Source organism: Bos indicus, chromosome 19 (assembly GCF_029378745.1).
Source record: "Bos indicus isolate NIAB-ARS_2022 breed Sahiwal x Tharparkar chromosome 19, NIAB-ARS_B.indTharparkar_mat_pri_1.0, whole genome shotgun sequence".
NCBI classification, from domain to species: Eukaryota; Metazoa; Chordata; class Mammalia; order Artiodactyla; family Bovidae; genus Bos; species Bos indicus.
The window spans coordinates 19,370,033-19,482,221 of NC_091778.1; the positions used below are offsets into that span (position 1 = coordinate 19,370,033).

A 112,189-nucleotide genomic window follows, 5' to 3' on the forward strand; every position below is an offset into this window, starting at 1 on the left:
ATGAGAGTTGGACCATAATGAAGCCTGAATGCTGTAGAACTGATGCTTTCAAATTGTGGTGCTGGTTAAGACTCTTGAGAGTTCCTTGGACTGCAAGGAGATCAAACCAGTCAATCCTTAAAGAAATCAACCTTGAACATTCATAGGAAGGACTGCTGAAGCTGAAGCTCCAATACTTTGGCCATCTGGTGTGAAGAGCTGACTCATTGGAAAATTCTCTAATGTTGGGGGAGATTGAAGGAAAAAAGGAGAGCAGGGTGACAGAGGATGAGATGGTTAGATAGCATCACTGACTCAACGGACAAGAATTTGAACAAACTCTGGGAGATGGTGAAGGACAGGGGAGCCTGGCATGCTACAGTCTATGGGGTTGCAAAAAGTTGGTCACAACTTCATGACTGAACAACAACAAAAACATGTGAAATCTTCTCAGACCAGGGGTTGAACCCGTGTCCCCTGCACTGGCAGGTGTATTCTTAACCATTGGATCTCCAAGGAAGTCCCCTAAACCAGTTTTAAACTCCTTAAGTTGTTATTTTGGAAGGGAAAAGAGAGACCCATGTGGGGCCACACCAAGAAAAACCTTAAGATTCACCTCAGAAGCTACTTTTTCCAAGAAACTTTCCCTGATACCTTCTTCCTTCCACTTTACCTTTGGCTGGGTTAGGCAGCAGGTTTCTGTGCTTCTACTTATTGCATTCAATATATTAGAATACAAATTCCTGCTTATCTTTGTATGATTCCTCCCAGTGGACTATGAAGACAAGTCCTAGGTCTTATTCCTGTTGATTCCCAACACTTGGCACAGAGCCAGACACATACCTTACACTCTTTAAACATTTTGTACATAAATATGTGCTTTTACTTGGCCATATTAACCAGAATTTGCACACTCCCTGTAAGGAAGACGTTTCAATTATTGTCAATTTTTAGAAATGTAGCTCACACATGTTTCCAAAATTGCTAGTCTCCTAAATCAAATTTTAGTGCTTTTTGGCAATGACATGTACTCAGTACATGGAGAAAAATGGAAGATGTCATTTTCTCCCCAATATTATACCATTTTCTCTTGATAACCATCACTGTTGTAATTCTGGAATACACACTTCTCCCACTTGACTGATGTACTTGGCGGTGGTTATTTAGTCGCTAAGTCACGTCTGACTCTCATGACCCCATGGACTGTAGCCCACCAGGCTCCTCTGTCCATGGGATTTCCCAGGCAAGAATATTGGAGTGGGCTGCCATTTCCTCCTCCAGGGGATCTTCCTGATCCAGGGATCGAACCCAGTTGAGATCTTCTGGAGGTTTTCTGAGTACCTGTTAACCTTCTTAACCTGAACTCCACGGCCCTTACTTTGCTCGACTTCATCTCCCAATATATTTCAGTCTTTCCTCTCCAGTCACAGTGGTCTGCCCCTCCTTCCTTACAGAATCCACTTAGATTCCTGCCTGCCTTATACGCTTCCCCACTTAGTTTTGTCCTACCTGGGGTGCCTCTCCTTACTCCTTTTTGTTTAGTTAATGCCTTGATTCATTCCACAGGTACTTGTTGAGCATCTATGGAGTGGCTGGCTAGTTTAGGATAATTTCCCACTTTCTCCAGAAGGGCTTTCCTTTTCTAAACTTCTCTAATCTCAAGTGTCATTTTAAAGAGTATGGTAGCAAGAACATGAGAGTCTGGCCCAGGAAAACTGAAATCTAGCCTCTAGTACAGATTCATTGTGTAACCTTGAGGCAGTCTGTTTCTGAGGGAAAGCAAGTCTACCACACTAGGCCAGGGGTCAGGAAACTATGTGTGGTGTGTGCTAAGTCACTTCAGTAGTGTCTGATTCTTCGGGCCTATGGCCTGTAGCCCTCCAGTTTCCTCTGACCACGGTCTAAATCTGACCTACCGCCTGTTTTTATTGGGCTCCTGAATGAAGAATGTTTTTTACCTTTTAAAGTAGTTGAAAAAAGATGCAAAGTATATTTTGTGACACATGACAATTAGGTGAAATTCAAATTTGTGTCCATAAGTATTATTTGGACATGGTCACGCCCACTTACTACACTGCAACAGAGGCCTTGCTATGCTATGCTAAGTCGCTTCAGTCGTGTCCGACTCTGTGTGACCCCATAGACGGCAGCCACCAGGCTCCCCCGTCCCTGGGATTCTCCAGGCAAGAACACTGGAGTGGGCTGCCACTTCCTTCTCCAATGCATGAAAGTGAAAAGTGAAAGTGAAGTTGCTCAGTCCTGTCCGACTCCCAGCGACCCCATGGACTGCAGCCTACCAGGCTCCTCCATCCATGGGATTTTCCAGGCAAAACTACTGGAGTGGGGTGCCATTGCCTTCTCCAACAGAGGCCTTATGGCCAGCCAAGCTCCACATTTTCACTACCTGGCTGGTACAGAAAAAGCTTGTCTTGGAGTTCCGGCAGGATTGAGGTACCTACGGGGGGGCCCACGCTTAGGCCTCTGTCTTGCCTGCTTTATTAGACTACGAGCTTCTGGTGGGGGGGGGTGATCCCTCTGAGCCTGGTGACTGGCTCAGGTAACCTCCTAAACCACTGGCCGCTGCAGGAATGCTCGTTCACTGACTCAATGGACATGAGTTTGAGTAAACTCCGGGAGTTGGTGATGGACAGGGAGCCCTGGCATGCTGCAGTCCATGGGGTCGCAAAGAGTCGGACACGACTGAGCGACTGAACTGAACTGAACTGAAGACAATGATTTAAGAGCCATTGGGGTTAAAATCCCGACGGCTTGATAAACTTGATTCCTCTCTCTGTCCCTCTTTTTTCTCCGCTGTGGAATAGGGGTGCAAGGAGGCCTGGTAGTGAAAAGCCAGAAGGAGATAAGTTGTGCGAAGCACTTCGCTAGGTTCAGTCATTAATCTTTCGTTGGCTCCACGCGGACTGGGAAGAACCCCCGCGGGCCAGGTGCGGCGCTTGAGCGCCGCCGGGAGGTTGGCGCAGGCGGCGCTGGGACCCTGACGCGGTCTCGCGCTGCCGTCAATCAAGGCCTCCGCGGGGCGGGGCGGGGCGGGGCTTCCGCCTGCGCTCGGCCGTACCGGGCCGCTCGGCGGCGCCTGGGACAGTAGGGAACCGTGCCCGCCGCCGCCGGCCGCGCGGCCGGACGAGGGGATGATGGAGCTGGAGCCCGAGCTGATGCTGCAGGAGGCCCGCGAGAGCGTGGAGGCTGCGCAGAGCTACCGCCGGGAGCTGAGCCAGAGGCTGCAGGGGCTGCGGGAGGCGCGGAGGCAGGTCGGAGGGCCGCGCCCGCTGGGGCGCTGTGGGCCCCGGGGAGGGCGCGGGGTGCCCGGCGGTGGGCGAGTGCAGGGAAGGCTGCGAGGGGCGGGAGTGTCCGGACACTCTGAAGGGAGGAGGGAAGCGGCTCTGAAGGCGCCGGAGCCTTGACTAGGTGTGAGGAAGGGGGAGGTGGGCTCTGAGGGGTGTGGGGGGAGGGGGTCCTGAGAGGAAGAGGCGCGTTTGGGGAATGGAGGGAGGGTGTGAGAGGTGTTTCCTAAGCTGTGTGGGGCGATGCTGGGGATGCGAAGGGCTGCGAGGTTGGGGGGAGTCTGGGGTCCCAGCAGAAACCGAGGGCGTCGCAGAGTGGTCAAGATTGCGAGAGTTGGGGGCGGTGGAGGTTCATTGGAAAACCTGCCTTGTAGATGGAGATTGAGTTTAGAGAGCTCGAGGAAAATGTAGGGCAGTGAGTTGGGAGAGCGCAAATTGGAGGCAAAATGGACCGTGGAAGGGGAAGGACTAAAGAGAGGGACAGAGACAGGAGAAGCAGCAGAGTTAACACTAAATGAATGGAATTACTGTCTGAAAGTAGTCTTTAATATCTCCTGTGATCTTGAATGCATTTAAAAAAAATCATTTAGCGGGTTCCCATTCTAGCGAGTTTGGATTTTAAAGTGAAGCTGTGTGGAAAGGGCAAAGGAAAGAAAATGAAACCCTTGAGGGATGGGATACAAAAGCGTAGGGAAATGGAAAAACAGATTTAAAGAGAGACGTGTTGAGAGGAGAAGCTAAATATACTTTCAAGTGACAGCAGTTATCTGCCCCGTGGGGATCTGGTCCTCAAAGATATAGGAGAGTCACATGGTTTCTCCACACCCTGGAACATATACGGAAAAAGATACAACCCGCGGCCAGTGTGTAGTAGGACAGATAATCCTCGAGCAACTTTTAATTCAGGTGTTTAATAAGTGCTTTTTGAATCAGTGGGATTCCAGCTGAGTGGAATCATATGAGTGAGTGGCATTTTTCTTCATCACACTTGTCAGTAATCTATTTGGTCATCCGAGTAGTTCTCATGCTGCAAAGAATCTGAAAATTACAACTAGTTGAATAGTGTTGTGCTAAGAGTGCCTTTGGCTATTCTCATCATCAAGGTTACTCAACCTGCTTGAGGTTTTATACATTTTAAAATTCTTGTAGGTTTTTTTTTAATAATTATTTTCACTTTTGACTCTGCTAGGTCTTCATTGCTTTTGTGCTGGGTCTTTGTTGCCTTTGCGTGGGCTTTCCGTGGTTGCGGCAAGTGGGGCCTGCTCTCTAGTTGCAGCAGGCGCACTTCTCAGTTGCAGTGGCTTCTCATGTTGCACAGCCCTCTAGGGCCAGAGGGCTTCGGTAGTTGCAGCGTGCAGACTCAGTAGTTGTGGCTTAGTTGCTCTGCAGCATGTGGGATCTTCCTGAAGCAGGAATCTAGCCAGTGTCCTCTGCTTTGGCTGGCAGATTCTAATCCACTGTGCCACTAGGGAGGTCCTAAAATTCTTGTAGATTTTTAAATGAAGGTCAGGCATCATTTGTAGTTTAGTAGCAAATCTGAGAGGGAAATCTAGATATGGTGATCCTCACTTGATGAATACTTTTTTTAAGGCCTTCCAATACATTCATCTTGATTTCCACTTGACAACATCTGTATTATTCCTTCTGCTATTGTGAAACAGAGGTTCTAAATCTAGGGTATGTTTAAAAAGAGATTTAAGTATCTCTTATTATATGATTATTCAGCCAGTTAAGATATCTTATATATGAATGAGACCGTTGTTTAACGGTATCAACAATTAAGAAACAGTAGAGTTGATATTATATTCCCTGATGGCTCAGTGGGTAAAGAATCTACCTGCAGTGCAAGAGACACAGAAGACACTGGTTCGATCCCTGGGTCGGGAAGATCCCCTGGAGAAGGAAATGGTAACCCACTCCAGAGATTCCTGGAGAATCCCATGGACAGAGGAGCCTGGTGGGCTACAGTCCATGGGGTCGCAAAGAGTCGGACACGACTAAGCAGCTGAACACACACACAGAGTTGATATTAAATGAATGAATGAGCTTAGCACCTGGGAGTAGTACTTATTAATTTCTCATGTGTAATTGAATACATTAAAACAATTCAGTATGATCTCATTCTGAGTTTCCAAACCTACATTCTTTAAATTTCCATGTCCAATAATTTAAATACGGGACACACTTCCCTATAATTTAGTGGAGTTTAGTATGGGGTTTCCCACTCCAGTACTTTTGCCTAGAAAATCCCATGGACGGAGGAGCCTGGTAGGCTGCAGTCCATGGGGTCGCTGAGGGTTGGACACGACTGAGCAACTTCACTTTCACTTTTCACTTTCATGCATTGGAGAAGGAAATGACAACCCACTCCAGTGTTCTTGCCTGGAGAATCCCAGGGACGGGGGAGCCTGGTGGGCTGCCGTCTATGGGGTCGCACAGAGTTGGACACGACTGAAGCGACTTAGCAGCAGTAGCAGTATGGGGTTTTGTTTTGTTTTTGAGTTCCCTTGTCTCAGGCTTGAAACAGAAAACACTAGGAGAACATCCATTATGCTTAGGTTCTCAATAACACTGCCTTCCAAGTAGACGGAGTAATATGGTAGTTCTCCCGTGTGACCTGAAATGTGTTTTGTGCCAGTGCCAGTTACAGTGGCTTCTGGTTCTATTGGGCTGGCCAAAAAGTTTGTAAGATCGTGTGGAAAAACCTGAACAAACTTTATCGTCAACCCAATAAAAGCTTTAATTCTTTCTCAGAGTTCATTCTAGTGGGTTGTACATGTTTGGATTTGGAGAATACGTCCTCTATCAACTTGCAGTCTAAGGAGGATCTGTGTTACAAAAATGTTATCGAAATAAGCAGCTGCTTTTGTTTAGTGGTTGGGATATTTTTAGGGTTCCAGTCATTTTCAGAATAACTACATAAAATATATGGCTTTTCAGTCAAAGGTTTTGTGTGGAGGATGAATGAGAGAGCAGAGAAAAAGGATGTTCCCTTCGTATATATATTTCTACTTGCTGATTTTACTTCCTTATAGAATTTTTAAAATTCATGTATAATTTACAGACTGTACCTTAAAATGTACAATTCAGCAGTTTTTAGTGTATTTGCAAAGTTGTGCAACCGTCACCACTGTCTGTTTCCAGAACCTTTCATCACCCCAAAAAAGAAATGCTTTATGTCTCTATTTGGACTGGCCTATTTAGCACATGTCATAAAAATGAAACCATACTGAATGTGACCCCTTGCGACTGGCTTCTTTGACTTAGGCATAATGTTTTCAAGTTCATTCATGTGGTAGCATGTATTGACACTTTAGTTCTTTTTGTGGCTGAGTAATATTTTGTGGATAAAGCACATTTTATGTTTCCAACCATCAGGTGATAGACATTTGGGTTGATTTCACTCTTTGGCTATTATGAATAATGTTGCTGTGAACATTCATGGATGAGTTTCCGTGTAGATATTTGTGTATTTGAGAATATACTTAGGAATTGCTGGGTCATGTGGTAACTCTTTGTTTAACGTTCTCAAGAACTCTTGGCATACTTTTTATCTTTGTTTTTGTTTCTTACCCTTGAAAAATCTCTCATGAAATTTGCCTCCTGTTAGGAAATCATGTCTGTGAAAGTTTAGAAGGAACAAGAGTAACGTCTTTTACTGTCAATCCTTTAGAGTCAAAAACAACTGCCAGCATGCAGCAGTTTCTCCTCTTGTGGTTAAGTTGAAGCCTTAGCCTCTGTCTTCAGAGAAAAGGAAGTTCTGTGTAGGAATGAAGTGTAGTCTGTAACTCTTACTGTTTGAATGTGTTAAACGCTAGAGACGGGTCTTCAGGAAATCAGGTGATATTTACAGTCAACTTGGCCTCACTGATGTCGAAATCATTAAGAATAGTTCTATATAGCTCCCTGGAATCCTTGGTATTAAGATGTAAATGCCAAGGAAATCAACTCCCACCGTCTTTAAATACTTATCTGTTCATTCATTCAGTGAGTATGTATTGGGTGCCTCTTGTGGGTCAGAGATACTTCTAGGTCCTAGAAATACTGTGGTGAGGGAAACAGACCACTGCCCTCACAGATGTAACCTTTTCCTTCTGTGGCTAATCATTAGACTTCCGCCTCAAAACAAAACAAATAGGAGGAATTTAAATTCTTGTGTATTCGTTTTCAGATTTCACTTCCATCGTGTTCTTCATCCCTTGTTTATTTCTACAGGGTTGACTTTCCTGCTTGTTGTGAGTAGAGATAGCTGATTAGGATGTCACATAGTAATGTCAGCTGGCCAGTCAGAGATGCCTCACGGAGTGACACCAGCGTGATGACATTGCCACGGTCCAGAGCCTCATCTTTAAGCGTTGCAGGTCCAGAAACTCCATCTTTGTACATTATCAAAGGGGGGTTAGATTGAGGTACTGGAGATGGTAGAAATACCGATATTCCAGTCTGTGTACAGTTAATAGTTCACTCCATAAAATAAATGTGTTGGCCATCATGTGCCTCTAATTAGTGTGATTCAGTGTCTCAGAGGGCGCTGACAAGAGCAGATCCCTGCTGTTTCAGAATAATGGTCCAGATCCTGGTGTCTAATTAAGATACTGTTTGGTGAGGACCCTGGCCAGCTCTGGCCAGTGGGTGTCCCTTTGATCATTGCTACTACAAATGTGGTCTATGTCTGCAGTAGGGGCATCCTGACCTGAGAGTTGATGAAGAATTCAGGAATCAGGCCCCACCCAGACCTCCTGAATAGTCATCTGTACTTTAACAATATTGCTGGGTGTGATGTGTTTGCACATTAAACATTGCAGCACAGGGCCTTGGAGTGTACCATTAACACTTCATCAGCTCTCTGCCGATTTAACCCTTAGATGTGTTGTAAAATGTTGTGGTTTGTCATCAAGATTTTTTTTATAACTTTATTTTTATTTATTTTTGGCTGTGATGGGTCTTTATTGCTGGGAGGGCTCTTTAGTTCTGGGGAGTGGGAGCGACTCTTTGGTTGTGGTGCGCAGGCTTCCCACTGGTGGCTTCTCTTGTCTTGGAGTGTGGGCTCCAGTAACTCCAGCACGTGGGCTCAGTAGTTGTGGCTCCTGGGCGCCAGGGCACAGGCTCAATAGTTGTGGTGCCCAGGCTTTGTTGCACCGTGGCATGTGGGGTCTTCCCAGGTCAGGGATGGAACCCGTGTCTCCTGCATTGGCAGGTGGATTCTTTACCACTGACCCACCAGGAAAGCCCTAGCCTCAAGATTAAAATGTTGTTTGAAATTGCATGGGTTTGTTAGACAATTATACAATGTCAGACAAGTGATTAGTTGAGAATCTCAAGCCAGCACTTGTTTCAGCATGTCTTAAACATCTGTAATGCAACCATTTGTCTCTCACGGTATTTTGTTTTCAGATTTTTTTCTTTAAAAATAATCTGTTAGTTTTGGATCACAAAATATAGGAAAGACACAAAGGTGATGCCTGTGACCACTTGGCTGCACTTCCTTTCCATTAACTCTTTCTTAAAATCCCAGACCTGTGCTACCCAAGCATTCTCTCATATCCTAACAGATACAGAGTATAGTATCCGACCACGTGGAAACCTTAAACACACACCCTGCAGCGATGTGGGATCTCTTCCAACTAAGTCTTCCAGCTCACTTTTGCCAATATTGCAACTGCACTGGTTATTCCAACTGTGTCCTAAAGCTCATGAACGAATAGGTCCCAAATGATGTCTGCACAGCCCTCCACTTTTTTTTTTTGCCTCCACCTTTTAAAAGTCCTTTCTTAAACAGCTGGGCTTCCCAGGTGACACAGTGGTAAAAAATACACCCACCACTGCAGGAGACTTAAGAGACATGGGTTCGATCCCTGGGTCGGGAAGATACCCTAGAGTAGGAAGTGGCAGCGCACTCCAGTATGCTTGCCTGGAAATTCCATGGACACGAGAAGCCTGGCAGGCTACAGTGCATGGGTTGCAAAGAGTCAGACAGGACTGAGCATGCATGCTTCTTAAACAGCAGTGACTAAGGCCCCTTTGCTGTACCCAGTCTTCTAAGCCCCAGGCTGCCTGTGGCACCTGGATGGCAGCCCCTAGGGGTCCCCCACATCCTAGGGTGGCGATGGAGGAAGGGCAGGCCTGGCCAAGCATGAAGAATAAGTAGTCAGTTTTATTGGGCTCAGACTAGAAATCCATGAGTCTTGAGGACCTCTGTGAATTTGTCGGTTTTCTTCCTCTATGTTCTTTTTCAGCCTGCTCCATAGCCTCATGAGCTGCTGCTTTTTCCAACAGCGGATCTTGGCCGTCTCCTTTCTCTTCTCCTCTAGGGTGGCTGTTACCACCTGGTGGTACTTGCAGCCAGCCTCACGAGCCAGACACTCTACGTGCAGGGGAACTTCGGAATAGGCTTCAGACGTACAGCCTTGAGGGCAGCGGGAACCACCATCGGCTTTTTCTTTTCGTAGGGTGGCGGGATCCCGTCAAACACCTTGAGGTGGCCCGGAGCGGCTGGGCCACGCTTGGTCTTGTGGGCCGCCTGCCTTGCACTGTCTGCCAGAAGATGTGTCTGGGGGCTCGGAAGTGGTCGGGGCCCCCAGAGGGGTTGGTGTTCATCTGCTTGCAGAGGAAGGCCAGGTACTTCCGTGTCCTTCTGTGGAAGCTGTCAGCACTGTTGATGCCCTCACAGTGCAGGACCACAGCCTTCCCGTCCAGAAGCACCCGCTTGGCCATGACGGCTGCCCGGTGGCCCAGTAGATGGCCTTGGCCATCGAGCCCCAGGACCTGCCTCTCCATCATCTTCAGCAGCCGCCTGGGAAAGCTGTTTTCAAACTTTTAAATAGTAGATTTCAGCTAATTTTTTGAGGATCTTACTAGAAACCTTGATATTCCTAATGTACCACACCAGGTTCTCCATAGATCATTATTCCCACAGGATTTGAAAACATGTAGCGTATTTAACACTCAGTGTGGGGAACTCAGTGCAGGGAAAAATAAGTTATTTCAGAAAACCAGGGCAGGAAGTCTTAGTAGCTCAGCAAAGAAAAGAAAGCTATTAACTGCTTCTTTTATCTCCCACTTCCCCTTCTGTTACCCATTTTCAAAACAGTCCAAAAATCTGTTTGAGAATAATTTGTTACTGCAGTGTCACTTAAAATGTTCCTTTTGCATCCTGTGTGTGTGCGCGCTCAGTTGTGTCAAACTCTTTGTGACTGCCCCCGCCCCCCGACTGTAGCCCACCAGGCTCCTCTGTCCTTGGAATTTTCCAGGCAAGAATGCTGGAGAGGGTTGCCATTTCCTTCTCCAAGGGATCTTCCTGACCCTGGAATTGAACCCATGTCTCCTGCTTTGGCAGGCGGATTCTTTACCACTGAGCCACCTGAGAAATCCATTATAGTGTCCTAAGAAAAGGTTAAATCCCAAGCTGGAGAAACCTAAGAAGAAATGAAATAATTTGAAAATAACTCATAATTCTATTTACAGACAACCACTGTTAACATTTGGTGTATCCTTCTAGACATATTATTTTGTCAAATTGAAAAACTACTGTATAGTAGTTTTGCAACTTTATATATGCTTTTTTCTTTTGGCTCATGTTATATCATAAGCGACAGATTTCCCATGTACAGTCTAATTTTTAATCCAGAGGTGAATTAAAATTACCTAGATACTTACAGAGTATTTGTTGGTAGCAGGCTGAAAAGTATTGACTCAGATATGTCAAAATACAAAACAGAAGCAAAGCTCTAGAAGCAAAACTAAATAATCAACCACCAAGGGGGAAAAAGCTGCACATATATTTGTGTGCAAAAGACCACATATTTACATTGGCTTTTTAGTCATCTTTTCTCAAACAAGTCTTCACAAATTGTCTTTAAGCACAGCACTCTGAGAGCTGCTTGTTGAGTCCAAACTCACTTGAAATATAGTAGGAAATGAGAATTCATAAAAGCATTTGGAATTAATGTTAAACTCAGGGAGCTTAATTAAAAAGTGTGTGAGTGTCACAGAAGGGCCCAGTTTATTTCTGTCTGGGATTTTTTTTTTTTTTCCCCCAAGATAGAATGTGATGTAAATTTTACTTGGATACAGAAGAACTGTTCTTATTACTAGAAACCTGGTAAATTATATGACTAATTTGTGATCTCAAAAGCCAAACAAATGTAGGACAGGCTTTGGGTTTGTTTTTTGGGTGGGGGGAGTCCACTGGGATCTTAGTTCACTGACCCGAGATCAAACCTCGGCCCTGGCAGTGAAAGCACCAAGTCCAAACTCCTGGACTCCCAGGGAATTCCCAGGACAGGCTTTTATTATTATTTCAAGACTATTTATTAGTATTTATCTATTCATTTGTCTGCACCGGGTCTTCATTGTGCCATGTGGGATCTTTGATCTTTTCATTGCAGCCTGTGGGATGTGGTTTCCTGACCAGGGATCAAACCCTGGGCCCCTGCATTGAGAGCACGCAGTCTTAGCCACTGGACTACCTGTGAAGCCCCATGCTTTGCTTGTTGAGGGATATCCATGAATCATTTATATTTGCAGTTGTTTTACTTTGTTTGCATTTGCCCCCGTTAGTCATAAGACCTTGAGACACTTAACTTTCCCAGTGCCTCACTTTCCTTCCTATCTGTACAATGAGGATAGGGATAGGACCTACTTTATTTGGCCACTGTGGGAATTAAAGGGAGAAATGTATTTAAAATGTTTAACACAATGCCTGGGACTTAGGAACTGCTTAATCAACGTTAGCTGTAGAACTAACACCACTATATTATCATCCAGGGTGACCTCCCCTACTTTCCCACTGGCATCTAATTCTTGAAACGTCTCCTCTCTCTTCCAGCAGAAAGGGCTTTTTGAGCTCTGATGGCAGTTTGTGGCTGTCCCACTTACATAAGAACTTAATACTTTTTACTTTAGTTACGGGGGCATGCAACTCTCTCCTTTACTAGAATGACACAGTTTTCTGAGGTCAGGATCATGCTTTATTCATCTTTATAACCCTAGTTCCTGGCACATACTAAAGCTCAATAAATATTGAATGAGTGCTTTTATGAATGTTGTGGGTGTACTTTTGCAGACATTCATTTAGATTGTTCGTGGCCTTGATTATATTCACCCTATTCACTAATGCAGATAATCACGAATTAAACATTTGTTTTGTCATGATTTGGTTATTTGTTGCTACATAATAAACTATGTCAGAGCATAATGGCTTAAAAGGCTTGCTTAGTGTTCTGGGGACTGACTGGGGCTCAGCTGGGCAGTTCTCCTGATTTTGCTGGCAGCTCTTCTGTAATTGCAGTCAGATGGCAGCTGAGGCCGGAATGTTCAAGATGGAATATTTACTTACCTGTTTGGAGCCTAAAGTGGTAGCAGGGCTCGGCTGGAATGCTGGCGTGGCTGGGCCTGGCTGCCAGGCCCTCTTTCTTCCTCCCACCCCTCACACTTTCCTCCCCCCCCACACTTTCCTCCCCCCTCAACTTGGTCTCTCAAGAAGGATAGCCATGCTTCGTAAATGGCAGGACCCCTGAAAGTGCAAAAGCAGAAGTTGCCAGGTCGTCTTAAGGCTGCGGCCTGGAGCCAGCACAGTTTAGCTCCTGCCTGTAACGATGCACGGATGACTGCATTGCTAGTCACCGCCCAGCCTGTATTCTCACCGAGAGGTCTCTACGAGGATCTGAGTGCCACAAGGCATAGTTTATGGTTCCCTGGGGCCATTAATGTAACAGACTGCCAAATCATATAGTAAAGTTTTCCTTTTGAAAGTTTAGTAAGCGTTTTTTAAGAAAGCCTAACTGTAAGAGAGACAAGAAGGAAATGTAGCAGCGCTTTTGAGTCCATACATGAAGCAGACAGTTCAGATTTTCTGCCATTTGACTGGCTTTGTGACGTGGGCAAGTTCATCTCTCTGATTCCTGTAGGTCACTCACCTACAGATGATTTCTTCATAGGGTTGTGGTAGAATTTAAGTGAGAGCACGGCTATAAGTACCTGGTACACAGGTGTTCAGTAAGTGGGGACGGCTGCTATATTGTTATTATTGCCATTATTATTACTATTATTATTAATGACTTATGTCTTGGTGTCAGTGTGAAGACAAACAGCTAATCCTGTGAACCCAGAGGGAACATTTTGGTTAGCTTCTTTAATTTCAGTTGATTACTTTGTATCTTTGTCTCTTATTTTTGATTCCTATGTTCTTGTTAGCTGATCATATTTAAAGCCAGCCTCTAATAATTTTAGTTTCCTATAAGCAAAACAGTTGGGAGTATAAATTCTTAGATTAAAGTTGGAGGATAAAAATTCTTTTCTTCTGTAGTCATGAAAATCCATGGTTTAGAGGAGATTCCAGTTACTTCATTTCCTGAAACACAGGCATGTTATGTTATAGACAGAGCTACTATATATTGCCACTTAAGACCAGAGATGTCTTAAATCAGATTCTACACAGGCTTTTTGATATTTTAGTAGCTAAACTCTAGAGCAAAATCAGTATCAGTCACTATTGTCTTGGAGGGCTGTGAAGTATCTTTTACTAGGGTTTTGTATGGCTTTGTACTGTTACATAAGCTTATTCACTTTTTGAGAACTTCTGTAAAACTTTAAAAGTTGCTTTGGAATTAAAATCAACTGCAGTGAAAAGTTTGTAAATTTTAATGGTCTGTTATACTAGAAGTTTTAGTAGAAAATTGGTTCTGAATATTGTTAATCAATATAAATAATGTATATTACATTTCCTTTCTGAGACCTTGAGTTATGTATCATTTGTATCCTTCTTAAATTTACTTTGTTACAAATTGTAACAGTTGTTTTGCCCTGAGTGGTTGTCTACCACACCTTTCCTTATGCAAGGACAAGAAATACACATTGTGGCAGGAAATGTCTTCAACCAATCACTTAACTTTACAGGTTTACCAGAATGCCTTAAAACGGATTCTGGGGGACTTCCCTGGCAGTCCAGTGGTTAGGACTGTGCAGTTCGAATGCATAGTGTGTGTGTATGTGTTCCCTGGTTGGGGAAGTAAGGTCCCTCATGCCACATGGCCAAAAATGAAAAAATAATTTAAAAACAAACAAAATGGGGTCTGTACGCACTAAGCAGCTTGGTGCCTGGACAGACCGTGAACCTTTGAGTCATGCTGTTTTCTGGCACCCGGAGGCTGTGGGGAAGTTTTTTGGCTTCTTTGAGCTTTTTCTTCAATGTAGACAGTACAGACCCACCTCTCACAGTTGTTGGGATGAGTGAACAAGCTAACAGTGAGCCCACTGGACCATGGTGCCACATCAAGTACCAAGAAATTCACTCAGCAGTAAAGTCCACATTTTAAAATTAGTTGTGTAAAAGCCCAAGGAATGACCTTGATTGGTTACATGATTCGATTAAAGGTGACTGTAGCTTTGAATTAAGAGCTATTTCTGGGAGAAGAAACTGGTGCCAGGGAAGTGTCAAGTTTGAAACAGTGGTGGTCCAGGATTTATGAGCAAAAAGGAGTCACATTTACAATGAAATGAGAGGAGGTGAGTTTGGAAATGGATTCTCCCTTCTCGGGCCCTCTCACTGCTTTGTGTTCACACATTTCCTTTTTTTCTGAGGTTCTGAAACAAAACAAAACGTAGTGGGGCTCTGCAGCAGCAGCAGGAGCTTTTGAATTCTTTCTAAAGAGGAAGTTGACTTTACCCAACCAGTGCACTTCCTGTGTGTGTGGTATCCGTTAGGGAGAGATGCAGGACCTCCTTGGTACAGCGCTTGACTGCAGAATTTCCTCTTGCTGGTGGCGGTGGGGGGTCGAACTGTATTTCAGAGCTCCAGTTTGTCGTCTTCGTTTATCCTGGTATCTGTGAGGTCTGTGTGAATCACCTTGTTACCGTTGCAGGTTCTGATCCAATAATTCGGGATAGGACCTGAGATTTTCCATTTCTAACCATATTCCAGGTGAGATGTATCAAAATCCTAAGGCATTCTTTCCCTGGTTCTTTTTGAAAGGTTTTAAACACATACATGGGGTGGGGGAGCTTCTCTGGTGACTCAGACGGTAAAGAATCTGCCTGCAATGCAGGAGACCTGGGTTCAATCCCTGGGGTCAGGAAGATCCCCTGGAGAAGGTAATGCCTACCCACTGCAGCATTCTTGCCTGGGAAATCCCGTGGGCAGAGGAGCCTGGCAGGCTACAGTCCATGGGGTCACAAAGAGTCGGACACTGCTGTGTCCGACTGACACACACATACAAACACATACACGATTAACGTAATTGTAATGAACAACACTTAGTTGCTAGTTTTTACGTATGTTAGGGCCTGATTCTCAGGTACCTGATCCCACAGTTGGGTGATGTGCTAAAGCAAGGACATTTTTAATATAACCCTCTTATTTTTTTAAACTTCAACTTAGATTTAGAAGTTCTCTAGTAACTTTACAGAGATTAATAGCAATTAAACTTGTTAGAATTTCTTTGTTCTTTATGATTTAAGAAATTATTTCACTTACTGCACAAGCAGCGTTGTAACTTACGTTAATGTTGAAAGGAGAAGAAATTGTTTCTACAATCTCCCCAGCCAATCAAACCATTTTTTTGCCCGTATTTCTTTGTAGTCCTTAGATGTGGGCATTTTTTGTTTTCACATGCTCGTGAACATTTCTGGGTAACTTTTTTGTTCTTAATGGTTTTATTTTTTTGGCTGTGCTGGGTCTTCATCGCTATGGGGGCTTTTCTCTAGTTTTGGGGAGTGGGGGCTACTCTGTAGTTGCAGTGGGTGGGCGTCTCAATGCAGTAGTTTCTCTTGTTGCTGAGCACAGGTTCTGGGGCCCACGGGCTTCAGCGGTTGTGGCTCCCAGGCTCTAGAGCACAGCCTCCATAGTTGTGGTGAACAGGCTTAGTTGCTCTGCAGCATGTGGGATCTCCCCTAATCAGGGATTGAACCTGTGTCTCCTGCATTGGTAGGCGGATTCTTTACCCCTGAGCCACCAGGGAAACCCCTGGGCAACAATTTTGTATTCTGGTTTTCAATTTTAGTGTTAGAGAATAAGTAGAAAGTTTTCAAAATTTCTCTGTTACCTGTTGAAATATTGGGCTTTATCCACATTTTGATACATTCTTTTCTTGGTGGATTTCTCTTAGCCTTCAAATGCTCTTTCTAAGATCAAGTTAGCAAAGGGTTAGGGTAATAAACATAATATGTCTTAGGAAATTAATATAATATTTGCAAAGTACAGTATGAACTTGGTTATGAAGTTGGTTAGATAGCATCACCAACTTAAAGGACAGGAATTTGAGTAAACGCTAGGAGATAGGAGAGGAAAACCAGCATGCTGCGGATCATGGGGTTGCAAAGAGTTGGACACGACTTAGTGACTGAACAACAACAAAATGTGAGCTTGCTTAAATTCAGCTGACTAGTGTATAGTTAGAATTTTCCTGTTAAGTGAGAAAAGGTGAATTGTGTGTTATCTGTATGCTTAAAAAGACAATCAGGTGTCTGTACAGACAGCTGACTTGTTTTCAGAATATCTGTGAGATGTAAGGATTTTTCTGTCATATCTCCTAGAACAAACCATTCTTAATCTGGGCTCTGAGGATCGAGGGTAGTGCGTCTCAAAGCATGGGCTGCAGAGTCACAGGTGTGCTTGTGAAAAAGGAGGACTCTGCCCGTACATACGTTCCCCTGACCCCTTCTCCAAGCTAGTTCTGGGGTGGAGCCTTGCTATCTAAGCTATAACAGATTGTCTGATTCGTGATTCTTCTGCAAACCAAGTTTCAGAATTACTGCTCTGGGCAAGCTGTGGTTGGGATCTGAGGGACTTTGTAATCTCTGATATTGAATCAGTTTCTTTTTGGTAGGGATTATTCATTTTTTCTGGGAAGGTCTATAAACCTCTCATTGAAATTCACAGAGGACCATGACTCACAGAGGATGACGTCATTGTCCCAGAGGTGTGCTTTGAACATCTTCTGCTTCCTGTGAACCTTTTGGATTGTAAATAAATTCTTAGGTTTTTTTTGTTTTTTTTAAACCATAATGAGGGCATTTTGTCCACAGTGTTGTTGTTGTTGTTGTTGTTTTGCGCTTTTTAAAGCTATCATTTCTTTTCTACTTTTCAGTGAAATGAATTTTTTTTTTTTTTGGCGGGGGGAGGGTGGGCCTCATGGCATGTGGGATCTTTGTTCCCTGACCAGGGATCAAACCTATGCCCCGCTGCAGTGGAAGCATGGAGTCTTAACCACTGGACCGTCTGGGAAGTTCCAGTAAAATAAATTTTAATCTCTTCCTAATCTGATTTTTTTCTTTGGCACTGAAACATTACTATTTCCAAAAACTGCTTTGTGGAGATAATATTATTGCTAATGTTTATTTATTGAAAGCAACAATGTGCCGATTATTTTACCAAGTGCAGGGCGTAGACTATTTAATCCACAAGCAGCTCCATCGGGCGAGCGTAATTATCCTCATTTGAAGAACAAGGGCATTGAAGCATGGTGTATTTAATTATTAATAGCCTAATCCGATTGACCTCGTCTGTGAGTGATGGGACCAGGGTGTGAGGCTGTTCTGTCTCACCTGAAGGCAAACACTGAGCAGGTCTGCACAGATGAATCACATTTGGTTTACCAGTGACTGGAAGGTGATGTTGGGGTAGTGCCTTGAGATTATTATGGGTGATGCCTGTGGATCAGCCTTTCCTAGAGACTCTGAGTTTTTACGTTATTTCGTTTCAGATCAAGGAGAGTGCATCCCAGACAAGAGATGTCCTCAAACAGCATTTTAATGATTTAAAGGGAACGCTTGCAAAGCTCCTGGATGAGCGATTGGTGACCCTCTTGCAAGAGGTGGACACCATTGAGCAGGAGACCATCAAACCACTAGATGACTGCCAGAAGCTGATAGAACACGGAGTTAACACTGCAGAGGACTTAGTCCAAGAAGGTGGGAGTCCAGGGAGCCTGTTAAATGCAGCCCATTCAGGTCGACATTGTGCTGGTTTCCCAGGGCACCAGCAGGCTTCCTGCCATCTCTGGGTGCTTAGGCTGTTCGTACCTTGGGAAAGTTTGTGATAATAGGATAACGGGGTACAGTGAGGTATCCTAGGGTAAGTTGCAATTCATGTACTAATTATAGTAATTTACAGAACACAGTAAATGATCTTTCTTATGGTTCTATGATAACAGTCTCTCATTCTTAGTTAACACAGCAACTTTGCGATCATTTTGAATCTGTTCACGTAGTTTTCAAGGGTGTTGATGATTTAATTCCATTGTTATTTTTAGAAGGTTAAGGAGTAGGATTGGTGTTTACTCCTGAGACTGTAGTGGTTATATTCCTGAATGTAGTCAGTTACTTTGGTTAAAGCATGCCCAGTTCTTCCCTTGCTAACTTCCTGCCTCCATGTCTGTCTACCTTCTTTCCTTCCCTCCTGTAGGTCTTTGTCAGGTACATTAAATAAAAAGGTACTAGTTCTGCCCTTTGGGGTTCACAGGCCGGTGAGAGAGGCACATATGGTGAGAGAGATCTAAGACCTCATGGGAGCACAAAAAGAAAAATGCTTAGCTCTGGAAGAGGGTGGGGTGGCTTCCAACAGGAGAACTTCCACAAAGGCTGAAGAAATTCATCAAGCAGGCAAAAGAGGAAAAGGAGTTCACAGCAAGACTGGAAACAGAAGTCATGCCAAGAATAAAGTGAATGACATATCTGGGAGGTCTTGAATGAAGTCTTTTAGGCCACAGAGTTACATTAAAAAAAAAAAGACACTGCTAACAGTTTGGAAACTGTATTAGGAGTTTTAAAGAACTAAAAAGTGCCTAATGAGAACACCATGGCAGCAGTCCAGATAGGAAATGACAGAGGCGTGACAGATGAAGGTAAAGCAGAGCAGGTTTTAAGATTTTTTGGAGGTAGAATGATTGGTGATTTTACTGAGCTCTTCCTGTTGGTGTTGGTGATTGCCCAGTTATAGGATGGAGGAGGAAGAGAAGGGTTTGGGATGACCCAGGCCAGTGTGGTTTTAGATGACTGGTGAACTGTACCATTGACTGACTCAGGACATGAAGGGGGAGGGTGAGTGGTTAGACAGTTGGTTCTGGGTATGTTGAGCTTGAGGTGCTAAAGATATCAGGAGCTGGAAATGTGGGTATGATGCTAAGGAGAGAGATCCTACCTGGAGATGTGGAGTGGTGTGTACAACGCATCTGAATCCATGGGAATAAGTAAAGTCATCAAGAGAGAGCACAATATAATTAAAATGACTCCTTGGGATGTTCATATTTCCACTCTTTCTCTGTACTTTCTTTTTTTAAAATTATTAGAGGATAATTGCTTTACAGTATTGAGTTAGTTTCTGCCATACCTCAGCATGACTCAGCCGTTGGTATGTATATATATGTCTCCTCCCTCTTGAACCTCCCTCCCACCTTCCACCCCATCTCTGTACTTTCAGATGGTTCAGGGTCACTCTTACTATTCTTAGAATTTAGGTTTACCTGAACTATGACATTTTCAAAGACCCGTCTTTCTTTCTCCATTAAAAACATTAAAGTAAAAGTTACATTTCAGTTAAAAAAAAAAAAGGGGGGAGGGTGCAATATGAGATGGGAAGGCTGTACAAGGTGGGACTCTGAGAGATGCCAACATTTAGAGGTCAGTTAAGGACAGAGGACTCAGGGAGGGAGCCTGAATGCCGTCCATTCTTCATTGAGTGCTGTGCATGGCACAGAATAAAAAGTGTGTATGGCTTGCAAGTTGTCACTTCAGCCGGAAGTCAGTCCCCTTTCTGGTCTCACTTAGAATATAGTACTAGTGTTATGTTTACATGCTGATTCCATTTCCAGCTTCTCTTCAAGGACAAGTGTTTATTTGCCACTGACCATAACAGTGCCTTTGAGAAAATTCTTTTTAGCAGGACTGCAGAATGTCTTTCCCTGGGGGCTCAGCATTTGGAAACAGACTCAGCAGCAGTTCAGCACAGGTCAAGAGTGTGTACCCATCAGCATGAGGCCTAACCAGTGATTTTATTTTAGAAAATAAAATCCTTTGAGGCACATACATGTTTGTTACAGCATCTGCTGCTAAATTTTTTTTTTATACTTCAGAAATATTTTTAAATTTCAAACTTTTTCCTCCTTTCCCTTCCCAAGGGATAAAAACTTATTTATGGAATTGTGAGGATTCTGAAGCAGTGTTAGTATGCCTCTGTTTTCCTTTTGGTGAGGGGTGGGGTCATTGTTATGTGGTCTCAAAACACTTGAGTGACTCCAGGGCACAGTCAGAAAACCGTTCTGGTAGTGTTCTTTAGGGCTGCGGAAGGACAGGGTCCCTGGGGACCTGGCTATACACTTGGTTGATAAACCAGGTTTCCACTTGCAGAGCAGAATCTTTCATCTCTGGCAGAATGCAGCCACCATGTACCCTGTTCCTCTGTGTTTCACTTTAAAGTCACTGCTGAAATAGTTCCTACACTTGCTTTTGGGGAATTTGTGACATCACATAAGAATCGTTTTCGAGAGATGCGGAGACCCACCTAACACAGGTGACCGTTTTTCCTGTACTGGTTCTCTTATCCCTGATTGTAGGTGAGCTCGCCATTCGGGGAGGTATAGGAGAACAGAATGAAAAGCTCTGGAGCTTTACCAAGAAAGCCTCACACATCCAGCTGGACAGGTGAGAGCGCGTGTCTCTTGGGCTTAAACTGCTTTTCTTTTTTTTCTCTCTCTCTCCCTCTCTCCTTCTCTTTTTCCTGTTAAAAATTATGATTCAAGGAGATAGAGAGTATATTTTTCAAAGTTTCACTACCCATTACCAGTATTACTAGTGTGGAATAGTCGGGATTGTAATCTATGAAATAGAACTACTACAGATTTTCTTCAATCCTAACATGTAAGAGAATCATTAAATTTTAAAAATTCTGGACATATCATTAAAACTGAGTCATGGCTCAGACCACAAGGTCCTGCTGTTTAGCACAGGGAATTGTATTCAATAACCAATGATGGACCACAATGGAAAAGAATATAAAAAAGAATGCATGTAATATGTGTAAATGAATCACTTTACCATACAGCAGAAGTTAATGCAATACTGTAAAGCAACTGTACTTCAGTTGAAACAAAGAAAATTGAGTCACAACTCAGTAAACCAAATCTTTTGACATAAACTTGACAGTTGTGATCCTATCCCTTTTCATCCCCCACTGCCATTAGCATTATTTACCAGCGGCTCCTGCGTCCTTACAGCATGTGACTGATTGAAAATGTTGCTTGTTGGGAAGCCCCTGGCTGTGCACTGGTTAGGATTTCACTCTCTCATTGCTGAGGGCCTGGATTCAACCCCTGGTTGGGAAACTAAAATCCCACAAGCCACACGTTTGAGTCAAAAAATAAATGTGAAATGACAAATAAAATATTCTTTGTTAATTTTTTAAAAATTGATGTATAGTTGATTTTCAGTGTTGTATGTGTTTTGGGGTATACAACGTGTGCTGTGCTTAGTTGCTCAGTCATGTCTGACTCTTTGCAACCCCGCGGGCTGTAGCCCACCAGGCTCGCTCCTCTGTCCATGGGGATTCTCCAAGCAAGGATACTGGAGTGGGTCGCCATGCCCTCCTCCACGGAATCTTCCTAACCTAAGGATTGAACCCAGGTCTCCCACATTGCACGCAGATTCTTTACCGATTGAGCGTCCAGGGAAGCCCAATACAACATAGTGATATGCAATTTTAAAAGCTATACTCCCTTGTATTTTTAACTCTTGGTTAAAAGTCTCATAAACATGAGCTTTCTTTCCTCAGCCTACCAGAAGTGCCTTTACTAGTTGACGTGCCTTGCTTATCTGCTCAATTGGATGACTCAATTCTTAACATAGTGAAAGACCATATTTTTAAACATGGAACGGTAGCATCTCGCCCACCAGTACAGATAGAAGAATTGATAGAGAAACCTGGAGGCATCATCGTACGGTGGTGTAAGGTATGTAATTCAGAACTGTAGAAGTGGCTTCAGCGTTATGAATTTGAGTTTTAGGGGCCTTTACAATTTTTTTTTATTAGTTACTGTTTTCTTCTCTGCATGAACAAAAGTGCCTTTTGCTTTACAATTAAGGTCATAGGGAACTTGAACTAGCTGTTGCTTTGAGATGAACAGTTTTGAAGGTACTTTTTTAAATCTCTGTATCAAAACGTTTGCCATCACACATTTCCCAAACGTAACTTGGTGAGTTGAGAATTGCTCCCATTTCTGTTTATTAGAAAAGTTCAGAAGGTATTAGTGAATGTTGGCTGTTGGATATTTTTCTGTTCAACATTGAACTAGTACCTCTGAAATAAAAGTTCAAAAGTATGTTCTTTTCCCCCACACTCTCAGCATTACCAAGAATTTTGTGTATTGGTCATATTAAGCATGTGATAAGTCATATTATGCATGTGAATTACCATATTTTAGATAAAAACCATGTCCAAGTGAGTCATAATATCTTGGCTGTTGACAAATACATCATTCAGAGGTGGGTGGTCAGCTTCTGGAAACTTTTCTTAAATGGGATTTTTACTTTTGTTACAAAATTGTTTTTCTTGTTTTTGATTAATTTTTTATTCTTTTCATTGTTTTTAATGAAATTTTAAAAATGAAGCCTTTGTACAGAAGAAAGAAGTAGATGCTTCTGTTGGTTCAAAACAAAGACTCTTATTCTATTTCTGGTTTTTTTTTTGCCTGTCAGTTCTTTTGTTATAAGTATTATTATTCATGCTTTCTTGCATACACATTTAAGATTTTCTAAAGTATATACCTAGCTGTAAAACTATGAGGTAGCATATTAGATCTGTACTCTACCAGGAGATAACCAAACTCTTCCCAAAGTGATTGTCCCCGAGTGTCCTTCTCCCAGTGGTGTACACATGCCTCTTCCTCTGCATCTTCACCGGTACTTGGCATTGTCAGACTTTATATCTTTGCCAGTGTAGTACCTCATGGTGGATTTTGACTGCATTTTCCATACTACAAGTTAGGCTGCATATCTTTATATATTTTCAGCTGCTTATATTTCTTATTCTGTAAAACACTTACTCGTGTCTTCTATGCATTTCCCTTGCTGGCTGCCTTGTCTTCTTTTATAAGTTTTACATATTACATTTTACAAAGTCCTTTATATATTTCAGATATTACCTCTCTCTTAGTTACATGAATAATGTAGTTGTAGGATGCTTGTCTTTGAATTTTGACTGTCTTATCTTGGGCTTTATTGTGTAGGAAACACATCGTTACTTCAAAGGAAGCAGATCTGTTCATATCACACCGGGGTTATAAAGCACGTGGTTCAGGGACTTGTGGCAGTCCAGTGGTTAAGAATCCGCCTGCCAGTGTAGGGGATGCAGATTCAATCCCTGGTTGGGGAACTAAGATCCCACATGTCTAGGGGCAACTAAATCCAAGTGCTGCAATGAAGACTCAGTGCACCAAAAAAAAAACAAACAAAATAAAAACACATGGTTCAGTAAGGAAAAGAAGGGAAATAATGATGTCATATTTTCTCTGAGCTTCCTGAGACCAGCTCATATTCAGCATATGGGCCTGTTTGCTCAGTCCCAAAGGCCCGCATTCAGAGTTAGGTTGTAATGCTGAGAGAAGTTGTTCTCTGACTTCTGCCTAACATAAAGCCTTTCTCCCCAGGTGGATGACGACTTTACCGCCCAAGATTACAGGCTCCAGTTCCGTAAATGTACTTCCAATCATTTTGAGGATGTATATGTAGGCTCTGAAACGGAATTCATTGTGTTGCACATAGACCCCAACGTTGATTATCAGTTCAGAGTCTGCGCCCGAGGAGACGGCCGACAGGAGTGGAGTCCGTGGAGCGTCCCCCAGATCGGTCATTCCACACTGGTGCCGCATGGTATGCCGTTGCCCTCTTACTCCTGAAACTTTCCTGTGTATGAAGACTTGTATTCTTTGCTAAAAGGCAGCCCACTGACAACCCTTTTTCCTAAGGATAGACCCTGAATTGATGGAGAATGACATGAGACACATCTTTTACTTCCTGCTCAGATTATTTCATGTGGATTTTGATAAATTTTCATTCATCCCCAAATGGGCTAACCAGGTGGTTCAAGTGGTAAAGAACCCGCTTGCCAATGCAGGAGATGTGGGTTCAATCCCTGAGTTGGGAAGATCCCCTATAGTAGGAAATGGCACCCACTCCAGTATTCTTGCCTGGAGAATCCCATGGACAGAGAGGAGCCTGGTGGGCTACAGTCCACAGGGTTGCAAAGAGTCAGACACGACTGAGCACGCATGCACACGAGGTTCCCCAAGTAGTGCCAGATAGGAGTAGAAGCGTCCCTAAAAGCAAAGATTTGCAAATATTGCCTTAGAAGACTGCAGTATTTAACCCAAACCTTCAATGTATATCTTGCTAGGGGCTTTTTTTTTTTTTTTTCAAAAAAAGTCTTACGATTTGAAATTGATCTCTCGTATTACTTTTTAAAAATATTTAGACTCATTTCTTAATTACCTCTTAGGTTGGAATAAGCTCAAACATGATTTTATTGAGTAGTAAGGGATAATGCTTGTTTGATCTTCCTTGCCACAAATGTGCAAGAAGAGACTAAAATCTTTGTGGTATGTAGGATTAACCATGACACCCTATCACTGAATTTTTCCCTTTATTGAACTTGCCCATGACTCCTAAGAGTGGCGTCTTCCACTTCCAAGTTTTATTTAATATATCTGTGTCGAAGATTTTCCCCAAATGATTCTAACAGTTTTCAATATCTTTTGCTTTTTAAAAAGAGTGGACAGCTGGCTTTGAGGGGTACAGCCTGAGCAGTCGGAGAAACATAGCACTTCGTAACGATGCCGAGTCGTCCGGTGTTCTCTACTCCAGCGCGCCCACTTACTTCTGTGGGCAGACGTTAACATTCAGGCAAGTGGATATTAAAAGATCTGACTCTCAGGCCTTGGGCAGTAGCGGGAAGTACTCAGAGCATCCAGGAGCTTCTGGTCTAAAGAGTCCTGAGTTTATTCTGTCATTTCTAGGCAGTATTACCTTGGAGCCATTTCCTTATTTCTCTTTGCTTCGCTTTTCTCATATGTAGTCATAGGGTTATTATGAGCATGAAGTGAGATAAAGTGTTTAAAATGCCTTCCTTTGCTTGATAACATAGTGCACCATGGTGTTTAGGTCTTCTTTCCTCCTGGTAAATAGAGATAAACAGAATATCTCTCAAAAGTCCATCTTAAAAATTCAGAGGTCCCCAATTTTTTTTTTCCTTTGTGAATCCAAAAGAGCAGGTTTCAGTGAAAGACAGCCTAAGGAAACGTACTGTGTGTATTACATGTGGTATATATGTTTAGTCTTTGTAAAATAAAGTGGAAAACAAGCCTCTCCTGCCACCAGTTATTTTCTGTTTCTTCACCCATTGCTCCCTGCCTTAGAAAAATTCCCTTTTCCTTGTTTTCATGTTTGCTGAGATACATTCTCTGTAGTCCTGTTTCTAAATAACTTTTCCTGAGAACCAAAGCCCAGTTTTGATTGAGGAAAGTAAAGCTTGCCTGATGTTCACCATACACCCCTCAGTGTAGCAAGCTCTCCTCTAGGTTTTAAGTCGTGAGAATCGTGGGATTTTATTGTGAATGCTTGTTCCGGGTTGCTCTTGTTCTCAGTCTCTTGTATAAGGCATGGAGAGTATCTGAAAGTTTTCTCTAAGCTAATGTTGCCATGTTCTCCACCAGCCAAGTCATTTGAACCGTCAGCATGATCAGAATGCACTAGTTTATGCTTTGTCTCATTTCTGACACCTCCCCTTGCCCCTTACGTTACAATGAAAGAATGACTTAATAACCAGAAAAATACTGACAGAGAAGTAAGGAGTCTAGTACCTAACATCGACTTAGTTATTCCCCGGGTAATCAGTTTTCTGAACTAACAAATCTCTTCTCTGCTTATGTCCCTTGTTGATAGAGATATTCCCATTAGTGAGTCTTCTGAGCAGAAGGGACTTCTGTATAATGACAGGGCTTCCTGAGTTAATAGGTTCAGGCCAGATATCTCAGCTCATAATAAGAATAATAATCAGTGTAATATTGCAGTTTTAAGTTGCATTTACCATGTGCCAGGTGCTATTCTAAGCACTTCACTTATTGCTTCTCATAACCCAATGAAATAGGTTTAGTTACCCATTTTATGGATGAAGATACTGAGGCACAAGGAAGTCCAGTCACTTACCCAGGGTCACACAACTAGTAAATGGCAAAGCTAGGATTTGAACCCAGTCAGTCTGGGTCCCATGATTTTAACACTGGTCTTTATTGCTTCTTGGGCTTCCCTGTGGCAGGAAAATAATTCTCCTGCCAATGTAGGAGACTTGAATTCGATCCCTGGGTTGTGAAGATCCCCTGGAGAAGGAAATGGCTACCCACTCCAGTGTTCTTGCCTGGGAAATCCCATGGATAGAGGAGCCTGGCAGGCTACAGTCCATGGGGTTGCAGAGTCGGACACGACTTAGCGACTAAACAACAAACAGCAATATTGCTTCTTGTTAGTCTTTCATGCCAGAGTGTGGAAATGTACAGTTTCTCCATATCCTTAGCTCTCTTCTTTTCCCGTCTTCTGTGACTTTTCTCGCTTGGTGATGGTGATCGGATGCTCTTCTGCCGGTAACTTCTTCCTCTGTGAACCCAGGGGAACCTGGCCAATAGATGACCTACTTAGGTTTATTTCTTAAGTCATTCAATAAATGTTTTTAGGTTACGACATTAGAAATTACACATTGATTTACATCCACCTCCTTTCTGCAGCCTGTGGCCTGACACTTAGTTGGCCTAACCCATTAGCTCCTCCTTCCTCCTCCAAAGGTGCTTGACTGGGCCCCTCTTGGCAGGTGATTAACTGACAGTTAAGCTCAGTGTTACCTTAGTCAGACCTTTGCATTTTTGTCATTTTTCCTTTGAATGTGGATTGAAAATGTTTTCTTTTGTTGTTTAAAGTAATGCTGGTCATTGGCCATGACGGCAGAAGATGTGAATGGTGTGTTTGTGTTGGGGGCACCGTCTTGTGTTTGGGGGGAGGGCGCAGGCAGATAGGCCTACTTGAATAAAGGTAAACTTTATCTAGTTTTTTAAGGACTTCATAGTCAGAGGGGTGATTATACTCCTGCAGGCCCTGTCCTGTGGCTCAACCCAGTCTATGCTGAAGTTTCTGAAATGCTTCGAGCTGCTGATGTCAAAGAAACCTGTTACTGGCCAGCTCTTAACAGTCTCTCCAGCCCAGCCTCAGGTGATGCCCGGGTCCCCTCCTTCCCGGCCACTCCCTGACTTCCTGTCTTGAATATTCCTGCCTTCCCTTGCTTCTAAAATTTCCCGATTATACTATTTTTTAAACCATATTTTTACTGTCTCTTCTCTACCACCTCCTTTCTTTAGCTTCCCTTAGCCTGATAAAATATTTGCTGATCTGTAAAGTGTGTAGAAATATCTCAGAATATCACTGTTACTCAGACTTGAGCCCTGAGAATATATTCTATGCATTGGTAGTTTAATATTAAGTAAAGAATCTGGGATATTGAGAAATCTCATTTTTATAAGAGCATATCTGGGAAGAAGAAAATTTTCTTTGATGGTGAGACTTTTGTCTTAGTTCAGAAAATTATTTAATAATTCTTGGTTACTTGTGAATAAAGGAACTTTGTAATCCTCATTTCTCCTGTAAGCATTGTCATAGTCAGCTTATGCCCTATTGTTGCAAATAGCCTTGCTTTGCCCAATGCCAAGGAAGCCCAGAGGGAGAGTAGTCTTCCACTGTTGCTGTAAATGTTTGGCGAAGCGCTTAATTTTTTAAACTTTATTTTTTGCAATTGTTGCCTATAATGAGGGCATCCCAGGTGACTCAGTGGTAAAAGAATCCACCTGCCCATTTAGGAGATGGGAATTTGATCCCTGGGTCTGGAAGGTCCCCTGAAGGAGGAAACAACAACAAATATTCTTGCCTGGAAAATTCCATGGACAGAAGAGCCTGGCAGGGTACAGCCCATGGAGTTACAAAGAGTTGGATACTACTGAGTCCATCTATAATGAGCTTTCTGAGCCTGGATAGTGTTTGGAGAGGAGGTGGTGGTGTAAGCTTGTATGTTCTCCTCCCTACCGGGCTTTTTCAGTTTGGAGGGAAGTGTGGCTAAAGTTGACCTTGGAGTGTGGGTATTGTTGCAGCACTTGACGACGTTGCCATGTGAGTAATAGAAGCTGATTTTGGTTCTCTAATACATATATATTTATTAAAAAAAAAAAAAAAAAACAGGGACTTCCCTGGCAGTCCAGTAGTTAAGACTCTATGCTTCCACTGCAGGGGGCTCCAGTAGGTCCCTGATTGGGAACTAAGATCCCGTATGCTGTGCTGTAAAAAAAAAAAAAAAAAATATGGAATTTAGAAAGACGGTCATGACGATCCTATATGCAAGGCAGCAAAAGAGACACAGATGTGTAAAGAACAGACTTTTGGACTATGTGGGAGAAGGTGAGGGTGGGATAATTTAAGAGAATAGCATTGAAACATGCGCATTACCGTATGTAAAATAGGTGACCAGTGCAAGTTCGATGCATGAAGCAGGGCACTCAAAGCTGGTGCTCTGGGACAACCCAGAGGGATGGGGTGGGGAGGGAGTGGGGTTCAGGGTGGGGGGACATATTGTACACGTGGCTGATTCATGTTGATGTATGGCTAAAACAACCACAATATTGTGAAGAAATTATCCTCCAATTAAATAAATTAATTAAAAAAAAAATCTTCCTTTTAACAGCCTTCCTTATCCTGGTAGCCTCGGAGGGTACTGTCTTCTTCTTTCCCCATGAGGAAATGAGAGCAGAGAGAGACTGACTCATCAATATTTAAATCCTGAGCGTCTCACCCCAGTCTGTGCTCTTAACCACTGTGCTACCCTGCCTTTCACAAGTAACATAACGTGGTAAATCGAGTGGTAAATCAGCTGGCTATTTTTTGTTAACTTTTTTCTACCAAGAACATCAAAAAGTAAAGTTCCACTAGCACTTTCACAGGTCCTCGCCTAGGCAGTGTGGCCAGGTTTTGGTAGCTGGTACTGAAATTGACAACCCTTGATTATATCCTTGCCCTGGGACTGTGTCAGTGGCGACTGTCAATCAATGGGACGGGACGAGGGGGGAAGTCATGTTCCAGTTACTTATTGTTGTGTAACAAGCCACCCCCAAACTTAAACAACTCTAGTCACTTATTTAGCTCAGGAAACTACAGTTCGCAGAGTATGGCAAGGACAACTCATCTCTGCTTATGCGGAGTCAGCTGGGGTGGTTTGACCAAGGATGGTGGATCGACTTCCAAGATGACCTGTTGACATGGCTGGCAGGTTGATTCTGGCTCCTGGGGCCTCTCTGTGGACTGCCTGTGCCTGCTCATAGCCTGCTGGCTGGGTTCCAAGAATCAGCATCCCAAGAGGTAGGAAATAGAAACTGAGAGCTTCTTAAGGTCGAGCCTGGAGACTAACCCAGCATCACTTCTGCCATGCTTTGTTGCTCAACTGCTCACAGAGTCCAGATCCCAGGGAGGAGACGTAGACCCTGCCTTATTTATTGATATTTTTTGCCGTGCCTTGAAACAAGTGGGATCTTAGTTCCCCAACCAGGGATCAAACCCATGCCCGCTGCCCAGTCTTAACTACTGGACCGTCAGGGAGATCCTTAGAGCCTGCTTTTTTGTTGTTGTTTTGGTTGACCTTCCTTGACCAGCACTCAGACTCACCCCCCACAGTGGAAGTGCAGAGTCTTAACTGCTGGACCACCAGGGGAAGTCCCTAGACTCTGCTGCTTGATGGAGGAAATATCAATGAATTTGGGGGCTTTCTCTTAGAAATGCCATGGTTGGTAGCTGTTAGAAAGGGGTTTCTTGGAATATGTGCATTTGGTTTAATGCTTGCCTTGTTTGAACATTAGCATTACCTTTGCTAAATGAATTTAAGCTGGAGGAGATCTCTATTTTTCTGTACAAGCTTGGTCTCTGTCATTACCAAGTGTATCTTTAATACTAATTACTACCTCTTCATATCGTAAAAAAACAAAAATCTCAGTCTAATATAATTTTATCTGGTAAAATCCCAGCTGGGCATAATCTCTACTAGGATTAGGAAGTTAATTTAACTATAGGGTCTTTGAAACCTTATCGCTTTCTTCTTTTATTGAGATAGTGCCCTGTCCCAGGTGAATACAGCTTTGCTGGTGTTTTCTGTTTTGTTAGAGTGATCCCCTCTGGAGGCTTGATGTGTAGTTCTTTCCGGGTGAAGCTTGTGTCTTATTACAGGTGTGGGATATGTTGTCAGACAGAAGTTTTCCCCACAGACCTTTTATTATAGACTTGGATGAGATAAGACAGGTGGTTCCTAAGTAGACTAAGGATTCTGTAGTTTTTAGTTTGTTTGTAGAGAGAGGATGACATGAAATCATAGAATCATATCTGCTTTGGGATGTTCACAAGGAGTTATAACCATTCCTTACAGATAATCTGAGGAATATTTCTTATACTTTTTTCCTATCCATATCTCTGTCTGAAACTGCTTTTCTAAAATGTAAGGACAGTTCTCTTGCTCACCTGAGGTCTTTCTGAATGATGCTGACCATTTCATTCAACGCTTATTCCACTCTGATGGTATTTACACTATTTGGTATGGTTGGGAATGCAAAGTTTTTAAAAAAAGAAAAAACAAGAACCTTTGGCTAATAGTTTATAAGTTAGGATAAGAGAGATTCTGAGGAACTTCCCTGGTGGTTCCGTGGCTAAGACTATGCACTTCCAATGCTTCCGTTGCAGAGGGTATGGGTTCGATCCCTGGTCAGGGAACTAAGATCCCACATGCCGTTCAGCGTGGCTAAAAATAAAGAAACTGGTAGCACCGTAGCACCATTAAAAAAAATATGATTAGACAGTCAAACCTTAAAAAAAAAAAATCCTGAATGCTGTGAGATATAGGGGAAGGGAAATTTACTTCTAGATGAGGGGGTGATGAAGGCTTTATCTCAGAGTTAGAAAGGACAGTTCAGGTAGGGAAATAAAGCAAGAACCAAAGATATGGAGGAGGGAAAATATGGAGAACAGGAAGTAATTGGTATAAATGGAGTTAATAGAGACAGGCACATAGAGAGAGCCCCAGAAAAGTAGGATATTCTTAGTTCTGAAGAATTTAATGAGTTAATGTCTATAAATCCTCATTACATGCTCAGGAGGTAGAAATGTTATATAGATGAGGAAACTGAGGTGTAAAAAGATTAAACCACCTGCCTGAGGTTGTACAGATTCTTTTGGGGGGGATTCATACCGTGAGGTGTTGGGGGCCAGAGTGAGATACTCCGCCCGTGACAAAGGTCATGAGGAAGGAGGCTCGACATACGCAAAGGCGGGATCGAGCCTCAGGAGTCCCCCTGGAAATCCTCGAGCGTCTACCCCCATAACCAGAGCCTGCCTACTTTACTACTTTGTGCTCTTACCTACACCTCTGACTTTACGGGGGGCTGTCCCCCACCACCTCTTTCGGAGAAGGAGTTAACCTAGAGCTCCAGTTAATAATAATTCCTGGGCGTGATGAGTGTTTTAACCTACAAACTCCTCTGAAGGTTCTCTAGCCTGCCTGACAGGCTCGTCCGGCCACATGTGATTGCTCACAGCCTCCCAACCGTGAGAGGCACGAGATGCTTTAAACCCTCTAAAAACAGGTTCTTTAGAGAAGTTAGAAAACTATAAGTATAGTGGGCTAATTAGAAATTGTGTTGGTGAAGGGTTTTTCATTTGTTGAGCCAATGTTTGTTGCTAAGTCTCCATATCCCCTGCCCTTACACACATTAATGAATATATAGAATTAACCTTTGATATTAATCACGTTAGACCTTAGGCTAAGTAAATTCTTTCCTTAACTAAAACCCACTACACCCTCACCCTGTAGGAATGTAACTTTATTTGGGTGGCGTCTGTTTTGAGAATAATCAGCCCTGGAGAAATAAGTGTCCTGGTTGATTGACTGCTGTCACAAGGAGAGGGTCGTAAATTGTCAGCAGGCCCCCCTGGCCAGAAGATGATGTAACACCCCTAAGACCTCTGTATACATTTGTATGAAGCACCTGACTTTGATAAAAGTCAGGACTGCTGACCCCGCGTGACTTTTGCATAACATCTCAGTGTATAAAAGTAGACCATGGAAAATAAAGAATGGGGATCAGTTTCTCGAAATACTGGTCTCCCCATGTCGCTCTCTCTCCCACTCTGGCTGAGTCTCCATCTGGAGCGCGGAACCCACCATGCTTACTAATTATGCCTGGGCTTCTAAGATCCGACCGGGGAGGCCTCAGTGTCTCCTCTCCTTCGGGAGAATGGAAGGACGCCTGTGGCCTACGTAAGTGGTGCAAGCTTCTTGTCTTAAAGTTTTATTGGTCTCCCGTGTAAACCAAGCCACTCAGCCTCTTTTCTCCACTGAATTTTCCTACTGAGCTATCCTCATCCTATTACTCTTTATATCTTTAATTAATATCTAATTGAAGCTATTGTATCCTGATCCTCGCCTATGCCGTCTCTCCTTCGAATACCCTGGATCAGCCGGGGCTGGTCCCCGGCAGTGAGGCATGTGGGATCTTAACCAGAGATGGAACCTGTGCCTCTTGCAGTGGAAGCGTGGAGTCCTAACCACTGGACCACCAGGGAGTTCCGTGTACAGATTCTTATAGTTATCCTGAGATTCAGATCCTGGCAGTCCAGCCCCGTAGGTCTCTCTCCGCTTGGACCTAGAATGTGACAGGAAGCCATTGGAGGACATTGAGCAGATGAATGAGGTGATCTGATGTGCGTTTTACAGGTGGTTTTGGCTGCTGGGTGGAAAGAAGTCTGGAAAGTGGTGAAGGCCTGGAGACCAGTTAGGAGGCTGGAGAGGAGGGGCAAAAATGTTAACCAGAAATGAGGGAAAAGCTGCGCTCAGCATTAAAGGGTTAATCTTGTTGACAGCTCAACCTGGACCAGAAGTTAGTGATAAGTGGTCAGAATCTGGGTTTATTTTGAAGGAAGCACTGACAGGATTTATTGACAAGTGGTTGTAGGGTATGAGAAAAGTGTAACCTCCGGGTTTTCGGAGTAAGTAACTTAGGGTAGAATTGTCATTTACTGAAGTAGGTGAGGCCTTTTGAGGAACCTGTTTCTGGGTGAATATCAGTTTGTTCTTTCACAAATTAATTTCCTTATAAGACATTTAAGTGAAGATGTGGAGTGGACAGTGAATATACAAGTGTGGAGTTAAGTGGAGAAGACCAGGCTGAAGATACTAGTGAGAGGTTTTTTTTTTTTTAGTTTTTTTTTTTTGTCTGCACTGTGCAACATGTGGGATCTTTGTTCTCTGACCAAGGATCGAACGTGTACTCCTTGCATTGGAGGTGTGGGTCTTAACCACTGGACTGCCAGGGAAGTCCAACTTCAGAGGTTTTAACATGGTGGTTTAGTCGCTAAGTCATGTCCTTCTCTTGGTGACCCCATGGACTGTAGCCTGCCAGGCTCCTCTGTCCATGGGATTTTCCAGGCAAGAGTACTGGAGTGGGGTGCCATTGCCTTCTCGAGTAGATGCATAGCAGTACCTTAGTTCTGAATTTTTTCCACTTCTGGAAACTTTTTGGAGGAATGAAAGAGGTGGGGGAACCCAGAAGTGCTTTTTCAATAGAACTAAGTAATACAGAAAACTCAAATTCCAAATTAGCTGTAAAGACTTCATAAAAACACAACTAGGCAGGAAGTCATGATATTTGCTGGCCAACCTCAGAATCTCCAGATATTCAGTCCCAAAAGAAGACCCCACAAGACTATGAACAAGGCCAGGAAAGAACAGTGCTTGAGTGTTCCTGAGGAAGCAGAGAGAAAAGGTGTAACAAATCTCCAGGGCAGTCAGAGTGCATCACTTTACGAAGCAGGGGCTGTGTCTTTTGGTGACAGTGGACAGTGGTCTGTAAGCAGCCTTTGACGAGAGCTCCTCTGTCCATGGAATTCTCCAGGCAAGAATACTGGAGTGGGTTGCCATTTCCTCCTCCAGGGGATCTTCCCGACCTAGGGATCGAACCCAGGTCTTCTCCTGCATTGCAGGCAGATTTTTTTTCACCGTCTCAGCCACCGGTGAAGAGAACTCAGGTATATAAATCTGAAAGTCACCCTTTTTAGGTTTTTTTTTTCCCCTCCGACAGTACTGCTTGGCCTGTGGGATCTTGGTTCCTCGAACAGGGATCAAAGTCCCGCAGCTGTGAAAGGGCAGAGTCCTAACCACTGGACCACCAGGAAATTCCCATCTTCATTTAATTTTTTAAAAAATGCCTTCCATCAGTGTTTTGTCATTTTTTTTCTTGTCTTACTACACATGCTAGGAAGTGTAATTCTGAGCAGCAGCGCTGAAAGTAGACATCCTTGTCTCATTCCAGATCTAGGAATAAGGTGCTAGTATGATGCCAGCTGTAAGTTTTTTGTGGATACCCTCTATCGGGTTAAGGAAGTTTCCTTCTATTCTTACTTTGCTGAGAGCTTTATCTATAAATGGATGTTTAATTTTGTCATATTATCTTTATGTAACTAATCAGATAATATGGTTTGTCTTCTGTTGATATGATGACAGCGATAGATTTTTAAATACTGGATCAGCTTTGCATTCCCATGAGAAGCCCTACTTGACTATGTGTTCTTCTTTTGTATATATTGCTGTAAATTTAGCTTTTATTAATTTTTTGAGGATTTTTACATCTCTTCACAAGAGAGATATCTGTCTCTTTTCTTACAGTGTGTTTGGTATCAGGGTAATTGCCAGCCTCATAGAGTGAGATGGGAAATCATTCTTCCTCTTTTATTTCTCAGAACTGTCTGTGAGAATTGGCATTGTTCCTTAAATGTTTGGTAGAATTCACCAGTGAATTCGCCATCCTAGGAGTTTCTTTGTTGGAAGATTTTCAATTTTTACAATAATAATAAGATAATCAGTTTTATTTTAAGAGAGGATAAAAGCTATTTTAGTATTTGTATAGTAAGGAATATATTTCTATATAAAAAAATCCTTGTCTTCCATGACTTGATAAGACATCCCTTTTCTCTTTTTTTTCCCCTGACAAGTCAAGCTGTGCCTTGACCCTCTTTGTTAACATATGGCTTATTTGTTCCTTGGGCTAGATTCCCGTTGGTGACACACAGGCCAGCTGGCTGTGTTCCTGGAAGTCCTTGCAGTCTTCCCAGCAGTGTGTGAGGGTCCTGACTGCTGTTGCTGCATCCTTGTCAGTCTTAAGTGTTACTGTTTTAACCTGTAGCTATAGGCCATGATAATATTCTTCTTCTCTTTCTTATATTTATCATAAAGTTGGATACTTTCCATAATATATTTGGATATATTATCCAAACAACTGGATTTTTGGACCTTTGCTCCAGGTGTCCACTGTGGGAAGAAGGAAATGTGAGGTTCTGAGGCTTTTCCCAGTTAGCCAAAGTGCGGAGTAATAGGTTTAGCGTTCTTTTTGCTGTCAACCTTGCTGCTTTTTGTTCTGAACCATGTTCTTTCTCAGAATACTCTATCTTTGAGAACAATTATCCTCTGCAACTTTCTACATGATTCTGTGCAGTGGATGCCTTCCTGCTAATTTGTACATAAGTTGATTTTTTAAGTTAATTGTATCTCTGAGGTCACTGTACCCTGCCATCAATTATTTTATATGCCATTTGTCTTTTTTATATACTTTTTATATTTGGATGATTTATAGGAAAGTTTTGTTTTTTTTTTAATAGGACTTGTTTGTGTGAGAGAACCATTCAGATAGTTTTTTTAGGATATGATGTCCTGATTACTTGTCTTGCAACTTAAAAATTCAAAAATGTTAGGAATCCCTGAAAGTCCGGTGGTTAGAATGCAGTGCTTTCCGTTCTGGGGATCCAGATTCATTTGCTGGCTGGGGAACTAAGATCCTGCAAGCTGTGTGGTATGCCCCCCCACCCCGAAAAAATATTCAAAGATGCTAAATTTACATTCTGTTTCTTAGTGAGCTATGAAAATAATTCTGGGTTTCAGGAAAATTAGCTCTTTATTTTCATGGTTCATTTTATATTCAAAGAAATTTTTGTAAGCTTTTAATGGCAGCCTTGTGTTGTTTATCAAATGCTGTTTTCATGCAGAATGTTTCTAGGAACAGTTTTGCGATTTATTCAAATTAAGAGTTTTTTTTTCCTTTCTTCCCAAGATGTTTTTTTTCTTACTGCTTTGAGTTTCTTTTTTTTTAATTGGAAGATAATTGGTTTACAGTGTTGTGTTGGTTTCTGTCATACGTCATCATGAGTCAGCCATAAGTATACCTATGTCCCCTCCTGCCCACCTCCCTCCCCATCCCACCCCTCTAGGCTGCCACAGAGCACTGGGTTGAGCTTCCTGTGCTATGCAGCAACTTCCTGCTTTTGAGTTTTAACTCATACTTTATTTCAAGAAAATTTGAGTTAATTATTCATTTAAGAAGTTTAATCACAGGAAAAAATGTACATTTGAAATAAGCTGGCCAAACTCAAGTGAGAGCACAGTGCACTAAAAGATACCAGTTGCAAGCTCAGGGGTCCCCAGGGCCCATCCTCACTTCTAACTACATAGGTGGCTACAAATTCCAAGGTTTCCATGACCACGCTCAGGTTTTATAATTTGCTGGCATGACTCACAGAACTTAGGAAAGCACTTCACTTATGATAACAGTGTTAATATAGCAGGAGGATACACATCAGAACCTGCCAGAGAGAGGGACTCACAGGGCGAGATGTGAGGGGTTCCAGACCAAAGCATACATTTCAGGGATGCAAGACTTTGCAATAACAATACTCAGAGTATTACAAAGCAGGAATGCTCACTCAGCCTTTAGTGTCCAGAGTTTTTATTGGGATTTTATTGATTGCAGGAGACCCAGGTTAAATCCCTGACTTGGGAAGATCCCCCAGAAAAGGAAATGGTAACCAACACAATGTTCTTGCCTGGAAAATCCCATGGACAGCAGAACCTGACGGGCTATAGTCCACAGGTTTGCAAAGAGTCAGACACAACTGAGCACACACACACACACACACACACACATCTGGGAGATTGGACTGACATCTCTTTGCTCAGAGCCTCAACCCTGTGATCATATGTTTGACTTGTTCCTGTCCTGAGTCGTCATGTTAGCACAAACTATCTAGGGACCCACCTGGAGCACCTCATTAGCATGGTGGATCTGAGATGCCCACCATGAGTAATGAAGACACACTACTGTCACTTGGAACATTCTAGTGGTTTCGAGATTGTTTCCAGGCATTAAGGCAAGCCAAATTCTTCATTAGGCAATACTAAAACGAATAATTACTATCCTCCATCTATTAGTGATAATATTAGCATGTTTTTATTTTTTAGAGAAATAATATTAGAGATGTTAGGGATAAAATTGAAGTATCTTGTGTTCCTCACATTCATCTCTCTCTCTATATATATATATGTATATAATATATATATTTATCCATATAGTGTTCTGTGAGTTTTTGTTTTTTTGTTTTGATTTTAAAAAATACTTATTTTTATTTATTCAGTTGGCTGTGTCAGGTCTTGGTTGCAGCATGCAAACTCTTAGCTGTGGCATGTGGGATGTAGTTTCCTGACCAGGGACTGAACCTGGGCACCCCCTGCATTGGGAGCAGAGAGTCATAGTCACTGGACCACCAAGGAAGTCCCTGATTTGTGTGTTTTTAAAATCTTTATAAACATGATTTTTCAGATTCACAGAAGAATTGCAAGAATAGTACAAAGAATCCCCGAATAGCCTTCACCCAGACTCCGCAATACTACATTTGCTTCATCATTTTCTTTTTTTTTTCCCAAATCATTTTCAGTGAGTATTTCATAAAAAGAGATCATAAAAATCATAAAGTTAACATTGATACACTATTATCTAACCTATAGAGCTTACTAGATTTAGTTGTCCCAATTAACGTTCTTTGTGGAAAAGAAAAAGATCTTGGATCCTGTGTGATATTCATTTGTTATGTCCCTTTAGCCTCATTTATTTATTTACTCTTGGTTGTGCTGGGTCTTTGCTGCTTCGAGCGGCCTTTCTCGTTGCAGAGAGCAGGGGGCCCCCTTGGTTTCGGTTCCCGGGCTTCTCGTTGGATGGCTTCTCTCGTTGCTGAGCACAGGCTCTGGGTGCTCTCAGTTGCTCTGCAGCATGTGAGATCTTCCTGGACCAGGGATTGAACTCATGTCCCCTGCACTGGCAGGCAGATTCTTGCTTTCTTTTTTTGAGTTATTTATTCATTCTTGGCTGTGCTTGTTCTTCGTTGCTGTGGCACGCTTTCTCTGGTTGCAGGGAGCGGGGGCTGCTCTTCCCTGAGGTGCCTGCGCCTCTCATTGTGGTAGCTTGTCGAGCGGAACACAGGCTCTAGGCTCACAGGCTTGGACAGTTGCGGCACTTGGGCTCAGTAGTCATGGCGCAGGGTCTTAGCTGCTCAGAGGCATGTAGAGTCTTCCCATACCGGGTATTGAACCCATGTCACCTGTGTTGGCAGGCAGATTCTTATGCACTGGGCCACCAGGGAAGTCTCTCTTTAGCGTCTATTAACCTGGAACAGTTTCTCTCTTTTCAATTGTATGATATTGGCATTTTTTAAGAGCACAGGTCAGTTATTTTATAGACGATCCCTCATTTTGGGTTTTTCTGGTGTTTCCTAAATGTTAAGATTCAGGTTGTGTATCTTTAGCGGGAACACTATAGAAGTACTGTTGTGTTCCTCTCAGTGCCTTGAATTCTTTTGGATATATGCCCAAGAGTGGGATTGCTGGATCATGTGGTGGCTCTATTTTTAGTTTTGTGAGGAACCTCCATTCTGTTTTACAGAGTAGCTGGACCAATTTACATTCTCACCAACAGTGCTAGTACTTTATTTAGGATTTTTACATCTGTAGTCAGTCATCAGAGTTGTTGGCCTGAAGTTTTCTTTTCTTGCAGTGTCTTCCTCTGACTTTGGTTTCAGGATAATTTTAACCTTGTAAGTTTGGAAATGTCGACCAAAAAAAACCCAAAATTGCACAACATGAGAATTGCAAAATAAGTTTTATTTGAGGCAAAATGAGGACTATAGCCTGGGAAATAGCATTTCAGGTAGCTCCGAGAAACTGCTCCAAAGAGGCAGTGGGGAAAGGTCAGTGTGTATGATTTTGGTGAAAGGGGAATACATGCAATCAAGCGCTTTTTTTTTTTTTTGCAGAAGGTTTCTGCTAGTCAGGAAGAACAGTCATCATCGTAAAGGATTTTAGTGCTTTTCTAGGTATGAGGAGATACAAGAATTGGGCTCATAAAATCTGCTTCTGAAAATATCTAATTGCCTGAAGACCTGTCCTGCCAGTTTTCCCCTGAGCACAGCATGCCTCGTTCCTGCTGTCCTCCCTGAACCCCTTTCACGGGTGTTGAAAATCAGCAGCTGCAGCAGCACATGATTTAATTCCTTGTAGAGGTAGATGGCAACTGCCCTTGGCGAGTGCCAGTTTGTAGTTGACTATTCCCTCCTCTTTAGTGTTTTTGAAGACTTTAAGAAGGATTGTATTTATTGTTTAATCATTTGGTAGAATTCACCAGTGAGGCTCTTTGGTCCAGGGCTGCTGTTTACTGATAGTCTTGGTACATTTTTGATTACTGATCCAGTCTCCTTTCTAGTTATAAGTCTGTTCAGATTTGCTGTGTGTTTATGATTCATTCTTGGTAGGTTGTATATTTGTAGAAATTTACCCATTTCTTCTAAATTATCCAATTTCTTGGTATATTTTGTTTATGCGTTTCTTATAATCTGTTCAATTTCTATGGTATCAGTTGTAATGTCTCCTCTTTCATTTCTGACTTTGTATCTTGTCTTTCTTTATCTTAATCTAGCTGAATCTGTCAACTTTGTCAGTCATTTCAAAAAAACAACTCTTAGTTTTGTTGATGTTTTTCTGTTGTTTTTCTAGTCTCTATATTGTTTGTTCCTGCTCTAATATATTATTATTTCCTTTCTTCTCCTAACTTAAGTCTTAGTTCTTTTTTGTTCTTTGAGATGTAAGTTGTTTTCTGATATTTTAAAAAATTTTTATTTTAATTTTTTGGAAATTGGATTTAAAAAAAAAACACAAACTTTTTTTTGGTTGCCCCACATGGTATGTGGGGTGTTCGTACCCTGACCAGGGATCGAGTCCATGTCCCCTGCATTGGAAATGAGAGGCTTTAACCACTGAACCAGCAGGAAAGTCCCTGGTATCTTTTTAGATGTATGTGTCTGTCAACTTTGCTCTTCAGTGCTTTTGCTGCATCCTATATGTTTTGGTTTTGTTTTCATTTGTATCAGGACATTTTCTAATTTTCGTTTTGATTTTGTCTTTGATCCGTTGGCTGTTCAAAAGTTTGTTAATTTCCACATATTCGTGAGCTTTCTAGTTTCCCTTCTGCCATTAATTTATAGTTTCATTCCGTTGTGGTCAGAAAATAAACACGGTGTAATTTCAGTCTTCCTGAATTCGGTGTGACTTATTTTGTGACCTACTGTGTGCTGTATCCTGGAGAACGTTCCTTGTATGCTTGAGAAGAATGTATAGTCTGCTTTTGGGAGGAGTGTCCGTATCATTTACGGTGTTACTCAGATCCCCTACTCCTTACTGATCTTCTGTCTGGATATTCTATCCACTATTGAAGTAGAGTATTGAAATCTTCTATTATTGTGTAACTGTTTTCCCCTTCAGTTCTGTCATTTTTTGCTGCATATATTTAAGTGCTCTGATGTTGGGTGCGTATATATTTATAATTGTTCTATCTTCCTGGTAAATGGACTTCCCTTGAGTTTGTGTGTGCAGTTTCTCAATTAGAGCCTTGCTGGCTTTTCAGGCGCTCGTAATCTCTTGCTCCCTCTGGTGCCAGTTTGTGGTACTGCACGTCCTGCAGCCGCAGGGTGCCTTCACTCCCTTGGACCCAGTGGCCCCCAGACATCCAGAGTATGCTGGCTCCCGACAAGGGAATGAGACAGATACCATTCCCTTGAGCTGGCCTGTGGAAAGATAGCACACCAGAAGGATGTCTTGCTCTTCTCCCTCCCTGCAGCACTGGCTGCAGGCTGCCACCCCTCACTTTTCTTGGCAGCATTCAGGCATCCATGCTATGCCAGTTCCTTCAGTGCACCAAATGAGACATGACAGAAACCAGTCCTCTGGGAAACCCTCCAAGGAGCTGGAATGTTGGATGTACACTCCATTCCTGTGTGTCTTTTCTGAAGGAAAAGTCAGGAGCTGGGCTGTTCTTGCCTGGTTCTGAGCTGTGGTAGCTTGGAAGAGGGGTTGACATGAGGCAAGTGAAATTACTCTTCTCACCCAGTTCAGTGCAGCTGTTCTCAGCTGTGTGCTCCTTTGGGACTTTTTAACTGAATTCTGGAACTCTCCTAAAGGTATTTTGGTCTGTATATCATTTAGAAAGTGTGTGTCCCCATGGTAGAATGAGTCCTAGGACTTAACTATGCTGTCGTATGGCTGGCGTCATTCTCCTCCTTCTTTATACTGCTGGTTTAGAAATGAAATGACTTCAGAAACCCACCCACATGTTTATTATGGACTCCATGTTTGCCACTTCACAAGGAAAGACATCTTGAGGCCACTCTGGGTATCAGTAACCACGTCTTCCCTCAAAAGCTACGTGCTGCCCCTCACTCATTTTTCTTTTTCTGTCCTTGCAAAGTCTAGCTTTCTGGAATGGAGAGAAAGATGACCCCGGTCATCGGGATGTGGGTTGACCATTATATCTAAGTACATGATGACATGTTGTTTGAGACTTAGACGCAAAAGGAAATGCTTCAACTTACTATGTATGAAGTTCTCCAGCCAGAATATGTCCATAACCATATTATCCTCTGTTTTAAAAGAGGGATAATGTCTATTTTTAAATGCTTGGTAAACAGTAGTCATTACATAGACTCTCCTAATAAAAGTTTAAGTGATGATCACATTCGTTATAATAGCAAATATGACACATTTTCTATATGTCTAGAACCAGAACATAGAGCTGAAATATGCTGTCATAGCCTTAAACAGGTAACATGGACTCTGAAGTCAGAATGCCTGAGTTCGTGTCCTAGCTCCACCACTCAGCTCAGTGATCAGATCAGTTTATTTTCCCTTTTTCTTAAACCTTATTTTTTCTTTTGTGTCTGAGTTTACTCATGTATAAACTGGGTATGATAATAACAGTGCCTACATCATGGATTGTTAAAAACGAACTGAATGAGAAGATTTATAGATAAGATATACGGACACAAAGTTTTCAGAACAGGACCTGGAATTTAAGAAGTGCTAAATTATTGTTAGCTATTCTTAAGAGTAATCGTGATGAAATTGCTCTTGTTATGCTTAGCAACTAGTAGAGATCACATTAAAAAAATATTTAAAAGATTTTTCTGCCCCGTTGACAGAGTTGAAACTGTGGGACAACCAGACAGAAGAGACAGTATAGGAGTGTGTGCAGAAAAACAGAATGGATATGACTCCCTGCAGCGGGATCAAGCAGTATGCATTAGTACAAATGGTAAGTAAGGAGAAAATAACTGCCATTCTCTTTGAAATGTATAATTTACTATAATAAGATTTGAATCAGTATCACACGTTTATACCAGAAGATGAAAAAATTTAGGTCTTAATGACATATCTATGTGACTGCTTCATACCAGGCATTATTCTATACCCTTTAAAAATACCTTATTTAATCTTTAACACCTTTTTGAAGTGAGGAGTAGCATTATATCCATTTTGTAGTTGATGAAAGGGCTTCCTAGGTGGCTCAGTGGTAAAGAATCTGCCTGACAATGCAGGAGACGCAGGTTCGATCCCTGGGTTGGGAAGATTCCCTGGAGGCGGAAATGGCAACCTACTCCAAGTATTCTTGCCTGGGAAGTTCCATGGACAGAGGAGCCTGGTGGCTACAGTCCATGGTGTCGCAAAGAGCTGGAAAGGAGCACGCCCAGCGCTGAGTGGGCACACCCAGCACACGGTAGATGAGAAAAGCCACAGAGAAGCTGGGGCTGAAGTAGCTGGCCTAAAGTCACTTAGTGTGGAGGTGATTGAGCTGAGATTTTTTGCCAGGCAGTTTACTCCTGGATTCCGTGTGCCTAAGTCATCTGAATTCAACATAGAGAAGATAAATTCAGCATAGGTTAGGGAAATGAGGAGAGTTTACATCTATAGTGTTCTTTGGTCCCTTACTTCACAGTGATCACACTTAAAAATCACTACCAAGATGTGTTAATATTTTATGGTGTGGGTCAAACAGTCGGTAGACAGGATCCTTATGTATTCCATGTGAAACAGTCCTGCTATTCCACAGGAAGGAAACTCATGGTCTCTTTTAAAAGAGTGGAACCCTGGACCAGAAGCCTAAAACGTTATTAAAGCTTTAACTTTTCCTTCTGCCTTGGGAATGTGGGGTTAATGAACATATTTAACTGCATTATCTTTGACCAGTTGGCATTCCAAAATGTTTTCTTTAATTAGGAAATTAGCTGCATTACCAATAATCTAGCATCTTGTTTCCATTCTTAGTTGCTGCTCACATGTCAATGACTCTTTACCTTAACATTTTAGGTGCAGTTTTTGTAAATGGAAAAGAAATGACTAATCAGTTGCCCGCAGTTACTTCTGGGTCCACTGTCACATTTGACGTTGAAGCTGTGACTCTAGGATCCACCAATAATAACGAAGGCGGAAACTTCAAGCTTCGAGTGACTATTAGCTCAAATAACAGAGAAGTGGTGTTTGATTGGTTACTCGATCAGTCTTGTGGTTCTCTTTACTTTGGATGCTCATTTTTCTATCCTGGGTGGAAAGTGCTGGTGTTCTAGGTTTGCCTATGATTGGCTTTGGGTGTGCAGGGGTTTCACATAGCTTTCCTCTCAGCCCAGTTGTCATTGGTTTAAAAAATGGTTAAATTCATCTCTCAGTTAAGCCATTGGAAACAGAAATTATTTACGGGATATCTTTTGGACTATCTCAGCAATAAGAGGCATGAATATGGTAGACAAAACCGTCGCAATGCAGTCCATTTTATTTTTTAGTATAGTGTTAATTGGAATATGACATTACAATAAAAATCAAACTGGCTTTTAAAGTATGAGGAGATACAGAAAGCCCTATGAACCCTTCCACTGTACTTCTAAAGTTGGTTGTAAGAACAGAAAAATGCAACATAACATCATTTTTTATTAAGTCTCCATCTTTTAAAGATCCAAGGCCATTTAAGACTTTAGAATGAAAAGCCAGGACTAGACCAGGCAGAATATGCCATAATGTACGCTGTGACGGACACTCCCTTGTGTGTTCTCCACAGGAGTGTTGCATATGCTCTTCATCTTCAGGGATTTGTAAGCAGTATTGAATTTTATCTCATGTTCAGTAATCTTTAAGTCCCAAAAGTGTGATAAGTTTTAAAAATTACTGAGCAAATGTCTACAACAGGCAAAGTGTTTTCTTTTGTTCTTTCCTTGCAGCTCCATTCCCAGTTAGGTTTGAGGGGTTTTACAGGGTAAAACTACTTACGGAAGTAGTATGCACAGCAGTGTTATTAATAGCTATGTCCCACGTTTGAAATAGGCACCGGTGCGTATCCAGCCTAGTGACTCGCATGTCGCTCTTGATGGGGTCTGAGTTGCAATCCAGTTCATGAGTGGTCTTTTAGTGGACCAAACAAGTGTAGGCTAAATACTTGACCTATTTTTTGGGAAACAAATTTGTTTAAAATATTTATTTGAAGGACTTGGATGTAAACATGATTATCTTAACTTGCTATTTACCAGCCTAAGATCTTTTCTCTTTAATGTGAATTTTTTTTTTTTTTTTCCATTTTTAAGAGTAGAAAAGTGGAAAAGCAAGTTTGATATTTTTGTAAGATAATTTATTGGGGGATTCCAGTTCCCTATTAGACAATCATGACCTTTTCCCATTGCCTTTTTATATATAAGTAAGCTGTTTTTCACTTGTTTAGTGATTAAGAAGATGTGCTAGAATGTAGATGCCTCGTCCAACTATCTGAAACAAAAATAAAAAAGTAAAAGGTATGTGTGTGTATTTTTTTTTTTCTTTCATGAGATTTAATTAATTCAGATTTAATCTTTTAAGTAGAGGGAGAAAAGTCATCTTCACTTTTAACTGTGTGTGTGTATATATAATAGTAATAAATAAGTTATGTACACATACATAAGATGTGTATTGTCAAGACTGTACTCCTTCCAGAGGGTCTAGGGGAGCATCCTTGGAGTTACTGGTGGCCACAGGCATTGTAACTACAGTCTCTGTCTCTGTCTTCCCATGGCCTTCTCCCTTGGGCTTTTTTTTTTTTTTCCCCAACTGCCCTGTGAGGCTTGCAGGATCTTAGTTCCCCAACCAGGGATTGAACCCAGGCCCATGGCAGTGAAAACACCAAGTCCTAACCACTGGACCTCGAGGGAGTTCCCTCCTTTTGTCTCTTATAAGGACATTTGTCTTGGATTTAGTACCCACTCAAATAATCCAGGATGATCTCATCTCCAAGTCTTTATTTTACTTATAGCTGCAAAGACCCTTTTTCCAAATAAAATTGCTGCCATAGGTTCTGATGTGGACATGTCCTTTTGTGGGCCACCACCATTCAACACGGATGATGGTGTTTGGCTGGAGTGGTTGTTGGCCATTAGTTTGTCTTGCTAGGCTGCCCCTTTCCTGGTCCCTTGGCGGCAGAGAGCAGGTTTTTGTTGGGGCTTTTTTGTCTGTCGACATTTCCATGTTGGCGGCATCTTTTGCCCCCAAGTCTGGGATACACGACGAAAACCTTAAGAAAGCACAGTGTGGAGTTCCTTGAGTTTTGAGGTGCTTGGTCGTCCGTCAGTCTTCTTGTGTTTGTTTTATTATATTTTTCCCCATAGTTTTTAGTTTTCCTCAGCAGGAGGAGTGGGAAAATTATGCTATTCCATCTTGTCAGAAGCATAAATTCTGAAGCTATATAATAGATTTTAGTATCAAAACAAAAAAGAGTAAGTAGGGATGAAGGGTAAATACATCTCTTCAGAGGGCTTTCCCTGTAGAGGGGAGCAGAGTAAGCATCTAGCTCCTCGGTTAAATATGGAAGATTTAGTTCAAGGAGTGAAATTTATTCAGTTATTGACAACAAACTATTGTGACAACTGTTGACAGTAACGCACTCACTGAGGTATCTCCTAAACAGGTTCAGAACTTTCCACACGTGTATGAATCAACCAGTGTCAGCTCCACTCAGTGTCCTGTCTTTCTCTCGGATTATTCCTTAACCTTAGTGGAGCACTTCCTCCATTTGCTGAGAAAGGGTGCCCAAGAGGTAAATTTTTTGAGATAGAAAGCTGAAAATCTCTTTATTCAATCCTACCTTTGACTGTGACTCATAAAGAATTCTAGGTTGGCGGTCATTCCCTCTCAGAATTTGAATGCACTGCTCTGTGGTCTCCCAGGAAAACTAATGCCCTTCTGGTGCCTGTTCATTTGTATGTTGTATGTTTTTCCTCTTTGGAAAACTGTAGTATCTTCTCTTTATTCCAGCGGTCCCCTACCTTTTTGGCATCAGGGACTGGTTTCACGGAAGACAATTTTTCACGGCCTGTTGGGGGCAGTGGTTTTGGGATGATTCAAGCACGTTATATTTTTTGTGCACTTTATTTCTGCTATTCTACAAGCTGCACCTCAGGTCATCGTGTATTAGATCCCAGAGGTTGGGGACCCCTGCTTTGTTCTGTCTTCCTAGTTTGGTTTTGGTATAACACTCAGCTACGTAGCTCATTTGACAGCTGACCCTGTAGGTATATGAGTTTCTAATACCTGCTTTAAACCCACTAGATTATAAATTCCTTGAGTTTTTGTATCTTCTATAGCAAGTTATTCTCAACCCTGGCCTCACATTAGAATTTCCTGGAGAGCTTTTAAAAATAGCAGAAATTCTGATTCAATTGGTATTAGTGGAGCTCACATTTTTTAAGAAATGAAATTATTATTATGAAGGCAGATTTGGGAGTAACCACTCCAAAGTAACTAAAAGTCCAGTCTCGGTGATTTTTTTTGGTAAATCTAAATTTGTTCTCTTTGGAAGACTATCCTTTATTCTGAAATTTAAGTTTCTTGCTCTTTTTATACTGTGTCCTTCTGTAAAATTAAAGTGACAGTAGATGTCTGGTTTGCTGGGTTTGTTTGTAAATCCTGACAAAATGCCAAAAAATTTTTGAATATATATTACAGGTCTATGAAATCCAAAAGTCTGGGACGTACTTCCTACCCAACATTTCCTGATATGTGGGTATCTGATAAGTACTTCTGAACTAAGAACAGTACTTTTCATCTTAAAAGACAAAAACCATATTCGGCAAAATAAAACTAATCTCTCACAAAAGACTTTCTTTCATGGAATTTATTGTTGATCAAATGAAGTGACCTTTCTGTCACTTCTATTCATTAGTCTTACCTAAGGCAGTGTTAGAAAGCTTGCAGTTCTGTAGAAAATTAAGACTTTGTTAATGTAATCTCAGAAGACTTCTCCAGGGTCTTAAAATATATAGCTTGTGGAAGAAGGAGCAAGCGTGTGATTTTTCCTCAGCCGTGGGAGCTGAGGATTGAAGTTGACAAAACTGTAAGGTTGTAGGGAAGGAAACAGTGATGTTAACCAAGAGCAGGTTACTGTCTAGATCCCATGTTGAAGGAGGCACTTTTTTTTGTGAGACCAGGGGCGGGGGGGGGGGGGGGGGGGGGCGGTCTATTGCTATAGTTGTTATTTTTTAAATGTATTTTTAATTGGAGGATAATTGCTTTCCAAGTTTGTGTTGGTTTCTGCCATATATTAACGTGAATCAGCTGTGGGTATACATATGTCCCCTCCCTCTTGAATCCCTCCCTCCCACCTCCCAGCCTATTGAAGGAGGGATTTTGATCCCATTTTACAGTTGAAGAAACAAACTCAGTGTTGTCAAGTAACTGAGTTTTGGAGCTGCAAAGGCCCTGGAGTTGGCATTCAAATCTAGGCCTGTGGACTCTCAGTTCTTCTGCCACGCTCCTCTGTGTCCACACTGCCCTATGTCCCTGGGGCACCAGTTTGAGATGAGACGTTTAGCTTATTAACCTGGCTTACTAAAACATGAACGAATGTCACCCTCTCTGGAATTCAAGATTCACGAGGACAAGAACAATGTCTGGCTTCTTCATCTTTGTATCCTCACACTTAACTAAGGCAAAGGCCATTATAGGTGCCCAGGAAGTATCTAAGGAATAAATAAGGCTCCGTGAGCCTAATTAATGGCATGGCAACCGTGGTCCTTTCCCTTCAGGGCCTCACAGAAGAGCCAGCTCCCCGCTTTCCCCAAATAAGAGAAATGGGGATCATTTGGACAGAATCCACTCGGAAGAAAATCTTAGTTGAATTAGTGAATAAGGGAGTTAAGTTACATTCTAGGTCCTTGTTCTAGGTGATTCATAGGTTTGTCTCAAAATAGAAAAAGCTTTCATTCTGTGACCTGTGTAGCTTCACCGCTTCTCTGGAGTAATGAGCAGTAAGTCTAGCGAAGAGGTGCATGGTTGTTTAGGAAAAAGAAGTGACCTTAGTTTTGATCCGTGAGAACTGGGAGAATCCTTGAAACATGAGTCTTACTCAGCTCATTCCCAGTACTTGGGATAAGTCCTGGCACATGTCTACAGATGAATGACTGAACGGCTGGAGTGGGAGTGTGCTACCAAAGAGGTAGAAGCTATTAGGGCTCTGAAAAGGGATGGAGTAGCATGGACAGAAATAGGATTCCAGGAGATGGTGTACCTGTAGGTGGCCACTGGTTAAGTTCTGCCATGTGGGTGGATAGGATGGTAGTCAGAAATGGGAAAAGACAACCGATTAAATACAGTAGTTTGGGAGATATACACCCTGTTCTCTAAAAGCAGCTTTATGTGATTCATCCATGTGACATTTAAGTAACAATCTTATGTTTGTCTAAGAATATACTTGAGTGAATTTTTACCTCTGTATAAAAACCACTTACACTTGTACAAATAGTACATAGAAACAGAAGGTGCTCCAGAAATTGGATTGTAGACTGTGTATGGAGAACAGGGTGCATGGTGTGTACCATGCTGTACTCTGGTACCCTACCTGGTTGGAGGGGAGATTGCATACTGAGAGGTGAAGACTGGAAAGATAGTGAATTCCAATCAGGCAGGAAAAGTATGGTTTTTATGCTGTCAACAACTCAGTTCAGTTCAGTCGCTCAGTTGTGTCCGACTTTTTGTGACCCCATGGACTGCAGCACACCGGCTTCCCTGTCCATTACCAATTCCCAGAGTTTACTCAAACCCATGTCCATCACGTTGGTGATGCCATCCAACCATTTCATCCTCTGTTGTTCCCTTCTTCTCCTGCCTTCAATCTTTCCCAGAATCAGGGTCTTTTCCAGTCAGTTCTTTGCATCAGGTGGCCAAAGTATTGGAGTTTCAGCTTCAGCATCAGTCCTTCTAGTGAATATTCAGGACTGATTTCCTTTAGGATTGACTGGTTGGATCTCCTTGCTGTCCAAGGGACTCTCAAGAGTCTCCAACACCACAGTTCAAAACCATCAATTCTTCGGCTCTCAGCTTTCTTTATAGTTCAACTCTCACATCTGTACAGGACTACTGGAAAAACCATAGCTTTGACTAGATGGACCTTTTGTCGGGAAAGTAATGTCTCTGCTTTTTAATATGCCGTCTAGTTGGTCGTAACTTTTCTTCCAAGGAGCAAGTGTCTTTTATGGCTGCAGTCACCATCTGCAGTGATTTTGGAGCCCCCCAAAATAAAGTCTGACACTGTTTCCACTGTTTCCCCATCTATTTCCCACGAAAGGATGGGACCAGATGCCATGATCTTTGTTTTCTGAATGTTGAGCTTTAAGCCAACTTTTTCACTCCCCTCTTTCACTTGCATCAAGAGGCACTTTAGTAATTCTTCGCTTTCTGCCAGTGTCATCTGCGTAGGTTATTGATATAGGTTATTGTCGTCTGAGGTTACTGATATTTCTCCTTGCAATCTTGATTCCAGCCTGTGCTTCATCCAGCCCAGCATTTTGCATGATGTACTCTGCATATAAGTTAAATAAGCAGGGTGACAGTATACAGCCTTGATGTACTCCTTTCCCCATTTGGAACCAGTCTGTTGTTCCATGTCCAGTTCTAACTGTTGCTTCTTGACCTGCATACAGATTTCTCTGGTATTCCTGTCTCTTTAAGAATTTTCCAGTTTGTTGTGATCTATACAGTCAACAACTGGGAACCATCAATGATCCATTTTAATATGGTACTGGTATAGTTAATAAAACATGCATCTCTGCTTTCCTTGGAGTGACATACTATTTAGATTAACAAAAAAATAAATACAGCTTTCAGACTATTTTTTACAGCACCTGTTTGACTTAATACCAATTGACTGTGTTCCAAATCCTTGTTAACAACTTATCCATTATACCTGGTTCCCAGTGAGAAACCATCCCTCTTTTTCAGCTTTTTAAAATGTAAGAACTACGGAAAACAGGCAGTACATTTAGATTTAAAAACTGCACAGCAACAGCCTCCTTCCTATCCTTTCGCCCAGACATCTTTTCTGACAGCAGTTGCTTTTGTGTATCCATTTAGTCATATTCTTCACCCAAGCAAATATGGGCACATATTCTTTTCAAATCTTGTTAAAAATGGAAGTATTCTAGAAACTTTTCTGTACCTTTCTAATCTGCTCAACAGTGGTCAGTTTGTCAATTTACATGTGCCCCAGTTTATGTTGGATTAAATTCCTGAAGATAAAATTGCTGGGGCAAAGGTTAAATGCATTATAATTTTAATGGTAAGTACCAAATTACTCTGTAGAGGTTGTACTAGCTTATTTCCCCACCAGAAATGTCATGAGTACCCACTTCTCCATTTTTTACCCAACAGTATTATCAGCACTCTTTCATCTTTAGCAAGCTGAATCCACCTGTGTTCTTGATCTCATTCTTTCCTTTTCTGGCAATGTGTATCTTTGGTGTCCTCTGTGTCTTCCATAGTCTGCAGGCTCAACCTTCCTATCCACTCTCCCCAATCTCTGCCTGTTTCCCTCTTTCGATGGCCCTATTTCCCACGTATTCATGATAAACTTCTCCGACTCATTTTCCATTTATTAACAGTAAACTCCTCAAACCTGTTTTCTGTTATTTAACCCTTAAAGTTGCTGTTTTAAACTCATTTTCTGTTACAGAACGGCTTCCTTTATGAAACTCTTCTTCCCTTGGCGTTGTCACTGCTGATTAGTTCATTTCTGCACACTGAAACACCATGGTTACTTCTTGGGCACTTACTTCACAATGGGCAGAATTCTGTTATTTAGTTGGGTATCTCACCTGGAGGACTCCCGCAGCATCCCTGTGCTTCTCCCTGTGGAGAGCTTCTTCCCTCCCAGATTCTTGGAGCCACAGCTCACCTATGACACAGACTGGTTTGTGTCACGTCTGTACAGTAAATCTCCAAATACTTCTTACTGCCTGAAATCCAAATGCTTAGTTAGCATGGCATATAAGGCCTTCAGTTTATGTAACAATTATCTGAACACCAATGAAGACCATGAGTCACTACTAAGGCTAGTGAGACTGACTCAGCAGTCTAATGAAAAGGAAGCAGGTGCTTAAAGAAACACAGAGTGAGCTTTGGAACCAGAGGGGCGCTCAGCTCAAAGAATACACATGTGTCCAGGCAAGCTATTTCTTGTAAATAAAGCAAGCACAGTGGAACTGTCAACACTTCGGTAACATTTTCCTCAATTCTTCTAAATTAATTTCAACTACTGACCTCAGAATATAGTATTACAAAATTGTTTTATTATTTGTGTCTCACTATATGGCTTTTTGAAAGCCAACATAAATCCTTTTTCATTCAAAAGAAAATTGAAAAAACCAAAGGTGAATCAGCATTAGGGCAATTAATATTGACATTACCCTAGACTATCAATTTTAAAATATTTTTTATGTGACAGTATGACACACTAGTTGCAACTGCTATTACTAGAACCGAAAGCAGGATTTCACATTAATTTTTCTCAACTTATTTGCTCCAGTGGATATATTTTTTTGGATATTTCCTATCTTAGCCAAGCCAAAATTTTTGTGCGTGTATTAACAATTCATAATATAAAAAACAAAACAGAATGCAGCTTTTATATTATTGAACTTTATGTACAAAATCATTTGATTTCAAATAAACATTTAATGTAAAAACAAACGTTCTTTTAAACTGAATTTTTTTTTTACATCTACTGTACCATTCAAATGCTTTATCATCTTACATGATTTCTTCAAAATCTCTTATCAAGGGTACATATAGAAAAGCTTTTTTTTATAAATAGAAACAAAGGGATTTTTTCAGCTTTTATTATAAGATGACATAAAAAGTTTACTCAACAGAAGTAATTTCATTACTATTTGGGGGAGGGAATCACCAACTTTTTGTGCAAACAATGCTAGCCTTCTTTTAAGCATTAAGAGCATAACTGCTTAAGAAATGACATAAGCAATAATTCTACACCTACATCTCCCCTAAAATAATCTATTTTTTTTTTTTTTACATATGTGCACAGCTTTAGCAAATTAAAGCCCGAGAGAAATGCTCGAAATCCACTATGCAGAGGCATAATCAGAGTTTACTGTAACTCATCATTTGGAGAGCTTACCAATCAAGGAGTCTGTAATGAAAGCTGCAGTTTCCCTCTTTCCTATTTTTTTTTAACACAAAAAAAATCAATGACTAGGAACTTAATACTGGATGACAAATCACATCCACACTATCAGTTAAATAGCCTCACAGTTAAACACATCTTAAAGACCAATCAAATCAGTATTTACATTTTATAAATTTCTGAAGACACCATTAGAAAGCTTATATATCCCTTCATTAAACAAAATAGGGAACTGCATCTGATGGTGGTGGAATGAAATTAAAAAAATTAAAAATACCTGTATTTACAGCAGCATTGATCCTTTATAAATAAAGAATATGAAAATGCAATTATCTTTAAGGATAATAAAAAATTGAGGTGATGTTACTCAACCACAGTGCTTGGAGTTGGACTAAAAATCTATTGGTGCTTGTTAATGTGCCAGTAGTGAAACCACTTTCTGTTGGAGAAAATCCAACTGTAAATATGTGCATGAGACACATATAACACAGGGCAAAACTGCTCACAACGATTCAAGTCAGCTTATCTGCATTGGATATTCTAATCATGAAATACATTACGAAGACATCCTTGCAAAGAAAAAAAAAAGTTACAACATTTTCTGGTTCATTTTTATAGAACATTTCCTCCCTCAAAAGTGGCATCTTAAAAATCTTAAACTCGTTCTTCCCTTGGTTTACAATCCTAATGAACAGATGTGAACAGCTGAATCTTCCATGTGATTACCTAATTGGGAAAGAAAAAAAAAACAGCAAAATGTTCAAGTTTAAAAAAATATACTGGGTGAGCAATGCACTAAAATTGTCCACATAAAAACAAATGGATGGTCAGTGACCTTAGAAGCCAACACTGACATTTCACTGACAATGTGAAAAATTAATGTGTTCTCAAACAGGCCTAAGATGAAGAAGTGCTATTTTTAAATTGTAAAATGAACTCACATAATGTAAAATACCTTGTGTTGTACTTTTGCATTCCAAATTGATAAATGATTTCAAAGTCAAGGATTAAGGTCTGATTGCAAACAGTACTGCAACATAATTTCACAAAAATCTTCAGTTTCTAAAAAAAGGAATCACATTCTAATTTTCCCTCCCCAAGAAAATGTCTCACAATTACAAAGTAGAAAAACAGCCAGTCACAAATGCCAAAAAAAAAAAAAACCCCAACACATTATAAATATGAAATAATTTCTAGATTATCAATTCAGTATATTTCATAAGACAATTGTTGAAGTTAAAAATACTTTAAGGTATTGCTTTTCATGCTTGAACTTGAGAATATTTTAATGACATCAATAAAACTGATATGCGGGTAATGCTGCATACTGAAGTGAAGTAGAACCCTGATTAAAAATATCCTTGTTGAAATCATTTACTTCATCTGACAGTGCCTGTTTGGAACCTATGATTAAAAACAAAAACAGAACCCTTCCTAGAGGCTGAATTCCCTAGAATGAAATTTCAGTGTTTGTCCATAATGTGGGGGTTAAGCCTTTTCAGAGTTTTTGTTTTTTGCTCTGTTTTGAAACCCCTGAGACACCATCTGTTTCCAAAGCTTTCTCTTTTGAGTTAATTTCACTAAATCCATTTGCTGTCCCATTTTGTTCTTCAGTGACTTCTTCATTTGCAGGGGAAGCAGATTCTCCTTTTTCTAATTTTTGTTGCATTTCACGGAGCTTGGTAACAGCTTTATCTATTGACATTATGCTAATAAGATTAAAGTCATGCATGCTGACTAGATGAAGCATGAAGTTTCGACATAAATTCTTCTTAATTATTTTCTGTCCATAGTTTTCTACAAACAGCATACAGGCATGATTCATTTGATTGTCAGCAATAAACCTATTTAATAAAAACACAAACACATCAACAACAATACAAAGTATTTCTGTCAAAGGCCACAATGATAACTATTACAAGATAGTAAGACTATACCTAGGTAAGTGATGATTTAACTAGTAAAACTATAGTGAATCTGAGATTCGATCACCTGAATAAACTTACCATGTTAGAAATTTAAAGAGGTTTAATTTAACCAGAGCTTAAACAGATGTCATTTCTGTTTTTCCTAATGAAATTAGGAAGTTAGCAGTTAAAAATGTAAAATATTTTCTCTTGCCACTCCACTTTCATTAACTGTGTAACACTATTCTCTCAGTTTCCTATTTCAGAAGCAGTGTTTCTACACACTTTCAGTTAATGGTAAACTTTTGAAAAAATGAACATGTCACAACAATTGTGGTATAGTATGACTGTTTTGGTGGAAGACAATAAAATTTGAGAGAACCAAATTAAACCAAATAGGAGACGGATGTTCAATTACCCACTGAGACTCAAAACAGAATCTGTAAAATGTAAAAGCCTGATTGCGGATCTGAAAAAATACAAATAGTTTACCAACTACCTGCCACTTTGTAATGCCAGTTTATAGTGAACCTAGTATGCTGACAGATTCTTATGCTGACAGATTTGGATCAGGAATTAAAATATAACTCAATTAAGTAATTTGACTAAAATTCTATCTTGAAACTGGCATATCAGGACAAAAGGAGAAAGAGATTTCAGCCAAGCCTCCACATACATATTTACTCATAACTGAGTTTTAATGACTAGACCAGGGATGAAGCAAACATTTTCTGTAAAAGGCTAAACAGTAAGTATTTTAGGCTTTGCAAGCCATATGTGGGCTTTCCAGATGGTGCTAGTGGTAAATAAAGACCTCCTGCCAACGCAGGAGACACAAGAGACGCGAGTTTGATCCTTAGGTTGGAAAGATCCCCTGGAGGAGGACATGGCAACCCACACCAGTATTCTTGCCTGGAGAATCCCATGGACAGAGGAGCCTGGTGGGCTACAGTCCATAGAGTCACAAAGAGTTGGACACGACTGAAACGAATTAGCAAGCCATATGTAATCTCTATTGTCTTCCTCTTTAATTTTTTTTACAACCCACTAAAAATGTGAAGACTATTCTTAGCTCAAGGCAGTTTACCAAAAAAAAAAAGGCTATAAGCGATGCACCCAGTCATCTGAACTAGAACTTAAAACACTTACGTCCTCCATTCCCCAAGAATAAAGAAAATAAAACGCCTCTTCCCATTTATTTCATTTAACCTTTAAAGGAAAAAACCTTAGATCCATGTGCTATAAAAGAAAGCCTTATTTGAGGGTCTAATACTAACGAAGGTAGAGAAGAATCTATGTACTGACAGGTAAATAGTTCACATAGGGAAGCAGATGTACAGGAAAAACAATGCTACAGCCCCAAAGGCACGAGAAATTAGGATTGTTCTACCCTCAGCTTTATGAGATGGTAGTAAGAAATAAGAAAAGCTGACTGTTTATATTTTACTCTGAATAATAAAGCAGTTAAAAATTTTGTTAATAATTGTGTTAGTGGTTTTCAGGATTTCCAGGTGTGTAGCACACGGTGTATTATTTATGTATTCCCTAGCAATAAAAGGAATAAAAGCTGGGTTATTAAAAAAACATTAACTAAAAACCTGCTGTTAGATGGAGCTAGCACCTTACTTAAACATTCTTTGGAGGTAACCATTTTTCTAATACCTGAATTAGGATATTTAGGACAAATTATACCTAAATTTTAAGTAAGATCCTAACACAGATTTACAGAATGTGAAGCAACAAAAAGAACATGAAGGAAATGGAATATTTAAATCTAGAAACACCCTACCCATGCTTCATGACATGGAGATTCCATAGTTTCATCACTTCTTTCTCTCCTTCATTAACATCAGAAAATTCCTCAATTTGCTTTTAGAAAAAAAGAGGGGAAAAAAACTTATTAGATGCAGAATAAATATAATTGGTATTTCTAAGAAAAAATTGTGAGAATGTTAAAAACAGAATTTTTTGTAACTAAAAATACAACTTATTTATATAGCAAAGCAGATGTTTCCAACATCCATTTAAGTGGTAATTTTAAAAGGGAAATCCTTATTAATGAAATAGTTGCCTTTAAATAAAATGAAAACACACAAAATCACAAGAAGAAAACCCGTATTTCCTTTAGTTGGTAACTATTAAAATGACACAATTACAAAAATTGTAGATTCCTGAATTCCTTAATTTAGAAAAATGCTCCTTAACATTAAATCAAAAATTTAATTCATATTAAAGTTATTAGTTTTCAAACAAAATCATTTCATCATAAAATTGTAAAATCATTGTCGATAATGATAATGATGATGATGGTAAGAGCAACAGAACAGTAATAATTACAGTAATGGTTTTTTCTCTTAGCCATTCGGGGTCTTTTTCATCTTCACTATCTACTTCCATTTCTTGTGGACGGAGAGGTAAACAAGTATCACTATGGAAATAGAGGCGGTTGTGTCCACTACTGTATGTTCGCTGCTGTTCCACTTCTCCATCTTCGGATTCAAGAAATTCAGACATACTTGCTTTTGTTCTTTTTGGCCTAATGAAAAGAAATGTTGATGTAATATTAAGTAACACAGAGAGGGCTCACACTACTCAGAGTACATTCCTTTCTTACAGAGGTTTCCACCTAGGCATGCACACAGAAACTTCTACTGGGAGACACTTCAATCTCCCTATAACCACTACAGCAGTAGCCACATTAACACAGGAAAAAGCTGTGAGGAGGAAGTGAGAAAACTGCTGTAGAAACAGGAGCCAGGGAGAGTTATAAAGCAGTATGCGACCCCAGAGACTTATTTAATACTGAAATAAGAAATGCCACCTAAACAGTAGTTTTGAATGGCTTCCCTTTATTCCTCAAACATCAATAAAGTCAGAAAATAAACTTTTGCCACATGCCCTTTTTACCTACCTGCACACAAGAATGTGTGTGATAGGTGTTCTCTTTACTGGTCCATTGCGACTAAAAGCAAATCCGGGCTGGCGATGAATATCCTGAGGATTTCCTGCATAGGAGCCATCATAACACTCGTTGATAGAAACATCTATCCTAGCACCTTTTGGATGATACTGTAACAAAAATGGCAAGGTGATCAGAAAAATAAAATATTAATTATCCTATCTTAAATACCTATTCCTCCAACTTAATTAAAACGTACTTGTGGGTTCTTAAATGTTTTGAAAACTAAAATAAGCCAGGCATACCAGCATGGTGAACAGGGGGCCAGAAGATCTGGAGTCAAAAAGATCCATGTTAAAATCCTGGCTGTGCCATTTATTGGCTTGGTAACTGTACAAATTATTTCTTGTCTGAGCAAGGATAAGGAAATTACCACTTAATTCAAAGAGCTGGGGTGAGGATTATGTGAGTCATTAGAGGTGCACTGTGCAAATATACACAAACACTGAGTCATTCATCGTAATTCATCCATAAACAATCCATTCAACGTGGAAACTTTGGCATCCTGCACAAAGTACAATTTCTGAAAGCCAAATTTTATCATAATGTATAATAGTAAGAAAAAATGAAAAACTACTTACAACATAATTGAAGATAAATCTGCTATGGCAGAGTTTAAGATGTTTAAGTAAGCTATAAAGTTTGCGGCAGTTCAGGGTGCACCAAGGGCAATGTAGGTCATCTCTTGCTTCAGTTTGTTGTCTCGTATTGTTGTTATAAAGGAACTTTAAAGATAACAAAAGACAAAAAGAACAGCAAATCTCCAACTTACATATCTCAAGATATTTTGTTTCAATATCAACTTTAAACATAGTTAAAATAATATAAAAGGAAAATCAAGTCAGAGGCATTCTATTTATTTATGTCAGAATATTTCAGATAGAACGTGCAAAACAAAAGTATCTCATGATTACTTAAAAGAAGGGTCAGCTATGTTTACCTGATAAAATATTCTTAATTTTTGTCGGTTTTCATTTGAAGTATCTTTTTCTTTTCTTGTTTGCAGATCTGTAGTCAATGATTCTTTAACAGCTGAAAACATACACTTTTAATGAAAATACTTGCTTCTAAAAAGTGAAATATCTGTTGTGAACATAATTAAACAATAAAGGTTTCACAAAATTCTTCTTGTGGCATTGAATACAATGTTTTCACCCTCAAGTGATTTCAGGGGAACAATCCCTTTATCAGCAACCTAACCAGATACTAAGGTCTTTACTGGTAGGATCCATTCTTTTTTCCCCTTTAAAATGTCCTAAAACATTAGGACACCTATCATGTTCTAAAACATTTAAAAAATAACCCCAAGTATTATACGTAGTCACTGTAATGCTTTAAGCACTTTGAGGTCAAAGTAAGGTTTTGCTTGGTCTTTGTATTTCCAGTGCACAACAGTGAGCAGACATCCACTCAATATTGGTTTAACAAATTAAATGAAAATGATTGTAATAATATCATTCCAAATCCAAAACATCATCATTAATAATTTTGGTGTATTATTTTACTGGCTTAAAAATGAAAATTTGTATTTCTCCTGACATAAGTAATCATTTCCTATGTAAAACTTTGTAAAAATCTTTTCTACTCAGTTTCCTGAAAACTCTTTTACTAGTATTTGGCCACAGAACACTTTGAGAAGTGCCCAGACTACAATTTCCTTGGGAAATCTTTCCCCTGACAGGGGTCATTTCTTACATCTCCTAAAACTGAATCTAACTACAGTTGACTTGCACACAGCTAACGGATGGACTTGAGTGGTATATGTCAAAGACAGCTCCCTTCTGTCTTCTTAAACAGTCTTAGATAAAACACATGGATACCCTCAGGTCAAGGACAGTGTTCTCATCAGGCAGATAAAAAATGAAAGAATACTGCAACATGGGCCTTAACCCAACAGAGCTAACTGCTACAATTTGTAAATGTTTCTCCTCTTAAAAATTTACTACAAAATTTAACCTGATAAAATTCAGGTTATAATAATCCTCTTCCAGCCCCCAAATTGTTCAAATATTCTTAAATGGTTAAGTCAGTTCCATAATATAAACAAATTTTTATGTAAATTTGAAAAAGCACATTGTTCCAAAGCCCTTTATAGCTGCAATTCAAAACTACAAAGCTCTGAAAACCAATCATTTTCTCATGAGTTTGGGACAAATTTATTTAATGGAAAAACTTATCCTAAATTGACATAAAGCTATCTATAGACTATGACAAAGTCTTTGACTGTGTGGATCACAATAAACTGTGGAAAATTCTGAAAGAGATGGGAATACCAGACCACCTGACCTGCCTCTTGAGAAACCTATATGCAGGTCAGGAAGCAAGTTTATAACTGGACATGAACAACAGACTGGTTCCAAATAGGAAAAGGAGTATGTCAAGGCTGTGTATTGTCACCTTACTTAACTTCTATGCAGAGTACATCATGAGAAACGCTGGGCTGGAAGAAGCACAAGCTGGAATCAAGATTGCCAGGAGAAATATCAATAACCTCAGATAGGTAGATGACACCACCCTTATGGCAGAAAGTGACAAGGAACTAAAAAGCCTTTTGATGAAAGTGAAAGTGGAGAGTGAAAAAGTTGGCTTAGAGCTCAACATTCAGAAAATGAAGATCATGGCATCTGGTCCCATCACTTCATGGGAAACAGATGGGGAAACAGTGTCAGACTTTATTTTTGGGGGCTCCAAAATCACTGCAGATGGTGACTGCAGCCATGAAATTAAAAGACGCTTACTCCTTGGAAGGAAAGCTATGACCAACCTAGATAGCATATTCAAAAGCAGAGACATTACTTTGCCAACAAAGATCCGTCTAGTCAAGGCCATGGTTTTTCCAGTAGTCATGTATGGATGTGAGAGTTGGACTGTGAAGAAAGCTGAGCGCCGAAGAATTGATGCTTTTGAACTGTGGTGTTGGAGAAGACTCTTGAGAGTCCCTTGGACTGCAAGGAGATCCAACCAGTCCCTTCTAAAGGAGATCAGTCCTGGGTGTTCTTTGGAAGGAATGATGCTAAAGCTGAAACTCCAATCCTTTGGCCACCTCATGCGAAGAGCTGACTCATTGGAAAAGACTCTGATGCTGGGAGGGATTGGGGGCAGGAGGAAAAGGGGATGACAGAGGATGAGATGGCTAGATGGCATCACCGACTCAATGGACATGAGTTTGGGTGAACTCTGGGAGTTGGTGACGGACAGGGAGGCCTGGCGTGCTGCAATTCATAGGGTCGCAGAGTCGGACACGACTGAGCGACTGAACTGAACTGAGACCTCATTTGAAGATATTATGTAATATATGGCATATATACTATATATTATACCATGATTCTAAAATTAAAAAATCTCCAAAATTCCCACATACATCTAGTGAATAAAGTACTGTTGATCAGCACTTCATCACAAAACTTTAGGAGAATCGTAATTTACTCATAATGTGTCTAGTAAGTCAAATAATATTTCCGAAGATTACTGGAGCAAAAGACAAATTAATCTAAAACCTAAGTCCTAACTCTGCAAAGCATTATTTTGACAGCAAAGTTTTCATACCAATAGTTTGAGTAGGTTTTACTGAACCAGGCTTATTTTCTTGATGAAGACTCTCTGAATTTCTAGTGGCAAGAGGTTTGGCTATAGGAGCTGTAGATTTATCATTGGTCTCTCCTGTCCAACGAAGAGTGAACTGCAATGTAGGTCCCTGAGAAAATGTTTCAAATGGAGGCAGTCTCTAAAAAAGAAAAAACATGACAACAGTGAAGATCCCAAAAACTGAATTGAAAGAAATTGTAGGAGTAAAAAAAAAATACTTATTATGACATATTAATGTAGAACTGACTTCAATCAACAGATTTTTCCTTTAAAAACCCCCAAATGCCTACATGGATAGCCAGGAAAATAAAGTAAATGTATGGCGCAGTAAAGACTGTATATAGTACTAGAGGGCTCAGACTGGCAATTGCTACACTGGTTCCCCATACAAACACTGGCCCAATACAGCCAGATTTTCAGACTTTTTTTTTAAGTTCATATGAAAAATACTCCCATTTTTATTTGCTGGTAACTAACAAATTAAAAAAAAAAAAAAAAAAAACTATGGTACCCAAAGCCTGCCAGTTTGCAACTTCTCTAAAGATGACCAATTACTTCTGACTGAATTGAATGGTTTTAGCAATGAATAATTTTTGACTTCTCAGCTTCACAACGACTGCCCTTGGTTCTCACTCTGAATTTCAGGACACTGAGGCTTTCCTCCTCCACTTTCAATCACTTACAAAACCACTCTTCCCTTGGTCTCCTTAATTAGTTCCTAGTCAACATTTAGCCACAAGCCCCAATCTCTCACCCATCCTCAAGGATTTACCTATTAGATTATTCCCAAATTGCTTCTCCCTTCTTTACACTTAGAGCTCTAAACATTGTCACTTGGATATCCAGGTCATCCTGAACTAAAATATGTTTAGACATGAATCTATTATCTTTTCCTCTCAAGTACACTTATTTTTGTCCCAAGCATTATCATTCTACTAGTGGCCCTAAAGGAGAAGGAAATGGCAACCCACTCCAGTGTTCTTGCCTGGAGAATCCCAGGGACAGGGGAGCCTGGTGGGCTGCCGTCTATGGGGTCGCACAGAGTCGGACACGACTGAAGCAACTTAGCAGCAGCAGCAGTAACCCTAAACTAAAAATTTCACAATTACATTTGAAACCTATTCTTGCTATTCTCATATAATTACCATGTACAGATTCTTACTACAGTATCTTATTACTAGAGAGCAGTATCTCAGCTGCTCTGCTTCTGATTTTTACTTCTCAATCCATATTCAGGAGACCAAGTAATTTTTGTCAAAGATGCTTTCATGTTATTCCTTTTTATAGAAATCTTCAATGATTTCCTATTTTACTGCCACACAAGTCTAACCTCCTTCTACATCTTTATTACAAATAATCCTTTAAAACTATAATTTTAGACTGTAGTGACGTGAAAGGGTAATCATATAAACCAATTCTGACAGAGTGAGTCCGTATCTAGGAATTTATCTTGTAAAAATACTTGCAATGCAAAAAGATACATGTACAAGAGTACAAGTATACTCACAACATTTGTTAAAATGTAAAAAAAATTAAAATAAATTATCAACTTAAGTGACATTAGTTTAGCAACTTATGGGACATTTACTTAAAAGAATAACATAGAGCTGTTAAAAAGAAGCAAATCTATATGACCTGACTTAAAAGGATACCTCAATTTCTTGGGAAAACCCCCAAGCTCATGTATCAGTTCAATTCAGTTGCTCAGTCGTGTCCGACTCTTTGCAACCCCATGGACTGCAGCATGTGTATAAAGTCTTATAATGAGTATAAACTCATATATAATAATTCTATTTTCTCATGAAGAAATTTAAACTTTAAAAAAGAAATTTAATATTGTCTCAATTTCTTGGAAAAACCTCAAAACTCATACACAATAATCCTATTTTCTCAAGGATAAATTTAGACTTTAAAAAATTTAAAACATAAAAATAACAAATACCTGCAGAAAATTCAAGCACTATAGATACATATAAATAAGTTATTTAAAATCCCATCACCTGAAAGTAACCACTATTATGCTTAATTTTAGAAAAGGTGGTTGTGTTATTATGTAAAAATTGAGTATCATGGAAATCTTGTCAAAATATTACCCTTTTTAATGGCTATCATTCTAAGAGTTAAGGTGTTTCCAATTTATCACTATTTAAAAATTTCAGGCAAGACTTGTTACCTAGATCTTTTCAGTTATCTAGGTACTACCTTGTGACAAAATTGTAAAATATAAACTGTTATATCAAATTGTTAATGACTATATACACAATTAAAACTTTCATTTATATTGTCAGTCTCCCCTCCAGTAAAGTTACATCAACTTATTCTTAACTTAAAGCATTCTTTAAGAATATATGTCCCCACATCTCCAACTAGAAACTGTCAACTTCTTTTAACTGTTGTCAAACTAGTAATCAAAAGCTAGTAATCTCTGATTTTGTTTGCATGTCTCTGAATACTAGTAAAGTTGAGTATCTTTTTAAAAAGTTTACTAGCAAAACTAATACAATAAAGTTTAAAAATAAAATAAAATAAAAAAAATCAAAAAATAAAAATAAAAAAATAAAAAGTTTACTAGTCATCTATCTGTTGAGCTGTCACACTGTTCTTTATCCATGTCTCCTAATTAGACTGCTTTTTATTAATTGCATATTCATATTAGCCTTTTGTATGTTACAAATATTTGCCCCAGTCCATCATTTGGTTTTAACTTTAGATTTTTAAAGTATAGAAACGACTCGTTTTAATTAGTCGTTTTTATGATTTCTAGCTTTTGTATCATACCTAGAAGGGCTTTTCTCATAGCAAGATTATATTAATATTCATCTGTCTTTTTTCTGAAGCTATGCAGTGTTAATTTTTACATTTACATTTATGAGCCTTCTGGAATTTGTTAGGTCTAAATTTATTTCCAGATGGCTAGAGAGTAATTCTGTCACATAGATAATAAACGGTTTATCTTTCCCACACAGATCTAACACCAATTTTATCACAGATTAAACTCAAAACTATTTCAAGACTATGCTTCAGTGATGTGCTTGTCTATTCCTATACTTGCACCATAAATTTAAGTTATTTTATTGTTATCTGGAAAGTAAAGGTTCTCAAAAAACTTTTCCATAATTTTCCGTAGTACTATTACACACTGTTTTAGGTTAACTTTAGACTAATTTTAAGGCTTAAGAAAAAAAAAATCCTTTCAGGATTTTGCTTGTGCTGCTACACTGATCTAATATATTTAGAAACAAATGACACTGGTTCTATTGTCTGCCTATCCAAGAAATGTATGTATGCCTATTTTTAAGTCTCTTAAAAGTTATTTTAAGCCTGTTTCATCTAAGATTTAAAGATTTCCTGATAAGTTTATTATTGGTCAGATGTTACCTGCTGTTACTATGATTGGGATTTAAAATATCAGTCAACATTTATTGAGCACTTATTTTATGCCAGGCACGGTGCTAAGCATCTTTCATTAATTATTTCATTTAATCCATCAATTCTATGCCTTGCTTAACAGATGAGAAAACTGAGACACAAGGATTAAGTAACTTGCCAGATGCCACATAACTACAAGTGGAGATTTGAACCTGGTGGTCTGGCTCCAAGGATGATGCCTTCCATTAAATACTCTGACTAGATAATTTTGATTTGTGTTTTTCAAGGTATTAAAAAAAAGGACTCTTCCTTCCAATATGAATTCCTTTCAACATGAATTTCCATTCGGGGAAGAAAACATCAATCAGAAATGGGAGTTTGTAACTATAACGTGCTCAGTCTTCTGAGTAGTCCATACCTTCCCATCAAGAATAGTCTCCCATGTTGCTCTTTTCTTGCTTATTGGACATTCTTCCATTTCCTGCATGGCTACTTCATATTCCCCATCTAAAAGCTGTAAGCGCCTGTTAGACAAACACATACACTTTAAAGTAACCTGAGTATTATTGTAAGTACACAAATTCTACATCTTTAGATTTATATTCAAAAGCAATTATTAAATTTATAAACTAGCTTACATTCCCAACAAGATTTAAAAATATACCTACACTCCATTCCTGGCCAAAAATTTTTTTAAATGATTTGTACTAATAACTATTACTAGAGAATTACTTCATTACTGTAGCTACTCAGATATAACTTAAAACATTTAAAGTATAATATGCTTACGGTCTTAAAACTTAGTAAGTTTTAAATATTAAGTATAAAGCATGTGTGCAGGCTTTATACTTTTAGAAATGAAATAACAACAGTGTTTTAATACTTGCCTTAGGGAGCCACTAAGAATTACGTCTGCTATCTTTAATTATTGTAAATACTTGAACTAGAATTCTTGACTCAGCAAACTGATGATTATGACAAATCAGATAATTATAAGATCCTAAGGGGGCACCTGGCACATATAGGTGCTCAATAAACATTTCACAGGTGAATGAATATGTGGAATACTGGTTGAATCAAAGAATCAATTAAATTAAACCCATACTCACAGTACAGTTTTAATGTGTGTGTACATATTTGTGTGTGTATATATAGTTTTTTATTTTTTCCATACCATTAAACACTGGTAACACTACTAACCTAAATACCATTCTCCAACCATATCCAATAGTTAACTATATATCAAGAATCTGGCATCTCATCAGTCTTAGAGAAATCCTCTCAGGTGATATTAGCTGACATTTATTGAGTGCTTACTATGTGCCAGGCCCTATTTTAAAGACTTTATTTACATGGTTCATTTAATTTTCCCAACAACTCTATGAAGTAGATGCTATTACTTTACTGTTCAGAAGAGGAAACGGGGGCATAGACAGGGTTAAATAACTTGCTTTAAGGTGACACAGTGAGTAGCCAGAGCTAGCAATACAATACAGATAGCCTGTCTCTAAAGTCTGATTCTTAATAGCAAATGATTTCAAGAACTTAAGAATTTTTGTCTTTATGTTGTGCTACTTGAATTTTTTCTACTTCAATATATCAGCTTAATATTTTTTAAAGTTGATTTTATTAGTTTGAATAGATATTAATATTCTTCTAAAATGGAAAGGAGCTCTCCTCACACATTTACATGGCTACATAGCATTCTGTTTTATGGCTGTACATTTTGATGGCTACAATCCAATTTACTCTCCTATCTGTAATGTATGAAGAGTCCCTTTTCCCCCACAGCCTCATCAATGGTACTTTACCAAGTTTTTTGATACCTGTCAAACTGGTAAGTGAAAAAAATGACATCTCAATGCATTTTTATATTCAGATGTTTTACCTTTTAGTTGTTTAAAAACCATATATATTTTCTTTTCTTATATTTTCATGATATCCCTTCCTCATTCTATTAGTCTGTTGTGTTTTCCTTTTTACTTAATATGATCTGTATGTATTAGAGGAATGAGGTATCCATTGATATCTACATATTGTGAATTCAAATTAATTTTCTTCTGACTTGTCATTTTTATTTCAACTTGGCTTACAATGGTGTTTTTGTTTTCAAAAGGAAAGGAAAGTGAAGTCGCTCAGTCGTGTCCGACTCTTTGCGACCCCATGGACTGCAGTCTCCCAGTCTCCCAGTCTCCTCTGTCAATGGGATTTTCCAGGCAAGAGTACTGGAGTGGGTTGCCATTTCCTTCTCCAGGGGATCTTCCCGACTCAGGGATTGAACCCAGGTCTCCCGCATTGCAGGCATACGCTTTACCCTCTAAGCCACCAGGGAAGCCCATTTTTTAAAAGAAGTTTTTTATTTTGCTCCATATTCATATTTTTCGATATGGCTTTTGATTTTTACTCTTTAAGGAGACTTTAACTTCTCAGAAATTATAAAACAAATTTTTAAACATCTAATCCCCAGATCTTGGCTGGCAAATACTTTTCCTCTATTAACAGGAACCATGACTCTTAAGAAAGACCCAATTCCAGAGCAGAGGTAGGAAAAGGAGAATGTAAAGCCTGGAATAGCTAGAATACTCCAGAAAACAAGGAAATAAATGAATAAAAATAAGTCAAAGAGACTTAGGAACCTGCTTGGAGCTCCAGAGCTCCTCCTGAGCAAATTTAGGACAATCTGAACATTAAAAGAGCAACAGAAATAGATTAAAACAGACTGAATAAAAGTGGAATTCATTAATCCATACTTGATACCGTTACAATGGAGAAATATGACCACCACTTTAACCAAATGATCAAACCAAGCTGTGTCTGGGACATGCACAAAGAACACATCATCAATTAGTGTTCCTACCCAAAATGTTTAACCTGAATCTAAACATGAAACAATCACAAAAGTCCAAAATGGAATACATTCTGCAAAACTACAGGCCTGTATTTAAAGTGTCACAGAAGGAAGGAAAGCGGGAGGTGGGGACCGGAAAACTATTCCAAATTGAAGGAGACTGAATATATACAACAATGGACAACTAGCTACAGATCACAATCCTTGACTATGGCGAGGAGGGAGCAGAAAAGTACATTACTGAGGCAACTGGGGAGACAGCACTGTATTTTTGTCTCATGTTAGCTTTTCTGCATATGGTAGATGTATTGTGGTTATGGAGGTTAATGTCCTTGCTCTCAGGAGATCTGGGTTAAGTTTAGGAATAAGAAATGGAATCAAGTGTCCATGATCTAACCCTCAAATGGTTTATCACAAAAATACTCATGAATAAAGCACATGTTGTAAAATGTCAACAAATTATGAATCTAGGTGAAGGATACATGGGTATTAACTACCTGCATTTTTCCTTCAACTTTTTTAAGTTTGAAAATTTCCAAAATTTAAGTTGGGAGAAAATTATTTTATGATTTCCTCTTGGTACTTTTTTAAAAGCAGTTTTTATATGTATACCTGTAGCTGATTCGTGTTGATGTATGGTGGAAACCAATACAATATTTTAAAGCTATTATCTTTCAATTAAAAATAAAACTTTTAAAAAGGCAGTTGTTTTTAAATACACAAGGAATATGTTAACATATTTAAGGTAGAAAGAATTTTTAAAAGAATATAATGTACCTCTCCTCCTACACTGCCTAAAATAGAACATTTACTAACATTGATGAAGTCCAGTGTATGACATCCTAATTGCTTTTCCCACAGACATAACCCCTTTCAAATTTCTGACTTGAGAGAAACAATGTCGCTGACATTAAGTGACAGATTCAAAGACAATATGGTAGCAAAATCAATGGCACTATTCCTAATCACCTTTGCTTTCCCATTAAAAGCCCCGAACCTTTCTTTACCCTGGTGGCTAGTCAGTGGATTCTATCAAGGCAATCATCTACTTTTTAAAGAGCAGGAGAAACGCACTAGTTGGCTTGGCTTTCTCCTATCCCTGACTGACAGTGAAATGTGTTCACTACCGGTGAGCACCTCAGGACAAGAAATCATGGCATATTACAGGTTTCATCCTCTAATTGTACCAAAAAAAGAATACTGCATTCGCTTCCCAGAGGTTCTATACTGGCACTAAGGTGCTTAATTCCTAAGTGAAAACTGCAGAAATGATTATAAATCCAAGTGTTCCTTCCTACCATGTGTCAAATGCACAGAGAGCCACACAATGATGATAACACACAATTTTCTTCCTTAACTCAGGTAAATATATAATCTCAATATTTGCATGAAGCCCACTTCATTCAGGTCTCTGCTCAAATATGACCTTCTCCCAGAGGCTTTCTCTATAAAACAACCATTTATTCTCTTATTTTTCTTCACAGCATTCTCACTAAGTACATTAGCTAATATAATTTTGGGGAGTAGTACCTGTTTCCTCTACTAGAATTTAAGCTCCATGAGGGCAGGGGTTTTGCTGCCTCATGGGTGAAAACAGTAACTAACAAAGAAGGAGACACAGAAAATACTTGCTGAATAAACAATCTTAACTGAACATTCAAACAACTCATCAGTGTTTATTGCTTTCTACGTGATAAAGAGAAAAGTTTAGTATTTGCAATTTGTTTTTCAATCCATAAGAATAAAGAGAAGGCAAAGAAACAGTATCACCACTATATTCTGCTTCAAAATAAAAACATTCCTAAAACATGGGAGCCTTGCCTGTCCATCAACATTACCTGTTTTTATCAAATACTGTCATTTGTGCAACAAACGTTTTTTCCCCATCTTCACGATTTCGTTTTCTTCTAGCTGGAAGTTCTTCATTGACATCTGAATTTGACAAACATTACTCATGAATCAAATATTCAAGCAAATACACCATATTTATGACATTTGGACCCTTCACATAGCATATACTCTATCCCAAATGAGGTACAGGAAGTTGTAATATAATACCCAGACTTACACCCTTCAATTTTATGTTTTTACCTTATGTGTATGTTCTTACTTTTTAATATTCATTGCCATTATTAACCCCACATTTTTGCAGATGTTAGTTTCTATTCAGAATGATCTTCCCTGCTAGGCAAGGAGAAAAAAATTCCTCATTCATGGTTACTTTCCAAGAACTTCAAAGAATGCCTCAAGACTCAAAGATTATTTTTGTCAAGGTATTTCTCCACTAACCTTCAAAAATACCTCTATTATACCATGGATCATTTAGCTGCAATTATATTTTATGTTTATCCCTGTATTCTAGGTTATGAGCCTTTGGAAGATGGGACTGGATTTCTTAATCATATTTGTGTCCTGAGCACCTATATGTTATATGAATAGTTACCTCAAAGGTGGATTCAGAACAGTTGTGGAGGATAGAAGGATAGATATGTGGTAAGTATAATACAATGTTAACTGTAGAATCTAAGTGGTAGATAAACAGTTGTTCACTACCAAATTCTTTTGAATGTTCTGTATGTATGAAATTCTTCACATGCTGGGGGAAGGGATGAATTATTTGCTCAGACACTAATTTAAATACCAGTCTTTTCCATCCAGTGTTCAATATATACATGTATTTTTTTACTACATGAAATGTTTCACCATATAATAATGAAAATTTTACAAATTAAATACCTAGTATAGCACAATAACCAATAGTGTAAGCACCAGGCCAATCTACCATAAAATTAATTATCTCATTAGAGATTTCCTAATAAAGGCCATGTTGTTAGAGCACATGCAGTAACTTCTAGTTCTACATCATTTTCCCCTCTAAACAATTATTAAAATGACTAAAAAATAAAGAAATATTTTGTACACAATTATGAGTACTATGAAGATGCACTACTTCAATCATTTTTACAGTTCATCTTAATCTCCAACAATAAAATCTAGTAAAATTATTAAAATAAAAATTACCAATATTTTCATTGGTTTCTCCATTAATCATCCCATTATACTCTCTTCTTCCTGGACGAGTCACTCTAAATAGCAATGAGTAAGACTTCACCATATGGCTGTTACTAGGTTCAAATTCATTACTGGAAACTGCAAGGGATGGGAAGTTTCCAGGTTTTGTTTGATTGAGGTCAGGATTCAAAGGCACCTGCTTTTTACCTGTAGGAACTTGCCTTATCGGACAACTTACATCCTGCAAAGGCAAAGATTATTATATTTATTTATGTATATGCAATGATAAGAATGATAATAAAACCTCTAATCACAGCTATAGGAAGTACAGTTTAGGGCATGATTTCCAAATGGCATGCTAAGATTCTAAACAAAGGTCTGAAAATTGTGATGAAGCACAAAGAAAATATCAATCAACTATCTTTCAAATATTAACACAATTGAGGACTTCCTCAATATAATGAAAATAATGATACAGTATATCTTATATTTAGCTGATGGTCATCTTAAAGTGTTAAGTTAGAAATACAGAACTAAAACCATGCTTGAAATATGACATACAACTCATGTAAACTACTCTTTTCCCTTAAATATTCTATTTTTAACAAAATAACAAAGAGGATCATTAGAAATGAAAAAAGATGATTACAATAACCCTACTGACAACAACCTTAAGAAACAGTAAATCCATATATTGAAATATATTGTCTATAAGAAGTAATATTAATCATCTTATGAGTAGTGTTCTGTCTTTATATAAATAGGGCTATGCTGAAAGAGCAAAGCCGAAAAACTGCAAGATGCAGAAGACCTTTATAACAAGAAAATACAGTACATATTTTAGGTACCTTCTATTTTAAAACAAACAGAATACATGCTTATAGTCTTAAAATTCTGTTCTACAAGAGTGTAAAAATGGGAAAAATGTAAGTCTCCGTCACCCCAGTTCTTACACTCTAGAGAGGACTAATATTACCAAGTGGCTGTACATATCCTTTGAAAAAAATATTTATGCCTTTTCTTAACACAAGAAGGATCATACTATAGTTATAGTCATTTCTGTTTTGCCTAAATAATAATATATCTTGAAGAATTTTCACATTACTACTTACTGTGTGTGCAGTTTGGGGGACTAGAGAGTATTATTGACTAACTTTAATCGAGTTTTTAATATACACTTACACTGCTATCTCTCATCACTTTGGTCTACTCCATATCTCTAGCACAGTTTTTACCACATTATCTTACTATGATTTTGGAAGAGCATTAGCAATAGGAACCTCTATACAGATCATTCTTATTCATTTTTTTGGCCTTGCCCCACAGCTTATGGGCTTTTAGCTCCTCAACCAGGGATAGAACCCATGCTCCCAGCGGTGAAAGTGTCCTAAATTTTTGGAATGCCAGGGAAGTCCCTCCTATTCTTAAAACACCCAAGGACGTCCAAGGCTACTAAAAGTAAACCTACGGCTTTGGTGGGTTGCCCAGGAAATTTAACCAGCATAACACTTGTTTCTATGGTAAAATGATTTCATCTTGCTAATAAAACTTTGAAGCAATATAGTAACAAGTTAATGACTGATAAGGCTACCAGCAGAATTTCTTTGCCTGCAAGTACTGGTACAAGATAATCCTTTAGGGAAAAACTCTCTCTTAGCCCTTATTTAAAATACCAGTGTGTTTAAATAGCTGAGGTGAAAAAAAAAAAAACAAGCTAAGAGATTAGAGTAGCAGGAAGCAACTGAATTTATGTCCTAAGATGCTAAAAAATAAGCTTATTCCCCCACATTGTCATACTTCCATAACAAAGTTTTATGCAGATACCTACAGTCAGATTAGAAAAACCTGAAGACATGGGAGGTTGGCAAAAGAGGTTATCAATTTTACAATTCAGCTATCAACGTATTTTAAAGAATCCATCTGCCAATGCAGGAAACTTGAGTTCGATCCCGGGGTCAGGAAGATCCCCTGGAGAAGGAAATGGCAACCCACTCCAGTATTCTTGCATGGGAGATCCCATGGACAGAAGAGCCTGGCGAGCTACAGTCCATGGAGTCGCAAAACAGTCGGACATGGTTTAGCAACTGAACAACAACCACATAGTTTAAAAACACATATATTTGCATAAACATATTTAATGAAAAAATTATTCCATTTAATTCACCAGTATCACTTTATACATCACCTTTCTTTTTTTGTGGCAAACTTTCACAAGCAGGACTTCCAGGGTGACAGAATTTTGTTCATTTTCTGAATTTTGTGATGGTTTATCTAAATAGAAAAACAATACTTCAAACTCTATTTTAAAAAATAGTACTCATTTTCCTAAGATGTCTGAGAATTTCAAACAAAGACTTTCTATAATGAAGTCTTCTCACAAGTTTACTCATTCCTTTTCTCCACAATCAGTTCCGAATTTAACAAATACAGTTAAAGCTTCTTAGTAGAAAGCATAAATGAAATAGTTCAGGATAGGTAAGACACAAAATAAACATTTTTTTCTTTCTCCCAAAATCTATTAGAAAAATATCCTAGTTTAAGATGTATTTAAATTGAATTGGTTACTATCTTTCATTTCATTTTGAATGCTCAGATGTCTAAACTAAAAGGCTCTCTGATTTGACCAAAACTTGTAACCGAAAGGATTAAAAAAAAAGGATTAAAAAAAAAATTAAACATAAGTTATTTATGATAATATAAACATATTATCATTTCACAAGAAAGCAAGCTATTTTTTGACCTTTCCCCCACAATCTTTTTTTTTTCAGGTTCTTTCCCCATTTATTACAAATTTTTTTTCTTTTTTAAAATTAAATTATTTTAATTGGAGGCTAATTACAATATTGTAGTGGGTTTTGCCATACACTGACATGAATCAGCCATGGGTGTACATGTGTTTCCCATTCTGAACCCTGCTCCCTCCCCAAGAATTTCTTTAAAGCCTAAATGGGATAGCAAAAATCAAGATATTATTTACTACCTAAGAGAATCTCTTGGTTTACAGAATTTAGGAATCTTAATTTTAAAGTGATAGTATATAGTCTCTTTATCAATGAACTTTAAAAAAAGGCTTCTGCCAATTAAGGTTCCAGAATACTTCCCTACAACTTATCTTTAATCCCAAAGGCACTAATAGTCCAAAACCATATTTTATCATTCATTTATCATTAAGTTTCAACAATATACAGAACTACTATGTTATATATATGTATACACAAGCATATATATGTTATAGATGAACCCATATACAAAGAAATAATCTTTGTTCTGAAATTTTAGGCAACACTTTTTCTGCTTAGAAACACTCTTCTTACTCAGGGTATATACATAAAATACATTTGAATCAGTCTCTTGAAAGCTGTATCCAGGATAAAGATAATTTAACATACCCAAAATATCCAAATGTCCAAAATGCAATAACAAAAATACTCTCTGAACAATACTCACCACGAAAATAGTACCCTGATAATCTGTGTATTCATTCTAAGCAGTTTTAAGTAGTAACTGTTAAACAAGTCTTCATTCAAAAACAAAAGAAAAAATAATATTTTAGGGATCTTGATGTTATTTTTCTATCCTGGTTTCTTAAAAATATTACTTCTTAAAAAAAACTACAAATATACCTTGAATAGACAAGAGAGGCAATATATCTGCTTCTTTCCAACCTCCACTAATTTCAAAGTTTTAATGGGAAATTACTTTCTGGAAATAGAAGTATTGACAGTTTACTTTCTCATTTATTCCAGTAATATCAAGAAAAAAAAAACTTTAAGTGAATCTGAGCAACTCTTGAACTGTTCTGTCATATAGACAGGAAAAAAATGATCATACCATGTGGCAGTTTATGTCAACTAATTAATTCAAGTAAATTACTGTTACTTATATAATGTTAGTAAATAGTATTCAATTAATATCCACCAATAATTTCAGTGATGAGTAATTTATGTTTATAGAAGTACCTGAGAACAAAGGGCTAACAAACCTATAAAATTCAAACTATGAGCTTCTAAAGTATTAGAATTCATGTACTTTTTAAGTACCACAGGATATCAAATACAATGAATGATTAAAAATAAGAACTCTACAAGATGATTATAAATGATTCAGGAAAAAAAACATGAAAATGCCACTCAGGTTACTTCTATTAAAAAAACAGACCAGGTCTAAGACAAAACTAGAAGTTACATTAGCTGCTAATATGACCAGACTAATAGGGTATGACCAGACTTCAAATTTCTTACATTAAAAACTTGACTAGTTATCAAACTGTTCTAATATAACCATTCTATTTATTATTACACTTTGTTTCTTACTAAACAATACCAAGGATGAACAACTTGACCTGTTTCTTATAAAGATTTTATTACATTGCATGATTATATTAAAGGATACACATATAATTTAAGATGGACAAGCCCAGAGGCATTTTATCCATTTTGAAACCAACTGAAACTTTTCCCAGTATCCTTTCACCTTTTTTTAATGAAGTAACATTCAGGACTATATAATTTTCCTTTTATAGTATCTAACATATTGATATATCCCATTGGTTAGCAGTACTCGTTTCAGTTGTTATAGCTTAGTACTGGGATGGCCACAAAGTTTGTTTGGGTTTTTCCATAAAATGTCATTAAGAAAAAAATTCAAAATGTTTATCCCTATTCCAGGTTCTGAGGCAATTAATTAAAATTCTCACCGCCTTTATAATTTAAAGTTTGAAAAACATTGTAAATAAAAAATAACAAAATCTAAGAAATTTCATTTTATTAAGTCTTTCCCATATTTTCTACTGGTGATCTCTGGAAAGATGAGGGCTCTGAGTTGGGTAAGATAATGTTATACAGTTTTTTTTTAACTGCAATACTTGGAGCCCTAAAAGGTATGATTGAGTTTTAAGAGGTGGAATTTCATCTATTTAGATAAGCTAATGTTTACCTTCAAGAATGAACCCACAAAATACTGATTATTTTAACAATTTAAAAATCCACTCATAACTTGCTATAAGGAAACCAGGTGCTGAGCACAATCTTATGTATGTACAAGGTTGACCTACAATTTTTAAAAGCTTTTAAGACAGTTTTTTAATTTTTATAATAGTATAATTGATTTACAATGTTGTGCCAACCTCTGACGTACAGGAAAGTGACTCAGTTATACACATTCTTTATTTAAAGTAGTTTCTTAAAACTTGTTTCTCAGACAACCTATTTCTGAATTACCTTCATGCCTTATTAAAATACAGATTCCTAAACACCACCAAAACCCTACTAGATCTGAGGCCTTAGAGGGTCCAGGTATATGTATTTCAAACAAACTGTCAAAATGTTTCCACACAGACTGACTTAAGAACTACTACTTTAAAAGTTTAATGAGTTATAAGTTACATCCTCCATATTCCACTATTGACCACAAAAGCCATAACTGAAATTGCAGGGGAAATCCACTAAAGAGAAATTAAATAATCAGAATCAACATCTTTTCCATTAAATATAATTTTACAAATTTACAGTTTTGTGGGTTTTTTTGCATTCACAAAGGTGTGCTGCTGTAGACTGCCAGTAAGTTTACTTTGAAATACATACCATTTTTGTGGAAGAAACCAGTAAATGTAAGCTGCAGATGAGCTGACAAGCTAAACAGAACAAATAAAAAATTTTACTACTTTAATATGCTATAACAAAAATAACTTAGACTTTAAATATAACACGGAAATCAAAGCTACTTCAGCTCATTTATAAACATTCGGCTAATTCTTAACTCTATTCAAGCCCACTGACTCCATGCTTCCCGTGTTAAGTATGACATCCTAAACAGTGTGTCTATACACATTGAAATACACACACCACACAAATAGAAACAAAAAACACCGAAGAAGCAAGGCAGAAAGAGACCACCAAAGAAGAAGCAAGATAATTTATAGTGCTTTAGTGTTCTACCTGTAAAACAGGGACAGATTTCCCTTCCCATCCCTCTAAACAATAGCTGAATCCATGCTACTCAATACTCAAGTGTATTTTCAAGCTACAGAATTTCAACCTCCTTAACAAATGATGCAGAACCATCACTTTCTACTTTAATGAGGGATGAAATACACAATCACAAATATGCTATCGATTTGTTACTATTCAACATGTCATTTTCACTTTTAGTTTTATAAGCAATGAAAAGGAAGCATAAACTATAATGAGCCTTTGTTTTGAAAACTATTTACTATAATGGAAAAACTATTAAGTTGGGATAAATGAAAACATCAACAGGCTTTTGTAGTAGCTTTAAACTGGCAAAGAGCAATCTATCTTTAAATCGGGAGCCATTCATAACTTTCCAGAACAGTTTCTGTCATGTGATACAGACACCAGATTATAGAGGGCTATAGAGAACAGATGTTGGAAAAAGGGAAGCAGTACTGAACCCTTACTCAAGAAATTTACTAGTGTAAAGAATCAAAGTAAAATAGTAAAAGCACAATGTGGTTCAATAAAGGGTACCTTTTTTTTTAAAAAAATGATGGTGACAATCTATGCATTCATATAACCAGAGGGGAACAGTTATATAAAGACTTTGAGGCAAGAGAGCGTTGAGGAACGAGCTATGGTCAGAAATGAGGCCATATTACTAACAGGTTAGTTCTGTAACTGTGCCCAGGACTCCAAGTATTAGCGCAATAGGAGGTTAAGTGAGATATTTCAAAAAAAGATGTGAGGATGCCTCTATTTTCTAGTGAGATAATCCATGAAAGTGTATGCTAAAAAAATACAGGGTGGGAGTCCTGAAGGGCATTTCTAGAACGGTACTAAGAAAAGTAAGCTAGGATATCAACAGACTAACAAAATGACTATGAAGTATAAGGGTTCAAGCAGAGTTAGAAAGCATAAACACACACACAAAAAAAAGAAAGCATAAACACAAAGGAAAAATTAGTAACTGTAACTAAAGTATTGAAAAAATTTTTAAAAATTACATTAAGAGGATCAACTGTATGTAAATGAGCTCAAAGGACTTTTTCCAAGGTGATGAAAATGTTCTATATCGTAATTGTGGTTACAGTTAAACAAATGCATACATTTGTCAAAACTCAAAATATACACTTAAGGTGAGTGTATTATACTGAATGTTAATTATATACCAACTTGATTTTTTAAAAGTATATACACCATGTATAAACTCTACAAGCCATTTTACTAAAAGATAACTAGCGTTTTTCTATAAAAAACTGTTCCGTACACGAAACCTTATAATGCAGAACGGGTGAAACTCCAAAATAAAAACTGAGAAACTGAGAGAAATATTCCACAGTTTCCACATGTTGTAAGATAATTCGTTAGTCACAACCAGCCTATCCTATTCTTAGTTGCTTCAGTTAAACATACATACTAAAGGCCAGGTTAATTTTTCTTAAAACATCATTTTAAATGAATCATTTCTTTCTCCAATTTCCTAATGGGTCCCCAACTGCCGAAACTTTTGTCTAAGTGCTGTCTGTGACATGGTTCCTATTTCTCTTTAGCCCTACTAAAGCCTCATATAAGAAAGTAGAATAGAATGATAAAATAGAGGCAAATTCAAGTTTGAATTCTGGCTCCAGTTATTAGCTATGACCTGGTATCTATAAAATGAAGATTGGGAGGCATGGATGAAAGACTAAAGAATCCATCAAAATACTTGCTTCCCCTTCTACAAAGACCCCATCCCCAATCATCCCAGAGCTTAATTTCTTTGATAAGCACTTGTATTTACCATTTTTTGTCACAATTTTTTCACACGCGTTCTCTTTTAACATATCAGTGTCCTTTGTATCTATCAACGTCTTACAGAAAGGCACTCAACAAATGATTTTCAAAAGGAAAGATTTTTAAAAGGTCAGGGATCAGGACCCATTATATTGTGGTACTTCTAAAATTATTTACATTGTTTTTATAGGAAATTCGATCCTAGGTTCCAACTGTGAAACAACAAAAATACCTTGCATTGATCTACCCAGAAAACACTTTGCTGCTGCTGCTAAGTCGCTTCAGTCATGTCTGACTCTGTGCAACCCCATAGACGGCAGCCCACCAGGCTCCTCCATCCCTGGGATTCTCCAGGCAAGAACACTGGAGTGGGTTGCCATTTCCTTCTCCAATGCATGAAAGTGAAAAGTGAAAGTGAAGTCCCTCAGTCGTGTCGGACTCTTTGCGACCCCATGGACTGCAGCCTACCAGGCTCCTCCGTTCATGGGATTTTCCAGGCAAGAGTGCTGGAGTGGGGTGCCATTGCCTTCTCGGAGAAAACACTTTATATTAGTGTTATTCAAAACCTGGTCTACCCACTGAGATCACTGGAGAAACTTACCATGCCACATGGCAAGATATTGAGAATTAGACTTTAACCATTTTTATAGAAATTTAGCATTGCCATGACATCAAAGTATGTGATCAATATATTTTACAAAAAGTATCCATCTACAAAAGATTGGAAATTAAAAACTAACAAAAAGGTCACCACAGGATGGTCTGAGGCACGGTTTTAAATGGTACATTACAAATTAAATGAGATGGCAGATCCATTCAGCCACCATATAACATTGTTTGAGAAAAGGAATTCCAAATTTCAATTAACCAGTTTAAAAAACAAATTTGGGAATGTGATTTGCTATGCATAATTTCCCCTAGGGGAAAACACTCTCCTAAAAGTAAACACTCTGATATGTGCCTTGAATACAATGAAACAATGAGGCCAAGTTGATCCCTTTCACCGGTGGTTTAGTCCAAGGAAAGAGGACAGTTTTCTCTCCCTTTCTAATTTACCCTTTTCCCTCTCTTGTGGCTAATGTGTCTACATCTTAATTGGTTAAGCTGGATCAGAGGAAGGGAAGAAAGAAACATGTAGGCCTGGTCAAGCCTATCTGGTCTTAGGCAGCACAGAATCCAGCTTAGATGATCAGAATAAAGTATCAGATAAGGATTTGGTTCATCTTCTTGATGTGTTTCCTATTTTTATCTTCTTAGGAAGAAAGCAATATGGCAACAGGAAACTAGAGGAGGAATGTGAAATTTGGGGATAAGATTTTAAGCACAAGTAATTGACAAGTATCTGACATTGTAAAGCAGTCTGCAGAATAAGGTTAAGTAAATTTAAATTTATAAGAGATGAATATTTTGAGATGAGATTCATGTAGGAAACTCAAATTTTAGGAGTAGACAGATCCCACAGAAGGATCAACATTTTTATGCAGGAAAGAAACCAAGATTAGCGCCTCAAATTTCTACACATTAATCTGACAGTGGCAGGTTTAAGACTTCATTTCTAGACTCATGGCTATACGACCTCAAAACAGGTCAAGTGTGATGATAAGCTAAGTTACATTTAATGTTATGATGTAAACATTAAGATGACTAGCATTTCTTATTAGTATATTGCTTCACACTGTAAACTGTGTGTATCAAGCTGTTTCTAAAAGATGTTTATTTTCCTTAAGACTTAAGTAAAAAGCCGCTGTATTCAGAAAAAAAGTCAATAAAGATATGATTGTTTTGGGGGAAAAAAATCTGTTTTCAAATACCTAGATTTTAAGAATCATATATGATTAGTGGTGAATGATAAGGCACCTTCAGAAGTACATAGGTACAAAGAAATTCACGGCCCAGATTCTAAAAAAGGAACAATTAAAACTTAAGTCTGAAAAGATGTTGATATGTAAACAACTTCAAAACTTACAATCAAGACAGAATTGTTAAAAAAAGAGAGAAAGGGGAGGAAGACATCAGACCCTATTATGGTGGAAAAAGACATAATCAACTTAAGAAGCAGCTTGAAGTTTTAAAAATGCAGCTAAACCTACAAAAGAGGTGGCTAGAGTAACACCATTAATGCAATACATCTATTTAAAATAATTTATAGCTTTCTTAGCATAACGACCAACAACCTTAAATAGCCTACAAGGTCCTGCATTATCTGGTCATGGCCATCTGCTCTAGTCTCATCAAATGTTATCTCTCTCGTCAGCTACACTGCCCTCAAATGATGTTACATTCCCTTTATCTAGAGTCACCTACCTGCTCACCCTCTATCTTCATTCTACTCCTATATTCATGTTTGAAATCTCAGCTTCTTCCTTCAGGGAAGCTCTCATTGAACATTTCTATTCCCAAATTAGACTCTCAAACAAGAGCTGGTTCTCCTGCCTCATACAGCCATAGTTTCCCTATGTGTCTACTTTTACTTCACAGCACTTATATTTATTATACGATTATGCCTTTTTCCCTAAATGCTGATAAACTCCAGAAAGGCAGGTCTTCATCTGTTTCGCTTACCATTATATCCACTAGGTCTTAGTAAAGTGTCTGGGACATAGTACATGAAGGAAATGGGAACCCCAGAAAAAAATAGATCCAAATTTTGTTACAGTACAAAAAGATGATAAGAAAAGGAAGATTATTAACTCAAAAGTTTAGGCTGTAATAACAACAACATAAAGTGATGGAAGGCACCTTTTCAACCTACTAAAAACATAGGCTTGGAAATATACCTAGTAGATGTTCTACTTCAGTTATCTTTGGAAGGAATTTCTCCAGCTACTAACAGGACCAGGAATGGAAAATGATTAAGTGGAAATGCTTCTAATTTGACCACAGGAAGTATTTCTGGAAGCAATTCCAATTTGGAAATCTTTTCATGCTACCTTTCAGTCAGTGGAGATGCACTTAGAAGTCAGGAGTTGTGACTAGAGAATTCCCAAACTGGTAGGATTAATAGCCCAAGAGACTCCCTGGGATCCTGCTAAAACAGACTACTACAGAAAGATCAGAGATTTATACCAATGAATCGTAGTGCTTGGTCAAAACTCAAAATTCAAAATCCACAATATACCGGCAAGTCAGAAACAAGAGATGGAGAGGACAGAACAAAGTATTATATCACAAATTCTAAAAAGAAAGACATTTTAAATATACATAACCACACCAGAAGAGCAAGAAAAGATTAGGAAAAAATAGATACTAGAGATGTGACCACTATGAATTTCTAAAATTTGCTAATTGCTATGGAGTTTGCAAAAGCCATGGTACAACAAAAGAAATAATCTTCATAGTTGGTGGGTATTACTATTGAGTTTTAAGGTTACAAATGCAACCCTGATCTACTGTCACAAATTGACTGATACCTTAAAGAAGTGAAAACCATGAAATGTCCCATGTTTCTTTTATTCTATCAGCTTCTCCTCTAATAAATTTCTGCCATTATCTGTGACAAGTAAGATAACTGTAGAGTTAAAGTACAAAAAACCAAGATCCTTCAACACCAACTTCACTTTGCACAGATAATGCCAGGAATTTGGTTTTCTTTTTAAGTCTCTACAACTGTGATAAATAGATCAGGGATGTGACTGTTCTAACCTTTGGGCTGTAGTACTACAGTATCTGGGGTATCTCAACAGTCTCCTGGAACTTTGCAGAATGAAATGCATTGGGTTTGAGAGTGGAGACATTAAGATTGTTGAAGTACTGAAAGAACATGAGTTCCAATGGAATCTATCCAAACTATAGCTACTGAACAAATCCAGGATCCAATTAAACTGAGTAAGAGCTTTATGTTTAAGATAGTACAGAATAAAAATATAGATGGGAGATACTTTATTTGTAAATGATTTAAGATTTTAATGTCTACTAATTAATTTCATGGAACAACAAAGATTTACCTTGTTCTCCCGTAAGAGACTTTGACAATAGATCTTGCAAGCAAGGTTTTATAGTGCTGACATTATATACTGCTGTCTAGGGAACTTAGAATCCTATGTGATAATAAAGTTTAGTAGAATGGCAGGATTATGCCTAATTCGAGATGCAAAATACATTGAAGGAATTTAGTAACATAGGGCCTTGCGGGTAAACTTAAAATGAACCAATTTCTCAGTTAATTTTAGTGACTCTGGGAGCAACAATGAGACATTCATAAAGATGGAGTGTATGTGTGGCGTGGGGGGTGGGGGTGGAACATCGAGTACAGTAATTCAATACCTCATGGGCCTGAAGAGCCTTGCTGAGTATTAAGCAAGCATGGTCAGCTCCAACACTGATAGGTCTGTTTAAAAAGATCTTGGGGAGCTGAAATGACCAACTCACTGGTCCCAGTTAGATCCTAGACTATTTTCAAAATTACAAGCAGGAATTCTATGCAACTCTCTGAAGTTTCTGTGAGTTGGTCAACAATACCCGTTACAGTACTGGCAGAGTTGTTAAACTCATTGGGTCAAAAGGAATATAATTATTTGGTGAGTACCAGTATAATAATCTATCTTCGTCACAACACACACTCTAAGAGAAGTTCTGTAATATTTATCAAAGCCAAGGTCACAATGAGATGGTAGTCAGGTTTAGCAGTGATGAAGGTAGAACCTTGATGGGGGAGATGAAGAAATGTTCAAGTTTTCTTCTTTTTGTTTTCACTCTTCCTTCTCACACAAGCCTCAGAAGACCTGAGGGCAAACTATTAAGGTGTTTAGGAGAAAAGAAGAGAGGATGTATGGTCAGGCTCTGACTACAGCTTCATACTTTAACTACAAAAGGCCCAGAGGGTCCCAAAAGATCTTTCCAGGGCAGGTGAACAGATAGGATTTGGAATAGAAATTCAAGCAAAGAACAGAGGGTGCATGCACTGAGCATATTTTCAGTCTATATAAACCAATACTACAAGGTATTTCTTGGGCAGTAATCAATTAGGTAAAGATTTGGGATCTCAGCTTCTAGAATGAACCATCAAAGTTTATTTACAAATCAAGACTGCCTAGATAGGAAAATATAAGTTACGCTTCAGTCCTACAAGACTGCAAACATTTTTTAAATGAGATTAAAAAAAAATTCAAATAATAACCGAACCGAAAAGACGAACTTAAAAGCAATTACAAAAATGACATCTCTTAGTCACAAAAACGAGATACTATAAATAAAACATCATTGAATTAACGTACATCCTATCTAAATTGGTAAGGTATGATTTAAAACTTCAAGAGAAAACGAAAAATCCATGTGGCAGTTTTCTCAATTCCATTTTTTAAAAAATCTAGTATTTTTAGTTCTACATTCTCCCCTAAAAGTAGTCAATGAATAAACAAATACCACCCAAGTCCCTGTTTCTCTTTAGAATAATACTCAACTTTCTTTACTTATCAAAGAGTAAGTAGATACCTACCGTCTAGGATTGGAAGCATCTGTCTAGCCTAGGGAGATATTAAGCTACTGGGAACATTTAGGGATTAATTCTGGGAATCGTATTTGAAAATACACATTAAGGTTCTGTCCAAAAGGCCAGGTTTCTGAAACTATCATGTGATAAATACATTTCAAATATAAATGACAGTTAAGAATATTTTGTCTGAAGGACGTCAATAAGAGGAAGGATGAAAAAAGGAAAAAAAGTGCCTCTCTCAGAACTGTAGATGATTCCTTAGTAAAGATGTGATCGTGTGAAGCACTTGGCACAGCACCTCAAGTACAGCTGAGTATACCATAAACATGAGCCTCCATCTTTCTTCAGATGAGGTAGCAGGATTAATACTAACTGCAAAAGTTACAGAAACTTTGATTCAAAATGCAAGAAATTGTAGTAGAGAAAAATAATAATGAATAGAACTGCCTTAGAAAACAGTGAGTTTCCAGCACTGGAGATATTCAAGATAAGGCTTAAGAAGGGAGTCTCTGCCAGGGAGGCTACAGAAGTAATCCCTGATTTGTGTATGAGTTTGGATCAGATGACTTCTAAAGTTCGCTCTAACTCCTTACAATATTGAGGTGATCAAAATGAAAATGATCACTGTACTTTTTCTTTTTTCCTCAAATTTGTCACTTAATGTAAACTGATAGGTTATCTTACCTATGAGATTCTTGCTCTCCTTTCATTTTCTCTACTTTTGATAACATATCATCAACTTTAAATGTTTTCCTGGAAGAAACAGATAAACAAAATAATCACTTCTCAACTGGGAAAAACAAACAGATTATACTTTATTGTCACTATAATAGGCAAACTGGGTATGTGATTTTTATTTTTAATAAGATAAATTATGGATGGTTAGCCATAACAATGAATACTATTGAGACAGTGTATATAATAATACAGCAAACAAGCCTTCAAGTCCCATTTCAAAGGCTAACTTTTCTATGAAACCTTGGGTAATTAATCCAAAACTAGAGGGATTTCTCCCTACCTATGGAACTTGGTGTATACTTATTTTGACATTTAGTCTCCTAAATGTGAAACTTGAATAAATATTTTATTTCTATTAGATTATAAGTTCCTAAAGGGCAGAGATTCGTCTTCTTCAAGGAAAGCCACATGGTGCTTGGCATGTTGCCTTAATCTTGGTAGGTGCCAAGCATCTGTCGGACTGAGCCAAACAAATGCAAATTATGTATATTTTGAAACATTCATATTTCTATTAAGTAACCTGACAAATATGGATATTCCATAAAACATATGAAGTATAGTAAAACACCCTCAAAGATGAGCAGCAATGGCTAAAGTTAAATATGTCATTGTAAAGAGATGGTTGTCACCATCATGAAAAAAACTTTGAAGTTTAAAGGACATACCATCAAATCATAACAAAATCATCAGCTTTTTCACTTAATAAGTTTAAGAGAAAAAAGTAGTTTTCCACAAAATAGAAACTTAAATTAAGAATAACCACGCCCTCAGTAAGCAATTTAGGAATGAATGGATTCTAAAATAAGCCTCATCTTCTTAAGGTAATCTACTATTTACATTTTTTAGAGGCTAAAAAACTAGACTCATATATGTTAATGGAAAACAAGTATTTCTTATACTCCCTTCAAATTTAGAACTCAAAAAGGTTCATGCATTCCACATAAATTACTTTGTAAAGCTTGAATTCAGATACTAGAAATTACTAATATGCTCATTCCTCAAAAACGGCTATTGTACCCTATAATAAAATATCAGCAGAGAAATGGTGATGCAAATATATCATAGCAAAACACTGATAGGAAGAATAGAATTGATATAATCTATATTTCAGATGAATAAATAGCCTCCATTAACAAAAGGTCTTTTTTAAAAAAGCTTCTCTCTTTACCTTTAGAGTTACTGAAAACCTCAATATTAAAGTTTCATCTGATAAAGTATAGGAAGAAGTTCTTTAAGAAGGATGGCAATACATTTTCAATCTCCATAGATAAGAGAGAAGAAAGAAGAAAAACCTATGATTCTTTTAGGCTAGTTACAAAGAACTTTTCAGTATAAATACTGAAATGTACTACTAAGGAGGTTGTAAAGTTTCTGAAAACTTTTAAGAATAAAATGTTTATCTTTGTGTAACGATTAAGAAGAAACCTTGTCTATGGGAAGAAAAGTTAAGACTGTGGGTCACAAGGTTCATCTCTTCCAACTTTATGGAGACTGTACATAGGAGAACTGACTATTAACAACCATTTGAAATAGGTTAGATCATACAAGCAACCCAGCATTCCTTAGGATAAACAAAACAAACCATATAGGCAACTACAGAAAAGCAGCCTCACCTCCCAACACCAAGTATTTCTGTTTTTTAGAAAGGTGCTGCTACTCTAGCTCAGATTTAACAAGGGATATAGTTATCAAAAGGTCATCAAAATGGAGAATATTATTAAAATTCAAGAAATTTCAGGAAATTTTGGAGGGAGGATTCAGAAGCAGCTTGCATGAAACCTAGTAAAATGGGCTCAATAAGACACCCTTCTCTCCTCACCAGTGTTTCCACTGTGCCAGGGTAGTGGCAGCCTATAAAATCTGAATACCTCTATGAAGTGCAACGAAAGTAAAAGACTTACAAATATACTAGATTTACTCTTACACCTGCATGTCAAAAGGAGTGATAAGTATATTCCAACAATGAATATTATGTTGTTGTAATGGTACAAAAGGAGTTCCCAAAACATGGTGAGTAAAGGGATAGTACTAAAAGCAATTTTGTAAAAGCAGTTTCAAGAACACTGTGAACAAAGACCACAATCACTGGGCTAAATTTGTCACCTTCCAAATTCACTAACTACTTTGAAAAAGACAGCACTCATTTGAAGATATTAAGTTGTAGTATAAGTGTTAAAAATGAGTGAGTGTCTTATACAGGCCAAGCATGCAACAAAAGAATAAAGTGATTCCTAATGCATTTTTACATGGAAAATAGACTAAATGGAATGTGTATGTCTCTTGGCTGGCAAACTGCTTAGAATCTGTCCCAAAAGACAATTTTTTACCTACGGGATACTAAATCAAGAAAATTCACTTCTACTACCAAATTTTTAAAATGGCTTCCACTCATTAGAGGACAAGAGAAATGAATCCCACAGACAGTCTAATAAACAATTATGATGTATTCTTTAATCCACTTATAGATTAACCCAAATTTACTTTTAAAGAACTTTATCACTTTAAAATCATATAGCATTCTAGATGATAACTGCAGTAATTTTTTTTTTGGGGGGGGGCCACATGGCAGCATCCAAGATCTTAGTTTCCTGATCAAGGATAGAACCCGTGCCCCCTGCAGTGCAATTGCAAAGTCTAAGCCACTGGATGGCCAGGAAAATCCTCTAGATGATCTCATTTCCATATTAAAAATATTGAAAGAAAAATTTACTACTTAATAAAATCCTCCTACTTTTATAGAGTAAATCAAGGGTCTGCAGATTATGGACCACTGGCCAAATCCAGCCTACTGTCTGTTTTTGCACAGCCTATAAGCCAGAATGCTTTTTACAGATAAACATTTCCAAGTGATTTGGTAACAGAGAACTCTAAATCCCAATTATGTTAAATACTATCCCCTCACTCCACTTTGCAAAAATAAAAGAATTCCACATTTCTTACTAGTAGGCATGTATTATAAAACACTGCAGTAGGGAATTCCTTGGTGGTCCAGTGGTTAGGGCTTAGTGCTTTCACCACCGAAGCCTAGGTTTAATCCCTGGTGAGGGAACTATGATCCTGCTGGCCATGTGGCCAAAAAAAAAAAAAAAAAAATACACTGCACTCAATCATTATATTTTGAATTTCATCAAAAATTCGTTGACATATGTTTTTCTTTTTTGTATAATACCTATATACTACCTAACATCCTCAATTCTGTTTACCGGACCACAAAGCCTAAAGTATTTACCATCTGGTCCTTTACATAAAAAGTTTCCTGAACCCTGGCATGGAGTAGACAGGTAAAGAATTGACATATTTAATTCTGCTGCCTAGTCTATCGCTTTCTTTCTAGTTATTTACAAATCTGACAGTTTTCACTAGTTAAATACATGTGCAGGCGTGCGCACAATCGCGTGTGCATGATCTCTCTCTGGATCCAGAGGGATTATCAAAAGACAAATGGTTTTAACATTTCAATCCTTCAAAATACATCTAGATAGATCTACAAAACTGAACTATGTCTTACCATAAAAAACATTGATACTTACTTAGTAACCAGCAGGAGTCTCCAAAGGAGTTTAGTTTCAAAGTTTACTGAAAAGCTTAATGGTTTTCCTAAGTCAAGACTATAACAATACCAAATGCTTAGTAAAGGTTCTCTCCTTTAAAGTTTTGTTCACTTGATATGCTCAATAAATAATCATGGGCACAGAACAAGAAACTAGCATTCCATAATTATATACGGTTAAATGTTAAAAGTAAAAATAAGTTCTCTGACACCTCTAGATTCCACTTTAAGACTAAGTAATTAAGATTAAGAAGTTTTTAAAGACATTCCTCCTACTGACTTCAGAAGTATTTCCCTTTTAATAAAACAACCACCAAAAATATAAAATGAGATTTCTTTATTGTTAGAACATAAAAGAAATACTCAGACATTAACTGGTAAACTTATGTATCAAAGATAAGTTCCCATGAGCCCTAATTTAGTAAATATTTAAATCAACTCCAACCAAACTTGAAAAAAACTATTAGCACAGAGCAAAAACATCAGTCAGTAAAATCACTTCATTTACTTCACTACTAAATCATTTCTATCAGGAATAAACTGGCAATCAACTGGGATTTACAAAAGTGGTACTTAAAAAGTTGCTTTGCAATCAATTCAATTACTCTTTCACCTCAGTTTTCATATTTAACCTTTCATTAGAGATCATACTTTAAAACAAAATTTTAACATGGTTTGATCAACTTGAAATAAGATTCATAAAATGTACCTTTTGATGTTTGTTCTGGAGTTTCGATGAGACATGTAAGTAAGAGTTCTATGCAAAAATATTGGCTATAAAAAAAGTTAAAATATTCAAATTAAATAGATGAAATTCTAGGAAAAAAATAATGCTGATGAATTTTGTTGATTACTTACCGCTATAAGATTTCGTGTTCGAAGAAATCTATAGATCTGCGTTGGTTCTAGGTAACAGAAACAAAATCCAAATGTTATCTAAATTCACTCATTACTTAAGTTGTTAAGAAAATACCAACCCAGGCCATGTTATAACCAATATAAACTAATCACCTATATGAAAATCATGTACTGAATATTTACATCAAGAAAATTAGTATGCACAATTACATTAAATGACATTCAGTCTACAACACACATTCACAAAATTCATCTACATTTATTTTAAATTTAAGGTACTCTATAATCTTGTTTTTAAGCCTTGCATATCTAAGGCAGCTATTTTTAAACGAGTTTGTATGCAGAACTGCAGAGAAGTAGTTATATTCATTTAACTTAGTTAATATAAACTATTAATAACCCATCTCTTTCTAAAAAGTAGCTAAAATGAGATAGTTGGATTCCGTAAAAGAACTCCATATTGATGCCAATAACAAAAATGAAATGTTCACTTTTTAATTGGTCTTTTCAAAAGTCTGTCCAGTAGTCAACTTAAACAGAATACAACTGTTACCCAGATAGATGTCCCAATACAGATATGAGCAAAATTAGTCCTGAAATCTAAAACACAGATCAGCTAAAATTTTCATTGAATTTATTTCTAGCTATAGTTGAAGTTTCTATTTTGCTCAAGTAAATATTACCTCAGTATGTAAATACTATCCTAACACATTTTTAAAGTAATAGATTCCCAGAATGTTTTTAATTCTGTTTACGTAAATGTGTTACAAAGGACGTAGGTTATAGATAGAAAATATTTTTATACACAAATACCATAATACCAGTTACATTAATGACATGTTAGTAATATATTTCTTTAAATAAAGCAGTATAAAAATGACTGTATTAGTAAATACATCAAAGCATATACACGTCTCAGAAACTAAGATCAATATTAGAGAAGAATCAAGTTGTTCTGTGACCAAATCTTTTTTTTTTTCCAAATCTAACTCTTAATGACAGTTCATCTCTACAAAGCAGACTCATCAGAAAGCAAGATAGATAAAACTCTTCGAGGATTTCTCTCCTCATAATGTTTAGAGAGAATTTTTAAAAATTTCCACTCAATCTTTAGTTAGCTAAGTTTTAGTCTCAAATAAACTAAAAGGAGATGAGATGTTTTAGAAAGAGTACAAACATGTATGTTTATTGTCATCACTGTGCTTTAATATTTCCAATTGAAAGCCTCTACAGATTTCCGAAACTGTATTAAGGAAATGCGAGAATGTAAATCTCTCTCAAGCAGGTTCAATACTCATTTCAGTAAAAACTGAAATTCCTTGTATTAAATTTCAATTAGAATTTCATGAAGCACTAATGAGAGAGAATGAAAGAAGGGTATTAAACAATGTAATACATCTTTCCAAGCACAGCTGATACCATGCCCTTAACATATGCCACGGAAAATTGTAAATAAAGACATTGAGTGGTAGAGTTGAGTTTATTCAAGTATCTGTAAGACATCTAGCTGTTAAATATCATCCAGATACAACATCCACACCAAAGCAGAGAGAAAACAACCAGGACGTAATATTCATTAAAGAACAGGGCAGGTTACTCATAGTCATGCTGTTTCTTACAAATTCTATTGTTTGTTTCCAGACACCTTGCCCCCTTCCTAAATTAAGTCGTAGCTCTGCCCTCGAAACAGACCTTAAAAACAGAAATTGACATCAGAAAATGTTCTGAAATGAAGACAAACACAACGGGCAGAATTCCGAAAGCGTGTCTAGAGAAGTGAGTTGCTTAAGCACTACCTGTCTCACTTTACGTCCCCCTTAAATGGGTGGAAAGATTTGAAAGGTTTAGAGCATCAAAAGGTGCCCTGTTAATGTGCAGTACCAAGTTCTTGCGAAGGCATTTCAGACTGACAATTTGGTCGATTTTACTGCATTCCTCTGTTCACAGGCTTAATTTTGCTCCTCTGAACCTACAACCGACAGCCTTGTACTTCTGGAGTACGGAAGGCATGAAAGAAAGCAAGAACTCGTCCTGTACCGCAGATCCAACTGTACAGTTCAACCGTGACCTCCTCACCTAAAAGCAGCCTGCTCTTAACGCGGGGCCCCACGGCCTCAGCTCGCGTGTAAACCTTTTGGGGAGGCACGAACCTCACCTGGAGCCCTTAGCCTATCTCCCCCAAAGCCCCTAGACTTCGAGCCCCCGTGAGCCGTAACCCCCGAAGGCGGAACAGCCCCCTCAATTTCGCCCTCCACTCCCGAATCAAACCGACTCCAGGAGACGAAGGGGGTCCCAGCACGAGTGTCCCGGCCCCCTAACGCTGCAAGAGTGGAGATTCCTGCCCTCAAAGCCTCCAACACACTCACTCTCAAAGGCCTGGAGGAAAAGCTCGTGGTCAGCCTGGACGTGCTCCATTTTCGGCTTCTTCACCGGTAACACCGCGGCCCCCGCCGCTGCCGCCGCGGAGGAGGAGGAGGAGGCCGAGTAACTGCCGCCGCCTCCACAGCCCCCGCCACCGGATTTGCCGCCCGACGCCGTCGCCGCCGCCACCGCCGCCGAACCCCCGAAACCGCCTCCCCCGGACCCCGCGCTGGGCCCCGAGCCGCCCCCTCCCCCACCGCCGTGCTTCTGAGGCGCCATCGCGGTTCCTGCCTCCTCCCCCCGCCAGCTACCCGCCGGGCGGCCCCGGAGAGTAAGCGCCTGCAATACCAACCGCTCGCCCCAGCAGGCTCCGGCGGACCGAGGGGGGAAGGAGGAGAGAGGGGAGGAGAGGGGAAGGGAAGGGAGGAGGAGAGGAGGGAAGGAGGGAGGAAAAAAAAAAGTGTCTCCTCCTGAGAACCCCGCTCCGCTCGAGAGACCGCTCACCCTAGCCTGGCCTCGCTCCGCCCACTTCCCCCGCCCGGCGCTCTGATTGGTCGGCGGGAGCGCGCGCCGCCCGGCCGCCCAGCCCGTTGGCCCGCGGATTCCCCCGTCAGTCACGCGGAGGCGCTTCTCGCGGAGGCGCGGCTTGGTTGGCCCGTGCGCGCTGCCGATCGCGGGCCCGGCCGCCTCTTTGAACTGAATTCGCGGGAAAATTAGGGGTCGGAGCGGCCTTCCTGCTGGCCCCGGTGCATTCTGGGGAGAGAGGGACCCAGCGAGCGGCTTAGGGAGCCGTTTCTCGCCTTCTGAGCGTCGTCAGTTGCCGCCCCCGGGGTATACAGGACCCCTGAGGAGAGGCGGGCCTCTGAGGAACTGGGGGGCGAGGGCCCTGTTAAATGAACCGAGATCCTTGCTGGATCGTCGAGTCTCTAACTTCACAGGAAGGGGCCTGCCTCGGGGTTTGGTCGGGTCGGGTCGGGTCGGGTCGCTTCTGGTCTAAGGGGCTAGCAGGGCGGGGATCGCTTCCCTGGTCCCCTCGTCACCACGTGCCTCAAGGCGCCCTTGGCCGAATCCCACCCAGCGAGACTCAGAGAGGACTGGGGCAGCCAAGGGCTTGCGGCTGCTGCTCTTTCGAACGCCGCAGGGCTCCACCAAAGGGAGCGATTTCTAGGGAGCTTGAATGTCCAAAAATCAAATGAAGAAAACGATTTTCTGAAGGTGCGGTGAAGCTTCAGGATGCTTACTGAGAGAGGTTGTGGCTTCTCAACATGTTAGAAGTAAAACCTAGATATTTGATCCCCGGACACCAGAAGAGTTGTCAGAGGGACAAACTAGATGATTTTTTAGAAGTATCTACACCCATCTTGAGAATCTACTCATTTTGCGCTCAAAAACTGTAGAGGGAATCCGGTGTTTCGCCTGTCTCTTTTAAAAAGAGATGCGTAGGCCCGATTCAGGCTTCCGGTCCAGACTGGTTTGGAGTCGAGCTAATACTCCGAGATTTGAATTTCAGGTTGGGCAATATGATCTCTAAGGACGTCCTTCCAGTTGAAATCCTGTGGTCTTGTATTACATTAAAATGAAATATTATCTTCGAAAATTGCAATCTATAAACACAGATCCATTTCATACTTCCAATTATATTTTTTAAATGCTTGCGTTGGGCCCTTTATAGTTAATTTCAAAATGCTGTTTACGAAGCAGGCATCTTTGGAATGGTTATTTAAATAACCAAAGCGCTTATTTTATCAATGCATTTTCTACTTAAGAAAGTGAGCTCTGCAGGTTTTGCATGTAGTATAAAATTTGGCATTTCAGAAACACATCCAAAAGTAGGTATACCTGTTGCTGGTTTTTAAGTAGTCTGTATTTTTAGTCAGACAAAAAGTTCAGAATGCTGTCCTGTGTTATACTGTTCTGTACTCAGTATTTTTTTGTTTCCCCCTGCCAAAATAAAGAAGAGATTTTGTTTTGTTCTTTAGATTTCTGAAATAACCCTTTCCTGAACTGAGAGGCTTGTGGGGTATTAGATCTTGCTAAACTGCTCATCTTTAGCTTTACAGGGTTAGAAAATGAAGTTTCATCAATTCATTCAAGGTCTGGAGTACTAAGCATACTAAGCAAATCACAAAATATCAAGTTATAAGCCTAAAGGCTAAGAGTAAATATAACTGACAAAATTACCCGTCTTCATCATTTAGGAGAATAGGGTTCTCCTTTTGAAGGGGAGGGTGGAAATACAGGTAGAGCCAAAGAGGTTATTGTAAATTTTCAGTGAATAGAGAAATGGAACCAAAGGATTTAGGATGTTGCTAAAGGGTATTTCCTTTAAGAATGCGATGGTATAGCATTCTAGGCTTCACCCTGGGCGTAGTTTTAATGTACAGTAGCTAACCAGTATTGATGATGAGAATCAAAGCTATTCATGCTATGGAAGAGTTGTATAACACATTCTCACTTTTTGTATTCTCCTTTGTCCAGAATGTATGTAGCATACTAAAAAATCCTTAAAACCTCGAACAAATTAGAATTAATTAGGGGGTTATCTTGGTCACATTACTATCTTCTTAATCAGATTATGTTCCATAGATAAAATGTTAATAGATCACCTCAAGGTTGGTCACTTCTGTGACTAGGTTGTTTTGTTATTTTTTAAGTTTGGTGTGGCAACTGTTTTTGAGACTGGTGATGCCAATTCACGGTCAAAGACAGGTATGTATTTAGTTCCCGGCCTCACACTGAATTTGAATTGCGTTCAAGGGTTTTGTTTGTTTTGGCTTTCATGCATATTTGGAATTGGTAAGCCCCTAAAAAGCAAAGGCCACTAACCTTTTCTTTTATATTTCCTAGCACCAGACTAGATATGTGTGCAAGGAAAGAATGGCCATCATATTGACCTTTATAGCTGTGAGTATTCTTTTAGGTATGTTACCTCAATTTGTCATAATGATCCTATGAAGCTGGCATTATTTTCATTTTACAGAAGAGAAAATAGGCTCAGAGAGGTTAAGTCACTTGCTCATTTAGTGGCAGAGCTGTGACTCGGACCCATCACTTTAAGCATTGAGTCTATTAGAGTAAGCCAATAAGAGCTATATCAGAAGAAAAAGAACGTTTAAGTCTCACTTTGAGGGAACTAAAGTTGTATTTGCTGACATGTTCTGAAAGATATATAATCAAATTTGATTTTTAAAAAGGAATGGCCTCCAACGTAAAAATATTAATAACCTTCCTAATAAAAGTTAGTATGAAAAAATAATTTCAACAGTTCTGTTTGAAACTTAAAGTTTGCATATTTTTCCCTTTGTCTAGAAAAGAAAAACATAAGAACCATGGAATATTCACTGTGTATTATGGGGTTTTCATAATAAACCCCTGATTTGTGTGTGTGTGTTTATCTAGGCTTAACTAGATATAATAAGGGTGGTAGTAAGGCATAGTTAGAACCCCTGGGACAAAAAGAAACTTGACACTAATAACCTGAGGGAGGAGAAACCACCTGAGACACAGTGGAAATACCTAAACCTGAATTTGGGGAGGCCTATAACTGAAGATAACTACTATGTCCATTTGTTTTAAACTGTGGGACAAGTGATTTTATGTTTAATTTTAAGCAAAAGCAGGAGTGAATTGAGATTTATTGAGCATTCTATCCATACAACAGTTGTAAAACTGTTATTTACTATTGTTAGTCTCTTACACACAAGTAATTGAATCTCAGAGAGATTAAGTCACTCTCTCACCATCCCACAGCTTTTAAGTGGGCAAGCTGAGATTTGAACCCAGTTACAGGGAACTCAAAACCCCATGTGTTTTCCAGTAAAACAAAGGTATCCAGGCTGTCATCTTGGAAGACCCAGAGTTTCAAAAAGCAAGCGTAGGCTCTACTTCCCCATTCATCTGCAATCAGGGCTGTTCTGCTTCTCTGTGTTCTGTAATTTCAAAGATAATGGATCTGCTTGCTCAAGAAATATTTTTTGAAAACCACTGCATTACTCTCTGCTACCTTCCCAAGTCTGATAATGAGGAACAATGAGCTAAAATGGCACTAATAATGTGGGCTATATTCACCTCAAAATTTGACACCATGAAAAACATGAGTATGCTAAGAGTAATGAAGTTTACTAATAGTAGTGAAACATAGATGAAAAAAAATCTCTGTTTCTCACTCATGTCCTGCCCAGAAAAAAAATTTTAATCTTCTTGCTTTTGTTATCCTTTATCTTTGTGTGAACTGATTGTTTCCAAACCAAGTTTCCTCTTTATTTTCTAAGGGGAAGAAAAGCATTACTATGTCACCATCCTTCATAAATAATATCAACAAAACTAGATAGATATTATACCACTTCCATAATAATGCTGTAGTCTGAATTTCCATTTAAAGTTTGTAAGTTCACCTTCATTGTACAATTTCTGATTACCATTGATAATCAGAACAAATTAAGAGATACAGGCCTTTATTTTTAGCTTGTTGTCGTTTTACAGATACTGTTCTTATCTCCCTGAGACAGTTTTCGTTTGACGGATATATTTGGCAATTACTCTTTATAAATGACTTTGTTATGTGAAAACAAATTTTATAGCTAGAAGAAACTCAGATAGTATCTAGCTTAAGCCTCTTTTTATACACCTGAAGAAGCTGAGTTCCAGAGTTTTATTTGCTAAGATTACACAGGAAGTATATGCTGAGAGAGAATCTATAGGGTTAAATACTTGTGGAAAAGCTGCCTCTTAGCGTCTACATTCAGTTTTATTTAGGACGTTGTATGTTCTTCTTTAAAAAAGTTCTTTTCCACCTTATTCTACTCAGAATTTTATTTCTGCCTGCACACTATCCAATGGAACTAGATCCTGGGGAAACATTGCTATTATTCTTGATTGAGCTAGTTTTTTCTCCTTCATATTCATGGCTTCCTACAAAAACTTATTCATGTGACTAGTTTGAGAAAGTTGCCACCTTCATGGTTAAGCTGAATGAGAGAGATGTCCTGAAGAGACTACAGAATGATTTGGCAGCTGTTTTTGATAGAACAACACAGAGCTTACAAGTTGCCACTGGGATATCTAATACTCTATGTGCCTGCAAGAAATTCCCTGAGATTATAAAAGCACTAGGCAATAGATTTCAGAATTCTGTAACCATTTTTTATCACAGAGGCACTGTAAAGAGAACAATTTGGGGAGTAAGACGAGTAAGACTTCTACTTCATATCAAGATAAATTAACTTTCTGTACTTTGGGGATCAAATTAATACACAGAAGCCAAAAAATTAATTTGGTTGGGCTTTCTTCAGAGAGCACTCTTCGAAGAGAGTTTTCTTAATAGGAGAGAAATGTTTCTGGCTCTATTTCTATTTTTTAAATCTAATTTTCTCCTAGATTTTAAAAGTTTGCAACAAACTTAGGAGAAAGAACATTATACTATCAGTCAACTCTTGACTTGTCATTATTTCACAGTGTGAGTTTGATAAAGTTATTTAAGTTCTCTGGTCTTTGTTTTCTCAAATATAAAATTAAGGATTGATTTAGAATAGTGATTTTTGTCCATAACAGAATCCCTGGAAGTTGAAGGTAGAGCATGTATTATGTGGGAAATCATGTTCAGCATTATAATTTTGTTTTTGAAAGGGAAAAACAAAACTATCTACAGTTCTTATACTATAATCAGTAAAAATAAAGTTCTTTATCAATGACTATATGAAAAAATAGACAGTCTTCCATATACCACATGACACATCTATAATATGTGTTCTTAAGGCACATTTCCCTACAAAGATAGACATGGGTTACAGAGGTAGGAGAATAGGAACTTTTTTAAAAATCAAACTAGGTAAAGAGGGAAAAAATCAAGAAACACTGATACAGGTTATTGTTAAAGTTATCCCAGTTCTTTAATTCTAAAAAAAATAAGTGCGCTATACCAAAGTTAAATTCATCCAAATGTCCTTTTCTATAAAATTATAAAACATGGGTTCTACTTTTGATTCCTGAATGAAACAATAAACAAAAGGCAAAAAGTGTTATTTTTTCTCTAATTGAGCAGATAAGGGTTAAAAATTCAGCTCAAAACATGTCAAATAATGTAGAAGAGTGCCAGTAGGAAGGTAAACTATACAATATTTAGAATGGGAAATGAAAACAGGAAAGTTTATGTTGTACTTATCGTCTAAGAATATAAAAATCTTCTTTCACCGATAAAAGCAAAAATATCTGAAAAATGCTGAGAATCCAAAAAGATCTGAGCCGCCTGAATTGCCCACAGAAAGGAATGTTAAAAAATAAGTTGATAGGCCTTTTAACAAAAATTCAGTAATTTATTCAACCAATCTTCAATTAATTGTTACACTATGAAGAAAAAAAAAAGAGGCCTGTACAAATTGCTTTTAGGAATTTGTTGAAGCTTTTTCAGGGTCCCAAATGGTCAATTATTTTTAATGTTTCATGGGTGTTTAAATAATATGAATATTTTCTGTTTTGTCCAGAGTTAATCATGTTGGGAATTCCATGGCAGTCCAGGGGGTAGGACTTGGCATTTTCGCTGCAGGGGGCTAGGTTCAGTCCCTGGTTGGGAAACTAAGATACCTGAAAGCCTCCAGTGGTCAAAAAAATACCCTCAAAAAACAAAGTTAATCATCTATGTCTGTCTACTTCTCCATCCGTCATCTAAAATACCACATTGCTTTTAATCCTCATGCGCCTTAGTCTCCTCTAGTCTGTGACCTGTAACAGCTTCTCAGACTTCCCTTGTTTTTGATGGACCTTGACAGTTTTAAACAGTACTGATAATTTATATAATGTTCCTCAATTTGGATTTGTCTGATAGTTTTCTAATTGAGTGGGGTTATGAGTTTTGGGGAGTAAGATCTCGGAGGTGAAATGTCATTTTCATCACTTCATGTTCAGGGTACCTGCCATCAACATGATCGTCATTGATGATGTTAACCTTAATCACCAAACCAACTTAGTATTTGACAGTCTTCTCCGCTCCCATCTTTGGAAGCAAGTCCCCATGTGTAGCCCACACTCAGGTGTGGTGATGGAGGTTGTGGTGGTGAATTAAGCTCTTCTTCCTTGATGGGAGAGTAACTTTGTAAGTTATTCACAATTTCTCTATATAGGAGACTTTTCTCCCTCATCTCTGTATTTTTTCAATTATTTATTTATGGGTGTTTACTTGGATACTTTGGGCTATATCCAATGCTACATTATTTATTTTGTTGTTCAGATTGTTCCTGCTTTAGCCATTAGGGAGATTGGCCCCTTTGATGTGGCCCCATCATTTGTGTTTTGTTTTTAGCAATTTCTTACTTTCTTGTAAGTGTCAGCCTCATCTTGTATATTCCCTATCCTAGTCTTCAGTTCAGTTCAGTTCAGTCGCTCAGTCATGTCCGACTCTTTGCAACCCCATGGACTGCAGCACGCCAGGCCTCCCTGTCTATCACCAACTCCTGGAGTTCACCCAGACTCATGTCTATTGAGTTGGTGATGCCATCCAGCCATCTCATCCTCTGTCGTCCCCTCTGTCGTACCAGATGGTCTGGTATTCCTATCTCTTGAAGAATTTTCCACAGTTTGTTGTGATCCACACAGTCCAAGGCTTTGGTATAGTCAATATCAGCCATTTCTCCAAGGAGCTCTGATTCCTTTAAGGGGAGAAATGACAACCAAATCCGCCTGTACAAGGAAGGGTGGCACAGCTCATTGCCCTTCTCAGCAAACATTGGTGAGAGAAAGAGGCAATGAAGTTCTTCCCAGCTCTTTCCTGGCAGAGCTCACCCTCTAAACCAGGAGCTTCCTCTTTAACATGAATCCCCATCATAAGGGGCATGTTTCAGGTTTCTCACGTAAAGGACCCCTGAGAAATTGTAATAATCAGTTATATTTTTCTGATTCTAATGATGTTGCTTCTATACTCAGTTAAAGCAGAGTTCCCTTTTTTCCTCCTTAGAAGCTAGTTTTCATTTCTTGGAAATCTTAAAATTTTACTGAACTGTCTGAGCAGAAGAAGGGAGAATAGAATATATCTTGAACACAGGGAATTTCACTAGAAAACCTGCAAACAGTGTTGGGGAACTTGTTTTATTCTGTGATAAATGTTTCCTGACCCTGTGAATTTGGGAGTATTTCAGAGAGAAGAATGGCAGGTAGCAAGTGGTCTGGAAAGCTGTGAGTCTTGAAGACTTTTTCAAGTGCCTGAGCTACTGAATCCTGCTTCAAACAATACTTCAAACAGAGCCTTTTGTAAAGTTAATAAATGTTCCTTATTTCTCAGGAAAAGGGCTTGCAATGTCAGAGTCCTTCCTACTTTTATATTTTACCTCGTTATATTGATGGCTATACTGCCTGCTCTCCAGTCACACCAGTTTAAGCATTATTCCATGAATATTTCTATAGTTTCTATGTTTGGAATGTCTACCCCTCGTTTCCTCATCAAAGTGCTACACATTTATCACTTTAACTTAGATGTCATCTCTGACATGAAAATATCACCTAATCTTTCCAGATAGAGTAAATTACCCACAGTGTATGGACTTGTCTATCCCATTAGCCAATGTCTGTGCTTTGCTTAGTCGCTCAGTCAGGTCCAATTCTTTGCAACCCCATGGACTGTAGCCTGCCAGGCTCCTCTGTCTATGGGGATTCTCCAGGCAAGAATACTGGAGTGGGTTGCCTTGCCCTCCTGCAGGGAATCTTCATCTTTAAAGCCAACTGTGGAATAAGCATTCAATAAATGTTTGTTGAACTCATTAACAAAAAAATGAACATATCTGCATAAAGTTGCTTCAGGACTGCTTGGTGAACATCTGAACTTGCCCCTAGGCAAATATTTATAAAGTGTTAAGAGGAAAAGACACATTAAAATGGGAGCCAAGCTACCTAGCTTCTCTAATCCTAGCTCAACTAACATCTACATGGCCTTAGAAGTCACTACAACTTTCTGGGCCTATTTCTTTACACAATTAGAAGATTCCACTGGATCAATTATTTTCAGTCTGGAGTGAGATCATAACATCAAATATTTGGGGTCAGAAAAATCTCATCTTCTGATAAGATAATTGCTAATCCTATGACATTCTCTAATTTCTGGGAAGCTTCTTATGGCTTAGTTATAGCTTTCAAGTATACTTCATATGCTGCTATCCTATTGCTTTCACTTATGTTTTACATATTTTCTATGACATTTCTTCTGTTCATACATGTAAATATACTCCAGAAATTTAATACTTTATATTATTTCACATACTTTAATACTCCTGCCTTTCCTATATATTGATAGATTTTTTAAAAATCTATTAGTTCAGTCTAATATTTGTGCACTTAACTGAATTAACCAGCAGTTTATTCTGAGGACATTTCTTATAGAAAAAAAGACTAGGACTCTTCAAAACGAAAACTCCACTTTGCCTTTAGAGCTTGTGATAAGAAAAGTATATAATGCTAAATAAAATTTAAAAACCCAACCCACTAGTAGACCTAGAAGACAAGGAAAGATTTTTTTCTTGGTAGATCCCCCAGGCTGTATTAGTCATCTGTTAGACATTCCTGTAGTATTTTGTCGTTTGTGTTGTACATACCTTTTAAAAGGTACTTATCACATTCATTACATTAGTATGTATTTAAATTTCTGCTTCTCCTACTACACTGGTTAGTACATCAAAGAAAGGAAATGTGTTTAATTCATCCTTGTATCCTCTGCCTCTTTTGCTTAAGACCTTGCCCATAGCAGACACCTGATCAATATTTGTTTGATGAACAAATAAGAAAGGTGGATTGTGAATTGAGCCTTGACTATTGAGGGTGTCAGGAAGCAGAGAAGCAATATAGAGTTTCACTCAGGGGAGTGATGTGATCAGAACTGCATTTAGAAGCTTTACTCTGATTTAATTTTATTATGTTAGAGAGCATGGTTTTTAATTTCGAAGCAATAATTTGCAGGAGGTGGCTAATACTGGTGTGCAAGAGCCAACTGGTGAATCTTGAGGAATTTTGCAATCCATTTGTTAAACACAATCATTAGTAAAAATTAGGTTATGTTATTGTTGTTGTTTAGTCATGTCCGACTCTTTGTGACCCCATGTTCTTTTCTCCCCAACCCTGTAATCCACCAGGCTCCTCTGTCCATGGGTTTCCCAGGCAAGAATACTGGAGTGGGTTGCCATTTCCTTCCCCAGGGGATCTTCCCGACCCACGATTGAATCCACGTCTCCTGCACTGACAGGCAGATTTTTTACCAGTGAACCACCAGGGAAGCCTTGGGTTACATAAGGTTACAACTAAAGATAAAATAATTTGGAAGTGATGAGTTTTGAGTATTACTTCTATTTTTAATATATCTTTAGGCTATATATGGTTATAATTAAAGATATTATATTAAAAATAAAAGTAATATTTAAAACTCATCACTTCCAAATTATTTTGTTATTAACATTTTACCATTATCCATGCTCTTGAGATTATTTGTGTATTGTATATATATGGTAGAAATACTAGCATAATGATACACTACTACGCTTCTCTCCCCAACTCTGCTTTCAGGGGTATAATGTTGGTGGCTTGAAATCAGGCATGGTGGGAATATTTGCACCGAGGAAATGGGCAAGCACTAGCAATGATGGCTCCCCACACCCCTCTTGGGAGAGTTCATTGTTATTTACTGGCACATCATTGTTTAGAAGGCAACATTGACAAAGAGGCAATGAAAAGTTTGGAAAATAGAGTTGAGGAAATTTGCAGACAAAAAAGGAAATGAGAGAATTTGCAGGGAAAAAAAAAGAGAAATGAGAAGTGGTAGAGAAAAGAGGAGAGAATTAGAATTATTTGGAGATCCCAATGTACCAATAAAATGAATTTGAGAAAGTAAAAACAGAGAAAGAAGGGTGGGGATTGAGTGGGATAGAAGATGTGTGTGGAGGGGAGAGATCTAATGAGTAATTGTGCAAGGGACAAAAAGTTAAGGAAGAAATTTTCCAGAACTGAAGGGCAAGAGTTTCTACAGTGAAGGAGTCCTTGAGTATCTTACACAATGAATGAAAAGATGTACATCAAGACATACCGTTGGGCATTTTCAGAAAGTCAAAGATAGAACATAAAGCTTCCAGAAATAATAAAAATATAATAAAGGACAATGGGTCATGGACAAAAGTAAGAATTTCATCAGATGTCTCAGCACTAATGTTGGAATCTAGAAGACAATTCATAGTTGTCTAAGGAAAAATGTCATAAGGAAAAATGAATTCCAACCCAGAATGATATACCCAGACAAAGGATCAATGTCAAATAAAGATATTTTCAGACTTGCAAGATGTCAGAGAAAAATCACCTCCCTTACAGTCTTTCTTCAGGAAGCTAGCAGAAGATGTGCTGTACCAAAATCAGGGAGAAAAACAAGACAAGGAATCCAGTGGGAAACAGGGGACTCACAAAAAAGTAAGGAAAATTCCCAGGATGACGATGAAGGGAAATCCCACAACAGTTGTGGTATTGGCCTACTGAGCAACAGTGAAGACTGGAATGGGAGGAAGATTTCTGAGAAAAAAAACAAAATAGATGTATTCCTTGATGAGTTTGAATGAATGGGGATTTACAGTTTGGGCAGAATATTTGGGGGGAAATAAGTGAGATTTACATAGAAAGCTTAACAAGGAATTGAGACAATGATTAACCCCAGGTACTAGAAAGGAGATATAATCATACTACATTACTCAGACCCATTGCTAAAAGTATTTTCAATTCGTTGTAGGTAAATTAAAAATTGATTTAACCCACAGTATGGGAAGGATAAACCTGTGTGGAGGAAAAGGTATGGAGGTGGTGAGAGGCCGGTAGGAGGATGCCACACTGAGGGGGAAACAGCCCCCCCCCGCCCCCCCCCCCCCCCCGTAAAAAAGGACATTTTCCTCCGAAGACCTCCTCAGTCTGAGAGAGGACATGCAAAGGGAACCAGCCAGAAGGGAAAATTGGAGGGCTTGGTGGCGCGGTTCTTCGGAGCAAGGCCGCGGGATGGTGGTCCCCTTCGTCCCTCGAGGGGTAGGAAGAGTGCGACTCTCGACCCCGAACTCTGGAGCGTCTTTCGGGCCGAGTGGCCGGAACCCGGAGCCCCATTGCCCGCCCGGCGCCGGCTGCACCCCGGGCCGCCTCTCGCGGGGAATCCGTGGCCGGGGAGGCTGACGGCCTGCGGGCGCCAGGGGAGGGCTGTCGGGTTGGGCCGGGACTGCGGCGCCGAGTACCCGCCGGGACTTGGTGGAGCGGAGGGCGGCGCCCTGTCCCTGGGCGCGGCCGCGCTGTCGGCCGCCGGCAGGAGCCCCCGAGGGCCACCGCGGCCCGGCGGACAGGCGCCCGCTGCCGGCCTCCGCTTCGCCCGGCTCCCCGCGCCGGCGCAGCCCCCCACCCCCGACTCTGACCCAAGTCCCCTGACCCCGGCTCTCAGCCCGGGATCCCGACCTTCTTACTCCGCTGACCCAGGTCCTTGTCCCCCGAGCCAAGCCCTGGGCCCCCACCCCTGGCCCTCGCCTGCGACCCCGGCCCCCGTCCTCGCCCGATCCTAGCTCTCCGACACCGACCGCCGCGCGGACCCGGGTTCGCAGCCCGCAAGGGATCTGTGGTGAGGCCAAGCCGGGCCAGGGGAAGCTGACCGCTCAGCCCGCGTCCGGGTCCGGGTCCCGCTGGTGGTCCCTGGGCTCTGACCAACCTAGTGACCGCAGCGGTGGTGCTAGACACTCAGTGAGCGAAGAAGAGAGGGGTCCGGACCGAGTTTCCAACCTGGGCGGGGCAGGTGACCCCTTGAATCAAGAGGGAGCAGAAGCAGTGGACGGCAGAGTGGCGTTTTGGTTATGTCGTAGTTGGTGGTGGTGGTTTAGTCGCTAAGAAGTGTCAGATTCTTGCGACCCCATGGACTGGGAATCTACCAGGCTCCTGTCCATGGGAATCTCCAGGCAAGAATACTGAAGTGGTTTGTCATTTCTTTCTCCAGGGGATCTTCCCTGATCCAGGAATTGAACCCAGGTCTCCTGCATTGCAGGCAGATTATTTACCGACTGAGCTACAGGGGAACTGTGCAACAAATGGGTTTATTGAGAGATGTGGCGGTAAACCAGTAGACAGAGTGTGTGTGTGTGGGGGGGGGGGGGGGGGCGGGTGGGAATTGCACGTGGTTGCACAGAAGAGTTATAAGATTACACGTGGTTGCACAGGAGAGAAGGGAAGGGTGGGGTAAGGCAGGAGTCCCCTACTCCTTTGCCACGGGTACCTCTCAGTGGCCTGATAGGAAGTAGGCCACATAGCAGGCGGGAAACAGGAACCATCCCGGATACCCCCTTGCCCCAACACACACACACACACACACACACACACACAAATTGCCTTCCACTAATCCAGTTGGTCCTTGGTGCCAAAAAGATTGGGGATTGCTGGGGTAGCGGAAGGCTGTTTTTTCTTTACAAGTTTTAGAGCACTATTTGGCTTTTAAAACTGGTTAGTTAGGAAAAGGAGGAGGGGGAGGAAGATAAAGAACCATTGGTGACCTTTAATAACCCCGAAGTTTAGATTTCCCAGCAGGCTCCCCCAGCTTACTAGAGGTGTCAACTTGGGCCAGTCACTTCACCCTTTGGAACCTTGGTTTGCTGGGCTGTGAAATGAAGCTCCACCCACAGCATTTCCTAAGGATTAGTGACAGGTAGGCAAAGATGCTTTGTCAGAGTCTGTGATGGGCACAAGCTAGCTGTTCAGTGAACCTTATGAATGAAGTTACTTTAGAATGAATAAAGGGATTCATAGCCAAAAGCGGCCTCCCTGCCACAATACCTGTGTGCTGAAGGGCTGCAGTGGATGTGATCCAATTTGAATGTGGGTTTTTGAGCAGACCAAGGCTGTAAAGGAGAAAGCAATAATAGAGCTACTTGTGTGAACAACTAGAGGTCTTTTTAAATGTTAATTTGTACCTGGACAGCTCCCAGGTTGTGGACGCTTGGGGTGAGAAGGGGAGAAAAGGGGGCAGGATTTTCGAAAGAGAGAGAATATGCCCTATTTCTTATGAGTATCTTATTAGCACACAGATAAGTTAGGGAGTGAAATTACTCATCTTACAAAAAGTGTTCCTCATATGAAAAGCGGATCCTAAGTCCCTTAAGGCAGAATCACCTCTGGTGTTTAATAATAGCAATGTGTACAATAAAAGTTGAGGTATTTCAAGCAATTGCTATGAAGTGTCAATAAGATAAAGCAAGTTTGTGTTTTAATATCCCAATTAACCCCAAAATAATGATAGAGTTGGGATCTGAACCAGAGTTTGATTCTGAAACCTCTTCTTTCATTTTTTCTTTTCTCTCTATTGAAATGTTTTATTGAGATAAAAACTACAAAACTAATACACCTTTGTTATTTGCTCAACAAAATAGTAATGGAGAAAGTCCCACCCCAGTTCTCAGATGTAACCAATGTATGAATGAATGGTTTGGTGGGCAGTCCTCCTAGCTTTATATTTTGTTCATAACATGCACATACACACTTTTAAAATGGATTGTACAATAACTACTATTGTGCAACTTGCCTGTTTTAGATTTATACTTAACAATGTGTAATAGGCCTATTTCCATCTGATAACATATACAACACTCTTCATTCTCTTTAATAGTTATATAGTATACCATTGTGAGGATGTATTGTAATTTATTTAACCACTTGCCTGATAATCAGTGTAGGATCTTTCCAATAGTTTGCTATTATAAACATTGATTCCGTGACCCTCCTTATATTGGGTTGGCTAAAAAGTTCATTTGCGTTTTTCCACAATATCTTACAGAAGAATCCAAACGCACTTTTTCATTCAACCCAGTATGTATATGTCTGTGCATTTTTGTTAGTGTTTCTATATGATAGATTTGTAGATGTCGGATGGCTAGGCCTTAAGCATGCATGCTTAAAATGTTTTAGCTACTGACGAAACATACTCAAAATAAAGCTCCTGGTTTTAATGATTATATCCCACTGCCCTTTGAGCGAAGTAGCAACTGCATTTTGAAATAGTTGGCTTCCTTGGGTAGTGGCAGCTGTGTGGACCCGTAGGGGAGGGCTCCTCATGGAAGGGGAAAAAGAGAAAAATTGTGACTAAGTCTTTGAAGCAGACAGCCCCTTTCCTTGGGCGCTTTGTGTTTACCCAAGCCAATGGTACGCCCTGAAACATAGCAAGGGAGCTTGAGGTTTGTGGCTCTCTTGTGGTTATGAACTATTGAAGAATATGGCCTTTGAATTTCTGGCAGTTTGTGACTTTTTGGATAAAATAAATAAATAAAAGATTGTTAAAAGTGACCACATAGGACTTCCCTGGTGGTCCAGTGACTAAGACTTGGAGCTTCCAATGAGGCGACCTGGGTTCTATCCCTGCTAGGGGAACTAGATCCCACATGCTGCAACTAAGAACTGACAAAGCCTAATACATCAATAAATATATTTTTTAAAAGTGACACATAATAATCTATTGCTGTAAATCCAGAGTTTCAAATCTGTTTAAAGCAAGGTACATTCACGTTGTGAGCGGATTCTAGCCGCCGTAGGAGTGTGGCGTTAAGGAAAACCAAATGGCTCTGAAGAGAACTTTCATCCCTGTTCTTCCCAATAAACATTCGAAGCTCAAAGGGTTAATTGCTTAAGGCTTTGAAGAACACCTCAAGTGTACCATTTGGTAAAAAATGTGAAAACATAATACCCTCAGTCTTTGACAGGTGACCGCAACTGTATGAACCAAGAATGGTATTTTGGTTAGGTTGGGCTTTGTCAGTTACAGAGACAACCTCTTAAGGCACCTCAAGCAAATGGGCATTCTTACAAGTGACACAGAGAGCGAGAAAGGGCACAGAGATTCAGAGCAGCATAAAGTGGGACTTCAGTTGCAGGAGTCTATGGTCTTTACTCCAGGGCACTCTTATTAATGTGATTCAGTGACTCCATGCTCTCTTAGGCACTTAGGCACATGTTCCTTCCCCCATCCACTTTTACCCTGTATAATTTTCTATATTTCATAATTTCTACTTACCTAGTTTCTGCTTCCTGACTACTTTTTGCCTTTCTACACTTCAAGCTCTTATCTCTAATCCATAGGGTCTCTTTGGTTTTTAACTCGTATGTTCCCATCATGTACTTCTCTTTTTACTTCTTAATCCAGAGTCCAAAAAGGGAGGGTTAAGTTAGTTCAGTTCATCTTTTCATGCCAGGGATCATTATAGGTTTTTGGCCAGCCAGCGGATGGGTTGTCCTTGAGTCAGGAGCTTACCTGTGGTCTGATCAGTAGTAGCAAGTCACCCAGGGTCAGGTGGAAAGAAAAAAAGTAGCTGTGAGTAGATCAGTTTCCTTCAGGAAGGGTTTTGGGTATATTAAACTCTGTGAGTAACTCATAACAGTGTGTGTAATGTAGAGCTGTTACTTTTCAGTAATGTTTATTGAGTACCTAATATTTTCCAATATTAGGTTTTAGGAACTTCAAAGATAAATAAAATATTTGTTCTCTCTGTCACAGAAGTCACAGTATTATAAAGGATAGACGTAGATTAAAGAAAAAAGTTATAGTACAAGCTAAGTAGTGTGTGCGTGTGTGCTCAGTCGCTTCAGTCGTGTCCAATTCTTTGTAACCCTATGGACTGCAGCCTTCCAGGCTCCTCAGTCCAAGGGATTCTCCTGGCAAGAATACTGGAATGGGTTGCTATGCCCTCCTCAATGGGATCTTCCGGACCCAGGGACTGAACTTGCATCTCCTGTGTCTCCTGTACTGCAAGCGGATTCTTTATCCACTGAGCCACCTGGGAAGCCGAAGCTAAGTGGGGCAACTACACAGATATCCATTCCTTTATTCAAGAAACAGGTAATGGGCACTTATCATGTGCCTAACTGCAGATTGAGCAGCGAACGATGTCAGCTCCATGGAACTTCTGTTTCAGCATAAGCTTGAGGAGAGAGACAAATAATAGACACTCCTGTAATATGTTGAATGGTGGTGATGTGGAGGGGAAAAAAGCAAGAATGCAGAATAAGGATTGTTGAGGGTAGGAGGTGCCATTTTAAATAGGAAAAATCTCTTTGAGAGAGGAAGTGAGGGAATAGCTAAGAACTTATTCGGGAAAGACAATTTGAGGCAGAGAAAACAGCCTGTGAAAGGCCCTGCATCGCTGTAGGGAGGGATCGGAGGAGGCTGTGTTTCTGGAGAGTAGAAAACTAGCCAGGGGTGGGAAATAAGGGCAGAGTAGAAAGGGAGGGCCAGGGCAGCAGACCCAAGGAGATTTGTAGGCATGTGAAAATGGCTTTAGTTTTCACTCTGTCCAGAAGCCACTGCAGGGCTTTGAGCATAGGAGTGATGTGGTCTGACATGTTTTAACAAAATGCCGTTGGCTGCCTTTTATTTATTTATTTATTTATTTATTTATTTTGCCACCCTGCATGGCATGCAGAATCTTAGTTCCCAGACCAGGGATCAAACCTATGTCCCCTTTATTGTAAGAGCAGAGCCTTAACCACTGGACCACCAAGCAAGTCCAACATTGGTTGCTCTTAAGAATAGACTTCTGTTAAGAACAGACTCAAGAGGGCCAAAGACAAAGCAAGGAGAGGAGTTGGAAGCTTTAGCAATAATCCAGGTGAGGACTGTGGGCTAGGATGCTTGCACTAGCAATGATGGGATAGATCATATTCTGGCTCTATTTTGTAGAACAGAAAGGATGGCTGACAAATTAGATTTGGAATCAGGGACAAGGTTCTTAGCCTGAGAAATTAGAAGAATGGAATTGCCATTCAACCAAGATGGAGAAGATTATGGCAAGAGCAGATTTGGGGCGAGAATATCAGCAGCATCGGTTTGGACACACCAATTTTGAAATGCTTATAAGATCTCCAAGTGGAGATACAGAGCAGGCACTTGGGTATACCGGCATGAGTCTGGACTTCAGGGAAGGCATCAGTTATGCATCGGTACTATAAATATGGATGTCACCTGGATCTACATTGTCCAACATGACAGCCAGTAGCTACATGTGACAATTTAAATTTCGATTAATTCAATGACATTAGGAATTCACTTTCGTAATTGCTCTAGCCACATTTCAAGTACCCAATAGCCACATAAGACTTGTGGCTGTTGTAGTGGACAGCGCAGATACACAACATTTCCATCATCACTGAAGTGTTATTGGACAGTACTAATAGAAGACCCTCAATGTTACAGGCCTGAATGATTTTCTTCTTTTATGGGCCTAGAGAAGTAGTGAGGGGAATAAAAGAGATTCAGAGACTGAGCCCTTGAGGGGAATTCCGTGGAGGTCCAGTAGTGACGATTTGACACTTTCACTGCCAGGACCCCGGTTCCATCCCCGATCAGGGAACTAAGATCTTGTAAGCCACATGGTGCGGCCAAGGCAGAGCTCTTTGTATAAATGTATGTAAGTAAGTACACAAATTGCTGTTGATGGTGGGATGGTGGGGCATTAAGGGCCGGCTTCCTTTTTTACCCACCATGATCTATGTTTGCCAAGTAAATAAGGGGACAAAAGACATGCCAGGCACATGGAACAGGAGCGTCGACAGAAGTACAAAATAGCGTGGTGTGGTTGGGGAGCTGTAAGAAAGCTGGCATTTTTGGAGCAAGGCCATATTATTTTAATATAGTTAAAACACACACACACATAACACAACTCTAAGCTTCTTCCTTGCTTAAACAATATGGGACTGAGCACGTGATGCTGAAGCTAATCAGTCCAGGTCTAATTGGAGGGCAGAACGAGAAGGGGAAAAAGAATTTCCCTTGTTATTTGTAAATTGGGAGTGAATGTAAGAATTCAATTTAGAGAAATGGATACTACCTTACAATCGATACTACCTGTTTCAGCAATAAAAATCAAATGATCACAGTAATTTTCCACTTTTTGAAGATTTGTTCCATAAAGACCTGAAAGTTACTTAGCAGGGCATGGGTTTCTATCTGGATTGAAATGAAGTTGATGTAGCTAATTAGCTATGGCTTTGATGAAAAGTATTCATACACAAACAATTGCACCCCATCCTGGAAGCCAATCGTTTCAGAACATGTTTTTTCAAGATGTCAGTTTGTTTTAATAGTAGGTTGTTATCTCCGAGCTACTATATTCTTGGTTTTCTTTCTTTCTTTCTTTTTTCCCTGAATTTGCAAAAAGCAATAACATAAAAAAACACAAAAGTACTTTTCACCAATTAAAAGAAACTCTTTCCATTTCTGTGGGTTTTGAACTAGAATAACCTACAAAATTTTAAAAAGATTTCATTAGAATAAAAAAACTTTGAAAAGTGTAATCTACTGGAACCTCACGTTGTCATTCCATGCTCCTACAGTTAAAGACCATGTCATTATTTCCATTATACTTACCTCCTAATTTTCAGGGCTTATTAGCCTAGCTGTAAAAACTTGCTCCAGTTGAAATTTGGCAAGCTGACAAGGCTGCGTGCCAGAAGTAATTTACTATCCAGTGTGGTTTGCAAAGTAAAAGAAGCTATATATAATAGAAAAAGAAATGAAAAGTTCTTGGTTCCAAATATTTTAATGTGTGTAATGCGTGTCACCTCAAACTTTTCAGCTTTTGTTGTTAGCAACGTGAAATAACATGAAAGGATTGAAAAGTACAGATGCTTTGCATCCGCATCAAACTGAGGGATCTGATGTTCTTAGGCATCAAAGACCAGACGGTGTCTATCACTTCTGCTGTGACTTTGAAGTCTACCAGGGCCCTCTGTGTGGGAGAAGCAGGCAGGGGACTTTGAACAAGATAGGGGGATGGGATTCCAGGTGTCTTTCCTCTCATTAGCACTGAAATTAGGTACATCTCTTTACCTAATAATAAAAATGGAAAAAAGAGAGGAGTGTTTCTTTTTCTGCTGGCATTTTTTGAACCAGGCCCCAGCAGTGAAAGTGTAAAAGTGTAGAGGCCTAACCGGTAGACTGCCAAGGAATTCCCTTTACTGTTGTTTTCAACCACTGAGCTATCTGTGAACTTAATCTTCAGATGTGACAATGAATATTCTAGGGAAAAGTTAAAGTTTACTTTGCAATTAACATTTAAGTACTTTGAAGGCCATAATAGAAATTTTAACTTGATTTGCAAATATCTGGGGCTTCCCAGGTGGTGCTAGTGGTAAAGAACCCACCTGCCAATGCAGGACATGTGGGTTCGATCCCTGAGTTGGGAAGATCCCCTGCGGGAGGAAATGGCAACCCACTTCAGTATTCTTGCCTGGAAAGTCCCATGGACCAAGAAGCCTGGCGGGTGACAGTCCATGGAGTCACAAAATGTCGAACACATGCACTCACACATTCAAACGTATAACTAATGTTCATCCATCAGACTTCTTAAAAGATTGTCTTGGGACCCCAAGTAAGACCCATCTTTACTGTTCTCCAAACTGTCTCCTGAGCATTGCAATGGGACCAAGTGTTGTTCTACACCGGGTGAGCAGGGTACACCTTTCTGGGAGTAATCTTACTTGACAAGCTTGGGGGAAAACCACGATAATTTATATTCAAACAAACACTCATCTACTGTGGGCCAGAATGCAAAATTAGAATGAACTCGTTCAGAGAGGAAGAAGGCTTTGGTCTTTTGTGTGTCAATATTTTGACCCTGCCACACACATAAAAATTATAGTCGAAGCTCTCTGAGAGAAAGATATCCTCAAAGAGAAGAAATGGTCATTAGTGTTTTTCTTTTAAAGTATAACTTTCATAAAGTGCACGAATCTTAAGTGTATCCCTCAGTGGATGGAATTTTATAATTTACCAGGGAATCCCATTTATAATTTATACATTCATATAAAGACCATCTAGATCAAATAC

The 112,189-nt window shown here is 39.2% G+C and overlaps 2 protein-coding genes, 1 non-coding gene and 1 pseudogene across 7 annotated transcripts; 2 read left to right on the forward strand and 2 right to left on the reverse strand.

The window, feature by feature from the left end:
* The first annotated feature begins 3,051 nt into the window (after positions 1-3,051).
* CRLF3 (cytokine receptor like factor 3) lies at positions 3,052-93,336 on the forward strand. 4 transcript variants are annotated; one of them, XR_011561932.1, is made up of 12 exons: positions 3,052-3,248; positions 17,981-18,188; positions 20,828-20,915; positions 22,042-22,219; positions 23,915-24,137; positions 25,034-25,166; positions 42,726-42,838; positions 43,891-45,356; positions 66,945-69,710; positions 69,829-69,949; positions 70,039-70,169; positions 90,943-93,336. XR_011561932.1 is itself a non-coding variant. In XM_019981955.2 (8 exons), exons 1-8 carry the CDS (start codon positions 3,129-3,131, stop codon positions 44,145-44,147), a joined length of 1,320 nt encoding a protein of 439 aa, XP_019837514.2. In that variant the 5' UTR covers positions 3,052-3,128; the 3' UTR covers positions 44,148-45,359. The 4 variants fall into 4 exon arrangements, 1 of the variants encoding a protein (XP_019837514.2); XR_011561931.1 differs by having other exon boundaries at positions 66,945-69,949; XR_011561933.1 differs by lacking the exon at positions 66,945-69,710.
* LOC109574150 (large ribosomal subunit protein uL13 pseudogene) lies at positions 9,445-10,286 on the reverse strand (annotated as a pseudogene).
* Positions 29,276-29,406, forward strand: LOC139177855 (small nucleolar RNA SNORA30/SNORA37 family). The gene has a single exon (XR_011562321.1). It is a non-coding gene; the product is annotated as a small nucleolar RNA SNORA30/SNORA37 family (small nucleolar RNA).
* Positions 52,687-91,635, reverse strand: SUZ12 (SUZ12 polycomb repressive complex 2 subunit). Of its 2 annotated transcripts, XM_019981806.2 has the most exons (16): positions 91,362-91,635; positions 88,996-89,042; positions 88,847-88,911; positions 84,534-84,602; positions 76,271-76,320; positions 72,874-72,959; positions 70,698-70,929; positions 69,515-69,608; positions 65,247-65,352; positions 61,421-61,598; positions 58,815-58,906; positions 58,456-58,599; positions 57,827-57,984; positions 57,253-57,451; positions 56,705-56,784; positions 52,687-54,852 (listed from the first exon to the last, which is right to left on the reverse strand). In XM_019981806.2, exons 1-16 carry the CDS (start codon positions 91,633-91,635, stop codon positions 54,507-54,509), a joined length of 2,220 nt encoding a protein of 739 aa, XP_019837365.2. In that variant the 3' UTR covers positions 52,687-54,506. The 2 variants fall into 2 exon arrangements, with proteins under 2 accessions (XP_019837365.2, XP_019837366.2); XM_019981807.2 differs by lacking the exon at positions 84,534-84,602.
* Positions 93,337-112,189: the final 18,853 nt, after the last annotated feature.

What these genes read in the sequence shown, in the direction of transcription:
- CRLF3 (XM_019981955.2), top strand. Translation starts at nt 3,129, where the DNA reads ATGATGGAGCTGGAGCCCGAGCTGATGCTGCAGGAGGCCCGCGAGAGC. An exon ending in GGGCAGACGTTAACATTCAG is followed by an intron (nt 25,167 to 42,725) that starts GCAAGTGGATAT and finishes CCCCGTTGACAG; the next exon opens with AGTTGAAACTGTGGGACAAC. An exon ending in AGTATGCATTAGTACAAATG is followed by an intron (nt 42,839 to 43,890) that starts GTAAGTAAGGAG and finishes TTAACATTTTAG; the next exon opens with GTGCAGTTTTTGTAAATGGA.
- SUZ12 (XM_019981806.2), bottom strand. Translation starts at nt 91,635, where the DNA reads ATGGCGCCTCAGAAGCACGGCGGTGGGGGAGGGGGCGGCTCGGGGCCC. An exon ending in TCCAGAACAAACATCAAAAG is followed by an intron (nt 84,603 to 88,846) that starts GTACATTTTATG and finishes TGTTTCTTCCAG; the next exon opens with GAAAACATTTAAAGTTGATG. An exon ending in TGGTTTCTTCCACAAAAATG is followed by an intron (nt 72,960 to 76,270) that starts GTATGTATTTCA and finishes TTTTCTATTTAG; the next exon opens with ATAAACCATCACAAAATTCA.